The sequence below is a fragment of the Jaculus jaculus genome, chromosome 2 (genome assembly GCF_020740685.1).
Source record: "Jaculus jaculus isolate mJacJac1 chromosome 2, mJacJac1.mat.Y.cur, whole genome shotgun sequence".
Taxonomy (NCBI): domain Eukaryota; kingdom Metazoa; phylum Chordata; class Mammalia; order Rodentia; family Dipodidae; genus Jaculus; species Jaculus jaculus.
The window spans coordinates 212,313,122-212,457,300 of record NC_059103.1 but is presented as its reverse complement, the minus strand read 5'-3'; positions in this window follow the sequence as shown (position 1 = coordinate 212,457,300).

Below are 144,179 nucleotides of genomic sequence, written 5' to 3'. Positions count from 1 at the left end.
TATGTGGTCATGACCTGAAACTCAGTATGGTCACAAAACATCTAACTCTTCTTTGTTTTTCTCTCACTATGTTCTAGAAATGGGGAAGAGGCTGGGATATAAAATCTAAGTCCCTAGATATTTTGACAAAATTCAATCTAGAAATATGATTTCATATTTATGAAGAAACATCCATTCATTTTTCTCCTATCTCAGGGTGCCGTCACAAACAGCGTATCCAGTAAAGCAGCATGTGGAAGACTGCAGGTGAGAGAAACAGTGATAACACCTCACAAAGGAAGGAAGAGTTTGATTTGACAGAGCAACTGGAGATGAAGGAAAAAAAAGAAGGAATGAAGGAAATAGCGAAAGAATGAAGGAAGGTTTACATGAGGAGAGAGAACACAGTATCCAATGTCAAGGGAACAGGCCTAAGAAGGGGCTAAAGAAGTTACTGGTAGTTAATGGAATCTGAGTTTTAACACAAATTAACAGAGTATGCTAAGGGGAAAATGTTGAAACCACAGTGGGGCAGAAGCATCATTCAAAACTGCTCCAACTGAACCTGGCTTCAGTTTCTGAGCAATGTTCAAAGGCAGAGGGGGAAAGAACTTAACAAGGACTAGGGAAACTAAGACTAAGTGCTTTTTATCGTGGACTCTGAGGGTGGCAATGAGAACCTCGCTCAAGTGATATGCCAGAGATTTTTGTTAAGTAGGGTAGGGAATGAGATTCTGACAGAACTTGTATCAAATATTACTTTATATCCTGCTATGATTGATGGGACCAGCTTCTATTTCATGAAGGGTAAGAATCAGTTTGTCCATTAAGCTGAGAAATGTTTTCCAAGAGCACCCGCCATGTCTGGAGAAAGAGATGAAGTTGGGTAGATGAAACTGAACACCACCCTTCTGCAACTCTAAGCTGGCCTTCCCACTTCTACTTCCTGCCTCTTTTAACACTTGCTCTTGGAATAAGCAACCTGATAGTCACCATATCCTGAGAAGCAAAAGAGACATGGGAAGATAATTGGAGATGTTTTTGGTTCAAAGCCTCAGGTAATTTTTCAGAATAAACAGACGCTCACAGGAATGAGCCACTTTAGAAGATAAACCCAGTGAGCCTTCAGACAACATCCAACTAAGAGGACAGTGTACTTCAACAACACAAGGACCTGAAGCAAAATGTGCAACTGGAACTGGGGGGTGTAACTCGGTACTGACATAGATAGAGTACTTACATAGCTTGTGTGAGTGCCTGTGTTGATATTCCAGGCAACACAGAAACAGAACAAAACAAACATGATTTTTAAAAATTTTATGTTTCCTTATTTTTATTTTAAAAATTATTTTATTGGCAACTTCCATACCTATACACAATGTACCCTGATCATAATCCCCCACCACCCTTTCTTGACCATGGCCCCACCCTGCACTCTCCTCACCCCCTTTTCTTTCCGACTGGTCCCTCTTCGATTTTGATGCCATAATGTTTTTGCCCTCATATTATGCGCGTCTTGAGAAGGTATCATCAGACACTGTGAGGTCATTAACGCAATCGCCCAAAGACAGCATTCCAAAGACTCCTCTCTAACCTTTGACTATTACATTCTTTCTGTCACCTCTTCCACAATAATCCCTGTGCCTTAGATGATGTGATAAAGATGTCTCTAGAAGCTGACATGTCACTGTCACTTCTCAGCACTTTGATGAGTTTTGAGTCTACCCAGTACTCACTGCCATCTGCAAAGAGAGGTTTCTCTAGCAAAAAGTGAAAGTAGCATTAATATGTGGGCATAGACATAGACATTTAAAGGGGAGTTGGTGGGCATAATATATCCATCTTGCTATGCAACAGTAATAGTTTACCCCAGGGCTTATGACATTCCCAGCCAGAGGTTTTTGATTAGGTTTTTATTATCAGGCATGGGTTCCCTTCCATGTAGTGGGCCTCAAATCAAATCAGAGAGCAGTTGGATTCTCCAAAAACAGACATGCCCCCATTGCAAGCAGTTTTGGCCTGGTTGGCTAGCCATAAGGCTTGCCGGGTCCACTGCTAGTTAAGATGGCTGATGACCTTTCTCCCCAGCAGGCTATACTGCTCTTTCTAGCACTATGACCATTAGTTAGGAAGGAGGAACTTCTCATCTCAGCTTGATTTCTCAGTGACGTGTAGTCCAGGCATGTGGTCTTCAACTACAGGGTCTTACCATCTAGTTTTGGTGGGAAACCAAAAGCATTAGCAATATCTGGTATTGTTTGGAGGGTATCAGGGGCCTCCATAACCAACTCACTAGGAGGTATCCATTCTGGTACTAAAATGGTTGTGTAGCAATCTATGGGTTCTGGACACAGCATTGTCCACCCTCATGGGATACTGTACCCAAATTACTCTGTCTCTATGTATAGACATATATATTATAAATATATATATTACACACACACATATATATGTATATGTATGTATGTATGTATGTGTGTATATATATATATATTACTAGCAAGGAAGTACATTTTCATATGTAATATTCATAACATCTTTAATTTTTATTTGCCATCCTCATACCCCTTTTTTTCCAGGCTCAGAATTCTCCCCTTTACTCACATATCTACTATCAATACTCTTTATATGCAAATAAACACATTTTTAAAAGCCCATCAGAAACCAGTAAGTGCATCTAACCAGATGGAGACAATATCAAGCTTTTGTTTCAAGAAACTTAGTTTTGAGAGGGTTTTCTATAGAGCAATAGATGACTTAAATAAATAATGAGGACATTATAGCCACAGGCAAGGGAGAACAAGTGGAAACTAGTAAGAAATGGAGTCAGAGAGGAACATGGGAAGTCCGACTGGATGTTTCCCTGTAAGAATTCTGACTTTGCTTTGAATAAAATTGAAGACTGCTGTAATTTTACCCATGTATACCATGTAGGGAGTAAGTTACAGGCACTCTTCAAACAATCCAGGTGAGTAATGATTATGCTTCAGATCCAATGAACAGAAACAGAAAGTGAGAAGTTATTGGACTCTACCCATGGCTTAAATAGAGAGCTCACATTTTTTTTTTCATGGTTGGAGGTGTGAGAATGAGATAGTCAGAAACACCTGAACACTAGAAGATGGTTTCTGTTTTTTACTGTAACAAGTAATGTTTTGGGAAAGCTTGACAATTAAGCTTTGGTTATATTCAAGTGACATTTATCAAGTCAGCTATAGAAAATGATAGGTTTGGACTTAGTGAAGATGTCAGGTTTGAAGATGTAAATATATGAGTCACCAGCACCTAAGGTTCCTAAATCCATGAATAAATTAGATAGGAGAGTAAGTATAATTACAAGAAAAGAACAATATCTTCTGATCAGAATGGAACATTAGGCCTTTGTAACATCTCTCAACATAAAAAGAGGCTTAGAAAAAACAGAAACAGAAAGATAGACCAAAAATCAACACTCAGCATAGAAGGGAGCCAAGTGAATGGGTGTCTAGAAACCTTAGTGAAGAAAGTGTTCATAATAGGGAAGAGTTTGTAAATAAACCAAACACTGTTGAGAGGTCAAGTGGGGAAAGAACTGAAACCCATCTTTGCTGAGCAGTGTGGTCTCAGCTCATTCACACTCTCTCCTGCTGTTCCCCTCATACACAACACAATTAAACATTTCTTGTACATCCGGTACTTTCTAGGCCTTGGGAATAGTAAGCCAAATGAAATGTTCCTCCAAGAAGTTTATGATGAGTCAACCAATTAAACAATATTTACTGCACAATTACCGTGTGTAAGAAACTGTGCTAAATGCCATAAGGAATATAAACGTGGTGAGAGACACATGTTTAACCTAATTGGAAACATTAGACAGAAACATACAGGCTGTTAAACTTCAGTGCAAGCACAGCCTATAAGATGTGTCATTTCAGCAAATGGAAGTATGCTGTGTTCTGTAACGAAGGAATAGGGAACCTAGCTTTCAAAATCAGGAAAAGCTCTGTGAAATGCTCATACATAGAAAAATGCAAGGGTAGGGGAGTACGGTGTGTCCATTGGAGGTCAATAAAGTGGAAATGTTGGGGAAAAAAATGGATGTAAAATGTAAATGTGATGACAAAGATGAAACTGGACATTTTTCCAAGTGATGTAAGTCAATAATAGGAGAACAAATGTAGTCCACCTCCACTTCTATGGAATGTCTAAAATCAAGGCATTCAAGAAACCCACAGGGCACAGTCCTTATTGATTAGCTAGGACTACAACAGAGTTAGAAATTGTGTCCTTCCTTAATAAAAATACATCCCTTTAGGCTTCTGGATCCCCACCCACTGGCTGTGCTCCCCTCTGTCTCAGACTTCTAAGCTGTCATTACCTCCAGACTGACAAGAAGCCCAACAACAAAATATCTTCCACTTTCAAACTTTGTTGTCTCACCTCTGAATGGTGCCCTGATTGAGCTGTTTAACAAGAAGACCCCCAAATAAAACTGAACACATGTAAGAGTTTTAATATGAAAATACAAGAAACATGAAAAATCAAGGAAGCAATATTTCTCCGAAGTATTAAAACTCAACTGCTAAATTCTAAGATAGTGAAATAGGTGAAATGTCAGATGAAGATTTTAAAAATTTGCCTATCAAAATGATCAGTAACTTCGAAAAAGATACAAACAATCAAACAAATTTAATCTTAGACCTGCAAAATAAAGTTAGCAACATATAGGAAAAACACAACAAAATGGAGGAGGATATCAGCAATATGAATAAATTGAGCTACATGGAAGAAAAATTCTGATTTTGAAAAAAAAAGTGGAAGTGTTAGAAATGAGAAACTCCATGAACCAAATGAAAAGCAAACTATGGCATCTCCAGCAGGCTTAAGCAAGCACAAGAGTGGAGGTGAGGGGTGGAGGTCAGGGTTGTTGAAATACTCTCTCCAAACATCAATATGAAAAATACAAACTCAACAAAGAAAGTTCAGAGTTAAACTACCTCATAGATTAAAGGAATTGAGCAGATAAGTACAGAGCATTCTATCAAACAGATATAGAATGAATGTTCTTCTCAGTAGCCCACAGAACCTCCTTTGAAATAAACACATCCTATGCAACAAATCCAGCCTTACCAAACACAAAAGATTTGAAATAATTCTTTATATCTAATCAGATAATAGTGGAATAAAACTAGAAATCAATAATAGCAGAGACTACAGAAGTACACAGAATTGGAGACTAAGCAATCCACTTAAAGGAACACCAGCAGTCACTGAAGAAATATTTAATCCAGGGAAGAGATTAAAATATTACTAGAATCAAATGAAAATGAAAGCACAACTGACCAGAACTTTTGTGATACATCTAAGATAATTACAAAAAGACAAGGCATATATATGAGCTTACATTAAAAAAGAAAGCAACAGTGATCTCAAATAAATAATCTAGTGATATTCCTCACAGTCTTAGAGAAAAAAACGATATCAGTAGATGGCAATAAATAACAAAGATGAAGGCAGAAGTTAATGAAATGGAACAGTATTTAACAAAGTCGAACAAAGAGATAAACAAGATTGACAATTCCCTAGCCAAATTCACCAAAAGAAAGAGAGAAGAGACTCAAATTAATTAAGTTAAAGATAAATAAGGAAATGTTACAGCAGATTCTAATGAAATCCAGAAGATTTTTAGTGAAGTTTGTGAAAAATAATTCCCCCAAATTGGAAAACCTAGAAACTGATAAATTTCTAGTATATATGGTCTACCCAAATTAAATCACTAGTATAAATAATTTTATCAGGTTGATAATAAGCAACAAGATAGAAGCAGTAATAAAAAAAGTCTCTTCCCAAGAAAAAGATCAGGGCCAGATAGACTCACTCCAAAATTCTACCAAACTTTTCAAAAAGAGCTAATACCAATGCTCCTCAAACTGTCCCCAAATAGGGAAGAGATGTAACCATAATCACTCTATGAAGCCATCATTACCCTTACACTGAAGCTGGACAAGGACATAACACATGAAAACTGCAGACCAACTTCCCTGGTGACCATAGGCATATAGAGTTCTAAATAAAATTCTTGCAAATGAATTCAAGAATGCATTATGAAGATCATGCATCATTACCAAGTTGCTTTCATTCCAGGGATGTGGGATGGTTCAACATAGATAAGACAATGAAAAGCAGCACGTAAAAGGCTTTAAGATAGAAACCATAGAATTATGTCAACATACACCAGAAGGCCTTTGGCAAATCTCTGTATCTCTTAGGGTAAGAGTCTTTAAGAAAACAAAACAGCAAGAGTAGTGGGGCCTTCCTCAGCATAGCAAAGCAGAGGCTGGCTGTGACTGAACTAAACCCGCCTATGCTCCTTCCTCAGCACAGCAAAGCAGAGGCTGTCTGTGACTGAACTAAACCCACCTATGCTCCTTCCTCAGCATAGCAAAGCAGAGGCTGTCTGTGACTGAACTAAACCCGCCTATGCTCCTTCCTCAGCACAGCAAAGCAGAGGCTGTCTGTGACTGAACTAAACCCGCCTATGCTGCACGGGAAGAACAAAGCATGGCCTCTCAAGTGGGAGGAGGATGGGGCTGTTACTCAATACAGCGCACACAAATCTGAGAATAAGCCTACTCTAGGAGGTGAAAGGCCTCTAGAATGGAAATTTTAAGACACTGAAGAAATTGAAGAAGACACTAGAAAGTGGAAAGACCTCACATTTTATTTTTTTAACTTTTTTGTTTATTTTTGTTTATTTGAAAGCGACAGACAGAGAGAGAGAAAGAGGCAGATAGAGAGAGAGAGAGACAGAATGGGCACACCAGGGCCTCCGGCCACTGCAAACGAACTCCAGATGCATGCGCCCCCTTGTGCATCTGGCTTACATGGGTCCTGGAGAATCGAGCCTCGAACCGGGATCCTTAGGCTTCACAGGCAAGCGCTTAACCGCTAAGCCATCTCTCCAGCCCAAGACCTCACTTTTTAATGGATTGTCAGAATTAATATTGTGAATATGTCTATAGTATATAACTTACCTACATTGTTAATATAATGTCCATCAAAATTTCAGTGATATTCTTCAGCTAGTGAAAAATAAAAAACCCTAAAACTTATATAGAAGCACAAAAGGCACTGGATAGCCAAAGTGATTCTAAGCAGAAGGGACAATGCTGGAGATGATGTCACAGTATCTGATCTCTTTCTATTACAGAACCATCATAACAAAAACTATGGTGCAATAGTAGACACGTAGTCTGGTTGAACAAAATGGAGGACACAGAAACAAAACCACATAGACACAATGACCTAATTTTGAACAAGGGTGTCAAAAACATACATTGGAAAAAGAGCCTTTCAAACAATTACTACTGAGAAAACTGGGTATCCACATGTAGAAGAATGAAACCAGATCCATTTCTTTTTCCCTGAACAAATTGAAAATCATAATGTGTATCTAGTCTTTGAAACTGCTAGAGGAAAACATAAACACTTCAAAGTATAAACAAGGACTTTCTGAAAATGATCCCATTAGCACAGGAAATAATCCCTAGAATTGTTTGGGATCGCATAAAGTTAAAATGCTTCTCTCCACAGCAAAGGAAACAGTGACTGAAGAGACAACTCACAGAATGGGGAAAACAATCCTTTGCCTTTGCCGACTCTACAGCAGGCAAGGAATTAGTATTGAGAGTATATAAAGAACTACAAAAACCAAACACAAAATCAGTAGATGGGCTAGTGAACTGAATGGACACTTCTCAAAAGAAGAAAATAAATAATCAGTAAAGTATTTGAAAATTTTTTTCAATATCCTTAGACATCAGAGAAATGCAAACTAAAACTGCTTTGGGATTCTATCTCACCTCATGCAGGAAGGCTATCTACCAATAGAAGACAAATTACAAAACATGCTGGCAAGAATGTGGGAAGAGAATACCTTACATACTTCTGGGGGAATATAAACTGTTGCAGCCACTTGGAAGTCAGTGTAGAGGTTCCAGCAAAAACGGAAAGCAGAGCTGCCCTGGGACCCAGCAGAGCAGCGGCTGGCTGTGCACGCGGACTCTAAATGAGCCCTCTACACAGACACGTGCACAGCCAAGTCTAATGCCTCACTAGGCGCAACACTGAGTTAATGGAAGCAGCCTACGTGCCCCGCAACAGACGAGAGGACAAAGAAATGTGGCTCACACACACCATGGGATTTTATTTCACCAAGGTGAAGAGTGAAATCACGATATCTGCAGGAAAATTGATAAAACTGGAAATCATGATGTGAAGTGAAACAAGTCAGACTCAAAAAGCCAATACTGGGCTTGAGAGATGGCTTAGCAGTTAAGGTGTTTGTAAGGAAAGCAAAGGAACTTGGGTCAATTCCCCTGAACCCACGTAAAATCAGATGCACAGGGTGGCACATGTGTCTGCAGTTCATTAGTGAGGGCTAGAAGCTTTGCTGCACCCATTCTCTCTCTATCTGCCCTTCCATTAAGTAAATAAATAAAATTTACTTGCATACACCGAAACTTAATTTAGATTTTATGCCATGTGTGTATGTGTGTTTGATGAATCTCTCTTTGCTCATGCACCAATTCAGTGCTCAGAGTCTGCTGTCTGGAATGGAATATTTTTTTTCCAGATTCAGAGTACCATGAATAAGAATTTAATTCTGAGAAGAGTTTTCCTTAGATCTTATTTAAAGAGCTTAATTTGTTTTGGTATTTATAGTTTTCTTATTTTCTATTTTACAAATAGAAATTTTTTATATTTTATAAATAAATTGACAATTCAATGTCTTCTGAACACACACACAGTTGTGTGTGCTGCCTAGCATTTTTACTCTGAGAAAGTAGTGGTTCATGTTTTTTTTCTTTCCCCCTCTTTTACTTGTTTTAAAAACTTCCTAGTAAATATGACAGCTAAGTGTATTTTGTTTTTAAGTACATATCCACCTTTTAATGTGTTTTTGACATTTTATACATATATTGATCATATGTAAGCCATAATTTGTGGTTGTTATATTGTTTGAAATTTCTTTATACTGTCCTAATACTTAGAACTCGCTATTTCTTTGTATTCCCATGCATTTAAAAATAGGGACTGAGGGCTGGAGAGATGGCTTAGTGGTTAAGCGCTTGCCTGTGAAGCCTACAGACCCCGGTTCGAGGCTCGGTTCCCCAGGTCCCACGTTAGCCAGATGCACAAGGGGGCGCACGTGTCTGGAGTTCGTTTGCAGAGGCTGGAAGCCCTGGCGCGCCCATTCTCTCTCTCTCCCTCTATCTGTCTTTCTCTCTGTGTCTGTCGCTCTCAAATAAATGAATAAATAAAAAAATTAAAAAAAATATTTAAAAAAAATAAAAATAGGGACTGAGCATTTGTTATGGGGGTAAGTGAAGCATAAACATGACTCACCTACAATTCTCCCACACCATAAGTCTCCCAGAGAAGAGAGGCACCAATTTAAATTACTGTAGACAGAGTAGAATAGTAAATGTCATGCAGAAGCAAGCAACTTGCTGAGCTTCTCATTTCTCATTCCAAGTTCCATTAATTGGCCCATTTCTCAGTGTTCAATGAATTGATTAGATTTTATAGTATGAATTTTATTCTTTTTCCAAAGCACTATTAATGTAACTGTGGTATATAAGGAATTTATTTTATTTTGCATTTAGCTTTGTATAGATTTGTTCATGCTCTTGTGAAATATCCTTCCCTTTTGATGTCTTTAAGTATTTTCTTGCTGACTGTAAGGTGTAGGAAGCGGTAAGGACGGTGCTGGGGGTCTTTTACTCGTCGTAATGATGTGGAAGAACACACCCTTGCTGGTTGAGTACTCCGTATTATATACATTTTCTGGCTGACTGTAAGGTGTAGGAAGCGGTAAGGACGGTGCTGGGGGTCTTTTAGTCGTTGTAATGACGTGGAAGAACACACCCTTGCTGGTTGAGTACTCCGTATTATATACATTTTCTTGCTGACTGTAAGGTGTAGGAAGCGGTAAGGACGGTGCTGGGGGTCTTTTACTCGTCGTAATGACGTGGAAGAACACACCCTTGCTGGTTGAGTACTCCCTATTATGATGTGTTTACATAGCACTTTGAATGCATGCTTTAAGTTTGTTAAATTAAACATACCTCTGAAGGCTGTACTTTGTTGTATTATATTTTGAAGTGTAGATGGAACTTTTCTTTCATAAAAGCCACCACTATGTTCACAATAAATTGTATATGTGACTTATCCTGTATTTTCTCTTTCTCCTATAAACTTACTGTCATTATCCCTAAAGTACTTTACTCATGTGTCTTTTATTTATTTATTTATTTGAGAATGACAGACATAGAGAGAAAGAAAGATACAGAGAGAATGTGCACCCCAGGGCCTCCAGCCACTGCAAACAAACTCCAGATACATGCGCCACCTTGTGTAGCTGGCTTTCATGGGTTCTTGGGAATCAAGCCTCAATCTGGTGCCCTTAGGCTCACAGGAAAGCACTTAACCCCTAAGCCATCTCTCCAGCCCCATGTTTATGTATTTATTTATATTTATTTATCATGTATCTTTTATGTGTACAATGGAAGCTTTTAAACTCCTCTTCTAAATGCACTTGAAAAAAAGTAACTATAGTTCATCTAATTTTCCTCATGTTTTAAATAGTAACACAGGTCTTTTGGAATCTCTGTATTTTCATCCTATTTTTATTGTAATGATCAGACTATTCCTTCTCTTTGACAGACATGGGTCCATGCGTCTTTCTGGCCTCAGTTTATTCTAACAGACCTGTCCATTGTAGTACGTCTAGTTCTTATGACTTTCCTGCCATATTGGACAGGTGGATCAATGGAAATATGAAGTTTGGCCCATAATAATTTACACTGTGTCCTAGATGTTTTTCTTACCATCTTGGAGACTGGAGCATGGGCTAAAAAATTTCCTTCTATTTTTAGACCCTTTTCATCATGAGTATAATCTTCAGCTCCAAACTTTATGTTACCACATATATTCTGGTCCACTGAGCTTCATATCACCTCATGCATATTAGCCCACACAAAGAATTCTTGTAAGACACCCTGAAAAAACAACTGTCTCAGAGAGTAAAATGGACTACATTCTGATTACTTAAAAAAAGTCTTATTAAAAAATATAGAAATGAGAAAATTAAACAGCCACAACCAACAACAGCAGCAACAAAAACCATCATTTGCCACTACCATGTTAGATTAACCTGAGATGGCTCTGACATCTGGAATTTCATTCCAGCAGATCCAGGGTTGTTTAGGGGACCACTGGAAACAACACAGGATGTGAGGAACAAGTTGATGGTTTCTAAGGTCAGCAATTTTCGGAAGATAATCGAAGGGTAAGTAAGGTCAAAAGAAGTGCATTCGACCAACTATCACCTCTTCTCACCCTGAGAAGATATATTCTGCAGTTTGGTGGATAAGCTGTCAGCGTGGGTGGAGTGCGGTTGAGGCTGTCAGCTTAGTTTTCTTTTTGCAGAAAGATTTTACCTCTTTATACCCTTGCCCTTCTGTAAACACGAATGCTTCAGATGTCAGCTTTGCCCTGCATGGACACAATACCACTGCTATGCAAAAATTTGCCACCAAAGGAAGATGGGGGCTGATTCAGGTGACAGATTCCAATCCATTGTCCAAAGCCTGTCAAGGTTTTTCACATTCACTCTAGCCTGCCCACTCAGAGGCAGTGATCACCTAGAAGTTAAAGGGAAAGATGATCTTGTGATGTCTGTAGATGACTGGACAAGATCATAACAAATATTGAAAAACAGCGTGAAGACACACACAAAAATACTAGCCTCAGAATGTTTGGGGCTAGGGCTTGAGAGATGGCTCAGTGGTTAAGGCGCTTGCCTGCAAAGCCTAAGAACCCAGGTTAGAGTCCTCAGTACCCACATATAGTCAGATAGTCAGGTGCAGAGTAATGCATGCATCTGGAGTTTTTTTTTTTTTTTTTCTTCTTTTTTAAAGGGCTGGAGGCCCTGGCTTGCCCATTCTTTCTGTCTCTCTTCTCTCTCTCTCTCTCCCTCTCTCTCCCCCCCTCTCTCTCTCTGCATGTAATTAAATAAATAAAAGAATTTTTCTATAAAAAGAGTGCTTGGGGGCAATTGTGAAAACTATTGGCCTACCAGTGGCTGTAGAATGCCACAGAGTTACCTTATAGCTGCTAAGCTAGGTTGCTCTTCCTTTTCCTTCAGAAATTCTTTTGGATTTTCTTTGATTATACCTTAAAGATTGTGCAACTGACTAATGTTTTTAATACCTTAGAGTGTCCTTTATGCAAACAATACTATTTATTTTAAAAGCTTCATTCTACCTAGACTGATTCTTAAAAATTTTATCATATTTTTGAAGATGAGGGACTTAGTTAATAATCTTTCTTTGTCCCTAATTCTTAAGGATTGTTCTGTGACCTATAAAGATCAACACTAGCCTCTCTGGGGCTAATGGCCTTTGTAAATATTTTACTTATCCTAGATTTATGTCGATTAATCAAAACACTTGTCTTCTCTGAGAGGCAAAATCTGTCATTACTAATGTTAACATTACCTTTCTCTTTAAGTCCATGAAAGGATTATGTTCTTGCATCTGCAGGGAAGGATAAAAGGTATTTCTTTTTCTTTATAGGGTCTCAGCTGGAGATCTACAGCAAACAGTAGATCAATAGGAGAAAAGAAAGTAGAAGTTTATGAAGATGTACATCTCACATGTGCATGAAGACTCAGAGATGAAGGACTCGAAGGTTTGGGTTAGACTGGGAGCTCTATAACATTTTAGCAAAGAATGAATACATTTTTTTGAGAAGTGAAAGACCAAAGCAATGGACTTAGAGTCCTAGGAAGGGGAAACAGTGGGAAGACATTTATTTCCAAATAATGGTTGGTGAGTCTGGTTCGTAAAGCCTGTGGTACTAATGCTTCTTGTACTATGTCCAAGTTGACAAGAATATAAAGTTGTCTCTGGTGATTAACTTTTTCCTTCCTGGTAAAAAAGAAAGTGAGACACCTTTTTGAAATTTATTTTCTGCTCTTGGGAAAAATAGAGGAGGACAGAGAGCGTTTTGTTTGTACTGTCTCTAGTGTGCTCAGTGCATAATATTCATGATGCCAAACTGGCATCATTGGAGATAGCCCATTTTGTTGTCCTTTACATTCAAAGTGGTAAAGCTTGAAAATCAGAGGAAGACTATTTTCTTTTAATATTGCCAGTAATAATCAATGATAAGCTAGTATTAAAATACACATTAAATTTAATATTGGAGTTTTAAGGTAGTATGCAAGGAAAAATCTTATCTGTATTCACAGAAAAACACAGAGAGATAATAAAATCAGGGCTAAAAGAAAGACATAAGAGAGATAGGATGCATCTAAGAATCCACTCTTAAACACTTGTATTTAAGAAAAACCTTAATTTCCTTTAAGTATATCCTAGTAATTCAAAGATACACCCTGAAGTCTGACTATTTACATTCAAATATACCTGAAATAGCTAATGTACTTGTGTTTGGGGTCAAATATGAAATAAGCAGGGGTAAAAAGAATATCTTTCTCATAGCACGGTGAGGATCAATTGATTCAATACATTTAAAACATTTGGAATGTGGCTTAGGAACTATGGGCATAAAAGTGAAAGTGATAAAATTCTTTGAGAGTTACCAGTAACTCTTATGAGTGAAACATAAAACAGAAAAATAAAATCAAATACTCTTAACTGATCTAATACATGGATGGTTAGATGAAATAAAGTGCTGTGGCTATTGGATGTGTAGGAAAAGGAGACCCAAGGAGTGTGTGGTTTACTTTTGATCTCCTGGCAAGCAAGACCAGCCCTGAGAGTGGGCTCGGCTGACCTGCCTGCAGAAGGGGGGAGGACTGGGGCTCTCCGCGCAGCGCGAGCACGCCTTTGCCGCTCGTGAGCTCTGCCGCCATTGAGAGCTGACTCAGCTTCTCCGAGTGCTAATTTCTGGTTGTGTTAAACAGAGATAATGACACTACCTATCCTGAGGAATGGCTGTGCATATTAACTGAGATGTTGCCTCTGAAGAGCTGTGCAGGGTGCCTGGCTCACAGCAAGCACCTAATATGCCTTAACCTTTATAATAGTAATAGAAATGTTTTATTTCACCTCAGTGCTGCTCATGGAGAGTGGATTGTGTACTTGGAGTCACACAGTCAAAATCAGTTCTATTTTTGCTTCCTTTTTTTTTTTTTTGCTTCTAAATTGAGCCTACAAGTCAGAAACAATCAGAAATAATAGATACATAGAGATAAATACTATTACAAGGCAAAGTCTTCCCAGAAGAAGTGATTAATTGCAAAATGAAGTGGTTTGAATTTTCCTACATTACCTCTAAGCTCCCAAAAGAGGCTGTAACATGAAACACTCCAGCATAAGAGCATTTGAGAAAAGGAGATCAAAAAATCTCTGGACGCTACAACCTGTATGTAGCACCTATGGCCTTTCCTGGTACCAAAAAGGTGTATGTATCAGTTGAATTTCCTTTTTATGTGACTATGGGAAATGTTTCCTGTGCTCTTGCCACAATCACCAGTATCCCCAAGCAAAGCAGAATTGTCAGTTTCAAGGTTAAAACTAGTAAAAGAAAACTCTCTGAGTGGGAAAAGTTATGGCCTTCCTTTGCAAGTAATTTGTAATGAAGTCTCTAAAAATGTGCTCTTTTAAAGGGATTTCCACTGGTTTTAAAATGTGAAGTGGTTCAACTTCTTGAAAACTGTCTCACTTTTTGTTGTTTAACCTGCCCCCAATAACTGACTACTTCTGCCATAATGCATAGCCCACAACCCCATGGGGAATATCAGCAACCCCACTGAGGAGGGACTCCTTAGGAATGGGGGCAGGGAGGAGGGAAAAAGATAACATCAATGCATGATGTATCCATACAAAGTGTCTTCTTAATAAAATAAATAAGTAAATAAAATGATAATTGTGGTCTGAATGCTAATGAATATCACTGAAAAGCAAGTAAGCTAGGGAGCCCTGGGAATGAGAAAATCTCTACCAGGTCCTAGAATGCAGATACGCTGTTCTGTAAACTGGTTGGTCACTGATGCCACATGAGGTCACCAAACCCTGGAGTACAGTGGCATTTAGGTTAGGCACTGGAGCAAAACCAGTCAGGTATGACACTGAACCTTATTGAGTTCTCACTGGAAAGACAAAACATACAATGTAGCCCTGTGAAATGGCTCAAGATCACTGAAAACTCCTGTGAAGAATCGAAATATGGTTTAGTCAGAGAAGAGGCATAAGCAGCAAGTACTTTGATTTATGGGAAGAAGAGAGCTCAGAAGCCTTCCAGGATTAGGGACGGTGTGGTGGTTTGATTCAGGTGTCCCTCATATTTAGGTGTTCTGAATGCTAGGTTCCCAGAAGATGGAGATTTGGGAATTAACAGCTCTTGAGGGCAGTGTATTGTTGGGGGCTGGGTTACGGGTGTTATAGCCAGTGTCCCCTTGCCAGTGTGTGGTACAGTCTCCTGTTGCTATTGTCTACCTTATGTTAGCTAGGGAATGATGTCCACCCTCTGCTCATGCCATTGTTTTCCCCTGCCATCGTGGAGCTCCCCTTTGAGTCTGTAAGACAAAATAAACCTTTTTTCTCCCTCAAAAAGCTGCTTTTGGTTGGGTGAGTTCTGCCAGCAACGCAAACCTGACTGCAACAGTATTGTTGGTACAGAGGAGTGGTGTCATTTGCTGCTACACACCTGACTGTGTGGCTTTGGCCTTTTGGGGCTGAGTTTTAAGAGGAATGTGGAAGGCTTTGAAACCTTGGCCTAAGAGATGCCTTGCAGTGCTGTAAGTACAGCTTGATGGACTGTTCTGGACAGAGTTAAAAGGCCTGAATGCAGTAAGAACTATGGACTATGAGGTTTGGCTTATGAGGGTGAGAAACAGCTTTGCCTGGACTGGGCTAGCAATTTTTTGTGAGACGTTCGCTGTTATGCCTGTGTCCTGAGAAGTGGAGCAGGGTTGCTTTGTGTAAAAACAGACTGGTGTGAGCAGAGAGATGTGGCACAGAAAAAAAAATGAAATATTTGGGTCAACTGCGGCCCATTCAGCTGCAGTTGAGAGATTACAACCTTTGAGACTGGGCCAGCTGACCTGCACTGGGGCAACAGGAAGAATGTGGACTCTTTTGAAGTAGCCTGAGTGCTCAAGAAGTGTCCTGTTCTTCAAAGTCTGCTTCATTCCCCCCTGGATTAACAAATTGGCACCCTACCTGGTATTGTGGAGTATAAGAAATGCAGGAAAGAGAGAGCCACTGAGTTTGCAACATATTCTTGTGTTTGGAAATGGCCATGGGCAGTGTGAAGCAGGTTTGCTGGATGCCTGCATAGGGAGCCCATGGAGCCATGAGGATGAAGCGTGGCTTGCAGTGGAGACACAATGGAGATGCTAGGACAATGAGATGGCTGCTAAGGAAAGCTGCTGGCCCCATGAAGTTTTCCAGGACTGTGAGTAGCCTAGCTGGAGGGGCAGAATTGGAATGCCAGAGACTTGTTGCTGGTTAGAATTATCAGACTTGGAAATTTGTCACTGGCTAGATTTATTGGACTTGAAGCTACACAGTTCGTTGTTTGCTCTGTTTAAAATATTGTATTTGGGCTGGAGAGATGGCTTAGCGGTTAAGCGCTTGCTTGTGAAGCCTAAGGACCCGGGTTCGAGGCTTGGTTCCCCAGGTCCCACGTTAGCCAAACGTACAAGGGGGCGCATGCGTCTGGAGTTTGTTTGCAGTGGTTGGAGGCCCTGGCGCGCCCATTCTCTCTCCCTCCCTCTATCTGTCTTTCTCTCTATGTCTGTTGCTCTCAAATAAATAAATAAAAAATTAACAACAAAATAATATTGTATTTGCTGAAATTTCTTTGCAATGCCTAATGCCATCTTTTGTAGTGTGAGTGTTTATTTTGTGCCATTGTGTTTGTTTTTGGGGGAGGGGTTGGTATGATGTCTCAGGTAAAAAACCTTTCGATTATGGGGATGTATGAACATCATTAGGATTGATAAAAACTATGGGGACTTTTAAAGTTCAACTGAATACACTGCATTTTCCATCATGTATGGTTACCAGTTTATGGGGGCCAGGGGAAGAATGTGCAGGTATGATTCAGGTGTTCCCTATGAACTTGGGTGTTTTGAATGCTAGGTTCACAGCTGATGGAGATTTGGGAGTTAACACCTCTTGAAAGCAGTGTATTGTTGGGGGTGGGCTTATGGGTTTTATAGCCAATGTCCACTTGCCAGTGTTCTGCACACTCTCCTCTTGTGATACACCTTCTCCTGTTGCTATGATATACTTTACATTGGCCAGAGGGTGAAGTCCTCATGACATTGTTTTCCCCTGCCATCATGGAGCTTCTCCTTGAGTCTCTAAGCTGAAATGAACCCTTTTCCCCAAATCTGCTCTTGGCCCAGTGATTTCTGCCAGCGATGCAAAGCTGGCTGCAGCAGAAGGCTTCATGGAGGAGGCGAGGTTGTGCTGAGACAGTGGATGTGGAGCTCTAGGGTCTGTGTGCAAGAGGAGCTTCAGTAGGGGGCAAACAAGGGTTGCTATGTTATGGTGGGAGCTTACAGAGCCAGGTTCTGCCCTTACGAAACCCATGGGGGGAGGGGTAGTGCTGGAAAGATGGCTCAGCAGTGAAAGACACTTGCTTGCAAAGCCTTCTGTTCTGGGTTTCATCCCCAGTACCCATGTAAAGTCAGTCATATAAAATAACACATGCATTTGGAGTTTGTTTGCAGCATCAAGAGGACCTGGTTGGTGTGCCATTCTCCTCTTTCCTTTCCTTTCCTTTCCTTTCCTTTCCTTTCCTTTCCTTTCCTTTCCTTTCCTTTCCTTTCCTTTCCTTTCCTTTCCTTTCCTTTCCTTTCCTTTCCTTTCTTCTCCCCTCCCCTCCATTCCCCTCCCCTCCCCTCCTCTTCTCTCCTCTTCCCTCCTCTCTCTTCCCCTCCTCTCCTCCCCTCTCTCTAAAATAAGTATAATCAAAATATTGTTTGAAAAAGGAACCCGCTAGGATATCCCTTAATCCTCTCATGCTATAGTTTGAGTAAACATGGGAACTAGGGGTCCAGACTCCTCAGGGATTGAGATTTGGGTAGCCACTGACATTGGAAAGGGTACTAGACAAAGATTAAAGGAGATTTTTGATATAAAACAAAGGTAGAGAAGGGTGAGGAAACTTAAACCTCAGGACCAATGCAACAACAGATTCTTTTATTGCACTGTTTTCTCCTGTCAGTTTCCGCACTGTAAATTGTGACCATTTGCAATGGAAGCATCTGGGAAGAATGGACTGAACCTCATGTCCATCTCTGGCTGAAATACTCCAGTGTTTGACATTTAACGAATACAATAGCCCAGCTTCTCTATCTGAAGATGATGTCACTTTCCGGAAGTAGTTTATTCTCCAGGCTGATGTTTGGGGCTTCCTAAGAAATTGCACTCTTGGGTTCTTTGTTCTTTGCCTCTCCTGAATCCTATCTTCCCTCCCTGGTTTGTAGATACATTTTCTAGGTCCATAACTAGCACTAAGATCCTGCTGTTGTCCTTACAAGAACAGGCTATTTAAGGCAGAGTGAATGAAAGTTTAAAGCAGAGAATAAGTAAGTTGAAGTTGCTTGAGGTAACTCGTCTCATGTAGTCAGAAAAAACAGTGAATGAAAACAGCAATTTTCATAATTTAATTAATGAAGTAGAATAAATTCATATTTTTGTCCTACTAGCTGAGATTGCTTATTACAGATATGACTTTATAGATTCCACTGCAAGGTGATGAAGTCTGGGCTCCAAAAATGCATCTTGCAATTCAGAACTGGTGTATATAAATTGTGGGCTGCAGATGCTTGCCCATACTCAATGGTTCAAGAAAAATGAAACTGCCTTTTGCTATAGGAATCCATAGTCTCCTATCTGAGGGATCCCTCTGGCATGTAACATGCTCAACCTGATGTCAGGTAGGCTGAAAAAGCTGAGGAGTTAGTATTACCAGAACAATTCATAAGCAATGCTAATGTGAGTGGAATATGAAAAATTCTAGCTTTCTCATGACTCAGCTAATCATCTCTAAGAAGAGTGCTGCAGTATCTCTTGGAGATTTGAGACTCAATTGTCCATAATAGAGTCCTCTGGTGATAACTAGCCCACCTCCAGTTCCCATCCCCTTAGTGATCTTTTTGGATCCTATTCAAAGAAATGGGACCCTGATATAATGCAGTCATCTTTGTCCTGTGGTGTTCTTGGATGGCAATAATCTAAATGAAGCCCTGTGGTTTCAATCAGGACCTTGAGTACTTTCTCCTGAGAGATGGAGTATTTTTCTTTTGTTTTGTTTTGATTTTTTTTTTTTTTTTTGAAGTAGGGTCTTGCTCTAGCTTAGGCTAGCTTGGAATTCACTATGTAGTCTCAGGGCGCCTCTACATCCTACGTGCTGGGATTAAAGGTGTGTGCCACCACACCTGGCTGAGATACAAGGTATTAAAGAGGCCATTTACCTGTGGTATACTCTGAATGTTTGGGCCATGCTCTTGGGAGAAGAATTACACTCTAGCACATTGATAAAGATTGTTAGCAAGGAAACAGATTTTCTTTTAAAAAGATATGCTATGGGTGGCTGAATAACTATGAGTGGTATTGTAAAAAGAAAACATGGAGGAAAAGTAACCAAGGTTTATCTTAAGGAAATCATGTTCCCTTGTGTGAGGATGGAAGCTATGCTGCAAGTCACTGGTTCATCAAGTACTGATTCCACCTTGGCTATACATGGTGCTGTGCAGGAGCCATGTTGCTTTGAGCGGGTGGATTTATCTTGGAGTAATCTGTCTTACTCTTGAAAACAGGATGACACTCACATTTGTTAATTAAAAAGGAGTGGAATAGATGTCAGTTAGCAGCTTGCTCAGATGTTGCCTGAGGACCATGCCCTAAGGAAGAATACTCTCTTAGTTTCGAGCAAAGAAAGACAATCACAGAATAAAGATATATCCAGACCTCATTACCCCACAAGTTGGGTGGTTTGAACATTCATTAGGTTGTGTGAGATATGGCCAGTTGGTTTAAAAATAAATCACTATTTCATTCTCTCTCACATAGCTTTCATTTTTTACTAATTGCATTATGTAAGATTATTTTGTTCCTATAACAGAACTATGAGATGTGCTTGTTCAAACCTTCATATTATACAATTCTAAACATACATAGTAAGGTCACCTACTTATTAAATTCATGAGGGTTTATTGAATGTTTATAATGTGCCAGATACTGCTTTGTGGGAACAGAACTACCACAACCCTTATTTTCTCTTGTAAATGAATACAGGATGCATGGTCCTAGCACTTTCTGATCTTCTGATTGAGACAAACAAACAAACAAAAATAAGAAACTTGACAGTTGGTGTAGAAAATATTGTAAAAGGAAAGCCTAAGGAATAGGGGAATTTCAGTCAACTCAGCCTCAAGGAGACAGGCAGGATGAACGCAGTATGAGTGCGGTTTCAGGGGTTCTAGTCCATCGAGGTGGGGAGGGTGGCAGAGCAGCTCACAGCGGCAGGCTGGAAGCACACACCTTCCTACAATAACAGACCCTCTGCTTCCCCTTTTCCTTTCATCAGGCCCACGCCTGTGAGATGGTACTGCTCACATTCAAAGTAGGGTTCCTGACCTTGGTTCAACCTTTGAAAATGTCCTCACAGGCCACCTAGAAATGCGAATTACTAATCTATTAGGCACTTCTCCATCCAGTCAAGTTGACAGTCAAGATTAACCATCACACTTTGCACTGTTTTGGACTCAGAAAGTGAAAAGGCCATCCATAGTTTTAGACACTTGACTTTGAACCTCCAAGACCATGAGCTAATAGCAAGCCTCTTTTCCTTCATGTTGCCTGGTCTGTGGTACCGAGTTAGCAGCAGCTGAAGATGTCTAATGCAGTTTATTCAAACATTGGGACCTAGCCTGGTGAAGGGAGGTCCTCAGAGACAGAAGGAAATGCAATGCACTGGCAGGGAGGCGAAGATGAGCAGGCGATAGGGGAGTTGTAGCGTTCAACGGAGCTGGAATGCAGTGACTGGATGAAGGAAAGTCCAAAGGTGACAGATCAGAGTTTCATGCTCTATTGTGTAGACTTCCTTTGGATGGCATTCAGGAAAGGCAGAGACATTTTGAAGAGGTTGATTAAAATGAAATTTTTACTTTAGTTCTTTTGCCTACTTTGGAGAGACTGAACTGTGAGAAAAGAGAAAGAAAGGAAGGGTGCATTTAGAAATGCAGGGCAGCTCTTGTTGGGGAAAGGTAATGTGCTCATAGAGCCCACATCAATGTAAATGGAGAGATGTGGATCAGAGCATGTAGTACATGCCTGTAATCCCAGAACTTGGGAGGCAGAGCCAGGAGGACTGCATTAAGCTTTAGGCCAGCAAGGCTACATAGCAAGACCCTATCCAAAGAAAGGAAGAGATGAAGGTGTGACGTGGGGCTGAGGGTGGAGGTGTGATGTGAGGCTGAGGGTGGAGGTGTGACGTGGGGCTGAGGGTGGAGGTGTGACGTGGGGCTGAGGGTGGAGGTGTGACGTGGGGCTGAGGGTGGAGGTGTGACGTGGGGCTGAGGGTGAAGGTGTGACGTGGGGCTGAGGGTGGAGGTGTGACGTGGGGCTGAGGGTGGAGGTGTGACGTGGGGCTGAGGGTGGAGGTGTGACGTGGGGCTGAGGGTGGAGGTGTGACGTGGGTGTGAGTGACAAGACTCTCGTGCCACCAGATCTGCCTGTCTAGTAGTCCACTACCCCACTGCTAAAAAAAAGTAGATGTATTTATTGATTATTTATGCATTTATTTGTGTTGTGTGTGGATAGTATGTTTGGTATGGTACATATGGTGTGTGTGGAGTGTATATAAATCCTAGGCATTCACCTGCGGTGCCCTGTGGGCTCCTTTGTGGTGGCCGAAGGAGAATGTCTGCTGTCCCCTCTCCATCACCCACACACCTGTTTTTTCTTTGTGATCTCATTGATTCCATGGCTAGCTTTTCACAGCCCCAGTCATTCTCTGATCTGTAGGCCTGAGGAGTCATGCCCAGCTATTTATGTGGGTTCTGGAAATTCAAAATCAGGAGGGCTCAGGCCCCATCAGGCCCTCATGCTTGTGCAGAAAGCGCACTTAACCACCATTTTCCCAGCCTTTTTTTTTGTGTGTGTGTGTGTTTGTTTGTGTGTGTGTAAACACGTATGGCATGTGTGCATGCGTACCCTGGTAGGACAAGATGACCCCCAGGCTCAGATGCTTCCATGAGGATCGTGGGTTGCAGATGACACCTGGGACCCCACATTTCAATCTCCCCCACGTGTCTCCAAGAGGGCAGAGTGACATCAGAGTTCTGGCTCCAGGATTTGGATCTGTTAATTAACCTTCACTTCCACCTTACTACACCTGTCTTCTCCTCTTAGTTCTTTTTGCATATGTTGACCCTCCTTCTAGCTGCCAGTATCATTGCCAAGGTCAGAATTTACTTGGGTGCTATGGATCCAAACTCAGGCCCTCACTCTATGGTAAGGGCAAGGTGAGAGCTTTCTCTCACACTTGCGGTGACAAGTGTAAAATCACACTTACTGGAAAGCACTTTATCAACTGGGCCATCAATAACCATGTGGCCTGTTTACTTCAGCAAATAAACACTGCCTGGCCCCTCCCTGACGGCATTCTCTTTGCCCATTGGTCCATGCACTGCCATGCCCCAAACACATTTCCTGTTTTGTCACATTCCCGGAAGTCTCCAGGAAACCAGCACCTTCTCTCCTATAAAAGAGCTTGGGGACCCAAGCATCCAGGCAGTCCTTGATCTTGAGCTCCTGGAGGGTCTGCCTATTGCAACAGCCGGAATAATGCCTCTCCTCACTTGTCTGGTTTTACTTCAACACTATGATGCAGTGGCTGAGGAATGGAGCCTTGCCCTCGGATCCTTAAGTCCTCTACCAGACAATCAGGTCACCCAGAGCTCTTGGATTCTGTCTTTTACCAGGTGTCCTGGCATAAATGGGTAAGTCATAGCCCTCCTTCTGGGTTCCAGGCTCCAGTCTGTTGGTAGCACATAAGGGTTTTAATTTTATTATTATTTTTGAATATGTAGCTGATTTCTAGTGATGGACATTATCTTATGATCATTTAGTAATCTATGTAAAAGTATGAATGGTTTATAGGTAATTTGTTGGATCAAAGATAACAGAAAATGAGTTGTTCTTTTATGTTTGTTCATCTACTTTTATGTTCAGCTTGAAGAATTTGTATTAACAGGGAAGACAAGAGCCCTGTGTAAACCAGCTATATGTTTGTGTTTATGCCTTACTAATGGCTAATATTTTAAATCAGAACTGCAAGTTCTCTAGTTTTATGTGTATGTTTATGTGTCTGTAAGTTTGTAATATTTTCATATGTTCAGATGGTATTGTTAAATTAGATCATAAGATATTTTAAGTAGCTTTATTCCAAATGATTTACAGTGAAATAAGTTCTTATATAAATGGAATATTCCTAAATTTTGCAGGAATTTTAAAAACAATGAACATCCAATTTCAGTTTGTCTAAATACATTCCTTCAAACTAACTCAAATGTTTTAAGAATTCATGTTCACCTGATAGGTAAATTTTGGCAAACGAAGCTAATTTAATATTGATTATTTGATATAAATAGCCATGTCTCTGAGTTATCAGCTTTCAATATTATAAAAGCATAGTTTTTAATCTACTTGAGCACATACATGATATGTTTGCAGTCTTTTTAAATATATTTATTTACTTGAGAGAAAGACACACACACACACACACACACACACACACACACACACACACGCAGAGAGTCTGTGAATTGGTGTGCTAGGGCCTCCAGCCACTGCAAACGAACTCCAGAGGCATGTTTCACCTTGTGCATCTGGCTTACATGGGTCCCGGAGGATTGAACCGAGGTCCTTTGGCTTTGCAGGCAAGTACCTTAACCGCTAAGCCATCTCCCCAGCCCAAGTTTGCTATCTTCATAAATAATTATTTCAATTACTATATGTTTGTTATAAAAATGTAAGTTTAGCCAGGCATGGTGGTGCACACCTTTAATCCCAGCACTCCAGCAGCAGAGGTAGGAGGATCACCATGAGTTTGAGGCCACCCTGAGACTACATAGTGAATTCCAGGTCAGCCTGGGCCAGAGTGAGACCCTACCTTGAAAAACAAAACAAAACAAAATAAAAAACCACAAAAGTAAATTTATGCTTGTTAAAATGAATGATTATTTTGGCAAACTTTATTTCAATGCAATTGATTATGTTTAGTAATATTTCAAATTAAAGGCAGTTTCTAGGATGTTTTCATAACTTTGAAATCCTGGTCTGGGTTTACCTGCTCTGGAACCCTCCCTGACTGGGGTTTGTCTGCTTTACTTTCATTTTCTGCCTCACTTTCACAAAAAAGTAAAATAAAAAACCTGGTCTATTACTGGTTGAATTAAATTACAGCACACTTGCCGCTTCTACCCATATGATAGACAGAGGCTATGTATTTGCGTACATTTATGGCATGTATTTATGGCTAGGAAGGAGATGCATATTCTTAAGCTATGCCAGTGTTTTAAAAGATACTTCATACTTTTCTTCTCTTAAAGAAGCTTTCCCTAGCCAGACATTGCTTTCGCTCCTATAACCCTAGGATTCAGCAGGCCACAGTAGGGTGACTGGGAGTTTGAAGCCCTTACCTAGGCTTACAAACTTGAGACTTTATCTTAAAAAATAGTTCTTTTTAAACATCTCTGTTTAAACTTCCGTCAGGCTCTTTTGAGCCATTAGTTTAAACTGAGTCTAGCCAGTCAGTTTTAGATCCTGCTAAGCTAGTCTGTTGAGCATCCTCCCCTAGACATGCAACACACTTGCAATGTGCTACCAGCTTGTTCGCTGCAAGCCCCTGCCCTCTATATTCTTGTTCACTGCAAGCCCCTGCCCTCTATGTTCTTGTTCACTGCAAGCCCCTGCCCTCTATGTTCTTGTTCACTGCAAGCCCCTGCCCTCTATGTTCTCAGCCTCTCTGGCTTGAACGCCAAGGCTTGTGCGCTTGTGCTGGGCGTTGAGCTTGGAGCCGCCTTCCAGAGACCTTTGTTCTACTGCAGCCCTTCAGAAGGTGGAAGGAAAGGGGAACCCCTCAGTCCAAAGGGAGACAGAGATGTCTTGGTTCTTGGAGGAATAAGTAAGAGAGAAAAACTAGAAGGCTAGAGCTACCATCAGATACTGAAAGAAATCAGATTTAGAAGTTGGGTGAAGGTTGGAAATCTGTTCTAGCTAGAAAATTTAACATTTTTCTGCAAGGACATGCCCAGACTGACTTGCCCACAATGGGTGAAGAAACTAGTGAAAACTACCAGATGAGACAAAGTGGACCAAATCACTCAAACACAAGGATCTGATCATGTAGAAGACCAGGCCACAGTGTCCTCCAAAGCAAAAAATGTCTCCTGCCACCTCTCCTCACCTTCTAAGCAAAGACAACCTCAAGGAAAGACTCCCGGTCAGTCAGCTGGGACTCAGCTGGGCTCATCAGAGTGGTCCTGGCTACCTACACAAGTGGAGCTAGAGCAGCCGTCCGCAGGCTGATCTTCCGTCTGCTCTGCTGATTCATAAGCCTGGAGGAAAGTCACTCCTTACACACATGGCTGGGGATCCTCACAGTCAGAAGTCAGGCAGGTATGGTGGTTTGATTCAGGGCTCCCCCATAAGCTTAGGTGTTCAGAGCACTAGGTTCCCAGCTAATGGGGATTTGGGAATTAACACCGCCTGGAGGCAGTGTATTGTTGAGGGCGGGCTTATGGGTGTTATAGCCAGTGTCCCCAAGCCACTATTTTCACACTCTCCTGTTGCTATTGTCTAATTGGTGTTAGCCAGGGGGTGATGTCCACCTTCTGCTCATGCCATCACTTTCCCCTGCCATTGTGGAGCTCCCCCTCGAGCTTGTAAACCAAAATAAACCTCTTTATCCCACAAGCTTCTCTGGGTTGTGTGATTTCTACCAGCAATGAGAATCTGACTGCAACATCCATAGACATCTGGCAGCTCATCCGGTCCTAAGGAATTCATCCTTCTTCCACCTGATCCTGGATTAGCTGGTTCATGGGCCCTTGCCTTTTAAATTACAGAGTTCTGCAAGCCCTGACTTAGTCTACCATATGGTACCATGATTATTTAAACAATGTCACCAGAGGCTTCAGTCTGAGAGGATCAGCATAGTCCTTTCCTGCAAGTCTCTGAGAGAGTCGCCACTTTTGAAGACAAAGTCCTCTGGCATACAGCCAATTTTTCAAGTGCTTCTTTGGGAGTAAAACCCAAATGCATTATTTTCCAAAAAGTGACAATCAAGCAACAGTATTTCAAACAAACTAACAATCCTCTCCTCATCTGCCCCTTTAGTTCTGGGTCTGGCCACCTCCACTTAACCTACGCTTTGGCTTGCATGGTTTCTGTTATCTGCAGTCAAGCGCAGACCCACAGCATGGAACAGAAGATTTCTGCATCGTATGTCTTTACATTCCCTGTTTCTGAATAGCAGTAAGGAAATCTTGTTCCACAAAGTTCCATCCCATACGGGCTGTGAGTTCCCTATGTCCAGCATCTCCTTGTATGAACCCAATGCACCCATTAGTCTCTGCATTGCCTTCACGATTTTCACATCAACAGTCACCGCTTGTGACCAAGCTACTCTCACTTTCCTCAACAATGGCCCCAAAGCACAAACATAGCCATGAGAGTTCTTCATATATGCCAAAGACTTCCAGTTGCTGAGATCTTCAATAAGAAGAAATCCATGAAATGGTGGAAAGGAGCAAAGAAATTCATTCTTATTTTCTATTGTACATCAAATTGCACGAGTTATGTCCACAATTACGAATTAATTAATTAATTAATTAATCAAGAGAATTAGTTACAGTCTCCAATTCTGTCATCCTTTTCAGAGATATTCTAAGGGGTTTGAAAGCACATCTGGCGTGCATGAGAGCTACCATAAGAATGCTTCCTCCTCCCGAGCTTGGCTTAGTTGTGTCCTGAGCACTTTTGCTTCTCCCCTAGAAGGCTGGAACTTCTGAATGATCCCAGCGATCTGATCTCATCATTGTTTTAACGACACCAACACGAATCTGTACCGTAGAGTAGCACTACGGTCCTTCTATGCCGGGCTTCCTCCTTGCTGAGGGTGGAGTTCTGACAACCAGAAAAAGAAAAGCCCACCCATGCAAAAGACTAAAACTGCATATGATTCACCTAGTGATACTTATCAAAACCGAGTCATCTGAACAGCGACCAGTCCAAGGATCACATCATTGGAAGGCACATCTCATCTCAATGGCATACAAAGTCAGTCAGTACAAAAACATGTTTTTCACAAATGTGTGCAAACACAATGTTTCCACAATATTTCCATAGTAAAGTGGACAGTACATCTAATTTATGGTAATGAATTATATATAATTTTTATTTTTATTTTATTTTTTTTTTCCACAATTTTTTTTTTTTAAATTTTTATTAACATTTTCCATGATTATAAAATATATCCCATGGTAATTCCCTCCCTCCCCACCCCCACACTTTCCCGTTTGAAATTCCATTCTCAATCATATTACCTCCCCATTACAATCATTGTAATTACATATATACAATATCAACCTATTAAGTATCCTCCTCCCTTCCTTTCTCCACCCTTTATGTCTCCTTTTCAACTTACTGGCCTCTGCTACTAAGTATTTTCATTCTCACACAGAAGCCCAGTCATCTGTAGCTAGGATCCCCATATGAGGGAGAACATGTGGCGCTTGGCTTTCTGGGCCTGGGTTACCTGACTTAGTATAATACTTTCCAGGTCCATCCATTTTTCTGCAAATTTCATAACTTCATTTTTCTTTACCGCTGAGTAGAACTCCATTGTATAAATGTACCACATCTTCATTATCCACTCATCTGTTGAGGGACATCTAGGCTGGTTCCATTTCCCAGCTATTATAAATTGAGCAGCAATAAACATGGTTGAGCATGTACTTCTAAGGAAATGAGATGAATCCTTTGGATATATGCCTAGGAGTGCTATAGCTGGGTCATATGGTAGATCAATCTCTAGCTGCTTTAGGAACCTCCACACTGTTTTCCACAATGGCTGGACCAGATTGCATTCCCACCAGCAGTGCAGAAGGGTTCCTTTTTTTCCACATCCCCGCCAACATTTATGATCATTTGTTTTCATGATGGTGGCCAATCTGACAGGAGTGAGATGGAATCTCAATGTAGTTTTAATCTGCATTTCCCTGATGACTAGTGACGTAGAACATTTTTTTAGGTGCTTATATGCCATTCGTATTTCTTCCTTTGAGAACTCTCTATTTAGCTCCTTAGCCCATTTTTTGATTGGCCTGTTTGATTCCTTATTAGTTAACTTTTTGAGTTCTTTATATATCCTAGATATTAATCCTTTATCAGATATATAGCTGGCGAAGATTTTTTCCCATTCTGTAGGTTGCCTCTTTGCTTTTTTCACTGTGTCCTTTGCGGTGCAAAATCTTTGTATTTTCATTAGGTCCCAGTGGTTAATCTGTGGTTTTATTGCCTGAGCAATTGGGGTTGTATTTAGAAAGTCTTTGCCAAGACCAATATGTTGGAGGGTTTCCCCTACTTTTTCCTCTAGCAGTTTCAAAGTTTCCGGTCTGATGTTAAGGTCTTTAATCCATTTGGACTTAATTCTTGTGCATGGCGAGAGAGAAGAATCTATTTTCATCCTTCTGCAGATATTTATCCAGTTTTCAAAACACCATTTGCTGAAGAGGCTGTCTCTTCTCCAATGAGTATTTTTGGCATTTTTATCGAATATCAGGTGGCTATAGCTACTTGGGCTTACATCTGGGTCCTCTATTCTGTTCCACTGATCTACATGTCTGTTTTTGTGCCAGTACCATGCTGTTTTTGTTACTATGGCTCTGTAGTATAGGTTAAAATCAGGTATGGTGATACCACCAGCCTCTTTTTTGTTGCTCAGTATTATTTTAGATATTCGAGGTTTTTTATGATTCCAAATGAATTTTTGGATTGTTTTTTCTATTTCCATGAAGAAAGCCTTTGGAATTTTGATAGGGATTGCATTAAATGTGTAGATTGCTTTAGGTAAGATTGCCATTTTCACGATATTGATTCTTCCAAGCCAGGAACAAGGGATGTTTCTCCACTTTCTAGTGTCTTCTGCAATTTCTCGCTTGAGTGTCTTAAAGTTCTCATTGTATAGATTCTTTACTTCCTTAGTTAGGTTTATTCCAAGGTATTTTATTTTTTTTGATGCAATTGTGAATGGGAGTGATTCTCTGATTTCATCCTCTGTGTGTTTGTTGTTAGCATATATGAAGGCTACTGATTTCTGTGTATTTATTTTGTATCCTGCTACATTGCTGTAGGTTTTGATTAGCTCTAACAGCTTGCTAGTAGAGTCTTTAGGGTCCTTTATGTATAGAATCATGTCATCTGCAAATAGTGATAACTTGATTTCTTCCTTTCCAATTTGTATCCCTTTTATGTGTGTCTCTTGCCTTATTGCTATGGCTAAGACTTCCAAAACTATATTAAATAGAAGTGGAGACAGTGGACACCCTTGTCTTGTTCCTGATTTTAGTGGAAAAGCTTCCAGTTTTTCCCCATTTAGTAATATGTTGGCTGTAGGCTTGTCATAAATAGCCTTTATTATATTGAGATATGTTCCTTCTATTCCCAGTCTCTGTAGGACTTTTATCATGAAGGGATGTTGGATTTTGTCAAATGCTTTCTCTGCATCTAATGAGATGATCATGTGATTTTTGTCCTTCAACCCATTTATGTAATGTATTACATTTATAGATTTGCGTATGTTGAACCATCCCTGCATCTCTGGGATAAAGCCTACTTGGTCAGGGTGAATGATCTTTTTGATATACTCTTGTATTCTGTTTGCCAATATTTTGTTGAGAATTTTTGCATCTATGTTCATGAGGGAGATTGGTCTGTAATTTTCTTTTTTTGTTCTATCTTTGCCTGGTTTTGGTATCAGGGTGATGCTGGCCTCATAGAAGGAGTTTGGTAGGATTCCTTCTTTTTCTATTTCCTGGAAAAGCTTAAGAAGCAATGGTGTTAGCTCTTCCTTAAAAGTCTGGTAAAATTCAGCAGTGAATCCATCCGGGCCTGGGCTTTTTTTAGTTGGGAGATTATTGATAACTGCTCGGATCTCCATGTTTGTTATAGGTTTATTTAAGTGATTAATCTCATTTTGATTTAATTTAGGTAGGTCATATAGATCAAGGAAATCATCCATTTCTTTCAGATTTTCATACTTTGTGGAGTATATGCTTTTATAGTATGTCCCTATAATTTTTTGAATTTCTCTGGAATCTGTTGTGATGTTACCTTGTTCATCTCTGATTTTATTAATTTGTGTCTCTTCTCTCTTTCTTTTGGTCAGATTTGCTAAGGGTTTATCAATCTTGTTTATCCTTTCAAAGAACCAACTCTTTGTTTCATTAATTCTTTGGATTGTTCTTTTTGTTTCTATTTCATTAATTTCTGCCCTAATCTTTATTATTTCTTCCCGTCTACTAATTTTTGGTTTGCCTTGTTCTTCTTTTTCCAAGGCTTTAAGGCGAAGCATTAGGTCGTTTACTTGCGACCTTTCTAATTTCTTAATATAGGCACTTAAGGCTATAAATTTACCTCTTAGAACTGCCTTCATTGTGTCCCAGAGATTTTGGTATGTTGTGTTCTCATTATCATTTGACTCTATAAATTTTTTGATTTCCTTTTTGATTTCTTCATTGACCCACTCATCATTTAGTAGTGTATTGTTTAGCTTCCATGATTTTGTGTATGCTCTATAGCCTTTCTTGCTACTGATTTGTAGTTTAATTCCATTGTGGTCAGATAGAATGCAAGGAATTATTTCAATTTTCCTGAATTTGTTAAGATTTGCTTTGTGTCCTAATATATGGTCTATTTTAGAGAATGTTCCATGTGCTGCTGAAAAGAATGTATATTCTGCAGCCTTTGGATGAAATGTCCTGTATATATCTGTTAGGTCCATATCTTCTATGACCTCATTTAGTCCAGATGCCTCTCTGTTTATTCTTTCCCTGGATGACCTGTCAATTGATGAGAGTGGGGTGTTAAAGTCACCCACCACCACCGTGTTTGGTGTTATCTGTGACCTTAGTTCTAATAGTGTTTGTTTGACGAATTTGGGAGCCCCCATGTTAGGTGCATATATGTTTAGGATTGTAATGTCCTCCTGTTGGAGTGTGCCCTTAATCAATATAAAGTGACCTTCCTTATCTTTTTTGACTAACTTCGGACTAAAGTCCACCCTGTCTGATATTAGGATAGCAACCCCTGCTTGTTTTCTAGGCCCATTTGCTTGAAACACCGTCTTCCAACCTTTCACCCTAAGATAATGTCTATCCTTTGTAGAAAGGTGAGTTTCTTGAAGACAACAAATTGTAGGATCCTGCTTTTTAACCCAGTCTGCAAATCTATGTCTTTTCGTTGGGGCATTGAGACCGTTGATATTAAGAGATATTATTGAAAGGTGTGTATTTATGTTTGCCATTTGTGTGTGTGTGTGTGTGTTACTTGTTCTACCTGTGCTCTCTTCTGTTAACTGGTATTTGAGTATGGCTGGTTTTTTCTAGGTTCCTTATATGTGTGCTTTTCCTTTTGTTCAGCATGGAGGATTCTATCAAGTATTTTCTGTAGAGCTGGTTTTGTCTTCAGATATTCCTTTAACCTGCTTTTGTCATGGAATGTCTTTATTTCTCCATCTATTTGGATGGATAACTTTGCAGGATAAAGTAACCTTGGTTGACAGTTGTTATCTTTCAGAACTTGGAATATATCACTCCAGGCCCTTCTGGCTTTAAAAGTTTGTGTTGAATAATCTGCTGTAATCCTGATGGGCTTGCTTTTGTAGGTAACTTGATTTTTCTCTCTAACTGCTTTCAATATTTTTTCTTTGGTTTGTGTGTTTGGAAGTTTGAGTATAATGTGGCGAGGAGAGTTTCTTTCTGGGTTTTGTCTGGCTGGGGTTCTAAAGGCTTCCTGTATCTGTATTGGCACCTCTTTCCCAATTTGGGGAAAATTTTCCTCTATGATTTTGTTGAAGATGCCTACTATGCCTCTGGAGTGGAATTCTTCTCCTTCTACTATGCCCTGAATTCTTATATTGGATCTTTTCATAGTGTCCCGAATATCTTGAAATTCCCACTCATACTTTTCTATAAGTTTGTCTTTCTCTTTGTTGGACTGCATTAGGTCTGCCACCTGATCTTCTAGCTTAGATATTCTGTCCTCTCCCTCATCCATCCTACTGGTGAGATTTTCTACAGAGTTTTTTATTTCATTAACTGTGTTCTTCATTGCTAGTAATTCTGACTGGTTTTTCTTTATTATTTCTATTTCTCTATTTATGTCTTGTATTGCCTTCTTTATTTCATTAAATTGGTGTCCTGCCTCTTCTTTGATTCCTTTGATTTCCTCTTTCATTTCCTCTTTGATTTCTTCTTTGATTGTTTTCATGTGTTCTTTGACCTCTTTGAACATATTTATAATTATTCTTTTGAACTCTTTCTCAGGCATTTCCTCTAACTCTTTCTCACTGGAGGACATTTCTGATGCATTAATACTTTTAGGTGGATTTATATCGTCTTGCTTTTTAGTGTTTCTTGTGTTATAATGTATATATTTTTGCATCTTGGATTAAGTTAATGCTTGGATTTTCTAGCTAGCTGTGTATTCTTAGCTGTATCAATTGATTTGGTGTAAAATATTTTCAGGGTAGGACCTTAAGGTATTAGGTGTGGCTCTTAAGACTCTCAGAGTATCTACAAAGATGTTCTTAGGGGTTGAGTTTCCCTGCTATAGGAGTATTCAAGCAGGCTGAGTGGAATAATATACTGGTAGATTCTAAAATTTAGCTAAACACTGTACCCATTCCATCAAAAACAGCCCCGAGTATGTATGCAAGAGTAGTTATTATAATGACCAGATCCTCTATCAACAAAGAGGTTTAGATTTCTGGTCTGTTGAGGTATCCAAGTCAGCTTGTGACCAGGTGAGACCCTTCCCTGGTGCAATCCCAGTTACCTTGGGTGATTGTGGTCTCAGTCAAGTTGCTGCCTGGGTCGTCGGGCTGCTGTTCTGATTTCTGGAGCTGGGCACTTGCTTTTCCTACGGGGCAAACTGAGCCGCTGCCGCCGCCTCTGCAGCTGTTGTAGGTGCCACCGCCGGAGCCCCCACCACTGCTGAAGCTGCCGTTGTCGTGTCCACCGCTGCTGCTCACCCCGAAGCCGCTGCTCTCCTGGGTCCGCTGCTGCTGGGGCCACTGGTACCAGTGCTGGAGCCGCTGAAGTTGCTGCCAAATTCTGCTCCTGCTTGGGTCCCGCCGTCAGCCCAAGTTGGCGTGGCCGGGTCCCGGGCTGCTGCTGTGTTCGCTGGAGCTGGGTTCAGGCGGCAGGGGAGGGGAGGGAGCCGCGGCTGTTCTGGTTGTATCGTGTGCTTTTACCTCGTGGTCTGCTCCTCCCTCCGTTGCTCGCTGCCGCTCTCCCCTCACGTTTCCCGAGTTGCGGAGAGCGCGGTGTGAGGGGAAAATCCCGCACCTGGCTTGTCCTGCGGCTCGAGCCGAGAGTCCGGCGGTTTTCTGCCGCTCCGCGGTTGCGGCGGGTAGCTGAGCCGCCCCGGAGCCGCTGTTCCCGCCTGTGCAGGCTCTGGATGCTCTATAACTCTTCCACTTCTCCGCTGCCGCCTCAACTTCCTATACACCTCACTTTTTAGTAAAAGTGTGTATTTTGCTGAGTTTTTTTTGGTCTTTCCCCCCCCAGGCTGTTTTGGCGTGGTACCTACGCCGCCATCTTAACCGGAAGTCCAATTTTTATTTTTTTAAATATTTTTTTGTTCACTTTTTATTTATTTTTTTATTTGAGAGCTGACAGACACAGAGAGACAGATAGAGGGAGAGAGAGGCAGAGAGAGAGAATGGGTATGCCAGGGCTTCCAGCCACTGCAAACAAACTCCAGACGCATGCGCCTCCTTGTGCATCTGGCTAATGTGGGACCTGGGGAACCGAGCCTTGAACTGGGGTCCTTAGGCTTCACAGGCAGGCGCTTAACCGCTAAGCCATCTCTCCAGCCCTTATATATATAATTTTTATTAGACAAAGCATTTTCAGATATAGCACAAAGAATCCAGAGACATCAGCTGCAATATATACCTAGCACATTACTACAGTTTTCCAAAAACATACCAAGTTTCCAAAGTAAATACATTCATTAAATTGGCTATGTTCTAAATGTCAGTATATTAACAAAGCTATACAGATCAGTGATGTGAACCCACAGGAGAGAATTTATAGGGTTAAAATTAAATAATGGTACAGCCATGTGTATGTTTCAAAAGTGAGTGAAACTGACATAAGGTTACCCTGTTCTCTTGTAATAGGCAAAGCAACACCAGGACTCTGACCCACAGAACCATGTCATAGTCAGTGGAACATTCACAGTTCTGGAGTCCTTCTCATGCACAATACAATTTTAAAGATATTCATGGGCTGGAGAGATGGCTTAGTGGTTGAGGTACTTGCCTGTGAAGCCTAAGGACCCAGGTTTGACTCCACGGAACCCACATAAGCAGACACACACAGTCACACATGCACACAAGTTCATGCATTTTGATTGCAGTGGCTAGAGGACCTGCTACACCAATTCATTCTCCCTCCCTCCCTTTCTCTCGCTGTCTCTCCTTCATTCATATATATATATATTGTGAAATATATATATATATTTCACAACTTTGATGCCTACAAATTTAGCCTAAGGAAACCTATACATCTATTTGGTCTTTACATCTAGTTAGTAACATTTTAATTATTCATAATCATTTTTAACACTTTATGAATAAAAGAAAAAAAGAAAAAAAAAACACCTTCTCTTTTCCAGAGGCTTCCTATAACAATCTCAGTAGTTGTAGGGCTAATGACTAATCAGCCGTTGTACTTTGAACATTTCTGGCTGCTTTGATGGGGGTCACTAGACCCCCAGCTGTCACTGTGATTCTCATATTTTTACTTGGTAGAAACAAGAAGAAGTAGATATTGAAAAGAGAACATCTTAGAAGATGCTAGGGAGACAGATGGTGGCTTTCAAGGGAAGCCATGCTCTTTAAAAAGATTTTGTGGGCAAAACAATTTCTATCTGTAGCAACTAAGTGGGAAAAAAAGGAACTATCTGGTGGTGCTTGAGTAAGATCTTTGAGGTAGAGGACCAAGATCTCCTAACAGAATAAGACAGTTTGGCAAAATGACAAGTTCCCCTATGTGGCTAACCTGGAATTAACTATGTAGTCTCAGGGTGGCCTCGAACTCACTATGATCCTCCTACCTCTGCCTTCTTAGTGCTGGGATTAAAGACATGTGCCACCACGCCAGGCTAGAAGTTTTTAATTTGTGAAAATTTTCTACGTTTTGAAGATACTAGATTAAATTAGTACTATGATAATGGAGCATGTAGCCCAAAGTGGAGGTGGCCTGGGGGGCAGCTTTTGTCCCATGTTCATGACCTGACCACAACCAAACTTTCCTGTCATCACAACACCTGATGGGTTTTTGCTAGATTTCAAGAACGTCTTCTTATTGACACCACCCCACTACCCTCCCCTTCTTTCCATAGCCACCTACATAAAACATTTCTACATTTTAAGCTTTTCTCACTCATTCCCTCCCCTGAGACATTTCTTACTAAAGCTCCAAGCATCTTTCTGGTATAAAAATCTCCTCTCCCAGTTGCAATGTATCCCTAGTGCCGATTTTTTTTCATATTAATATCCAGATTGCAGAAATGATGCCGTGACCCACACAAATTTTCAGTGCCCCCAGGCTTCGGTTCCCTTTGTCCAAGAATTAATGCCATCTTTTAGGATCTTTGCACCGGACATTGGCTTGGGAATCAAGACCCACGTGGTGAGTCACCACCTCATATCTAGAGTTCCAGACATTCTCCTGATACAGCACTGTAAGGTACGCTTTTGTTTTCCCTGTTTTGTATTTTTCTTCTGTTTCTCTGTCCTCCTCCTGTATTTTTTTTTTTAATGTGATTAAAACCCCTGATTCTCTCCTATGGAATCCTACCTTTGCTACAGTCCTAAGACCTCTCTAGCACCAGCAGATGGCCCTTTTCATCATTAAGGTAAACTGCCCACCTAATTACTTTCTCTGAGGCCTACTCAACTATGGGCTACATAAACATTTTGCTCCAAAATCATTTTTCTACTTTAATCCTTCAAAAACTAGCAAATTTTCACAAATTGAAAGCTTTGATGGTCACCTAGGAGGAACTTGTCACCTTCCCAAACTGTCTTATTCTGTGAGAGAAGCTTGGTCCTGTAACTCTAAGATATTATTCAAGAACTAGATAGCTCCATTTTTTCACGTACATGTTACTGATAGAAATTGTGTTGCCCACAAAAGCTTTTTAGAGAGCATGGCTTCACTAGAAGGTCACCATCCTTCTCCCTCAGCATGTTCTAAAATGTTCTTTTCTCAACATCTGCCTCAGTGTCCCTTTCTTGTCTCTGCCACCTTCCATCTTCACTAAGCCACCTGAGTCCCTGCGTATTCTCAGCCACTCCCTGCTCCACCCTCCTGTCTGCCTTTTCCAGGCCTTCCCTTTCCTCTGGCTTCTAATCCCTTAGGCTTCCTTGAGTTTTAAATTTCTCTACCCCTGTTGGTGGCTCCACAGGAGCTTAATGACACCAGTGGCCACAGGCTACAGCTGAAAATGCTAGTTGCAACAGCCTAGACATTTATCCGCACAGGTGGGCTTGGGAGACAGCAGATGGTCATGATGCCTCTCCTCTTCTATTCTCTCTCCTACTCTTCCCTCCTCGCCCTCCAGATGTTTAGGCTACAGCATTTATGACATTGTATACATCAGGGCAAAGGACAGCTTAAGGGTTTCTTATACCAATGGTGGTGAAGGAGCTTCACATCTCATCTAGAGATAATCACTTCAACTTGTCCCACTTGCCAAAAATTCAATCTCTATAAAAAATATAAGAAGCAATTATTAAGAGTCATTTCTGGGCTGAAGAGATGGCTTAGCAGTTAAGCACTTGCCTGTGAAGCCTAAGGACTCCGGTTCGAGGCTCGATTCCCCAGGACCCTTTTTAGCCAGATGCACAAGGGGTGCACACATCTGGAGTTCGTTTGCAGTGACTGGAAGCCCTGGCACACCAATTCTCTCTCTCTCTTCCCCTCTTTCTCTCTCTGTCTGTTGCTCTCAAATAAATAAACAATTTTTTTAATTTAAAAAAATAAAAAATGAGTCATTTCTTAATTATAATAAAATAGGATTTATATTACTGAGATAGACATGAATCATGGCTAAAATCTGAAAAGTCAAGCTATAAGTCCTCAATTATGTCCCTCTGTCTGGATATGCAATGCATGCGTATTTGCATCCACACAATAATGCCTTTGCAACACTTTCTTACCTCCAGATGGCATTTCCACATTCAATTAAAAAAAAAAAAATCTGTTAAAGGGTCTTATTTAGATTGCTTGACAAAAAATAAGACCATAAAAGAAATTAAAATTTAATATGATCAAATTTCATAAGTATTATCATAAATTTCACCAAAATGGCTTAAAATATCATGCTCACATAATTTAGGTAAATTTTTTCCAATGAAAATAATGTGATATTGTTGTCTTGATAAATACAATTATTTCTTCTGAGTTATCAGCATAACAAGAGAATATTTAATTTTACTGTAGCATTTATAAAGTATGTAGATACACTTAATCGCTTTTCTTGATAATCTCAATATATTCTTGGTATATTATAACTATATGCTTGATATTCATGGCATATAATGTCTCATGATTATTACAACTGAACTTTTTTCTCAGAGAAAATTATGCTCTTCTATTTTTATGTTAGATGCCATATGAACTCATCTTTGAAAAACAGAACTAATCTTTACATATGTGCATATTTAAACTGAAACTTTTTGAATTGACTTTAAGTGCCACATAAATAATCAAATTTCCCTGCCAGTTGCATCATTTTGTAGCTAACTTCCATCAGTTCATTTACTTTTGAAAAATAACATCAACCACAGCCATTTCAAGCCTTTTGCTTTCTGGAGTTGACTTCAGGTCTTACTCTGATACTTTCCAGCTATCAGTAGCCAATCAGCTATGTAGGCCAGAGGGCTTTGTATTCTGCAGAAGAGGACTGTCTCAGACACCCTTGGAAAATGAATATTGCAGTTCCTCTCAGGCCCAAGCCTCTGACAACATTGTTTAAACAACTTTGGGACCATGCAATACTGTGACCCTGAGGTTTCAGGTATCTAGCCGAGAAGCAGACGAGCTCAGAAGTTAACTAACCCAAGAATGGGCCGAGCAAGCACTGATGATGGTAATTGCCCATCCATGGCAGGCACATTTCCAAAGCCCTGCTTGATATTTGAAGCTAAAGAGAGAACCAAATCCTGTAACTCATTCCTTTACATTAACCGTGGCCATAATTGTGCCCTTTTAGGTGCAACAGAAACACAAGCATGTGTTTCTTTGTTCTTCAAAATTTCCATGCTGGAAGATTAGTTCTTACTATAGATCTTATATGTGTATATGTGTGTGTGTGTGTGACACACACACACACACACACACACATATTCATTTTATATTGAGTGACAAGAAAACACCTTTCCATTCACAGGAAAGCCCCTGCAGCTTCTCTTGGGCATATAGGAACTACCAGGACGGCAGTTCTTGATCTCTGGGGCTGGAGTTCAGGAATGTAAGGGTCTTGAACACTAGAAGGGCTTCACAGGGACTGCTGATCTGAAAATCATGAAAGTGATGGAGAGACTAAGGGTGCCTTCTGTGCACAACGTGGAGATGTCAGACAGGGGATGAATCACATTCTGGGTGAGATGAGGCTCGGGGGAAAAGGATTTCTTTGCTGGTACTCAGAAACACAGGCAATTAAAAAATGTTATGACATGGGAATCTTCTGTTTCACAGTTTTGGTCTGTGGGTGACTGCAGGTAACAGAAATCATGCATGGGAAGGAGAGACAGCTGTAGACAGAACTGGAGGAGCAGATGAGGAAGGTCTGGTGTTTTTATTTGAAATATTGATGCTGGATTGTCCACTTTTCTGAAAATAAGAAATGTCTTTCACATGTATTGATGGATTTATGTTTTGCTCCTAAAAATCACTTGAAAATCAGCTATGGGCCAGACAGCTTCATCTTCAAAAGTGACGACTGTCTCAGAGACTTGCAGTAAAGGACTATGCATGCTGGTCCTCTCAGGCAGACCTCTGGTGACACTGCTTAAATAATCACAGGACCACGCAGCACACTGAGCTGGGATTCCCAGAGCTCTGTAGCTGAAAAGACAAGGATCCATGAGACAGCTAGTCCAGGATGATGAATTCTCTAGGCCAGGATGAGTTGATGGATGAACATGGGTTTTCTCCATCATATGCTGATATTGCCTTGATGTTCTGTTGCCTTGGTGTATGCAATCCTATTTTCCTTTTCCTTTTAGTTAGCACTCACTCAAAATATTTGTATAGATTCTGTTCATTTCTTGTAAACGGAAGGGAAACTTCTGTCTCTTCCTGTCCATGTCACTTCAAAATTCAGAATTTCTTCCTGAGTTGTCCCAACCCCCTTTTTTCCGGTCATGTGGTCATTTGTACTGATTTCGTGGGAATCTGTCATGACCTCATTAACCGGGCGGAACTAGAAACACTGACCATCCCATCAAGGTTTTGCCTGGAACACTAGAGTTTAGAATGGTTCCTATTTAATTAGAGATGATGAGACACTAAGGAATTTTCATTGCTCTGAGGAGCCAGTGCTTACCAGGCTCCTCTGGTGAAGCCCGGCCTGACTTCTGACTGTGAGGATTCTCAGTTTTGTTCATGAGTAAGGAGTGACTTTCCCCCAGGCTTATGAATCTTCTGCATTTTGGGACCTGAAGGAGAGAGAACTTCTGGTCTGCTCCGCAGGTAACGTGGCGGTGAGTTCTGAGCTTGGCTTCCTGTCCTCAAGGGAACTTGCAACATGCAGTGTGAGCTTCTCTGAGACATCCTCCAGCAGAGCGGACGGAGATCATCCTGCGGACGGCTGCTCTAGCTCCACTTGTGTAGGTAGCCAGGGCAACTCTGATGAGCCCAGCTGAGTCCCAGCTGACTGACCGGGAGTCTTTCCTTGAGGTTGTCTTTGCTTAGAAGGTGAGGAGAGGTGGCAGGAGACATTTTGTGTTTTGGGGGATACTGTGGCCAGGTCTTCAGGATGATCAGATCTGTGTCCAATGTTCTTATGTTTGAGCGACTTGGTCTACTTTGTACACTGCATGTGACTGGTGCACATGCAAAATCTGTCACACTGGTACCTTATCTTGATTTCTCACTGAAAAAAGCTAGCTACTTTAAGTTGCCATCAGTCCTTTCATTTGGCATTTCATCAACTGTTTTCCAAATGAGAAGCCTTCAAACTCAAATTCCAACTGTGCTTCTTCTTTTGACTTTATTGTGCTGAGTACTAAAACTTGACTTCTCAGATCCTTCCTGGAACTCTAGATAGCCTTGAAGCTGGTATTTTCCCCATGGCTGTGATAAATCACTGGAAACTCAAGGCTGAGGACTTGTTATAAATCTAGAAAAATGCATGATTCCACCAGACTGCTCCTGGTTAGCTCTCAACCTGCATGGACTATTGTCTGGACTACTAAGAAAAAACTGGTACAAATTCCAGACCATGCATTGCCTTAGGGGTGAGGTGACCATCACAGTGAATTCAAAGGCCTACACTGTTGACTACTTGGCTTCACATGTTTTGTGAATAATGAGAAAGATATATAAATTTCTATTATTTTGGGAGTGGAGAGATAGCTTAGCATTTAAAGGTGCTGGCTTCCCCAGTACCCAAAGAAAGCCAGATGCACAAAGTGGCACATGCACCTGGAGTTTGTTTGCAGTGACAAGAGGCCCTGGTGTGTATGTGTCCTCTCTGTCTTTCTCTTTCTCTCTCTCCTTCTCCCAGCAGATAAATGAGTGAATTATTAAAATCTAAATTGCTACATTTTTGTATCATTTTAGTTTGTGACCCAGAGTTTCACATGTTGGAGGCTTGGACCCAAGAACGGTGGTGTATAGATGCTAGAATCCTCAAGAGGTGAGTTCGAATGGAAGCTGGGCTTCTCCTCAGGAGGGATTAAGGCAGGTTTTGGGGACGTTTTAGTTTCTGAGAGAGTGAGTTGTTGCAAAGTTAGTTCTATTTTCTTGATTCTTTCTCTTATTTCCTGTCTCAACATGTGTTTTTTTTCTTTCTCTTTCTTGCACATTTTCCCACCATGATGGTTTCTACCATATTGTGATACAACCATAAGACTATCACTAAAGTCGAGCAGATGTCACTTCCATGCATGTGGACCTCCAAAACTGTGAGTTACACAAGCCTCTGTGCATGCTTGCACATTACCAAGCATCAGGCATTTTGTAATGACAGCAGAAAACGGACCAAGATCCAACTGGTGGTCATTCCATATATACAACATAGTTCTCAACAAAGTCTGTCACAACCAGCCAAAGAAGCCCATGTTATATTGGCTTAGTGAGGACTTAGTGACAATTGCCAGATTCCATAATTTTTGCCCCACTTCTAATTTAGGATAAACTATTAAAAAACAAATATGTATTCCTGATCAAGTACTTGTCTGGCCTGCTTATAGTTGGCCTGCCTCTAACTTTCCTATACCAATTGTCTTCAGTTAGGGATATATAGAGCTTTCCTTTTTTTCTTTTAATACAGTGCTTTTCTAATGCTTTCCCCAAATTCAGGTCTGTGAAAAGCTCAAGTGATGGATGAAAGATAAGTGTTTTGTTTAGTAAGCACTGAATAAATATCATTTGTTTACATTTGACTTACCTTAATGTATTCGCACTTACTCCGAGGCTCCGTGAAGATGCGACCCGCACTCTCTGCCATCACAGACCCCATCTTCCATCCCGATTGGGAACCCCCGGCCTGCTGCTCGGTGCTGATCAAGCCCATGTGGACAGCGTGATTCAGCACCAGGTATGGGCTGGGATCTCTTTGTGTTATATTACTTGTGTGTTCAAGTCTGCGTTTGATACCCTGCTTTAATCGGTTCCCATTTATTTGTCACCCTTGATAGGATCATGTCACTCTGTCAGCCTCCTTTTGCTATTGCTTGTGACTGATTTGTATTATGTGTGGTTCATCTTACAAAGGACCACCGGATAGGTGGCATGCTTGTACTGCTAGTGCCTGTCTCGTAGACCACTGGGGTTTTGTTCCTAAGTCAGATGCCATCCTGTCATCAATTCTATATGAGCCCACTCGCTTCTTGGCATGGATACGTGCTCCACAATTGCCAAGCAAGCATGCTTCTGATACAGCAGACACTTGCCTTTAACCAGAGGAAGAAATTGGTGCATTTGGGAATCTGGACTTCTTTTTTTTTCCCAGGTCATTTAGCAAGATGTATAAGATTTATACATGTCTCTTGTGACTCTATCTTGTTATAATATGTAGATTATGTCCTAGTTTGTTCAGTGAACAGGAAAGTATGCAAGAAATCCTGTGTGTGTGCTTTTAACCTTAGCTGAGAAAAAGCATCATGTTTCAAAAGAGAGATTATTGAATTTCCAGAACACACTCCATTATTTGAGACATGACCTATTTATTTAAGGAGAGAAAAATAATCATTTCCGGTCAAACTTAGCCAAGGATCCTTTCAAAATGGCAAGGGAGTGAATGTCTAGGTTTCAATGAATGTCTCTGACAATGATTAACAAGTTTTCTATGGTCTTCATATCTCTTTCATATGGACTAAGTCCTTTGTCAGAGACTCTAAGCTGAAAGTACAAACATGAACAGCCTCTGTCACCTGAAGAAGGTACTTTAATATGCTTCTTTCTTATGAATCTTTACTTGCCTAAATCTATTTTATCCATTTGTGCAGGAGTGATGTACGCATTCCCTGAGGGTTTTAATTCAATTTCATGAGACCCATCCAAAAACCTTTGCTTGCAGTAGCCTCAACTTTGACCTGGCTTTAGATTTATGCTCCTGGGCATAGAGGACTCATTGCAGCTATACACCTTGGTGCCTTGGTGGAACCAGTCCTAGACTTGACCTCAAGGGTCCTCATGAAGCACAGTCATGTCTAATGACTGAGGGTACACAGCACTTGTTAGCCAACCATTAATTCATAACACTCTCCCCTCACAGTCCTGTTTACCCTTGCAATGCCCTGAATCCTGACACTCTCGTATGCTCTGGGCACTGGCAGAAGTATTGCTGAAGTATTGGGACACTATTTCCCTCACTCACATGTATTAGGACCCTCACTGGGAAATATAGCTTAACATTGGTTGATGAGTCATACCTTAAACCCACACCAGAGGTTATGAAGCATGACATGTTATCAGTAATAGAAAACAGGTCTGTACAATAGTCCTCTACCTCAAGCAAAGCCAGCCTAGGCAGCAGAATTTATTGTACTTACCAGAGCTTGTCAAGTAGCCAGATATTAGAGAATAAATATGGATTTGGGCAGGAGATATGCTTGGGGGTGGTAATTTCATGACCTTAATATGCTTACATAACAAGAATGATTTCTCACCACACCAAAAAATGAGGTGACCCTTGGAAAAATGAACTTATTAAGAAACATTCAGATGTACTCCATGAGAGGCGGCTGTTGTAAAGGTTGAGGCCATCCCAAAGTAAGATGTTTTTGTTAAAGATAATGTTGTCATGGGACATTGTGCTAAACACGCTTTCTCAACCCATGTCACCCTCCTCTGCTAGCTCTCAAAGGGTAAATCCCTGGTGAGATTTGGAGAAGGAAGAAAAGAAATCTTATTTTATGCTTCACTGAGATAATCTCTGGTACTCTCAAGATAGTCTTTTGTGGATATTGGAGCATTTCAAAGGGATACTAATGAAACTCCCCATGAAGCTACTCATGGAATGGGCACATTGATTAAGGTCAAACCCTGTGAGGGAAACAACTTTAACAAGAAAACTAAAGTTATTTTCAGGACCTGTGTGCCCTATAAAAGTTGCCCTATGCAAATTAGTAAGGTGGGCAGGCATGAGGCCAAAAGCCTCAGTGCTACCTGGGGGCTCTTCAGATTGGCTTTGGTCACTTTGCAATTTCATAGGATTTGAATATGTATTAGTATTTTGCATATATTCAGGATGGCTGTAGTATTTTCTTGCTGAGAAACTATAGCACATATAGTGACTAAAGTGATGCTTCATTTTACATTTTCAACTTTGGACTTCCTAAATTTTATATCAAGTGATAAAAAGTCACAATATAAACAATTATAAAAAGACCTCTGCAAAACATTAAACCCTTACTCAGTAAACAATTTTGTCTTTACCACCCATATTCTTCTGGAAAGATGAATGAAATCCTAAAACTAAGTTAGTAAAACTTTCAGAAATGCCCTTTGAGCTCCTATATCCAAATGTGCTGAACCTTAGAGCATTACAGTCCACTAACTCAAGGTGAATTGGTTGCCTTTTACCTCTGCTGCTATCCTGCCCTACTGCGTACTGACATGCCACAATGCTGAAGAAGGACTATGTGCTACACCCTGAGCTATCTCAAGTGTGTTAATTCACACAGTGTTTCCTTATGCTACATTATTTTTAAAACATTCAGCCAGAATATTTCATCTATGGGAAAAGACTTAAAATTGTATTTATTGAAAGGGATCTCATTAGGTATGGGGAACAACAAATACGATGTAATATACTAACGAATCAATGCTTGGGTCAATTCAGAAATCCATATAGTTGGAATACTAAACCAATAGTGGACTTTAACTGGAGGATTCTTGAGCCAGTAGGTATAGCTGATTTTGAATGAACAAATTGACCCAAGAGATTTGTAGCAAGCAAATTACTTGATTTTTCCCCAAAAAATGTTAAACTAAGACTTCAGCCAAATTTCTATATTTCTTTAACATTTTAATATACTTGTAATAATCCTTCTATCTATAGATCTTTGGTTGCCATTCATACATAATGGGTCTTTTTTCTCTTTTCTTCCCTCTGCAGTATAATTATAGCAATAATTTTAATGAGTAGCCATCACCCAATTCCATTATCAAAACCTCTAAGCAATTCTAATCTCACCATTTGAAACCATGGGAATTGTGGTTACTGGTGTTTTACTGGGAGCTTCATGGGTCCTGGAGTAAGTCAACTTGTGACTTTTTTAGTCTTATCATCTGGAAAAATAACTAATGATTCTAACACATTTACCAAACACAAAGTATATCTAAATTTGAATTCAATAATTTTGGGGGGAATTGGAGGAGGTTGATAGCACTTCAGATATATAGTCCAGCTAGGGAACTGACCACTTCATAGCAGTGCAGCATAGCATCAAATTACAGAGACTTAAAAAAACTAATAAAAATCACACACACATATGACATACATACATACATACATACATACATACATACATACATATATGTGTGTGTGCGTGTGTGTATAAGTTTTAGTGTATATATAACCACTTGGAATTCCTTAGAATTGTGATTACCAGGGTATAACCTCTGCGTGTTTGCTTACATAGCACATTTTAATGTTTCTCTGTTTTATTTCAGCATACTTGTTGAAGACATCTGCACTTTGAGATTCTAGAACAACTGACTTTCACTACCACCTCTCAATAGTTCAATTTATTTTACAAGAGCTGCACCAACAAGAATCTCAGAGTGACTATTTATTAGACCCTTCTTCATTTTATTTAGAAGATTAATGATTGTCTATCAGTTGTGCAGCAACAATAGCCTTCATTCTTCTGGAACAAAAGATGGACAGACATTGTTGATGTTTACCTGAGATCTGTGTTTCTGGAAAATGGTGGCCATTAAGAAATACATTCATCAGGGCTAGAGAGATTGCTTAGTGGTTAAGGTGCTTGCCTGTAGTGCCAAAGGACTTCGTTTAGATGCCCCAGTACCCACGTAAACCAGATGTACAAGGTGGCACGTGTGTCTGGAGTTCATTTGCAGTATCCGGAAGTCCTAACATGCTCATTCTCTCTCTCTCTCTCCCTCCCTCTTTCCCTCAAATAAATAAATAAATAAGTAAGTAAGTAAATAAATAAATAATAAAAATAAATAAATGAACACATTCATTATTCTGTTGTGAAAATGGCTTCAATTAACCACTTTTGCTATAAAATTTAATTAAGGATACCTCTCCACTTTTTCTCATGATGCTAATTAAATTTAATAAGTGTATAGGCATCTGTGGTCAACTGATTTTGACAAGGATGTGAAGCTCACTCAAGGGGAAAGATAATCTTTAGTAAATTATGTCTAAGACATATGGATAGTTGAATTTTTACATCACAGTATACAGAATGATAGACCTATAACACAAAATGAATTAAATGCATAAAGAGAGCAAAGACAGAAGAAAACATGTAAACCTTCATGATCTCATCTGTGGGATGAAATTTTAAATATCAGACACATAAGTAGAAAAAGAGAAACAGATCCCCAAACTGAATTACAACAGAATCTTTAGAAACTTGTGTTTCAAGATTTATTCAAGAAAATGAGGGCTAGGGCTATAGCTTAGTGGTACAATACTTGGCATGTGCATGTGAATCACTGGAGTCAAACCCCAACATCGAAAATTGGGCGAAAAAGCAGAAAGTGACAGAGCATTCAATGGACTACAGGGATAATTATGTGTCTGATAGGAGTTCTCTTCGGTGCATACCTACATCAAGGACCCTTAATAAGAGTTAATTGTGTGAAATTCGAAAGATGTCAAAAGACTTATGAAGGAAGATACAAATAAATACCTCAGTGAATTCCTAGAAAAATCTCTGAGTAAAATAAAGAAGTCAGTATAGGATATGAAAAAAGAATTTAATAAAAAGAAATACTAGCAAATCTCAAAATGAAACACTGGAATTAAAATTTTCAATAAATCATTAAAAAATCTTAGTAGGAAGTGTTACCAATAGAAAGGATGTTGGGGAAGAAAGAATTTAAGAGGCTGATGACAAAGTGGAGCAGTTGAAACATTCAATCATTGACAAAGATAAATCCATAAAAGTATAACTGGATCATACTAGATCTACAGGACACTGTGGGAAAGATTAAATCTACAAATAACAGGCATATAAGAAGGAAAATAATTTCATGTTAGTCATAGAAAAAATTTTCAGCAAATTCATAGAAGACTGTTTCCTACATCTAAGGAAAAGATGTTCACCTAGTTATGAGATATTTAGAATGCCAAATACACAAGAGCAGGAAAGAAGTTACCCACATCATAATTCTGAATATATAGAACAAAGACAGTTCATTGAAAGCTGTAGAAAGAAACATTACATTACATGTAAAGGCATGTCCATCAGGATAATAGCTGATTCCTCAGACACTTTAAAAGCCAGGAGGGCTTGGAATGAAACATTTCAAGTTCTGAAGCTCACAGCTGCCAATGCAGGCTACTATACATAGCAAAATCATTTGTTATAATTTATGAAGAAAGAAAATTTTCATGATAAAAACAAGCTAATTCAATTTGTGACTGCTTTTCAGAAGATACTGGAAGAAACCTTCCAGATTAAAAATAAAGAAAAACTATCCCAGAGGATACAGGAATAAATAAGTCAAGTTAGAACAGAAGTTAAGGCAATGAGCAAAGTGAAAACAAACATATCAAAAATCAACAAAGTATTAGAAATTAATACATACCATTTAATAACAGTGCTGAATATTAATGGTCTTGGTTCTCCAACCAAAAGAAGTAGGCTAGCAAATTGGATCAAAGAAAATCCATCTGGTTGTTGCCTCCAACAAATTCATTGCACTATCAAAGAAAGATGCTACCTTAGCATGAAAGGCTAGAAAATGGTATTCCAAGCAGATAGAACTGGGAAACCAGCAAGTGTCATTTTTCTAATACCTGAAAATAATCAACTTCCAAATAGACTTCTTTACTGCTGAGTAGAACACCATTGTATAAATGTACCACCTCATCATTATCCATCCATTAGTTGAACCAGTTCTTCATTATCTACTCATTAGTTGAGGGACATCTAGGCAGGTTCCATTTCCTAGCTATTGCGAATAAAGTGGCAGTAAACGTGGATGTGTAAGTATCTCTTGGGTAGTGTGATGAGTCCTTAGGGTATATGCCTAGGAGTGCTATAGCTGAGTCATATGGTAAATCTAATTTTTCTTCTGTCTCAGGAACCTCCGCACTGATTTCTACAATTGCTGTACCAGATTACATTCCCACCGACAGTGTAGAGGGTTCCTCCTTTTCCACATCCTTGCCAGCATTTATTGTCATTTGTTTTCTTGGTACAGGTATTCTGACAGCAGTGAGATGGAATCTCAAACATTGTTTTTAGTGGAAAACGCCAGGTGTTGTGGCCCGTACCTTTATTCCCAGAGTCTCTCCAGTCTCTAATTATTTTCTAGGTGATAACTTTATAGAGTGATAATAGTTTCAATATATGTGAATATACTTAAAACCTTACCCTTTAAATGAGTGAATATTGTAGTGTGTTAGTCATATCTCTGCAAAACTGCTAAAAGCTGAAGAAAACTAATTGATGTCTATTGTCAGATGCTTAGCTTTTTTGTATTAGTTGGTGGCTAACTTTGAATTATCCTGGTCCTTGATTTTTAAAATTTTTCAGTTATTTTGAGCATCACTCATGTGGCTCATTGCAGCTACAGATTTGACTAGACTACTCGATATGACTACTCTTATCTGTCTCTCCCATGGTGCTGTTTTTGGCTAGGATGTCTTTTTTTTTTTTTTTTTCCTCTCTCCTTTCCCTTATGGCCTCTCATCATCCAGGGGCTAATTAAGATTCTCTGGATTCCTTACTCAGAGAAGCATTGCAAGGAAACAAAGTCAGCAGATTCAGGGTCCCTTAACATAATCTCAGAAATTAAGAAATGTTTATGTCTGCCATCTTCTACTGATAAAGCAAGTTACAATAAGTGCAAACTTAAGAATTCAAAAAGTCATGATGGGATCAGGGAGTGGCAGAGTCACAGTGCAATATAACCCTGTCTTCTCCAGATACAGCGAATAGTAACATCAAAAATCCACCACATCTTGCAAAGATTATGGACTTCATCCTTTAGTAACCAGAGCATCTCCTTTGCTGTTAGCCTGAGTGCGTCTTCAGAAGAATGACTACACAGGTAGCATGGAAGACCACCCGAAAAGGGAGGAATTGAAACAAGGCACAGTTTTTTTTTTTTTTTTTTTTTTTTTTTTAAAGAATAAAAGCACATTGGCATACTCAGAAATGACAAGGCTTGGGCTGGGGAAATGGCTTAGTCATTAAGGCATTTGCCTATGAAGCCTAAGGATCCCGGTTCAATCCCCAGGACCCATGTAAGCCAGATGCACAAGGGGATGCATGCATCTGGAGTTCGTTTGCAGTGTCTAGAGACTGTAGCACACCCATTCTTTGTTTCTCTCTGCCTCTTCCTCTGTCTGTCTCTCAAATAAATAAAATACAATTTTAAAAAAGAAGCAGGTGTGGTGGTTCACGCCTTGAATCCCAGCACTCAGGAGGCAGAGGTAGGAGGATTGCCATGATTTCGAGGCCACTCTGAGACTACATAGTGAATTCCAAGTCAGCCTGGGCTACAGTGATACCCTACCTCGAAAAATAAAAAATGACAAGGCTTGAACAAAGTTTAGGTGAAGAAAAAATTTATGGATTTTTGATTCAGCATCCAGCAAGTTCAAAATTACATGTAGCATGATAACTCACGACACTGGTTATGTGCATGTACAATAAATTATGCCCACACTGTAGCAATACAAAGATTGTATCAAGTGAGTGAATATAGAGGAATCATGAACATGGAGTTTGAGAAGATTATTTCAGGCAAAGAGTGTAAGTTAGATAAATGTGGATTTTCTGCAGGTGATAAGCTTTTACTTGCTTGTTAGAAAAGTATTAAGGAAGATAGATTTGAATGAAATATGAGCTTAGAGGACTTAATCGTATTTATTACTTATATATGACCTGTGAAAGAAAAGGGCACCTTGGCCAGTGCTGTTCCTCTTCAGTGAGCTGTCCTTTCCAAACTAGCTTTACCTTGAGTCACTTGTGCCCAGACACACTTGGACAAGCACTCGTCATTTCTGTCCTTATGAGAGAAAATCGAGCTATCAGAATAAACCATGTCCTTATTTTTTCTCCTAATTTTTTTTTCTTTTTCTCCTTTTAGTTTTTAGCAATTTCAGCAACTAAGCATTCAGTAACATTTCATTAGGATTGTATACACAACAAGACCTGGAGGGAACTGTAAAATATGTCAAATGCATATCCAATTTAGAAATTTATAGTACAGAGGCTATAAGCTACCCATAGCTCTTAAACACTTGAAATGTGGGTAGTGTAACCAAGAAACTCAATGTTAACTAAAAGTTAAAATATTTTTGTGTACACAATTTGAGCATTTTTGGGATTAAATTTCAGTTAATTTTTTGAAAATTTAGCATTTAAAAAATTTTTTTATTAACTTGTTTTGTATTCAGCAAAGACAGTCAGTTTGGTATCATTATTAGGCTCATCCATGACCTAACCCCTCCCCATTGGCCCCTTCTTGTTGAGGAATATGGGTCGTGCATTGTGGAGTTAGCTCACAGTTATTGGTACGATAAATGTCTCTGCATATCATAACCCCAACATGTAACTATGACATTCTTTCTACCCCTTCTTCTGCAAAATTTCCCTGAGCCATGTTGGGTTCATTTTTGGTCTGCTTCACTGATGAGGTGTTGGGGGCCTCTGAGGGTCTGGCTGTCTGATTTGGTAGGAGTTGATTTTTTCTCTGTGTTGGTCTCCTTCCCCCTTGGCTGGTATCCAGTTCATCAGGAAAACAGCACCCTTGCTTGTTTCGCCAATTTTCGTTAGTTTCAGCCGGGGCCTTTCTGAGGTATGATGGGGTTGATCTCTCCTTAGGATCTACATCTATCTGAAAAAGAAGCAGATTCTCCAACAGAGAGTAAATTAGCACCAGGACAAATGAGATAACCCTTACTTTTTTTTTTTTTTATAAAGAATTTAATATGTGTAGGTCCCCTTGTAGCCCATGATTGATGGTAGCTTGATATTGGAGAGTGGGATAATGCTTGGATATGGTTTGGACTTGTTTCCCAGCTCCAGCTATGGGTCTCATACTACTGAGGGGATCAGTTAGTCAAATCAAGAGCAGTTGGTTCCTCATCATGGCTGTTGCACTTGTGTGGGCATCACAACAGGTTATTTACTACTAAGTAGGTTAGACCATGAGTTGCTTGGACAGATATTGGTTGTTTCCCCCAGTTGCCCATGTAGCACCTTCTGGCAATAGATGCGCTGACTGTTTGGGGACTGATTCTCTTCTAGCTTCCAGCCATGCCATTCCATTTTAAATGTCAACAGCATATGGAGTCTTCAGCAGTAGAGTCTTACCACTAACCTTTGGTGGGTCATCAAGTGCTCTGATAGAAACCTGTCTGTCTTTTAGGAAACCTTGTAGGTCTCTCAGATCAAAAGCTCATTGTGGATGATAGCCCCATGCTGGTACTGGGAGCTACAGGTCAGTGTCCACTAAGAAAAATGAGGAAAAAATGGGATCACATGAAGCTGAACTACCCACAGAATGGGAGAAAATATTTGTGGGATATCCAACTGATAGAGGCCTAATCTCTAGAATCTACAAAGAACTCAAAAATCTAAACAGTAAGAGTCAAACACCCCACTCACAAAATGGGGCAAAGAGATGAACAGGCAGTTCACAAAGGAAGAAATACAAATGGCAAACACACACTTAAGAAAATGTTCAGCATCCCTAGTCATCAGAGAAATGCAAATTAAAATAACTATGAGATTCTACCTTACCCCAATAAGGTTAGCAAACATCAAAATATCAAATGAAAATAAATGCTGCTGAGAATGTGGAGAGGTAGGAACACTCATCCATTGTTGGTGGGAATGTAGGATGGTACAACCACTTTGGAAAGCAATATGGAGACTCCTGAAAAAGCTGACTATAGAGATACCAACAGACCTAGTTTTTCCCTTACTGGGCATCTACCCTAAAACCTTCAAACCACAGGCCAGAGAGATTTGCTCAACCATGTTTGTAGCGGCTCAGTTCGTAATAGCTAAGAGCTGGAATCAACCCAGATGTCCATCACTAGAAGAATGGCTAACTAAGATGTGGTATATCTACACAATAGAATTCTATACAGCAATAAGAAAAAATGATACAATGAAATTTGAGGAAAAATGGTTGAACCTAGAACATATCATTCTCAGTGAACTTACCCAATCACAGAAAGAAAATTGCCACATAGTATCACTCATCTACAGTACCTAACCTGAATCTATCCAAGATACCTTACATATCTAGCAAGCATCTTGTGGACTAGACACTAGGATGGATGGGGAGTGAGGGGACGGCATCGAAGGGGTGGTAAACACAAATCTAGATCCAAATTGCTATGGTACCATAAAATTCTACTTCCTAAAAGGCAGACCAATGCTGAACCTTCACCAGGCCCTTACAGGGAACACCTGAACCACAAGATACTGGAGAGGGTAGGATCAAGTCTAACCTAAATCTTCTACATCTTCCTTCCCTCCCTGTCCCTCTCTCTCTCTTCTCTCTAACTCTTGTATATTAGTTATCTTTTCCCTCATTTTCTTAGTGGGCACTGACCTGTAAAATTTATCTCAATTTAAATGCACACAGGGTGTGAAGAAAGTGTGAAAAAACTCACTAGTAATATTTCTGTTTATTACATGCAGAAATAATCATCTTGTATGTTGGTACAAATAAAGTTCATTATTATAATTAAAGCCATCTATTCTTACTACTTTCACTGTGGCTGATAGAAAATGTAAATTTCCATATGTGGACCATGTTTTCGTACCACATGGCTGTAAGATACTTTTTGTTTTGTTTGTTTCTCTGATAAAGTACAAAGCCCAAACTTTGTACTCTATCCAGAAATATGATAATATTTCTTCTGAAAATCGTTTTCAGAAATATGAAAATCTCCTATGCCATCCTGTGTCACAAGATTTTACTGGTTATTGACTCTACCTGACACGTGTGTCCACAGCTGCCGCTGCAGGCCCTCCTCCACCTCTGTGAGCCGCGGAGCTTTGGGAAGATGCAGAGGAGCTCTTCTTCCTGGCAGTATCGTCTGGGAAGACAGAGCTCGTGACAGATAGAGGCCTTGTTTTACTTGCCTGTCCAAAACCATTTGTTGCTTGCTTGACTAAAAAGTGATGGAGATTACTGCTTTAAAGAACCTTTAGATGTCAGCTCTTTTTTTTTTTTTTAGCACAAAGTCCGCCCCAGGATCACACATATTACCTGTGTTTATACCAATGTTTACAGAAGCAAGAAGGGTGGGAGAGGAGAATAAAACTGTAAAATGTAAGGGCTCAAACTTGCCAAAGGCTTTGCAATGGTGTTATATAGAACAACCTAGAAGAGCAGAGAGCCCGGGGCTCTTGCTGCTAAGAGAGGCTCTGATCCCTCAACAATATGTCAGAAAAACAGAAGTGTTCTAGGAAGGGTGTGTGTGTGTGTGTGTGTGTGTGTGTGTGTGTCCACACAAAGATGAAAACAGAAAATAAGCACAAATTTTTATTGAACAAGCATTTGGCCAGTACCTGACACAATCCAATGGGCTAATGCAGAAGAAGGAAAACAGACTGATCCATAAGAAATGCCAGGTTTCTGGCCCAAGAAACATTGTGTTGCGATTACTGAGATGCAGGAGTTCTGCACATTGTTTAGGTTGCTGTCAGTTGAGGAAACCGAAATGAAAATAGCTGCGGTGTACACTGAATTTTAAGAAACCTATAATACACCCATCATACCTCAAACGGACCCCGGGTGAAACTAAGCATAATTGGTGAAACAAGAAGCAAGGGTGCTGTTTTCTTGGTGAACTGGGTACCAGCACAAGGGGGAAGGAGATCAACACAGAGAAAAATCAACTCCTACCAAATCAGAGAACCAGACCCCCAGAGGCCCCCAACACCTCATCACTGAAGCAGACCAAAAATGAACCCAACATGGCTCAGGGAAATTTCGCAGAAGAGGGGGTGGAAAGAATGTCAGAGTCACATGTTGGGTCATGATATGCAGAGACATTTATCCTACCCATAACTGTGGGCTAACTCCAGCATGCACGACCCATATACCTCAACAAGGAGGGGCCAAGGGGAGGGGATAGGTCACAGATGAGCCTAATAATGGTACCAAACTGACTGTATTCCTGAGCACAAAACTAATTAATAAAAACAAGAAACCTATAATACATTCAGACAGAAGCAATATGGATTCTTGGTCCCATTCCAGACCAAAATACATAAAAACCTTTAGAACAATATGTGTATTTGGCATCTTTTTATCTAAATCATTCCCCAGTGACTCTGAGGAGAAAGGGTTGACATGAACTGGAATGGTTGGTGGAATATGTCATGGTTCAGTATGGTTGTGCAAAGTTGTTTTGGAAAGGAAGAAAATCCATTCTGTTTTGGGTGAATAAGGAAGATGAAACATGCCTTTCCCTCTTAACTTTAGTTTACACACTTATAAAGTGAGATTGGAGTACATACGTGATCTCCTGGTCAGGGCTCCCATGTGGCTGGGGAGCCCGAGTCCACAGCTGGGTACATTGAGTGATGCGCGGGGTAGTGCCAGGCTGAGCACCCCGCGGAAAGCCAGTCCTGCCTCCCTAACACCAGCCTTAGGTAAGTCGCTCCATCTCCCTTCTGACTAATTCCCTTAGCTGGAAAATGTGAATCGTACTACCTCACGTTATTAATAATGTAAATAAATTGACATCCATGAAGTCATGTATTAGTCAGCTACACATTATTGAAATGAAATTTGTGAGATAAGTTATTAGAAGGAAATATTTAGCTCATAACTGTAGAAGTTGAAGTCCCAGATCTGAGAGTGAGTGGTCCGTTGAGAGGGGTGCTTGGCGACATCACAACGGTCACATCTCAATCTGAAGCACAAAGAGAAAGAGATTACAAGACCACAGTTCCTTTCAGAGGTACACCCCAGTCACCCCCAGGAACCTCTAGCCTAGGCCTCACCTATTAAAGGTTCTACCACCTCCAATACCACCCCAATGGTGACCAGTCTTTGGCATGTTCACGAGAGGTACTTAGTATCCATGCTCCAGCAAGCAGGTGTATCCTGCTCAATAAAATACATTCTGACTGTCATTTATATTATTTTATTTAATCATGCTGTCCTAGAAGTGCAGGGAAATAAGAAAGGTACATTGAATCATATTTAGCTGATTTTAAATGCTTGCCTAATTTCTCCGTGGGCTCATGTGGGCAAATTTTCCTCTCTTTCTTACAAACACCTTCACATTTGGCATTCATTTGCCACCTTCTGGATCTGTAATATTGTGCTGTGACACTGAAATTATCCCTGGAAGCTTTCTCCAGCATTTTTAATACAAAATCTTTATTAATAAAAGAGTAAAATAAACCTCCTGTAAGAATACTTAACTTTGTTTGCTGATACAGCAGCAGTAATTATTTTACCCACTTGTAATCATTTTCATTATTCCCAAACACAAACAAATACATCTTTTCCATCTGGAAGTCTCATGCCCAGAGAGCTTGTTTACACACTTTAAGTAGAGGGAATAGAAGGGAATGGACATTTACTGGGCTAAGCCTTGTGCAGTGCTTCTGAAATTAATTTTTTGACAACCAGGCAGCATTTTAAATGCATAGATTTTTTTGAACCCCTTAAAAACTTGTTAAAGGTATGTACATGTGTGTGTGGGAACTTACGCTGGTTGGTGCCCACGTAGTCATCATGACCTATTCTGTTGCTCTAAAATGGCTGAAATATTTCATGAGATCTTGTTTTTGCAACAGTATTGCTACTTGACCTAAGCTTTACAGAAAATGATTTTGCAGCATCTAACAGTAGCAGCAAAATCATTTTGTCCCTTATTTTAGTTTTTCATGAATATTTATGTTGGGAGATGATAAACACTGAATTTTTTGCATTTTTCATAAGGTTTTCTACTTGTCACAAGAAAACAATTCTTCCAAAATGAGAAGGAAAAAAGGTTTAAATTTTTATCAATGCATACTTCTTGTTATTGTGAAAACATAATGTTTAGGCGTTTGCTAGTGTGCTAATACAGGTCTGTAATGCCAGCACTTGAGGGGTTAAGGCAGGAGAGTAAGGAGCTCAAGGTCACCCTTTACTACATGGTGAGCTGGAGAACAGCTTGGGCTACATGAGACACTGTCTCAAACATATACCTTTTAATAAACTTTAGACTTGGGCAATAACTCAGTCAACATTGTTTTGCAAGCATGAGGATGAGTCTGAACCCCAAATCTACATATACACTAGACATGGTGGCATGCACTGCAGTTCGAAGATGAGCAGATCCTTAAAAAATCACCGGCTAGCTAGACTAGCCTAATAAGTTAGCTCAAAAAAATCAGTGAGGTTTATATAGCCAATGAGTCTCAAAAAGAGTCAGATAGTGTGCATGAAGGTAACACCTGAAGTTGTTCTCTGACGTCTACACATGAGACACATATTTGATCACCTGCACATCTGCACACACTTGCCCACACACATGACACATGAATACCATATGTGCATACATATACAAAAAACTGGTGGAATAATAATGTATGTGAGCATTCCTGTTCTTATGGGAAAAGAAATAACTTAATGGAGACACCCCATATGTTTTCTCTCTGCTTCTAACTGCATTTTTTTCTTGCCCCCCCCCTTTTTGGCTAATTTCTAAAGATTGATTTTGTGCTTCCCTTTTTACAGTACCATGTGGCTAAATTCCTTCATAACCTTGCAAACCTTTTAAAATTGTTTTCAAATGGAACATTCCAGTTTTCAATGATTGAAGAAGATTGTAATCACCCCACAGGTGGAGGAGTTGGAAGGCAGCATGGAGATGATGTGAAAAGTGGCTTTCAAACTTGACCCTGCATTAATATAACCCTGAGAGCTCATCGCATGCTTAGACCCTGTGCTCACACTGAGAGACAGGGTCTGAGAGTCTGTCTTTAAAGCACATTTCCAGGTGATAATGTTGCCACCAGACAGTGCTTTGAGAATTTCTAATCCTGATTCAGGTCATTCTGTATGTGTATGTATCTATTTGTGTTCTATCTATATCTGTACATATCTCTATGCATCTATCACCTGCGTATCTTCTAACATCTATCTATGTTTATGTATCTTTATCTATGCATCTGTCAGTCTTCTATTGTCATCTATCTATACATATATCTTTCTTTATCTATTTATCTTTATCTATCTGTCTACCTATCTATCATAATATATCTGTATACATCCATATCTTCCTGTATCTTACTTATCTATCTTCTATCATTCATCTATATATATGACTGCACCTATGTATCTATCACCTACCTTCTATTATTAATTTATCATCTGTCCATCTACATTTATGTATCTATACCTATCTGTGCATCTTTATCTATATCTATCTACCTTCTATCATTTCATCTATAGATCTATTATAATATATCTACCTACCAGAAAATTAAGGCATATGAATATCATAATGCTATTATAATTTGACATCTTATTTGAAATCATTTCCATTTTATAGTTGAGACAACTCGGAAAGAAATAACATAAGTGGCTCAAGGTCACAGGGAAAGTTCACCAGTGGAGCCCTGCAGGCAATCTTCTGACGGGGCTATTTGTGCTCTGCTGTCTTCTTGCCAAAAATTAACAGAACAATTAGGGTGTAGGATGGACACTTTGAATAGTGAAATTTATTTAATAATAACAATGAAGAAAAAAAAGTCTATGTATGTTAGAACATTTTTCCTAGGATATAAAAGAAGAGTAATTTTGATAAGCCAAGATCCCAGGCTCAAAAAATTATTATACAATAAGATTTCAATGAGGGAAAGGCTGTAAAATATTTTGGAAAGGAGGAATATGTCAAATAATTTGAAAGTTTAGACCATAGCTTGTCTTTTAATGCTGAGTAAGAAATGAAGCTACAAAATAATGGGAGGTCAGATGCAAAAGAGCCTTGAGAAGATGCTGAGCAGTCTATATTCATTTCTTCCTACTGTAACAAGTGGTCAAGGTGATGTCATTGAGGTGCTTTAAGTTTGTGGAGCAAAGTTTACCAGCATTTTGGATTTAATTGGAAAATGGATGTTGGAGTATGCTATTGTTTTGAAGATTGTCCAAGTAACACAAATGGGGGTGGGGGCTGCCTCCTTCTGAAGCACTGGGGAGGTGCTAAACATTGTCAAAATATGTTAAAAATCACTGTTAGAGTTAATGATATGTTATTTAAGTTATGGCTCCTTCTGAAGTTCATTTTCTTGTAAATAAGCAAAGGCATTCTACTTCCTGACTGGCTGTTGCTATATTCTTCTTTGCTAGTCTGTTTGCCTTGAGCAAGGGAGTGCCATTCAGCCGGACAGACTATCCTTTGCCAACACCACCATCTTGAATGAATACTCCCTGGATACCTTGTGAAAACTAACAATAATCACAGCTGATTGTTGTGACTGCTAGAGGCACACCCTCAGCAAGGGCTGACTCTATCAGTTTTGCTATTACTGCCTCTGCCTTCTCAACGACCCTGCAATAATTTCCATTTATGCCAAAGGTGGAGCACTTCCCATGGTTGGCCTAACAGGACCACTGTGACTGGTGCTGCCGAGACGGTGCTTGGTGACAACACAAACTGCCACTTGTGTGCAGGGAGTGCTATGGATGGTGGAAGTGTGGACCCTCACCTGCATCAGAGCTGTGTTGTGATGGCCGAAAACCCCCTTCTTTGGCTGCCAATGCAGGCTGTTGGGCTCACTTAGTGAGTTGGTTGTGAGATGCCCTACTGCCCTGACTTCCCTGCTGCAACACTAGGTCCAATAAAAGCCTTCTCTCCAGTGGCCTTTTCTTGCCTATGTTTAGCCCTGCAGAGTGACCTGGTCACACAAAGAAATCAGCACAGGCAGCAGAGTGGCAGTAGCAGAGACAGCTGAACAGTCAATAGGCTGAGCTACGAAGATGCTGAGGTGGGTGCTTGATAGCTTCTCAGTTTGAGAGAATGGCCAGGGCAGGGGGAAGGAAGTAGACAAGTCAGAAAGTTGAGGCTGAAGGACAGAAGGTTGTAAAAAGTCAGAGAAAAGAAACTGCTGGTCCTGGTGGCTGGAACAGCTTTAATAGTTACCAACACCTTGGGCCAGAGATCAGACACTGCAAATGTCCAAAGCCTGCACCAGAGCTATAACACGTTTAGAGCTAAGGATCCTAGTATGGTACACCAGGCCTGTGTAAGAGCTATAATGCTTGTAGATCTCAGGTTCCTGATTCCTAAGAGCTGCAATACTGGACAGACTCCCCATCGCTCCTGCCTGTTGCTGCCACTCACAGCTTCCAGTCACCACGGGATACAAAAGCAGTCAGAGAGCAGCACTTGAAGAGCTCCTCCTCTCTACCCATGATTTCTGTGCAGGTAGGGCAGAGGTCCCCTCCAGATGACTGAGAGCACAGGAATTCAGCTGAGGGATGATGGTGTATTGGGTTTAGATCAGAAAAGGAAGAATGATGCTGACAGAGAGCTGGATTTAAGAATTTTTAAGGAAGTTAATCCAAAATTTTCAAATATTAGCCAGAGGGAAGCATGACCCAGGAAGAATGGAAGAGAGGTGCGGTGAAGTCAGGCAGACCTTTAATGCTCATGACACTATCCCAGCCACCTGAACAGACATCATGAGCCTAAAAATAAATAACTTAGTGCCCCAGAAAGTAAGGTTTTTGGTTTATTGGAGAGACTTTGAGATAACATTAGCAATAGCTCCTTCAGTTCAAACCAGACTTGGAAGTGACATGACACAAAGTGTAACAATGCTGAGGTTTACATGTGGCTGGACTAAGTGGCTTGTGCCCAAAAGGGTTGTTTCCCATCAAGCAGAAGTGAGTGAACCAGCCACAGTCAGTGTGTCTACAGAAAATAAATGGGCCGGGTGTGGTGGCACACGCCTTTAATCCCAGCACTTGGCAGGCAGAGGTATGAGAATCACCATGAGTTTGAGGCCACCCTGAGACTCCATGGTGAATTCCAGGTTATCCTTGGCTAGAGTGAGACCCTACCTTGAAAAACCGAAAGAAATAAAAAAATAAAATAAATAAATGCAAATAAATGGCTCCCTGGCCACTGGCTTTTCATCCAGAAAACAGACCTGGCATTTAGGCACACATTGCTCTTAGTGCAACATGCCTAACTTGGGCCCTAGACATCACTGGAGTGGCCAGAGCTTGGAATGAGCTCCAGGAAAATAATGTGATTTCAAAACCCATTACCTGCTGTTAAGCAGCACCAAGGGTGTTAATGTTCAAATTTATGAGAAAAGTGCTCAGGGGAGGCCTGTGCCATTATGAAAGCTATGTGCTATTTCTACTTTATAAAATCATAGATTATTCTTCTAAAAGTGTCCACTCTCTAGGTTACTAAAACCTCATAGTAAGTTCTATCCTGTTCTCGGATTTATTTTTTCCCTCCTTTTTCTCCTTCAGGTGGCTAAAACTGAGCTAGGAATTAGCATTCATGTGCTTCTTCTCTACAAAATGATGTTACTGGCAAGGTGTAAGGTAATCTCCCCCAAAACTGACTACTTTGCATATATCAATCAAACTCATTAATTTACTTACCGAATGTGTCAGTTGCTTTCATGTTTCTGTGACAAAATACCCAACCAGGTGCTGCTCAGAGTAGGACAAGATTTATTTCCCAGCTTGCAGTTTTGAGAGGAAGTTTGATTATGGTAGGGAAAACATGGCAGGAGCAGACAGCTGGATTCACATCTTTACTTTAGTATGGTGAAAGACAATCAACCTGAAATGTGGCTGGGTTATAAAACCTCAAGTTCCACTCCCAGTAACACACTTTCTGCAGCAAGCCTACACCTCTTAAAGGTTCCACAAACTTTCTAAATAGGGACACCAACTAGGCATTCACTATCCACACTCATGTGAGTCTATGGAGAACATTTTATATCCAAACTTTGTAGGTACTAAATCATTTATTACTGAAGACATACTTACTTAACACTTACTCACCTAAGGTAATCATTACAACATATAGTCCACAGAAGGACATTTGTGGTAGACTGGAGGAATGCCATTTATTAATCACTGCTTTATTGACTGCTTTGAACAAACTATTCCAAATCTTAGTGGCTAAACGGGAGTTATTAACTCCCATGACTCTACGCTGATCAGGTTAGGAAGAATGGTTCTCCTTGGCCTTGTAGGTGGCTGTTGGCTGGAGATGGTGTCCTTTTATGGTTCAGCTATGTGAAAGGTCAAAGATGACGATACACTACAGCTGGAAGTAGTTGCTGCTTGTGGTTTTTATGTGGAATCTCAGCTAGCTTGTCTATTCACATATGACCACTTCAGGTAGCATCTCAGCTAGGTTGTCCATCCATATATGAACTCTTCATGTGGAATCTCAGCTAGATTGTCCATCCACATATAACCTCTTCATGTGGAATCTCAGCTAGGTTGTCCATCCACATATAACTTCTTCATGTGGAATCTCAGCTAGGTTGTCCATCCACATATGACCTCTTCATGTGGAATCTCAGCTAGGTTATCCATCCATATATGAACTCTTCATGTGGCTTGGGTTTACCATACCATGATGTCAGGTGCTGAAAGAAGATATTAACATCGGCGCATATTCTTAGAGACACAGGTGGAAATTCCAAGTCCTTCTAAAGGCAATGCTTGGAATGGGGACAGTGTCACATCACATTCACAACCTTTTATTAATATAAGGAGTCACAGGACAGCCTGAAGTCAAACTGCTTGGTAAGTAGACTTACCTTTGATGAGAGAATGGCATACTCACAGGAAGCAAGGAAAGTGCAGAAAACATGTCAAAAACTACATTCAAGAAACCGAGGTGATCCATGACTATTTTAGGTAATGATATCCAATCCCAGATCCAGTATCTTGGGGCAAAATAGGAATAATGATAATAATGTAAATAACACAGGATAGAACAATGAGAATTTAGTGAGGGACTGGGCATGGTGGTGCATGCCTTTAACCCCAGAAATCAGGAGGCAGAGGTAGGAGGATCACTGTGAGTTCCAGGCCAGTATGGAACTACAGAGTTTTCAGGCCAGTCTGGGCTACAGCAAGACCTTGCCTCAAAAACACAAAAGAAGTCAGTGAGAAGTCAGTGAGCTACTACTCTGTAGTAGGGACAAATAACACTTGGTACCTTCTGACCATTTTGTAGTCTCAGATTGATCATACAGCGCTCCATCTCCATCGCCTTTGCTCTAGTTGATTTACCTCTCATCTGAGGGCTACATATGTATTAGAATCAGTCTTGTGATCTGTTTTCCATTTCTGTTTTATTTGTTCTTCAGACAAAATGAGTTTTCAAATAGTACTGTTTCTACTCCTCCAGCTTTACCCATATCACATGGTGAAGTCCAAATCATGTTATCTGACATTTGAAGCTCCTGTGTGAGCTACAGCTCACACTACCCTGAAGCTGCCATATGTGTCCTTGCCTCTCCTCTCTGTTATATTTCAGGCTTCTCTTTCTGCCAATACCCTTTCTAATTCCTATATGTTCAAGTCCCAGTGCGGTCAGGTTATCTACTCTACTCTCAACTTTGTCTAAGCCCCCATTTTGTTTATACATGCCATACATAGGTACATACATACATGTGACTGGAATATATGGAAGTGAGAGGGAAAAGAGAGACTGAAGCTGGACTCTTTTGGAATATTAATTAATATTTTTGAGGCAAGGTCAACAGACTGGCCTTTTTTATGGGGGGCCAATTGGAATGCCAGGGCCTCCAGCCACTGCAATAGAACTCCAAACGCGAGTGTCCCCTTGCTTGCACGTGCAACCTTGCGCAATTGCATCACTTTGTGTGTCTGGGTTATGTGGGACTTTACGAATAGAACGTGAATTGTTAGGCTTTGCAGGCAAGCGCCTTAACCAATAAGCCATCTATCCAGCCTGGAATATTAATTAATTTTTGTTACCAGTTATGCCACCATTTTGCTCTCTGTCAGTGAAGATGTTTATTAAGTGCCCCCAGATAAAGGATATAGCAGCATTGAGATTCACCACCCTAAAACTTAGTGGTCAATAGAAAGAACTCTGGGTTTGAAGACAAATTGGACCATCTAAAGAGAGGGAGACAGGCTTTTCTCATGGGGCTTTTGTTCCTGGGTTGGAGGAAAAGGAGAACAATATCTTTGTGTACATGAGAAAGCAGGCATAGACAAGGCACAAAGAGGAAGGGAATGTGCTGCTGCAGAAGGAGCTTGACTTGGAGGGACCTTATAGAAGGAGTAAAATCAGCACCTAGCACAGCGCAGGTTCTCTTGAGTAACCTCTATTCTCATGCAGTCCTGAGAGATTTACACTATTATTCACAGGAATTACCAGTGCACCGTTCAGCAACATAGGATCCATATCTTCCTTAAAGCTGTCCATGGTCTTTTCCTTATTTGTTCTGCTGAACAGCCAATCATTCCAGCCCTTGGCTTTACTGTAAAACACAATAGAAAAAGCATACCTGGTCACCAGAGGATGGAGAACAAAAGGAAGGAGGCATCCCTACAATCGTGCTTTGTTGGGTGTGGAGCAGATTTAACTTGAAAACTCTCAAGGTCAGACAGTGCCCATCCCACACCACCATGGCTGTCATGGGTACGGGCCGTAAGCACTAACAGAACAGAAATCTACATAAGAAGGCAAACAGGGCTGGAGAGATGGCTGAGTGGTTAAACACTTGCCTGTGAACCCTAAGGACCCCAGTTCAAGGCTTGATTCTCCAGGACCCATGTTAGCCAGATGCACAAGGGGGCACACGAGTCTGGAGTTCGTTTGCAGTGGCTGGAGGCTCTGGCGTGCCAATTCTCTCTCTCTCCCTCTTTCTCTCTCTGTCTGTGGCTCTCAAATAAATAAATAAATAAGTAAATAAATAAATAAACAGAAATTTAAAAAAAGAAGGCAAACAGCATTACTGGGATGCCATTATCTTCATAAACAGCATTACTGGGATGCTGTTGTCTTCGTTTTTACATGTATCTTTTATTAACACTGGTATGGACTATGAACATCGATTTCATGTTTTTTACTATAATTCAACATGACCTCATTCATTTTGTGCCTTGGGTGGTTTAAGCTTTGGTGATTGGGTCCTCTTGTGTGTCTCTGGCATGTTCCTATTGTTTTTGCTATTTATATTGTGATTTGGAGACATTCCTTCCTTCTTGGCCAGCTGTTCCATGCTCATTTCATCTATTTTCTGCCTCAGTTTTAGAAAATTCCACTTCCCTACAGAGCCTTGGTTCTTCTTATTATAGAATGACACTAGGAACCAAACCTTGGAATTAACTGGACACTGTCTTTTACGTAGGATGAGGAGCTATTCCCAAATCACATCTGTTTTTCTCTCATCAACTGGCTGAGAAAATCAAACATCTAGCCCCTCTGCCACAAATGATGGGAGAGGCCGACTTGAGAATATTAAATATTAAATATTAAATTAACCATTGTTCAAAATCTGCCACTGTAAGGGAGACATCTGGCTCATGTGTATGCTTGTCAATTAAACCATGATAAACACATCCCTTATTCACTTTGAAATTTGGAAGACTCTGTCATTGAGGAATTTTATTCTCATACTTCATCTCTATAAGCAGGGACCAGTAATCTACATAGAATATTTGTATGTGGATATCAGAGACTATCATGATATCTACTGTCTGTGAAGTGCTCAGGATAAGCCAGAGGTATCTTAAAGATTTTTACATTCACTTCTGGGCGTGGTGGTGCACACCTTTAATCCCAGCACCTAGGAGGCAGAGATAAGAGGATCACCATGAGTTACAGGTTCTCCTGAGACTACATAGCGAATTCCAGGTCAGCCTGGGCTAGAGTGAGACCCTACCTTGGAAAAAAAGAAAGAAAGAGAGAAAGAAAGAAAGAAAGAAAGATTTTACATTCATGATAAGATTTGACACACATAATAAAATAAATAAATAATACAAATAGTAGACACTATTATTATCAACAGATGATGCCACTGAGGCTTCAAACATCAGGATTTGTTTGAAGAGTAAAGACAGCTAAAATCTGAGTGTCATTAAACTTTCACAACTTCAATCTTCATTTTCCTGTCACTGCCTTGGTCCTCAGCAGTAAGAGGTATCCCATGAAGGAACACTGAATCTCCAGAAGATGTATAAAGGTGTACTGTTAAATACCCAGGCGGAGCACATAAGTGATTTCATGTCCTCTGCAGAAGAGATGGCCATATTTTTAGGCCAATTATAACAGAATGAATGATGTCTTTAATCCACAATGCTCATGTTGAAGCCCTAAAACCTAGCACTTCAGAATGTGACTATATTTGGACATAGGAATTTTGATACAATGAATGAATAAAAATATTAGCACAGGGGTGGACCCCAGGTTTTGGGTATTTTTAAAATGGAAAGATGTTCACAGAGAAACACCATGGGTAGGAGTACACAGAGGGAAAAGGCACATGAGAACAAACATCGACAAGCCAATGAGAAAAGCTCAGAAGAAATCAAATCTTTTATCACTTTGATCTTGGACTACTAGACTCTAGAATAACAAGAAAATTAATTTCCACTGTTAAAGCCAGAGCGTGGTGTTTTGTGGTGGCACTGTTAGCAAACCAATACTGCACAAGAACTTTCCCACCTGTATTAAGCCAGGTGCTATTCATGGGTGAGGAAAGTCTTCAGAGTGGGTTGTTCATGCTACCTGTGAAAGCTTAGGACTTAGCTCCAGTGGCTGGTGACGCAGAAACTCACTCACTGGGAAGACAAAATGATTTTTCAAACCAAGTAAAATTAGGGTAGTATAGCTGAAGTAAGGATACACGTATCACAATGGCTATAAGAAACAAAGAGTGTGACAAGGACAGACATTTCACTTACACCATACAGAAAAAGAAACCGGTCCCAGAGGAATTAAGTAATTCCACGTGCTGCTTTTACATAGGCCTTCTGAAATGCTAGTAAGTATCTCTTGATTTCATGTCATGGCATTCAGGACTGAATGGAAGCCTAATCCATGAGCACCCACATACTATATGAGCCTTGGTTATCACAATAATATCCACACACACACTCTTTTAAGAGAACATGTGAACTGGGCATGGAAAAGCTGAATTTTACTAGAAATCATTGACTACTGACTTGGGTCCACAGATAACTAAGAACAGGACAAACTACACCTATGCTATTTTATGTCTATTAACTTTGCATTGTGTTAGGTTCCTGCTTGACTCTGCATAGGCATGATAACATCTAAGCCACGTCTGTTTACTTAACCTAGAAGGCTGAGACCAGAGATAAGTCTCTGTCCTAAACTTGCATTCACCTTGAGTTCCATGAACAGCAAGCAACTATAGTTAGGAAAGGCAACCCCCAAATGCAAACACTAATCTATAATGGAATAGATCATCTTGTCAGTGATTAGCTGAAAATCGACTTCTTAAGGACCACCACTGGCACTGAGGCAGTGATGGTCAGGACTGCTTAATTATGCATACCTCCTGCTCCTGCCATAATTATTATCCTATTTAAACCTAAATCTCATATTAGTAGCTGGAAAACAAGCTTCAGGTCACAGGGGTCCTTTCTGCGTCCCTCTTCCCAATACATTGATTAAATCTCCGTTCCTGGTCTCTCACCATTACTTGTCTCTGTAACTGGCATGCTTGGATAAGTGGCAGAGTCTAGATTGTTAGGACGTCCCCCAGGGAAGCTTCTACTCTGACTCTTCCCAGCTCCTGGCTACCAGCTAACTTTCAGGCCTGGCTTGACAGATGAGTAGCTGTGGGTGGGAAATACTATCACTTTATATGTTGGTTTTCTTTTTTTTTTTTAAATTATTTATTTATTTATGTATTTGAGAGCGACAGACACAGAGAGAAAGACAGATAGAGAGAGAGAGAGAGAGAGAGAGAGAATGGGCACGCCAGGGCTTCCAGCCTCTGCAAACGAACTCCAGACGCGTGCGCCCCCTTGTGCATCTGGCTAACGTGGGACCTGGGGAACCGAGCCTCGAACCAGGGTCCTTAGGCTTCACAGGCAAGCGCTTAACCGCTAAGCCATCTCTCCAGCCCATGTTGGTTTTCTTATATGTAAAGTAGTATGGTAATAATTCTCACTTTGAAGGATGATGCATTAGAAGATTTAACATTTTCCCAATTGCTTAAACCAGTAACTGACACATTTATTTTATTATAAGTGGTACTCATAAAATATGTGATTGTGTATATAATAAAAAGTGCATTATCAATTACCATTGTATTTAAGTGGAATCTTTCATTTTAATACAAATAACCTGTTTGATTAACCTTTGCCTGAAAGCCCCATCACTACTATGAATATCATGGTTTCCCACTTCTAAGTCTGCAGTTCTTTCCCTCCTGACACACCAGGGTATGACCTCCCATTGCCTTTACAGCTTTGTCTATTTCCTTTTCTAACCCAAACTCAGTGCTTCAGGAAGCCAAAACTACTTTGTGTGAGCCCCATCTCTACTCAGACCGCTTTTGCCTTTATAGATTTTATATAGACTTTCTTCTCTGTTTCTACTGTCTGCCCTTTATTTTTTAAAATATATATATGATAAATATATGTATATTTATCATATATATAAAATATATACAATATATTAAATATATCATTTATATATGTACATATATACATATATACGTGTGTATATATATAGTGTCAGAGGGAGAGAGAGAGAGACTGGAGTGAGAATAGGCATGCCAGGGCTTCGAGCCACTGCAAGGAACTCCAGACACGTGTTCTCCCTTGTGCACCTGGCTAATTTGAGTCCCAGGAAATTGAACCTGGGTCCTTTAGCTTTGCTTTACAAGCAAGTGCCTTAACCACTAAGCAAGCCCTCCAGCCCTCTGCCCTTTATTTTTAATTGTACTTTTTATACTCATTCTTTGTGACCCATCTCAGACTTGCCCTTGTGATCCTCTATCCTCAATCATTGAGAGTTGCCTCTCTTCCCCTGTGCTTCATTGGAAGCTTGAACATAACTCTACAATGCAGTTTATCACAAGTATCATATTTTGTACCTATTTTGTATGCAGATACCCATTATATTAAGTATTAAGTATCTCCAGTGTCTATAAGAAAAAAATGTTACTTCACAGTAATTTACATACAGAAAGTAAATGAATAAATACATATCAAAGTACATATGCATTCTGGTTTCCCTTCTGTTTGAGTAGAAGCAGCGAAGAGCTGGGCTTAATAAATTAATAGCAGTAAAGTATTTTAGGTATATTATTTGAGCTGGCTTGATTATTTCAATGGACATTTGTTGAATGTTTATGTATAAAGCACTGGGTTTGGTTTAGAGTGGAGAAAAGGAAACACTGTTGTATGCCACAGGATGAGAGTTGTACATTGATGACAGAAAGTAGAAATGCATGCCAAAGGATTCGGGATTTTCTGGGTTTCTAGCTATGCTGATGAAAATAATAACGGCGGCAGGCTGTGATGGTGAGCACTTGTAAGATCAGCACTCAGGAAGCTGAAAAGGAGTGCCACGGGATCAAGACTCATCCGAGCAACACAGTGATACCTTGACTCAGAAAATAAAGGCTAAACAATGAAAATAAGCACAATTAGGCAGGCTGGAGAGACAACCTCGTGGTTATAGTACTTGCCTGTGAAGCCTAAGGACCCAAGTTTGAATCCCCACTACCCACGTAAGCCAGATGCACATTTTGGTGCATCTGAAGTTTGTTTGCAGTAGCCAGAGGCCCTGGTGCACCTAGTCTCTCTCTTTCTCTCTGCCTATCTCACTCTTTCACAAACAAACACACATACACATACACAAGCAAATAAATATTTAAAGAAAGGAATATTGCAACCTATTCCCAAATAAGGAAAATAGATATGAATGTATACACAGAAATTATATTTTATGAGAGAGAGAGTAAAGGAGGTAACTGGTACATTATGGCCTCCAGCCACTGCAATAAAACTCCCTATGTGTGTGCTGTCTGTGTGCAGATGTGGCCTTGTGCACTTGTGTAACTCCCTATGTGTGTGCTGTGTGTGTGCAGATGTGGCCTTGTGCACTTGTGTTACTCCCTATGTGTGTGCTGTCTGTGTGCAGATGTGGCCTTGTGCACTTGTGTCACTCCCTAGGTGTGTGCTGTGTGTGTGCAGATGTGGCCTTGTGCACTTGTGTTACTCCCTATGTGTGTGCTGTCTGTGTGCAGATGTGGCCTTGTGCACTTGTGTTACTCCCTATGTGTGTGCTGTGTGTGTGCAGATGTGGCCTTGTGCACTTGTGTCACTCCCTATGTGTGTGCTGCGTGTGTGCAGATGTGGCCTTGTGCACTTGTGTTACTCCCTATGTGTGTGCTGTCTGTGTGCACATGTGACCTTGTGTACTTGTGTTACTCCCTATGTGTGTGCTGTCTGTGTGCAGATGTGACCTTGTGCACTTGTGTTACTCCCTATGTGTGTGCTGTGTGTGTGCAGATGTGGCCTTGTGCATTTGTGTTACTCCCTATGTGTGTGCTGTCTGTGTGCAGATGTGGCCTTGTGCACTTGTGTTACTCCCTATGTGTGTGCCGTCTGTGTGCAGATGTGACCTTGTGCACTTGTGTCACTCCCTATGTGTGTGCTGTCTGTGAGCAGATGTGGCCTTGTGCACTTGTGTTACTCCCTATGTGTGTGCTGTCTGTGTGCAGATGTGGCCTTGTGCACTTGTGTTACTCCCTATGTGTGTGCTGTGTGTGTGCAGATGTGGCCTTGTGCACTTGTGTTACTCCCTATGTGTGTGCTGTCTGTGTGCAGATGTGGCCTTGTGCACTTGTGTTACTCCCTATGTGTGTGCTGTCTGTGAGCAGATGTGGCCTTGTGCACTTGTGTCACTCCCTATGTGTGTGCTGTCTGTGTGCAGATGTGGCCTTGTGCACTTGTGTTACTCCCTATGTGTGTGCTGTGTGTGTGCAGATGTGGCCTTGTGCACTTGTGTCACTCCCTATGTGTGTGCTGTCTGTGTGCAGATGTGGCCTTGTGCACTTGTGTTACTCCCTATGTGTGTGCTGTCTGTGTGCAGATGTGGCCTTGTGCACTTGTGTTACTCCCTATGTGTGTGCCGTCTGTGTGCAGATATGGCCTTGTGCACTTGTGTCACTCCCTATGTGTGTGCCGTCTGTGTGCAGATGTGGCCTTGTGCACTTGTGTCACTCCCTATGTGTGTGCTGTCTGTGTGCAGATGTGGCCTTGTGCACTTGTGTTACTCCCTATGTGTGTGCTGTCTGTGTGCAGATGTGACCTTGTGCACCTGTGTTACTCCCTATGTGTGTGCCGTCTGTGTGCAGATGTGGCCTTGTGCACTTGTGTTACTCCCTATGTGTGTGCCGTCTGTGTGCAGATGTGGCCTTGTGCACTTGTGTTACTCCCTATGTGTGTGCCGTCTGTGTGCAGATGTGACCTTGTGCACTTGTGTTACTCCCTATGTGTGTGCTGTCTGTGTGCAGATGTGACCTTGTGCACTTGTATCACTCCCTATGTGTGTGCCGTCTGTGTGCAGATGTGAACTTGGGCACTTGTGTTACTCCCTATGTGTGTGCTGTGTGTGTGCAGATGTGACCTTATGAACTTGTGTCACTCCCTATGTGTGTGCCGTCTGTGTGCAGATGTGACCTTGTGCACTTGTGTCACTCCCTATGTGTGTGCTGTGTGTGTGCAGATGTGACCTTATGAACTTGTGTCACTCCCTATGTGTGTGCTGTCTGTGTGCAGATGTGACCTTGTGCACTTGTGTCACTCCCTATGTGTGTGCTGTCTGTGTGCAGGTGTGGCCTTGTGCACTTGTGTCACTCCCTATGTGTGTGCTGTCTGTGTGCAGATGTGGCCTTGTGCACTTGTGTCACTCCCTATGTGTGTGCCGTCTGTGTGCAGATGTGACCTTGTGCACTTGTGTCACTCCCTATGTGTGTGCCGTCTGTGTGCAGATGTGACCTTGTGCACTTGTGTCACTCCGTATGTGTGTGCTGTGTGTGTGCAGATGTGACCTTGTGCACTTGTGTCACTCCCTATGTGTGTGCTGTCTGTGTGCAGATGTGGCCTTGTGCACTTGTGTTACTCCCTATGTGTGTGCTGTCTGTGTGCAGATGTGGCCTTGTGCACTTGTGTTACTCCCTATGTGTGTGCTGTCTGTGTGCAGATGTGGCCTTGTGCACTTGTGTCACTCCCTATGTGTGTGCTGTGTGTGTTCAGATGTGGCCCTGTGCACTTGTGTTACTCTCTATGTGTGTGCTGTGTATGTGCAGATGTGACCTTGTGTACATGTGTCACTCCCTATGTGTGTGCCATCTGTGTGCAGATGTGACCTTGTGCACTTGTGTTACTCCCTATGTGTGTGCTGTCTGTGTGCAGATGTGGCCTTGTGCACTTGTGATACTTCATATGTGTGTGCTGTGTGTGTGCAGATGTGACCTTGTGCACTTGTGTCACTCCCTATGTGTGTGCTGTGTGTGTTCAGATGTGGCCCTGTGCACTTGTGTTACTCTCTATGTGTGTGCTGTGTGTGTGCAGATGTGACCTTGTGTACTTGTGTCACTCACTATGTGTGTGCCGTCTGTGTGCAGATGTGACCTTGTGCACTTGTGTCACTCCCTATGTGTGTGCTGTGTGTGTGCAGATGTGACCTTGTGCACTTGTGTCACTCCCTATGTGTGTGCTATCTGTGTGCAGATGTGACCTTGTGCACTTGTGTCACTCCCTATGTGTGTGCCGTCTGTGTGCAGATGTGACCTTGTGCACTTGTGTTACTCCCTATGTGTGTGTTGTGTGTGTGCAGATGTGACCTTATGAACTTGTGTCACTCCCTATGTGTGTGCTGTCTGTGTGCAGATGTGACCTTGTGCACTTGTGTCACTCCCTATGTGTGTGCTGTCTGTGTGCAGGTGTGGCCTTGTGCACTTGTGTTACTCCCTATGTGTGTGCTGTCTGTGTGCAGATGTGGCCTTGTGCACTTGTGTCACTCCCTATGTGTGTGCCGTCTGTGTGCAGATGTGACCTTGTGCACTTGTGTCACTCCCTATGTGTGTGCCGTCTGTGTGCAGATGTGACCTTGTGCACTTGTGTCACTCCCTATGTGTGTGCAGTCTGTGTGCAGATGTGGCCTTGTGCACTTGTGTCACTCCCTATGTGTGTGCCGTCTGTGTGCAGATGTGGCCTTGTGCACTTGTGTCACTCCCTATGTGTGTGCCATCTGTGTGCAGATGTGACCTTGTGCATTTGTGTCACTCCCTATGTGTGTGCTGTCTGTGTGCAGATGTGGCCTTGTGCACTTGAGTCACTCCCTATGTGTGTGCTGTCTGTGTGCAGATGTGGCCTTGTGCACTTGAGTCACTCCCTATGTGTGTGCTGTCTGTGTGCAGATGTGACCTTGTGCACTTGTGTCACTCCCTATGTGTGTGCTGTCTGTGTGCAGATGTGACCTTGTGCACTTGTGTCACTCCCTATGTGTGTGCTGTCTGTGTGCAGATGTGACCTTGTGCACTTGTGTCACTCCCTATGTGTGTGCTGTGTGTGTGCAGATGTGACCTTGTGTACTTGTGTCACTCCCTATGTGTGTGCTGTGTGTGTGCAGATGTGGCCTTGTGCACTTGTGTCACTCCCTATGTGTGTGCTGTCTGTGTGCAGATGTGGCCTTGTGCACTTGTGTTACTCCCTATGTGTGTGCTGTCTGTGTGCAGATGTGGCCTTGTGCACTTGTGTCACTCCCTATGTGTGTGCTGTGTGTGTGCAGATGTGACCTTATGAACTTGTGTCACTCCCTATGTGTGTGCTGTCTGTGTGCAGATGTGGCCTTGTGCACTTGTGTCACTCCCTATGTGTGTGCCGTCTGTGTGCAGATGTGACCTTTTGCACTTGTGTTACTCCCTATGTGTGTGCTGTGTGTGTGCAGATGTGACCTTGTGCACTTGTGTTACTCCCTATGTGTGTGCTGTGTGTGTGCAGATGTGACCTTGTGCACTTGTGTTACTCCCTATGTGTGTGCTCTCTGTGTGCAGATGTGGCCTTGTGCACTTGTGTCACTCCCTATGTGTGTGCTGTCTGTGTGCAGATGTGGCCTTGTGCACTTGTGTCACTCACTATGTGTGTGCTGTGTGTGTTCAGATGTGGCCCTGTGCACTTGTGTTACTCTCTATGTGTGTGCTGTGTGTGTGCAGATGTGACCTTGTGTACTTGTGTCACTCCCTATGTGTGTGCCGTCTGTGTGCAGATGTGGCCTTGTGCACTTGTGTCACTCCCTATGTGTGTGCTGTCTGTGTGCAGATGTGGCCTTGTGCACTTGTGTCACTCCCTATGTGTGTGCTGTGTGTGTGCAGATGTGGCCTTGTGCACTTGTGTTACTCCCTATGTGTGTGCTGTCTGTGTGCAGATGTGGCCTTGTGCACTTGTGTCACTCCCTATGTGTGCCGTCTGTGTGCAGATGTGACCTTGTGCACTAGTGTCACTCCCTAAGTGTGCTGTCTGTGTGCAGATGTGGCCTTGTACACTTGTGTCACTCCCTATGTGTGTGCTGTCTGTGTGCAGGTGTGGCCTTGTGCCCTTGTGTTACTCCCTATGTGTGTGCTGTCTGTGTGCAGATGTGGCCTTGTGCACTTGTGTTACTCCCTATGTGTGTGCTGTCTGTGTGCAGATGTGACCTTGTGTACTTGTGTCACTCCCTATGTGTGTGCTGTCTGTGTGCAGATGTGACCTTGTGCACTTGTGTCACTCCCTATGTGTGTGCTGTCTGTGTGCAGATGTGGCCTTGTGCACTTGTGTCACTCCCTATGTGTGTGCTGTCTGTGTGCAGATGTGGCCTTGTGCACTTGTGTCACTCCCTATGTGTGTGCTGTCTGTGTGCAGATGTGGCCTTGTGCACTTGTGTCACTCCCTATGTGTGTGCTGTCTGTGTGCAGATGTGGCCTTGTGCACTTGTGTCACTCCCTATGTGTGTGCTGTGTGTGTTCAGATGTGGCCCTGTGCACTTGTGTTACTCTCTATGTGTGTGCTGTGTGTGTGCAGATGTGACCTTGTGTACTTGTGTCACTCCCTATGTGTGTGCCGTCTGTGTGCAGATGTGACCTTGTGCACTTGTGTCACTCCCTATGTGTGTGCTGTCTGTGTGCAGATGTGGCCTTGTGCACTTGTGTCTCTCCCTATGTGTGTGCTGTCTGTGGGCAGATGTGGCCTTGTGCACTTGTGTCACTCCCTATGTGTGTGCTGTGTGTGTTCAGATGTGGCCCTGTGCACTTGTGTTACTCTCTATGTGTGTGCTGTGTGTGTGCAGATGTGACCTTGTGTCACTCCCTATGTGTGTGCCGTCTGTGTGCAGATGTGACCTTGTGCACTTGTGTCACTCCCTATGTGTGTGCTGTCTGTGTGCAGATGTGGCCTTGTGCACTTGTGATACTTCATATGTGTGTGCTGTGTGAGTGCAGATGTGACCTTGTGCACTTGTGTCACTCCCTATGTGTGTGCTGTCTGTGTGCAGATGTGACCTTGTGCACTTGTGTCACTCCCTATGTGTGTGCTGTCTGTGTGCAGGTGTGACCTTGTGCACTTGTGTCACTCCCTATGTGTGTGCTGTCTGTGTGCAGATGTGACCTTGTGCACTTGTGTCACTCCCTATGTGTGTGCTGTGTGTGTGCAGATGTGGCCTTGTGCACTTGTGTCACTCCCTATGTGTGTGCTGTCTGTGTGCAGATGTGGCCTTGTGCACTTGTGTCACTCCCTACGTGTGTGCTGTGTGTGTGCAGATGTGGCCTTGTGCACTTGTGTCACTCCCTATGTGTGTGCTGTGTGTGTGCAGATGTGGCCTTGTGCACTTGTGTCACTCCCTATGTGTGTGCTGTCTGTGTGCAGATGTGGCCTTGTGCACTTGTGTCACTCCCTATGTGTGTGCTGTGTGTGTGCAGATGTGGCCTTGTGCACTTGTGTTACTCCCTATGTGTGTGCTGTGTGTGTGCAGATGTGGCCTTGTGTACTTGTGTCACTCCCTACGTGTGTGCTGTCTGTGTGCATATGTGGCCTTGTGCACTTGTGTCACTCCCTATGTGTGTGCTGTCTGTGTGCAGATGTGACCTTGTGCACTTGTGTTACTCTCTATGTGTGTGCTGTCTGTGTGCAGATGTGACCTTGTTTAGTTTTGTTACTCCCTATGTGTGTGCTGTCTGTGTGCAATTGTGGCCTTGTGCACATGTGTTACTCCCTATGTGTGTGCTCTCTGTGTGTAGATGTGACCCCGTGTACTTGTGTCACTCCCTATGTGTGTGCTGTCTGTTTGCACATGTGACCTTGTGCACTTATGTCACTCCCTATGTGTGTGCCGTCTGTGTGCAGATGTGGCCTTGTGCACTTGTGTTACTCCCTATGTGTGTGCTGTCTGTGTGCAGATGTGGCCTTGTGCACTTGTGTCACTCCCTATGTGTGTGCTGTCTGTGTGCAGGTGTGACCTTGTGCACTTGTGTCACTCCCTATGTGTGTGCCGTCTGTGTGTAGATGTGACCTTGTGCACTTGTGTTACTCCCTATGTGTGTGCTGTCTGTGTGCAGATGTGACCTTGTGCACTTGTGTTACTCCCTATGTGTGCTGTCTGTGTGCAGATGTGACCTTGTGCACTTGTGTTACTCCCTATGTGTGTGCCGTCTGTGTGCAGATGTGACCTTGTGCACTTGTGTCACTCCCTATGTGTGTGCTGTCTGTGTGCACATGTGACCTTGTGTTACTCCCTATGTGTGTGATGTCTGTGTGCTGATGTGGCCTTGTGTACTTGTGTTACTCCCTATGTGTGTGCTGTGTGTGTGCAGATGTGGCCTTGTGCACTTGTGTTACTCCCTATGTGTGTGCTGTCTGTGTGCAGATGTCACCTTGTGCACTTGTGTTACTTTGTGTGTCTGGCTTATGTGGGATTGGAGAATGGGGCATGAGTCCGTAGGCTTTGCAGGCAAGCACCTTAATCACTAAGAAATATATCCAGCCCTAGTTAATGTTTCTTTATGAAATTAATGTAAATGAGAAAGGCTGTTGTGTTAATTTTCTGGGTCACCTGTAACAAGGCCCTGTAGCTTAGATGGCTTTAACAGCAAAAATTCATCTTCCATAGATCAGAAGATGGTGTTTTCAGGGTATATTTTTGTGGGCCGTGGGAGGAAAGTCACTGCCTTGCTTCTCTGCTGATTTCTAGTGCTTATCAGCAACCAAAGGCAAGTCCAAGCACAGCAGGGACGTTTCTACAGTCCCTGTCTATTGTAGTCAACTCTGAGTGGCTGAGACGAACATCCAGCCAGACACAGTTTATGGGAATAAAGGGTTTATTTCAGTTTGTAAACCCACAGGGAACTCCCTCAATTGTAGGAGAAGCTGCATACTTCCATAGATCCAAGCAGAGAGAAACAATTGGTACAAGTAAATAAGCAACACCAGCAAACACACGCTACCTGAGCTCAACTGCTCCTCACCCACCTTGGGCTGGAATGAAGGTCCACTCCCAATGACACCTCCTCCTTTAGGCTGCTGGAGACTTAAACAGGAAGTTTAACCTTAAGTAAATATACTGGAGGCTATGGGAGACATACATTCACATTCAAATCACTACCCTGTCTTTATTGTCTTTTCAGTGTTCCCTAAGTATGTGTACATGTGTTTGTGTGTGTGTGCATATCTGTGTTTTCCGATGTTATTTCTTTTTGTAGATATGTAATTATTATGAACCTGAAATTATATCATTTTGAAATCCTTAATTACATCTGAAAAATCATTGCATCCCAAACAGGTTATATTGTGAGTTTCTGATTGAACAGGACTGTGGTGGTTTGAATTATATGTCCCCATAAACTCATGTGTTCTGAGTGCTGGGTCTCCAGCCAGTGGCAGTTTTGGAATTGGAGCATTGCTTGAGGCGGTGGGCTCACAGGTGGTATAGTCAGCTTCCCCTGCCGGCGTTTGGCTCCCTCTCCTGCCGCCTACTATGACAGAGGTGATGCGCGGCCTGTGTTCATACCACGCTTTTCCCCACCATCTCGGAGCTTCCTCTCAAGACTGTAAACCAAAGTAAACTTTCTTACCACAACCTTTTGGTCAGATGCTCTGTCCCATGAACAAGAAGGTAACTATAACAATGACCATCTGGAGGATACTATGCCATCCATGACAGGTTTCCTGAGATAAATAATGAAAATGATGTTACCAACATCGTGTACATGGAAGACACCTTTACTTAGAATCATTAGATGTGTCAGAAACACAGACACACACAGACATACGCACACACACACAAACTGTTTGAACAATTCAGTTAAAATTCTTGGATTTCACAGTTAGTAAAATAAGCTAGTTAAACCAGAATATGGTTGCTTAAAGAAATCTTGAGAATTAATCAGCTACCCTACCCCATTAACACAATAACACTTATATATCCCTCACATCTGATTGCTTGTCATGCCCTTTATCAAATATTAGTTTCATTTTTTGTTGGATATATATATATATGTTTTGTTATTTAGATAACAAAGCAGGACTTTAAGTTTAATGCTTCCCAAGTCAGTTGTGTATTTTGTCTCTAGGTAACATAGTCTAGAATTATCTATATTCTGATAGCATTCTGTCTTTATAGAACGCTTGCAGAAGTAAATAGTGCTAAACATTTCTATTAAAAACTGCAGGGTGACAACAGGCAAACGTAGAACCACCCCAGTCTACCTGAAGCCTAAGACTGTGTCATCAATCTCTGTTCAAATTGTCTGAGGTCCTTTGTTCCTGCCAAACTGTAAATGCTCAACAACTGCTTAGACCATGATGAATACATGACCAAAATGACTAATCAGCCACAGGATTCTTTTGATGGATAAATCAGCAACTAGCTTTGGCATCTTCCAGGGTCCCAGGTAGCTACTATGAGTGGATAGAATTTGACAGACAAAAAAGAAACATTTTACCAGTGTTTCTCTAAGTAGATTGTGTTATTTCTAAAACACTGAAACCTTAATTTGTAGGAGTGAAATTCAAATCATGAAGATTTCACACATTTTACCACACATGGTGTATGGTGGCAGGGGCAACAACTAGAGCCTTTACGAAATGCATTTTAGAAATAAAAACAGGATCATATTTTTGTATAAAGAGTGATTCTAGAAATGACTCCAAATTCTATGATCTTTATTAGAATTTTTGCTTCTTTTTTGTTGAGACAGTGTCCTATAAAGCCTAGTTAATGGAAGATGACCTAAAATTCTTGATTTTCCTGCCTCCACCTCTCCAGTTCTGAGATTACTGGCTTGTGCCTCCAGGCTAAGTTTATGCAGTGTGAGAAATCAAACCCATGGCCTCCTGCATGCTAGGCAAACATGGTGTCAACTGAACTAGGGTGCCCAGCCCCTTCCCAGAGGAATTTAAGGAGGAATTATACTGCTATGACCAGTAACTACAACAGTTAATTTTCTTAAGTGAATTAGAATGGAGTGCAAATATGGCCTTTTAAAATAAAATCCCTTTCATTTCTGGGCAAAAAGGTTATAAGCAGCAATACTCCAATTTATTTAACCTCTTTTGAGTGACAGTGGTAGTATAGTCACTGGGAGAAGAAATGCTCTTGCAAAAGAAAGAAGACAGGATGGGCTGGAGAGATGGCTTAGCAGTTAAGGTGCTTGGCTGTGACACCTAAGGACCCATGTTAGATTCCCTAGTGCCCATGTCAACCAGATGAACGAGGTGTCGCATGTGCGGAGTTCATTTGCAGTGTCTAGAGGCCCTGGCATGCTCATTTTCTCTCTCTATTTACCTCTTTCTCTCTCCCCCTCTCTTAAGTAAATAAATAATATATAGATAAAGAAAATATTTTAAAAAGAAAAAAGGCAGGTTACCCAGCCTAATGTCCTTTAATTGACTAATACTAGATTTTCTTTTATTTTCATTTTTTTTTTTTACAATCTACTTATTGAGAGAGAGAACAAGCACACCTGAGCCTATAGCCCCTACAAACTAACTAGCTCTAGATGCATGAGCCACCACATGCATATGGCTTATGTGTGTTCTGGGGGATCAAACCTGGGTCCTTAGGCTTTGCTGACAAGCACCTTAACGGCTAACCCATCTCTCCAGCCCTAGATTTCTTTTAATAAACAAAACACTTTCTGTGAGCAGGTGAATCAACTCCTGATCTGTGGAATGCTTTCAGCAGAACATGCTCATTTGTATAGAGAATTTTAAGCAAAGCAATCTGTGGATTTATGACCAGTGCTGCCATGGAAAAAATGCAGGTAAGATAGAAAACTGTATAAAATTAAGATGTTCAGGTTTTAACAAGAAGACCAGAGTCTCACTGAATAACCATGTCTATTAGCCTGACATTTTGGAACCTCTCCCTAGATGAACCTGTGGAAATATTAGCAAGTCCTGGTAGTAGGTGAGGAGGTGTGTGGTTCCTGTTTGTCTCATTAGATAATGTGCTTCTTTTCTGCTTTTCTTCTTCTGAGGTCACTACTATGGAGAGTACATAGTCTACTTTTAATTTACTTTATGGCATAGTTGATGCAGGACTGTTCTGTGGGTAGCCTTATTTCCTGTAAGCCTATTTCCCCTTGTTTCTTGCTTGCAATTTTCAAGGAAGAAAAAAAAGAAACATAGAATGTACTAGAAGTGCAAGAATCTGAGATAAGGAAGAAACTGATAGGAAGAACCTCAGATTTTTTTTTTCCATCTCTCCCTAGAATAGGGTGTCCTTCAGGGCTTTAACCCACGGAGTTCTGTGATTCTGAAGTATTAAGGCCAAGGAGGTTCTTTTTCAGAGTGCCCCTCTGCAGGTCACAGGGGCACACTCGATGAAACCCCGCCCACCCAATCAGCTTGCCTGAGCTTTGGGGATGGGGCGGCTGTATGAAGCCTGGACCTGTTTCCTTCCAGGACTCTGCATAGTGTGCATGGGTGTCCTTTATTACAAAGTTTCTAAGTTGTTACCCAAAGCACAGTGAACTTACTTTGCAGTTGGAAATAAGAGGTGATGGCTTCCATTTTGATTTTCATCCTCTGTTAGGAGATGCAGATGCCTGCAGTGAACTCAAAAGATAGACATTGTTCTGGCTGAGGGGAAATGGACACAATGTAATAACTGTCAAGGTGTGGGAGTGATACTCGTGGATAATTGAGCACGCAGAGAATATTGTCCTTTCATTTATTTAGGGGAGCTGTCTGCAATAGGCTTCCCACTCTAAATCTGACATGACAAATGTCATGAAATAACTAAATACATTCATAATCGTGGTACATGAAAAGGTTGCCCGGAGGATCAGGTGCTAAGTAAATTCATAAAGAACGTAGGAATATTAAACACTAAAGTCATAACTCAACTATCATGGGGAGGTCTGATAGAGAAATTCAGGTTACCAGCACAAAGCCTGCACACCTGGGGATGACCTATTCAGGTAGAAAGAAACTCAGCGACAAACAGCAAAGTGAGTCATTGGCTTGATGAGCAGGAATAGGTAAACACTTGACCATGTGTCTATGTACTATCCTGCCCTCAACAGGAGATGCCAGATGGGCCAGTGAGTATGGAAACTGGGTTTAGAGGGGACAGAATCCTGATTGGCTCATGTGTCTGGGAGGACATGTGGGCAGCCATTCCCAGTACTGACCAGCTCAGTCAGTGACAACAACTCCCAGAAACCCTAGCTGCATTTCCAAGCTGGCACTGCAGACACATCAGAGTCTGACAGAAAATCTCACATCTCCAAAATGAATACACAGCATGGACCACTAACCATCGTAGAGACCCTCACCAGAGGAAGGAAACAGAACAATTGAATTCAGCAGTCCCTGCTGCTAGAGCTCTGAGCCTAGATACCCCAGCTAGAGAAATTTCTAGAAGAGACAGGGCAGTCTCTTCAATGCATCATATTTTTATCCTCCGACCTGTCCTTTATGCCCCTGGTGGACAAGACAATAATTAGGTCACCATCCTGCCCAGGCAGCATAATGAATGAGAACATTTTGACACGAAAGTCAGTCACTGAGATTCTCCTTGCTTCTGGTCGGAAACTTGGGGCGATTGTTGTCCAGGTCGCACAGTGCGCGTGTGCCAGTGTGTTGTCCAGGTCGCACAGCGCGTGTGCCAGTGTGCGAGGTGCCGCCCAAGTGGGTCAAAACTGACTACACGTCTGAACGTTTCTGAAATGAAAAAAAGAGGCAAAGAGATTTTCTTTCCTTTCTTACCGAAGGAAAGAAAATTTGTGAAGAGAGTTACCAACCTCAAAATGTCATGTATAAATAATGCTTCCGAACTTCCCAAGGATAAAATCCCTAGGCCAGAAAATAATCACAAAGATGGAAGAAATGCATTGCTCAGCTTTATCATTCAATGGCAGGAAATTCTTTTACTGAGGTATGTAGGGTAGGAAAAAGCATTTAAAATATCTTATTAATTTTCACTTAAATGAAAATAGTTCTAAAAACACAGTTGCTTCCCAAACTCATCAAGGAACTTGCAGAGAAAATATACTTTCTGTATCTTGAGGCCAGAGGAAAACAAAACCCTAAAGTATAAAATTTTAGGTTTTATAATTCAGTTTGTACTTGGCTTCTATGCTGTTTTATTTTGGGAAGTTTCCTTAATATTTATACTCTTTACATCTTCATTGATACAATAAAGATAATATAACCCTAAGTTTTTAAAAATACTTATATGCATAATGAATTGCATTTTAGAAAATAAGATAGATAAAATGAAAATGTAAGTTTGTGAAATCATGGCTTTATGATTCCTTCCTGTCAAAATATTCTAGGTCAATCACCTGACATTAATACAGTACCTTGCACAAACTGGGAATCCTACAGAAATTGGCTGAATCAAAAGTCAATACTCTTGGGCTGGAGAGATGGCTTAGTGGTTAAGCACTTGCCTAAGGACCCTGGTTCGAGGCTCAATTCCCCAGGACCCACATTGGCCAGATGCACAAGGGGGCACACGCATCTGGAATTCATTTGCAGTGGCTGGAGGCCCTGGCGCACCCATTCTCTCTCTCTCTCTCTCTCTCTCTCTCTCTCTCTCTCTGTCTTTCTCTTTCTCTCTCAGTCTCATTTTCTCTCTGTCTGTCCCTCTCAAATAAATAAATAAAACAGAAAAAAAATTGAAAAAAATGTCAATAGTCTTGTATCTGAGTAAGAAAAGTTGATAGGTATAAGATTGTGAATGGATTTGAATTCTATGCTAAGCAGCTTTTATTTTGGATGAGCATTTTTAAATTGTAATAGTAATAGTAATAGGGACTGTGCAGGTGAGTGTTGGAAACAGTAGTGAAATACTTTGTAGGAAGAGCTTAGAGGTTAGAAAGGCCAGTGCCACCATGAGCACAGTTCTGGTAACTCTGTTACCTCTAGTCATGTCCTATTGCGAAGGGAAAAAGCATAAGAGAAGGACCATATTGCTGTAAGTGTTGACTTATGAATATAAAGATAGAAAATGAATAGAATTAATATTATTGAGACCTTAAGATTTGTGTGACTTCATGCTGGGCAGTTCAAAATGCCTAAGAATTTCCTCAGAAAAAAAAGCCAATGCCCTATTACCCTCCTTAATGATGAAACTGACACTCAGTTTGTATAAATACCTCCACAGATTTTCCCCAGCTAGTATTAGGGGTAATTTTACCAAGGTTTATATGACCACCAAGTCTTTCTTCCATTCAACCTCTTTAGTTAGAAAAGAACATTAAAATTGTCTGGTATTACACCCAGGGCATACCAACACTGCATGATATTGGGATTATAGTGAACATTCTCTCTTCCCTGAAAGCACAGGGCTCCTTTGCAAAATTCCTCCCCTTACTCCCTCACATGAGAACCAACTTGTACTCTGTTTTACTTCTCCTAGCACTGCAGATACCTGCACAGTGCTTAGAAAGGTGCCTCAAGATTTGTGAAAGTCTCTTTGCAAGTGAACTGTCTCCTGTATTGTAGTAGAGTCCTATTCAAGCCACCCAGAAATGTCCATAACTCAGACCAATGCGTCCAGCGATTTGTAGATTCTGAACTTCACTCACTACGTACCAGAGTGCAGATGAAGGTGAGGTGGTTCTCAAGAGCCGCTTACCCATCACTCAGCCATGGAGTCATTCTTGTTGTTTTTTTCCCTCTGCTTGCTTTATCTTTCTCCAAAGACGGTACAGAGCTTTGTGGAGGATATAGCTGCTAACTGGCTCTCTGCACAGATGGAAACTATCTGCACCAGCTCATGAGGGAGCACGTGAGTGGGAATGGATGAACATAACTCAGAACACTGGGCTGTGATAAGGAAAGATGGAGGGTGAAAGAGCACCTAACAAGTAGAGATGTGGAATAACCTTCTAAATGAGGTTGACGGCACCTTCCTTTTGCAATCAAAAAAGAAGGTTACAAATTTCTGGAGAGGTCTCTTCCAAAAAGGTGCCCTGTGTGACATGCTGACGGATATGTTGACCTCCCTGGCTCCCACGCTGTCTAATTTCTATGGTTCTGAGAACTCATGGATCCCACTGTTTCACTGAAAAGAGAGAGGTATATCTAATGATACTCCTAAAGTGAAGAATGACGACCTTTTCAAGTGAACGGAGCTCAGGCATTTATTAGCTAAAAGAAGCAGGGTGTGTGTGTGTGTGTGTGTGTGTGTGCACGCACGTGCATGATTTCAGTGTGTCAGCTTATATTTGAGACAAAAGATCAAATACTGATTTCAGTGCTATGACAGGAAGTCCCTTCAGACATGTGCAAGCTCAATGTATGCTTAATAAAAGACTAAATTCATTCTTATTTCAGTGCTGAGATTTTCAGTTTGAATTGGTAGGAATATTCATCAAATCTCTAGCTCATAACTGATTTTGCTGTCATTTTCATTGCTAAATATGCTAAAATATTAATAATACATGACGTTTAAAATTTTAAAGGGAAATTCAGGTGGAACTTCTCTATTATCTATTTAAAATTTTAAATAATCTATAGACTACTCTGCATGGAGTAGTTCATTTTTTTATTGGGAAAGGACTGAGGTTTATAGTTTGCACTATTGGGTCTGATATGTGAAAAACACTCAGAGATGAGAGGCAGGAATGATTCTCTAGTCTATGTGCAAACACAATTATAGCTAGTTGTGAGATATCATGTAGATCATTTTACCTTACTGGTCTCACATTCCTAATTGGAAAAGTAAGGGATGGTTTGCCTTAAAGCCTAAGGTAAGGGGTAGGCCTCTAGAGAAATATACATCCTAATGCCTGGAATCTGAAGTTTAGTGAACCATTAAATGATAAATTCAAGTTGCCTGAAGACACTGAGTTTGTGGTCATTTGTTATAGGAGCCATATTAAATTTTGCCAGCAAAGCAGTGTTCTCTGATTATCACTATTCTGTGAAGTTCTACAAATATGATAAGAGGGTAGTAATGGATGTGAAAATGTTGAACAGTCCTTGTATTCTTAAATCTTAAACATTACCAAAAGTTTAAAAAAACGCGTTTAATTTTAATAATAATATTTGTAGGTCAGAATCCTTTTCAGTTTGTTTATTTAGCATTATTATTTTTTTAGATATTACCATCAAAGTTATATTTGCATTGTGCCACACATTCTGTCTCTCTGCTTTTGAGTCCTTGGAGAAGAACCAAACAGCCTCTTTGCAAATGCTGGCGCTTGCTTGCTCATTTTATTTATTTATTTAGTTTGTTATGGAGGAGCTCATAGTTATTTTTCTCAGTTTTGTTGGGGTAATAGCTTATTTACTTTTTGTAGCTACTGAGGTCAATTTTGAAAGAAAAGGTTTATATATCATTGTATAGATAAAAAAGAATTTTTTTTTGGTTTTTTGAGGTAGGGTCTCATTCAAACCAAGGCTGACCTGGAATTCACTATGTAGTCTCAGGGTGGCCTCGAACTCACGGGGATCCTCCTATTTCCACCTCTTAAGTGCTGGTATTAAAGGCGTGTGCCAACACACCTGGCAAAAATATTTTTTTTTGATAACACTTTTTTGAGATAGGGTCTTCAAAATTCATGATATACCTGCCTCAGCCTTCTGAGTGCTGGAGTAAAACAAGCACATGCCGCCACACCTAGGATAACTTACAGCTTCCAAAGTTACCTATGCGTATATTTGGAGTTTATAGCATGACATTAGATATATGTACAGATATTGATCATTATCAATATAGCAAATTAATATATTCATCACTGTGATGGTTAATTTTGGATGTCAGCTGGATTGAGGGTTGCCTTGTGAAGTGATGTCATTACTTCTAGCTGTGTCTATGAGAATGTTGGTGTGTACACCAGGAAACTCAGTGTGGGAAACTAAATGCGGCCTGAGTATGGGTGCACACCATTCAAATGGGAGACCTGAATGGAACAGGAAAGTGGACGAGTGGGGAGACCCCTCCCCCCAGTTCCTCCCTCTAGAGGGCGGTGCACTCTCTCCTTTTCCCCACATTCCATTCTGGTTCTTTGACCTTTGGTCTCTGTGACTTGAACCAGAGGCTTTGCAGGAGCTATTGGGTCAGTACCCTTGGGCTAGTAATTTTTTCTTTTATTTATTTATTTGTGTGTGTGTGTATGTATGTGTAGTGTGAATGCATTTATGCACTTCTGTTACTGTACACGTGTGGGGGCAGGTATGTGTTCCTATGTGTATGCACATGGAGCCAGAGGTCCATTTCAGATGTCTTTCTCAGTCACTCTGCACCTTTATAAAACATTTTTAGCTCATTTGTTTTTTAATTAAAATTTTTATTAACATACAAAGAATTATGATTCATGATCTTTTTATTTATTAGAGAGAGAGAGAGAGAAAATGGGCTCTCCAGGGCCTTCAGCCACTGCAAACAAACTCCAGAAGGGTGCACCCCCTTGTGTACATGCATGGCATTTTACACTGGCATCACTGTGCAGTGGCTTATGTGGGACCTGGAGATTCGAACCTGAGTTCTTAGGCTTCTCAGGCAAATACCTTAACTGCTAAGCCATCTCTGTAGCCCACATGATGTTTTTAAAAATATTTTATTTTTATGTATTTATGTGAGAGAGAGGTAGGGAGAGAAAGAGAGAGAGAGAGAGAGAGTAAATGGGCATGCCAGAGCATCCAGCCACTGCCAACGAATTCCAGATGCATGTGTCACCTTGTGCATATGGCTTATGTGTGTACTGGGGAATTGAATGGGGACCCTTAGGCTTCGAAGGCAAGTGCCTTAACCAGTAAGGCATCTCCTCTCCACCCCCCCCATCATGATGTTTATTTAAAATTGTTTCTCTTTCCCCTCTTATTTCCTTCCCACATGCCTTTCCCCATCATACTCTCATTTATGCTTTCATGTTATGAGTCCTTTGCCCATTTCACATGTATCTTGCTCCCCTTCCATGTTCTCCTAAGTTCATAGCCTATCACCATATAGTGTATCACCTGATTATATAAATATTGAAAGTTAAGATCTATATGTGGGAAAGAACATGCGATTTTTGTATGCCTGGGTTACCTCATTTTAGTATAATCTTTTCCAATTCCATACTTTTCCCCACAAATTTAATAATTTTGGGATATGTTTACAGCTGAATAAAATTCCATTGTTTTAGAAAGTTAATGGGCTAGAGAGATGGCTTAGCAGTTAAGCACTTGCCTGTGAAGCCTAAGGACCCCAGTTCAAGGCTCGATTCCCCAGGACCCAGATGCACAAGGGGGTGCATGCGTCTGGAGTTCGTTTGCAGTGGCTGGAGGCCCTGATGTACCCATTCTCTCTCTCACTCCCCCCTTTTCTCTATCTGTCACTCTCAAATAAATAAAAATAAACAAAAAAAAAAGTTAAATACTGAACTACTGTTATGCCCTGTTACACTACTCCTGGGCTTATAAGCCAGGACTCTGTGCCCTACCATAGAGATACCTGTATGACCATGTTCATTGTGCTCTGTTCACAATAGCAAGGCAATGGCATCAACCTATGACTGGGTAATGAAAATGTGGTACCTTTTTTTTGAGGCAGTATTTCTCACTGAACCTGGAGTTCATTGATCCTACTAAGCTAACTAGCAGGTAAGTCCAAGACATCCTCTTGTCTCTGTCTTGCTAGCACTGAGATTATTGGCCTCCATGCCTGTCTTTTATGTGGACACTGGGAATCTGAACCCAGATCCTCATGCTTACCCTGCAAGTCCTTTATCCACTAAAACATTTCCCCAGCCCCTTGTGTATTCATATTTTTATAACATTAATTTTGGAAGTTTAAAATTTTGCCTTACAGTTTTCTAGATAACTTTGTGACTTCTTTAGAGAAGAATATGTTTTTATCTACTTGTTATTTTGTCTCCTTAATTTTTGTTGTATATTTAATTACTTTTACTGTTGATTTTATTTTATTTTGATTTTAAAAAAGGCATTTGCTATGTAGCTGTTTTATTCCAAACTGAAACATTCCCTCCTGGAGTGAAGAGAGACTCATGACTAGGGAGCTAATGGATCTGGAGAGGTTCGGGAATCTTAAGAGTTATAAGATCCATGAAGTCCCTCCTCAGGGTTGTGTAAGTAGTTGCAAATATAACATTTTCCCCTCCCTTTCTTCCCTTCCTTCTTTACTTACTTCCTTCCTTCCTTCCTTCCTTCCTTCCTTCCTTCCTTCCTTCCTTCCTCTCTACTTCCTTCCTTCTTTCTTCCCTCCTTCCCTCCCTTCTTTCCTTCTTTTCTCTGTGGTGTGGATCAAACCCAAGTTCTCATACTTAACTATGTGATGAAGCTACAATTTCATGCCAATATCTACAGTCTTCAACATCACTATTTACCAAATTCTATAACCTATAATTATGTATTTTAAATATTTATATTTATTTGTGTGTGGGGGCGTGCACATTAGGGTCTCTTGTGCACTTGGCTTTATGTGGATTCAGGGGGTAATTAAACCCAGGCCACAGGCTTTGCAAGTGTATCAGAAAATCCCTCTGCATTGAAAACAGTGAACAACTGTTTCCAGTTTTATCAAAAGCAGCTGGGACAACTCTCAAGGGAGACCTGGGGAGGGTTAGGCATCACACCCCTGCCTGAGAGGGCAGGGCGCCCTGTGTCAGCCATGTGCAGTAACACAGCGTCTCCTGACCCCAGGGGAGGTAGAGAGCATACAGACTAAGTATAAAGAGTAAAGCACAATGAGCTTCATCTAGGTGGTTTATTTGTAGTCTTTATGCTCTGTAAGCAAGCCCTCACTGCAAGGCTGAGGGAGGAGCATCCGTGGGGGAAATCCCAATACAGTGAGCCCCATTGAAGGCCTGCTCTGTGGTCTCGCACTCCTGGTCGAGGACCAGGAGCTTCTGGAAGTGGCCTCAGGGAAGTCCTCATTAAGAGCAGGATGAGACTTCTCCGTGCTGTGGCTGTTCTGGGGTCCCCATGCTCTCTAAGTAATCCCTCAGCCTCAGGCTGAGGGAGGAACATCCAATCTTGATACAGGAATCCCCATTAAAGTGGTTGCTTTGTGGGTTCCACATTCCTAAAAATAACCCCTGTGCATCCTCTGTAAGTGACCCCTGATAAGCACATTGGTTCACCTGAATGGTATTGGTGTAATCATACTTTGGTCTTCCATCTGATCTCTATCTGGGGTGAAGACATGTGTTCACATTTCTCAGGGGAAAAGTTTCCTATGACCTAACACCTAATTTTAAGGGCTCACAGAGTTGTGTAGGAAGTTTGAAGGAGAGACAATTTCAGCTATATTTTTCAGCTAACAGAAGAAATATTCACAGCACACCTCTATGAAGAAATATTCTCACATGATCAAATTTTACTTGAAGGTATGCTCAAAATAGTTGGAATGGAGGTTAACTTATCAGTCAAGCTACCTGCTGTGAAAGCTGTGGTTTTTCCTTTACACAAACCACATTATTCACATTATCCTTGTGAATGCTTCATATTGTAAAGTGGTGGTAGAATTTTCTCTCTTCCTTCACTCTCTGGCTGAATTATAAACATGTAGGGGGAGGTGGGAAGAATGTTAAAGACCAGTTAACTTTATACATTTATTGAGCAGTTTTCTAAATTATAGCTTCCAAGGAAAATTTTTAAATTGATAATTTTTGAGCTTCTGAACCTGGCCTGTGGTAAGTAGCTTCCTTTTATGTTAACAGGAACTGAAGACAGAGAACATTGACTGCTCTTTGTGGTGTATGTAATATACAAATATAAACGTCTGCTAGACCTGGTTACCAGCCACTCCACAGATAAAAGTATAATGTTGCAAATGATGGATTTAATAAACACCATTTCTTAAAAGTAGAAAACCTTAAAAAGAAATATGTAATAAAACCAGGAGGAAACCACATGACCTTATCTTGTGTAAGGTATAGAATATACACTAAAAATATCTGCAGTGACTTGACAACTGTGTTGGAAACAGTAAAGCACAAGCTATGTGACGTGCTGGGACATACCTGTGACCCTAGCACCTGGGAGACTGAAACAAGAGGGTCCCGAGTGTGAGTTCAGCCTGGTGCCACATTGTTAGACACTGACTCAATGAGCTAAACACATGAAAAACTGTTTAGTGAGGACGGGAAAGATGGATGAACAGTGAGGAGCTTGCCTACAAAGCTTAGATACTTGGGTTTGATTCTTCAGCCCCCACATGAAGGCAGAAACACAAAGGGGAACATGCATATGGACTTTGTTTGCAACAGCTGGAGGTCTGGCATGCCCATTCTCTCTGTATTTCTTCTATCTAATTTTCTCCCTCTGCTTTCAAATAAATAAATGGATAAGTAGACAAACATTTAAAAAATGTTCAGTGAGTGTGGATGTGGCTAGAGCCCTGACAACTCACATATCTTACAGTGACACATAAAGCCTGAAAAATCCTCATTTCAAATATGTGAGTTCAGAGCCCAGATCATAGAGTATTAGAACTTAAGATGAAAATAAAACTCTAAAATGAATGAAGAATATATCTGAAAATTATATGTTGGAGTTGAATTTTTGTGTTCTGTTAGGAATCCTCAGGGTAGAATATGGAGCAGAAGTTCTCTGCATCAGGTGCAGGATGCTATCAGGGAAAACAGACTGGGAATTGGAGAGAAGACATTGCAACAATGCCACAAATAATGTAAAGAAGAGCCACAGAAATATGAATGAGATGTAGCACAAAGCCACAGGTCAGAAGTTGGAGTGATGGCTTAGTGGGGAAGGGGCTTGCCCACAAAGCCAAAGGGCTCAGGTTTGATTTCCCTGGTCCAATGTAAGCCAGATGCACAAGGTGGTGCATGTGTCTGGAGTTCATTTGTAGTGGCTAGAGGCCTTGGAGTGCCCATTTTTCTTTCTCTCTCTCTCTCAAATAAATAAATAGTAATAAAATACTAGGGCTGGAGAGATGGCTTAGTGGTTAAGGTGTTTGCCTGCAAAGCCTAACAACCCATGGTTAGACTCTCCAGATGCCACATAAACCAGATGAACAAGCACAAGGTTTCAAATGCCCACTAGGTGGCACCACTATATGGAGTTCAATTGCAGTGACTGAGGCCCTGGCACACCCATTCTCTCTGACTGTCTCTGTCTCTCTCTCTCTCCAAAATAATAAAATAAAATAAAACATTTAAAAATATAAAATACTAAAAAAAGAAGTTTTAAGAGCTCCAGAAATATTAAATATAGGAGGTGAACGAATGAAAGGGCTTTGGGGACTAAGACTAGATATCCAGCTTGGTAGAAATATGAACAATCAAAACTTAATTTCAGAGCTGTGGAGATGGCTCAGTGGATAAAGGTTCATGCTCTACAAGCTGCCAACCAGTGTTCAGAACCTCCTCATGCATGTAAGATGGGATGCACAATGGCACACACACCTGTAATTCATTACACGTCTACCGCAATGGGAAATGGAATCAGGGGAATCCCAAAGCTTGCAGGTCAGCTAGTCTGGCCCTGCCTCAAAGCAGTCTCGAGATGACCAACACCCCAACACCCTGAGGTTTTCTTCTGACCTCAACATATGCACTATGACACTTGTGTTAACACACATATATGCACACACATGCATACACACAGATAATTTTTAAATATTAAAGAAAAATCCTCTTGAGATAAATGTTTTGCCCCCATATTCAGACTTAAAGTGTCTGGTCAAAATTCTGCTAAAAAAAAAAAAGCAACCTCCTCTATCTGCTTCTTTCTCTCTCTCCCCCTCTCTCTCTCTCAAATAAATAAATATAAGTTTTTTTTTTTAAATCTAGAGCTGGGAAGATGATTTAGTGATTAAGGTACCTGCCTATACAGTTGAAGGACCCAGGTTCAATTACCCAGGACCCATGTAAGACAAATGCACAAGGTGGTGCATGCATCTGGAGTTTGTTTGTACCAGGTAGAGGTCCTGGCATGCCCATATGCCCATACTTTCCCTCTCTCTGTATCTATCTCTCAATTAAATAAATAAAAATACTTTTAAAAAGCAACTTCTAAGTCAGTCCCAAGACAGTTAGCTCATCTAAGGCCAGAAGGTGCTACATGAGTGCCTGGGGGAAAATGACAAACATCTGTCCAAGCAACTCTGGTCTAAGCTGCTCAGCAGCAAACAACCTGACGTGATGCTCACACAGGTGCAGTAGTGACACATAGCCATGGTGGGAAACCAACTCTCTTGATTTGGCTAATTGCTCTGCTACATGGAACTGAACCCATAGCTGGAGCTGGGAAACAAGTCAGAACCATATCCAAAAATGGAGCCCATTCTCCATTATCAAGCTCCCACCAGTCATGGCCTACAAGTGGGCCTACCCCTATTAAATTCTGTCTAAAATAATAATGGTTATCCCATTTATCCATTGCTGACTTCACTCTCCAATGGAGAATTTGATATTCTTTTTTCAGATGGACACAGATCTTGATGACAGAATCAGCCCATCGCACCTCACCAGGGCCCCAGCTGAAACAAAGAGTAACTGGGGAAATGAGCAATAGTGGTGCTTTCTTGGTAAACCTGGTACCAGCACAAGGATGAAGGAGAACACTCAACTCTTACCAAATCAGATATGCAGGAACACAGATGCTCCCAAGACCTCATTACTGAAGTAGACCTAAAGTGAACCCAACGTGGCTCAGGGAAATTTGCAGAAGTGGGGGCAGAAAGATTGTTAGAGCCACATGTTGGGTCATTATTCACAGAGACATTGCCTCTTACCCATAACTGATGGCTACCCCACAATGCACAACCCATATTCCCCAATGAGGAAGGACCCTGTGGATGGGGGAGGACAGGGAAGAGGATAATGATGGTACCAACATCGTTATATAAACTCTGTGTACATAACTAATAAAAAAATAATTTTCTAGCCTGGCGTGGTGGCACATGCCTTTAATCCCAGCACTCCTGCAGAGGCAGGAGGATTGCTGAGTTTGAGGCCACCCTGAGACTACATAGTAAGTTACAGGTCAGTCTGGACTAGAATGAGACTCCTACCTTGAAATAATAAAAAAAAAAAGGAAAAAATTTTCTGAAAAAAGGAACCTCTACTTTTTAAATTAGAAATTTATACATGAGCAGCCTCATTATGGTATATAAAGATCATTAAAACATATAAGGCAACTGGAATAGTTACTCACATAGATATGTAGAGATGGATTATAACAAAGGGTGTAGAAAAAAGGCCACACATTTATGGAAATATAATGTAGAACACAATCATGATCAATGGTAAAGAGGAGATTATTCAATACTATTGCTCCAGTGGTTTGATATCTGCAAAAAACAATAAAAAGTCTACTTTTATTACAGTGCACACAATAATTATAGATGGTATAAAAATATTAGTATGTAAAGTAAAACTGCCAAAACTTTTGAAGCCAAATTTGGTGGTAGGAAGCTGAGACAGAGTGCATGGCCAGCCTGGGCTGTGTAGTGTAACACCTTCAAAAAACAAACCAATTGAAGAAAATATTATGATCTCAACAAGGAAACAATATCAAAAGAAAGGTCTCCCATAACTCAATCAAGAAAGAAATATTGTATTTATTGATTATCTTTGAATTGTATTCCATATTTTAGAAAAGGACATAAAAATGACAAATAGTAACACACTCCTGCCTTTCCTGTACTCTCTCCTCATATTCTAGCAAAATCTCTCTAAGCTTTAAAGAAATAACAAGTAGTAGACTTGAAGATTTTAGTGACAGATATAAACTGACCAATAATTTTGTATACAGAATAAAAGCCAAAGAGTTTTTAGTGGAATAAATCATTAAGAAAAAGGCAACAAAACTAGGAAAATACAAATAGATAAGCCCATGTGAGCCAAACATCACTGGCTACTAAAAATATAAAAAATAGAAAATACCCCACTGTTGCCCAGCCTCATGACTAATGAAGGAGTAAGAGTAAAACCCACAATGAGGTTTCCTATACACAGCAGAATGGCAAAGACAAGGACTTCTGGGAGAGCCACATTTTAGCAGGGATGCCATGTAGCGGTGTGGTGGTTTGATTCAGGTGTCCCCCACGAACTCAGGCATTCTGAGTGTGAGTATCCCCAGCTGAAGACTTTTGAAAACGGAGGTAGTATATGGTTGGCAGTGGGCTTGTGGGTGTTCTAGACAGTTTCCCTGTGCCAGGGCTTGACACACTCTCCTGTTGCTATGGTCCGCCTGATGTTGGCAAGAAGGTGATGTCTACCCTCTGCTCATGTCATTGTTTTCCCTGCCTTCATGGAGCTTCCCCTCAAGCCTGTAAGGCAAAATAAACCTCTTTTTTCTGCTCTTGGTTGGGTGATTTCTACCAGCAAAGCAAACCTGACTGAAATAGTAATGTTGGTACCAAGAAGTGGTGTTATTTGCTGCTAGACACCTGACTGTGTAGTTTTTGCCTTGTGGAGCTGATTTTCAAGAGTAATGTGAATGAATTTGAAACCCTGGCTTACCAGATGCCTTAAAATGCTATAAATACAGCTCGATGGAATGTTCTGGTTAAAGTTGAAAGACCTGAATGCAGTAAAAACTATGGTCTCAGAGGTTTGGCTTATGAGGGTGAAAAGGAGCTTTGGCTGAACTGGGCTAGAAGCAGTTTGGATGAGAGGCTTCCTGTTATACCCATGTCCTGAGAACTTGGGCAAGGTTTCATTGTGTAGAAATGGACTGGTGTGAGAAGAGGGATATGACACAGAAAAAATAAAATCTCTGGACCAAAATGGCTACCTGTTCAGCTGTAATTGTTTAACAGATAGCAACCTTTGAGATTGGGGCAATAGGAAGAATGTATACACTTTTGAAGGGGCCTGAGTGTTCAAGGAGTGAGTGTCCTAGTCTTCATGTATATATATATATGTGTGTGTGTGTGTGTGTGTAAAATTTTAAATGTAGAGGAAGGTAAACACTAATTCCACACAGAAGGAACTTTACTGGTTGTAGAGAAAACCTTGCCTTCATAAATATTTATGTAAGAAACAGAGGAACAGTACATTAATGATCTTATTGTTTGTTATAAGTACAAGATTTTTGCTATATTAATATGTAACCATGCAACATTAGTAATTCTGCTTCAGAATTCCAGATTGCTCTTATAGACATTGTGAAGAATGTATTACCAGGTATGGGACAATGTCAAAAAGTGAGGAAAATGTCCTGACTATAGTGTGTCTTTTGTCATGGCTGATTAAAGAAAAGAAGTTGAGATAGGATTTTAAAAATTAGCAATTTACATATCTATAACTGCATAAACATGACACATGACTGTTTAAAGGCATGGAGAAAACAGAAAATTAAACATTACTAATGGAAAATGACATAAGAGAAGAATGTAGGCGCTGGAGAGATTGCTCAGTAGTTAAAGTTGCTTTATTGCAAAGCCTAACACATAGGGTTCAGTTCCCCAGTACCCACATAAAGCCAGATGCACAAAGTGGTGCATGAGTCTAGAATTCATTTGAGGTATCGGGGGGGGGGGGGCGGGCACTGACATGCCCATTCTCTCCCTCTCTATTAAATAAATAGCATATTTAAAAAATAACTAAAAATTATTTAACTGGAACATATCCACAACCTAATCTATTTCTGGATGAAGAACATTATCTTGGTTCTAGACAGAGTAATCTCACTGTATGTTGTAAAGAGTAAGTATAGTGTGAAGTCAGATCTAAAAAGAAAACAAAATGAGAAGCATATTTGTCTTAGAAAACTTTTTCATTTTTTCACATAAATATAATCTTTCAGTCAAATTAGAGATGTTTAAATGTTTAGGTACCTGTTATTGCTTTGATTTCAGATTGACTAAATTTAGGGCAAATTGATTTCATTAACAACTTGTGAAGTAAAAGAACATAAATATTGTTATTTATCAATTTTGATAACAAAACCAGAACTTCAAATGTAAACTAATACTCTTTGCTCAATCATGTTTATAGCTGCTCAATTTATAATAGCTAAGAGCTGTAATCAACCCAGATGTCCATCATTATATAAGTGGATAACCAAGATGTGGTGTATCTACACAATGGAATTCTACACAGCAGTAAGGAAAAATGACACAATGAAATTTGAAGAAAAATGGGCAAACCTGGAACAGATCATTCTCAGTGAACTCATCCAATAACAGAAAGATAATCATGGCATGGCCTCACTCATCTGTGGCTACTAATCTGAATCTACCTGAGATGCTGACTATCTAATAAACTTCTCTAGGGAGGGTGGGGTGGGGGTGGGGACACAAGGCTGGACCCAAACAGCAGTGGCACCATAAAATTCTACATCCTGAAAGACAGACTAAATGGTTGAACCTTCACCAGGCCCTTGGAGGGAACACCTGAGTCACAAGGCCCTGAAGAGGGTACTATGAAGGCTGACCTTAATCTTCTCCTATTTCTGTTTCTCTCTCTCTCCCTCTCTCTCTCTCTCTCCCCCTTCCCTCTTCTCTTTATCTCTTAGATTACTTATCTTTGGCTTCATCTTTTCATAGGCACTGACCTGTAACCCCCAGTACCAGCATGTGGCTATCATCCACAATGAGCTCTTGATCAGAGAGACCTACAAGGTTGGTTTCCCAAAAGAAGACAGATTTCTGTCAGAGTACTTGATGACCCATGAAAAGTTATTGTTAAGACCCTACTGCTACATATGATGTTGGTACAGAGCATGGAGTGACATGGCTGGAATCTGGAAGAGAGTCAGTCCCCAGACAGTTAGCTCGTCTAGTGCCAGAGGGTGCTACATGAGCAACTGGGGGAAAATAACAGATATCTCTCTAAGCAGCCCATGGTCTAAGCTACTCAGAAGCAAACAACCTGATGTGATGTTCACACAAATACAATAGTAGCGCATAGCCATTGTGGGAAACCAACTGCTCTTGGTTTGGCTAACTGATCTGCTCAGTGGAACGGAATCCATAGCTGGATCTGGGAAACAAGTCAGAACCATATCCAAAAGTGAGCCTGCTCTCCATTACCAAGCTCCCACGAATCATGGGCTACAAGAGGGCCTACACCTATTAAGTTCTCTCTAAAATAACAATGGTTATCCCACTCATCTGGTGCTGACTTCACTCACCACTGGAGAATTTGCTTTCTTTTTCAGATGGACACAGATCCCATGGAGAGAAACACCCCATCACACCTCAACAGGGCCCCAGCTGAGAAACTAAGAGTAATTGGGGAAATAAAAAGAGTGCTGCTTTCTTGGTGAACCTGGTACCAGCCCAAGGATGAGGGAGATAGACACAGTGAGCAGTCAACTCCTGCCGAATCAGATAGCCATAATCACAAAGGCTCCCAAGATCTCATCACTGAGGCAGACATAAAATGAACCCATCATGGCTCAGGGAAATTCATGGAAGAGGGGCAAAAAGACTGTTAGAGCCACACATTGGGTCATTATGCACAGAGACATTGCCTCTTACCCATAACTAATGGTCAATCCTGCAATGCATGACCCATATTCCCCAGCAAGGAGGGTCCCTGAGGAGGGGGGAGGAGAACTGGGTGGAGATATACATAACATAAAAAATGGGGATACTTGAAAACCAAATAATCTTGGGAAAAAAAAGACAAAGTTGAAGGACTTGCACTTTTGGATGATATCATACAATTAAAAAAAGTTTTGGGTAAGTATTGAATTTTAGGACTAACTATAATGGTAGCTTATGCTAACCAAATTAAGATGGCCAAATATTGGCACAAAGATAAACCTCCATGAAGAGAAGAGTCGAAGTGTGGCTGAGCACATATGGAATCAACGGTGATAAGGACCTTAATTGTGAGAAGAAGGTGTCTTTTCAATAACTAAATCTGAAGAAACTGCCTGTTTATATCCAAAAACGAAGTTTAGGAAAGGAAGCTTCATTCACAAAGTAAACCGGAAGGCACAAGCATAAACAGGCTTTTGGTCTTAGCCACAAGACAAGATCACACTTCTCACAGGTCTTCATCCATGTGGGGAATTTGGTGTGAAAGTGACTCCTCCTGTGTTAATAAATCAACAGTGGAAGAACTCCATCTTATCACTTTCCATTTCTCAGAGGACTCTATAAAGCACCATCCTGAGAGGAGAGACTCTGGGAAGTGGAAATAGGGAGAAAAATCCCAATATTGGGATCCAGGGATAAGTAACACAGTCTCTGTGTGAGAGGTGGCTATGCGAGGCATTTGTACCAGGGTTAAAGCCAGATACAGACACCGAGAGGTTCGGGTGGTGGAAGGCTCAGTCTGTGAAGAGTAGGGTGATGTTTTGGTGTGGTGAGAGTCACTTGAAGAAGACCACAGAGACTGCTGGCTCTGAGCCCTCTGTCAGCGGGCTGCTCAGCCTTGGAAGGCTTCTCTATGCTGCGTTTGCTCCTGGAAGGATGTAGAACTACAAATTCGGGTCCATCAGAACCCTTGATTCCTGTAGCTTTCTCCACCCACCCACAATAAGTGTGCTGCTGAGTGTGATCTGAAAGCCCTTAGCTGGTTTTCCAGTGCAGACCTCAGGACATTCTTGCCTACCTCATTCTCCAACACACTCAGGGGCGGCTGCTGGCTGTCACATTAGATGCCCCCAGGACATACAAACCAAGGGGTTTCTGGAGTAAGTTCAAAAACTCCTAAGATCCTAAGGTAAATACAGCCCTGACTGACAGCCAATACTGGACTAGTCTTAGCACCAAGCTGTACAGCAGGAAAAATAGGCACTCCAATTTCAAATGGAAAGAAGTAATTCAACAGTTTGATGTGAGAGTTTAGGGCAGGCTGGCTTGGTGTTTGGATGACAAATTGGGGTAAGGGCGTAAGTTTCCATGCTTAAGCTTGGACCTCTGTGATTTTTTTTTTTCGAGGTGGGGTCTCACTCTAGCCCAGGCTGACCTGGAATTCACTATGGAGTCTCAAGGTGGCCTCAAACTCTCGGCAATCCTCCTTCCTCTGCCTCCTGAGTGCTGGGATTGAAGGCGTGAGCTACCACGCCTGACTATGGACCTCTTTGATTTTTATTTCCCACTCCTGCACAGGAGGGAGGCCCAGTTTCTTATCAACCTATTCATATGTGGTGCAGAAAGAAGTGGGACTTGCAAGCTGCTAGCAAACACTAGGCTGGAGTCAGAGTGGTTTCTACAAGTGCCAATGCAAGAAACAAAATCGCACTGTCTGAGGAGCTCATGGCTGACTAGAGTTCTCTAAGTTGTTGTGGTTGTGATCACAAGCAGGTGAAGTGTGTGAAGTAACTCAAAGAAAAATTAAAAATGCAAATGGCAGAAGAGCAGGCTTAAAATTCCTATGCACAAAAGGCCTAATGGAATTAGTAAGATAATATGAATGCAGGAAAGATGAGCACTGTGCCAATACCAGTCTCACGAAAAATGCTGTTAATTTCTAATAACTTTGCTTCATGTGGCACTTAGCGGATGTAGTCGCTGTCTATCAGATTAGAGGTCCATTTAGTTGTTATTCAAACTGATAATGCTTGTGAGATGATCCACATGACCAGTAGGATTTATTTGTTGCATATCATACTGAAAAAGAGTTTCAGACAGAAAGGAAACCATGAACAAAATAAAATAAAGGAAAATAAATCCTGGATTAATTTTACCTTTACCTTTTGGCATTTTTGGTGATCATATCACTAAATGGTAGTTTGACATGTTCCAAGTATATATAATTTTTTTTTTACATGAAGAAATAATTCAACCTTGGAAAAACTATGCTTATTTTGACATCTTTCACTCATTGTCTTACCAAAACTAAAGGACTTTTGATAATTGTTTAAAATAGTGATTGGACTGGTTAATAGTATGTAGACTGAAAAACGTTATGTAGCATCAATAGAACACCACACACACACTCACTTTGTTGCTGACTGGGTGAGCCATTGTTTTTATTCCATTCCTATTCTCTTTTACTCTTTCTTTCTCTTCTCCTGTCCTCCCCTTCTCCTATATTTTCTCTCTCTCCTCACCCTTCTTCATACATAGAAATTAAAGTGTTAATTTTTTTTCAGTTTTAAATGTTTTCATCACATAAACAAGAAGTGTGTGAGATAAAGCATATGTTAATCATCTCAATTTAAGCATGCCATATTGAGTACATGTCTAAAAACAAAGGTGCTCATAATAAATACATATGATTTGTATTTTAATGCAAGTTTAATTGGAAAGAAAGCAAATTCATCAGAGTGGTTCTAGGTCTGAAACTCTAAACCATCAAGGCTAGGAGAAACGCCTCGTTCTCAGGTTTCTCTTGCAGACAGAGGGCTGTCACCCACCTGTGTGCCTTCCTCCTCTGGTACACTCTCCCAGGCTCATCCCTGGGAAGCAGCTTCAACTCTGACTACAGATCTCAATTGTTCTCTCTTCGTAACACATCCTTTTTCTTTATATAAGAGCTCCGCCAGCCCAGGATAAATATTTGGAAAGAAAGCAACACTAGATTAGTGCTGGGGAGAAAAATGAAGCATGGCGAGGAGAGAAAGATGGCAAGGAAATGTGTGAGACTGATGATGGCCAGGAAAAAAATCCAAGTGATGAACTCCAGGAAGCCCCCAGTGAGAGGAAAGCAAGGAATGCTGAAGTTAGAGATTTCAAGGGAGAAACAACAGTGGACGAAAAATCTCTAAGGAGGCCAGACAAGGTCTATGAAAACATTGGCTAGCCAGGCCTTCAGGCTGGACTGGAGTGAACAAGAGGTCTTTGGATTTGTCCTAAGCAAGATGCAACTGGGGATGGATGGTGAGCAGGGCTGTTTCACAATGTGCCTCACACACTTAAAAGATTATGTTGTCCACTCTATGACAATTCTGCTGGCAGAAGCAGGTGGGCCTTGAAATAATCACGACAAGTGGGTTGAGCAATCAGACACATTTTTTTGGCTACACTGTGAGAGAAGGCTTAAGGAAGACTCTACAATTTTTGTATTTTGTTGTACAAAAACTTAGGGTGGTGGATGAGTTTGGGAATGGTTGGGTTTGAGAAACCTGTTAGAAACCTGTTAGAAAGACAACTGGAAATATTGAGCTAATAGAATCAAGAGCCAGTTTCATGGCAAGGTAAAAGATAGACCTAAATTTTGGAGAGGTTGGTTTGTAGAGAGGCTAGCTTTTGTGGCATTCCTTGGAAGAGTGAGTATGTGCACAGAGCAGAGCAGACGGTCATGAGTCAGCCCTGGGGAAGCACTGACACCTGGAGTGTGGGACGGGGAGAGGAGCCTGGCGGGAGAATGCTCAGGTAGGAAGCAAAGAGGCGGCCAGGAGGAGCGAAGCTAAAGGTACCTGACAGCGGGGCCGGAACTGGAGGCATCTTCCTTCTCCTGTTCTTTCTTCTTCTGTTCTGTTCTTGTTTCTTCCACATCTTCCTTCTCCTGTTCTTTCTTCTTCTGTTCTGTTCTTGTTTCTTCCAGAGAAAGAACAGTAAGTGTAGGACTCCTACTGCGAAGCAGTTTCAGGTCCCTGTGAGAATCACGGGATCGCTTTGTTCTCTGGAAGCTTCTTGAAGGCCTTGCTTCTGCAATCCTTTCCTCCCACTAAGGAAAAAACAAACAAACAAACAAACAAACAAACAAACAAACAGACTGCTCGTCATTGTTCCGTGTTTCCCTGTGCTTCACCCTGTTATTTTCACAGCGTCTTGCTTAGGAAACATGGTAAATTTTTAATAGATGTTATGGGAGTTGAGGATCAGTGGGTGAAATGATTACTCTGAAGTCACTGTACTAATTACAGGTGGCAGTTGTTCTGCAGGTAAGGTCTTTTGACTCCTGCTTATGTTTCCTTGGCATTCAAACATCTTCAAGTTATACTCACAGTACTTTTCCTTACAAAGAGCTGTTTTATACAATAAACTATACACACCTAAGACAAGCATTCTGTTTAACATTCATGAATTTACCAGTCTATCCATCAATTCAAGAAGTATTTTTTGAGCAACTTGTATATTTGCCAGACAACACGTTACATGGACATACCGGGATGAAGAAAAGAGTGCGCATTTAAATATAAGAAGTACTGGGGGAAGGGGCTGGGGCGATTGCTCAGTAGTTAAAGTGACTTCCATTCAAGCATCAATTTGGATCCCAGAAACTGCATAAATGCTGGACACTGTGGTGGGCATCTATAATGCTAGTGCATCTACTGTAAGAAGGGTGGTGGTATCAGGAGAATTTCCTGGAAGATCAAGCCTGGCAGCCAAAGCAGTGGAAGGCAATGAGAACAGGAGACCCTGCCACAAGCAAGGTGGAAGGTGAGGAACCACGCCTGAGCTTACCCGCTGTCCTCGTGGGTACTGTGGCAGCACGCCCTGCACTTGTGCACATCAATGTTCACACACGCACACACCCACCAATACATGCACATTCATACACCAGGAAGAAAAATACTTGCTCATTTTTATTTGTTATACAATAATGTTAATTCATAGTGTTATTTTTAATTCTATCTGATGTATTTGCAAGAGAGAGAGAGAGATAGAGAGAGAGAGAGAGAGAGAATAAGTATGGGTCCCAGCCAGATGCAAATGCACTCTAAATGCATGTGGCATTTTGTGCATCTGGCTTTATGGGGGTACTAGGGTATAGAACCAGGCCAGCAGGCTTTGCAAGCAAAGGCCTTTAACAGCTGAGCCATCTTCCCAGCCCCATGTCTCTTATTATTTCTAAATGCCTACATTGAGAACTATTTTTTCAGATGTTACCATGCATCTTCACTTCTCCACAGTGAGAAGTTCTGGCTGTGGAGACAGAGGTCTTCATGTTATTTTCTCATTTGAAATGACATAGTATAAGTTAACAAGATCTTAGACCTTAAATATCATTACTCCAAAATTTTCATCTTGTGTCTAGGAAACTAAAGCCCAGAAGTAGAAAGTGATTTGACCAAGCCACAAAGTTACTGCATAACATTGACCTTGAAAACTTCATTATTTTGACATCATTTCTTAGAACCTTGAATTTTGGTGAAGGTTAATTCTTGGTTGCCAAATGTTTCTAAGAGATTCATCTTGGAGGTTCCATGAGCTCCCCATCCAACAATTAGTTTTACAAAACCTTGTCATTCTTGGCAAGAGTGAGATGTTCCATCTAGATCCTTAAACCAGAGAGGGAACTTTTTTTTTTTCTTTCAGAATTCAGGTAATCAAAGTTCTCTGTTTGACATCAGATATTTTCATTTTGGGAGAGGAGCTCCCTAGACTCTCCAAGTAGCACTGTCAGTTGTCCTCTCTATCAAGTTTGAACATGAATTCTTTTATGTCTAATATTACATATACCCTATTAATCTATCTGAAGACTAATTATCAATGTGAAGCTACTGGGAGTATATTTTGAGGTGTACTATAGTACTGGGTGTTTGAATTGAACAGCAAAGGTTTCTTTCTTAATAAAAGGGTGGCCTTCTTGCCTATTGTGGCCCCAATGTATAACGCACAGGTAGTTCAGCCAGTGGAATGGGCTGGTCTGGAGGCTTAAAAGCCAGGAACTGAGTATTTCCACAAGGAGGGGCTCTTATAAGAGGTTGCAAGAAGGGGAAGAGTGCAAAAAGAAACGTGCTCTATGGAAGCAGAGGCTAAGTGGCAGGTGGGGAGCCCACTAGTGAAGAGACATAAGGGGGATGTAAGGAGAGGAAGGGAGAGAAAAACAGATTGCTTGAAAACCCTGTGATGAAACTTAACTCTGTGAATGTTTATAAATAAATTAGAAATAAAAGAAGTGTCTCTCATTACTTTGATCATATATGTTTTTTTAAATGCTTTATTTATTTATTAGAAAGAGAGAGAGAGAGACAATTAGAGAAAGAATGAGTGCACCAGAACTTCTAGCCACTGCTAATGAACTCCAGATGCATGTGCCACCTTCTGCATCTGGCTTTGCAGGGTAATTGAACCTGCGTTCTTTGGCTTTGCCAGCAAATGCCTTAACTACTAAGCCATCTGTTCAACTCTCATTTTGCTATTAATTATTTGGCTAAAAAAAAAATCACACCTATGCTCAGTAGTCTAGCCAACAAATGTGGTATGCCACTGTACTGAGTAATCTCAGATAATTAAAAAAATTAGCATTTAGTGTAAAAATTATGCCTACCATAGTTATCTGTTTAGTTGTATGGAGGAGAATTTCTCTCTCCTTGCAAATAAATATGGGAAACATGCAAGAATGCTGTTTTCGTGTCATCAGCCCTCTTAAGGAAAACTTTATGAAGGAAAGAATAATAGTGAAATCAAAGCAACCTCGTCTGACTAGAAGTAGAACTCTTACTCTGTGCAAAGGGCTCCTAGGCCATTACTTTATGTAAAATACCCCTACAGTGCCATAAATGGTTAGGATTATTCCCATGTTGGAGATGAATAAATTGAAGATCTATGATTTGTCTAAGTTTGTAAAGGAGCTTACTAATATGTCCTTTCTTTTTAAGAAAATAATAGAGGAAAGAACAATCATAGCAAAAAAAAACCCCCACAAAAACAGAAAAATGCAACAAAATTCCTAATAATTGGCGCAATACCATTCCTATGATTTTGAAACTCTTAGAAAAAAAAAGTAAAAGAGGCATAGAGAAGAAAAAGTAGCGGTTGGGCGTTTGTGTCTAACAACATTACTTTTATTTTAAGTCGCCTTCTAAAATGACTAGGAGGTGCTGGAGCTACTCACTACTCAGTTTTTTTAAGCACTTATTGCTTTTCTCTGTTTTAAAAAATAATTCTTTTTTGTTGTTGTTTTGAATTTTGAGGTAGGGTCTCACTCTATCTCAGGCTAGCCTGGAATTCACTATGTAGTCTCAGGGTGGCCTCGAACTCATGGCAATCCTCCTACCTCTGTCTCCTGCATGCTGGGATTAAAGGTGTAAGCCACCACACCTGGCTCTAAAAAGTCATTCTTATATTGCTTGCATAAATGTCTACCATTGTTACCTTAAACTATTATTTATATCCTTGGGGGTAGGGATCTTATCTGCTTTTATCCTGGGTACTGATCAATAATAGATAAAGTAGTTGGCACATAAAAAGTGCTTGATGAATTAGGGATTTGTTTTTTTTTGGATTGTCATTGCAGTTTTTAAAGGAGCAACAGTACAAATATTAGAATGAGGGAGCTAGAAGGTGGCTCAGCAGTTAAAGTGACTAGCCGGCAGAGTCTGATCACCCAGGTTTGATTCCCCAGTGCCTCTGTAAATCCAGATGCACAAAGTGGCACATGCATCATCTGGCATTTGTTTGGAGTGACCAGAGGCCCTGACATACTCTTTCTTTCTCTCTTTCTCTTTCTCTCCCCTGCAAATAAATTGGGGAAACATGAAAGAATGCTATTTTCTTGGTAAACTGGGAACCAGCACAATGGTGAAGGAGATAGATACAGAAAAATCAACCCCTACCAAACCAGACATCCAGAGACACAGAGGCTCCTAATATCTCCACACTGAGCCATACCTAAAATGAACCCATGGCTCATGGAAATTTGCAGAAGAGGGGGCGGAAAAATGTCAGAGCCACACTTTGGGTCATGACATGTGGAGACATTTCCTCTTACCCCAAACTGAAAGCTAACCCCACAATGCACGACCCATATACCCCAACAAAGAGGGTCCCTGTGGAGGGGGGAGGACAGGGAGGAGGCTAACAATGGTACTAACTTGACTGTATTTACTGACTACAAAAATAAAAATAAATAAAAAATGGTGGCATATGTTGCAGTCCAGTTCACATTGCTGGTAGAAATCACCCAACAAAGAGCAGCTTCTGGGAAAAAGAGATTTATTTTGGTTTACAGGCTCAAGGGGAAGCTCCACAATGGCAGGGGAAAATGATGGCATGATCAGAGGGTGGACATCACCCCCTTGCCAACATAAGGTGGGCCACAGCAACAGGAGAGTATGCCAAACACTGGCAAGGGGAAACTGGCTTTAATACCCATAAGCCGGCCCCCAACTACACTCCCTCCAGGAGGCATTAATTCCCAAATCTCCATCAGCTGGGAACCTAGCATTCAGAACACCTAAGTTTATGGGGACACCTGAATCAAACCACCACAGCATATGCCTGTAATCCCAGCACTCAGGAGGCAAAGGTAGGAGGGTAGGAGGATCGCCATGAGTTCAGGGCCACTCTGAGACTACATAGTGAATTCCTGCACTAGAGTGAGACTCTACCTCAAAAAAAAAAAAAAAAAAAAAAAAAAAAGCTGGTGCTGGAGAGATGGCTTAGTGGTTAAGGTGCTTGCCTGCAAAGCCTAAGGACCCAGGTTACATTCTCCGGGTCCACTTAAGCCCATGGTGGTACATGTTTCTGGAGTTCGTTTGCAGAGGTCCTGGAGTGCCCATTCTCTCTGTTTTTTTTTTTTCTCTCTCTCTCTATCTCTCCCATCACTCTCTCTGTCTCTAATAAATAACTAAAAATTAAATCTTAAAATAAAAACAAATAGGGAATACCTGCAATCCCACTGACCCACTGAGGAGCATCTCCAATGGAATGGAGGAAAGGATGAGGAAAAGAGGGCACCAGGACATGATGTATCCATATGAGATATGCTGTTAATGATAATAATAATAATAATGAAAGAAACATTAAAAATGGAATGACTAATAGGACACATTGGATGATTCTCCTTTTGTTTTTGCTTTATGAACATTTCCTAGAATTGTACATGTTCTCTCTTACTGTGATACTTAGCATTTCATCATGGAAATCACAGAAAGGGGAAAAATTTTTGCCATGTATGTAATCAGTTTAAGTCATGTATTACTTAATTTTCAATGTGGTGGACAGGAGAGCATCCATATTGGAGTAATATTTGCACTGGGTGTCAGGCCTGTAAGACAACTCAGCATAAATCTCATGTCACTCTGACATTTTTCAAGTGAAATTTAGCAGTTTCAAATTTTTAGGTGGGTGCTGACCCAAACACCACAAAACCCGAAGGCTTGGCATGCTTCAGGGAAGGGCAAATAGGAATGACAGGGCTGTAGAGATGGCTTAGCAGTTAAGGAATTTACTTGCAAAGCTAAAGGACTGTGGTTCAACTCTCCAGGACACATGCAAGCTACATGCACAAGATGGTGCATGCATCTGGAATTCATTTGCAGCTGCTGCTCCCATTCTCTCTCTATCTGCCTCTTTCTCTCTCTCTCTCCCTCCCTCCCCCTCTCTCTCAAATAAAAAAATAATAAAATAAAATATCTAGAAAACAAAAATAAATGACAGTTCAGTTCCTTGAAGGTCATAGTCAAAGAATTATGAGTCATCTTGAAAATGGTGACAAGTTGGTTACCTTATAAAAGCCACCAAGAGATTGTTTAATGCTGGTTCTCGGGGGGTTTCTATGAGAAATTTAGTAGGATGCAATTATGGCTCAACGTGGTTATGCACCCCTTTAATCCCAGCACCTAGGAGGCAGAGGTAGGAGGACCGCCATGAGTTCAAGGCCACTCTGAGGATACAGAGTGAATTCCAGGTCAGCCTGGGTTAGAGTAAGACCCTACCTCGAGAAAAAAAAAAAAAAAAAAAAAAAGCTCAGTTTTCTCTTTCTCAGGGAGGATCTCACTCTAGCTCAGGCTGACCTGAAATTCCCTTTATAGTCTAAGGGTGACCTTGAACTCACAGCAATCCTCCTTCCTCTGCCTCCTGAGTGCTGTGATTAAAGTCGTGCATCACCACACCTAGCTATTTAAAATATTCTAATTACTGTCTAGTCATTCTTTCATGGGTATAAATTATCTATCATGAACACTAAAGGAAAATGTCACAGTTCACATCCTCACAGTTTGAAGTCTAGTAGGGAGGACAGAAATAAATGTGAATTGACAATCTTGATAAGTGCTAAGGAATGCTAAATGTTGCTGAGAAAGTGTGTAACCAGAACATTAATGAGGCTTCTTTGTGGTGACGTGAAAAGTGTTTTGGGTTTTGGAACAACCTCATTGTATAGCGCAGACTACCCTGGAGCTCACTGTGACCTGAAGATGGCTTGAACTCATGGATCTTCCAACGGCCTCCCAAGTGCTGGGATCATGGGTATGCACCACCATGCCCTGCTATAAATGTTTTGTTTTTTATCTGTATTGACTACCACAGTAGCTGTTAGTCACATGAGATTAATGTTCAGTTGAGAGGTGGCTAGTTCACCCGAGGCACTAAATATTTAAATACAAATAACTACTTGTTGCGTAGGTGTATATCATGTGACACACACAGAACATACAATGGACTTTTCTGTCATCTGTGAAGTCCAGGAAGTCTCTGGAGAAGTGATACTGGGACAAATGCACTGGCATCTCCAGCAGGGAAAACCATAGACAAACATTCAGAGAGGGGATGGGGCAGTGCATATTATAAGAACTGAAATGATGAGATGTTTTGAGGTTGAGAATTATGTAGCACATAGAGAGGTCAGGCTTAGGTTGTCAATACCATACTGAACTCCCAGTGCCTGTTAGAAATGATGGGCCTGCTGAAAACTTTAAGAGTCACTGAATTACTTTAAATCAGGGTGTGATGAGTTATGTTTTGATCTGAAATGTGCAGAATGCTCTGTGTAGATCCTAGAGTGTGGGTGTGCTCAATCAGGGTAGATGTTGGAGATTAAAGAGACCGCTGTTATCATTCAGAAGTGATGTAGGAGTTGGGGGCTCAAAAGGGGCCCACAAATTCATAAGCCCAATTTTGGGTCCTGTCCTATTTTTCACAAAGGATTGGTAAAAAGAGACTCAAGAAGGATAAATTGTGAATTACTGAGTTTATTTAGGGAAACTGGGATCTAAGAAGAAGGCTAGAGCAGAGTCATAAGCCTGTGGAAAGTAGGAAACATGCGGTCACGTGGAAAACACAGCATAGTCCATGAGATCCCTGTAAGGGAAACAGCTGGGGCAGAGCCCTGAACACTGGGAAGAGGGAACCTAGGTGCTTGTGTAGGGAGATTTAGAAGAGACACGCACAGCATCACCCTGAGCTTCCCCATGGAAAAACTAAGGAGGACAAATGGTGGGGGACTTAAGGAAGAATAATAGAGGGAAGGTGTCAAAGCAGAGACGGAAGTTCCAGATGATAACTGGGTAGTGAAGGGAGTTATAGCTGTGGTCACCCCGAGTTTAGAGCAGCTACACAGATAGCAGGCCAGAGTGTAGAGAAAGCACCCACATGCTGGAAGTGGAGAGTAAGGGGAACACATACACCTGATCGATTCAGACCAGAGGAAAATCTCACGTGGAACTAAAGTGAGAAGTTACCCCAAAACATAAAATAGAGACAATGGGAAAATTACCCAGGCTGAGAAATAGTACCCAGCCAGACTGGTTGGAGGGGAGAGGCAGACTCCTGAGTGTCCAAGCAACCCCAGTAGAGATCACAGGAAAGGGCATGGAGAAAAACAGATTGCAAAGAAATAGGGCTGGAAACAGCAAAGTCAAGCTTTTATACTAGATTGAAAATGGATTCTTGGGCTGCAGAGATGGCTTAGCAGTTAAGGTGCTTGCCTGGGAAGCCTAAGGACCCATGTCCCACTCTGCAGATCCCACATAAGCCAGACATACTAGGTGATGCATGCTCAAGGTTGCATATGTACACAAGGTGGCCCACCATTCTGGAGTTCTATTACAGTGACTAGAGGCTCTGGTGCATCAATTCTCTCTCTCTCTCTCATGTGCTCTAGCTTTCTCTCATAAAAAAGGCCAATCTGCCCCCCAAAAAATTAAATTAAAAAAAAAGAAAATGTATTCTTTCATCAGATTCAGGTATGTAAGGAGAAGACCCAACTACCAACTGGTTTATGGACTTGAAGGGCAGGCTCTCGGGCCAGCCCGCTCGGGTAGTGAAAACTAGCTCTTGAAGGTAGTGCGCTAGACTGTGGACATCAGGGAACACCCCTGCCACAGTGGGTGGACTTTCTAAAATATAGATATACATATTTTCATTGACAACTTTTATACTTACAGACAGCAAACCATATTATTTCCCTCCGTTACCCCTCTTTCTCTTTCATAACTCTGCTCTCCATCATATCCCATCCCTCTCTCCATTAGTCTCTTTTTAAATTTGCTGACATCATCTTTTTCTATTATCAGGGTCTTGTGTAGGTATTGCTAGGCACTTCGAGGTATTGGATGTTGAGGCCAATTTATGTCCAGACAGTTGTATGTAAGGAAGGAGTGGTATGCTTCCTGTGGCTCTTACATTCTTTCCGCCACCTCTTCCACAATGGACCCTGACCCTCGGAGGGTGTGAAATATTCAGTACTGGACTCTCCTCCATCCCTTCTTCTCAGCACTGTGTTGCCTTTTGGGTCATTCCAGTGGTCATCGCCATCTGAAAAGAGAAGCTTCTCTAACCAGAACTGAGATTAGCATTAATATACGAATATGAACATTAAGTGTAGTACTTTCAGGGAAATTTGGTGAGAATAATATATGCATTTATCCAGAAAGAGCAGGCTTTATACCCCTAAGGCTCATGACCACCCTTGCCATAGGCTTTTGATTAGGTTTTCAGTACCAGGCATGTATTCCCTCCCATAGAGTGGCCCTTCAGTCCAATTAGAGAGCAGTTGGTTTCCCCCAGAGCAGACATGCCACTATTGCACTTGTTCAGTCATTTGGCCTGTCTGGCCAAACTTGAGGCTTCCAGTGTCCACTGTTTTCACCGCTGATGACTTCCTAACACTGACCCTAACCCTTTTCAATTTTGTTTTGCTTTGTTTCCTCTTTGATCTTCTGTCCCTAACCGAAACTGCCTAAAACAGGCTACCTTTCTCCCGAGTCTCCTACAGAGGATGGTGACAATGGGTTAGTCTAGGGGGTGGCCAGGAAGATATGGAGAAGAAAGTGACACAGACCCAAAATTTAGCTTCAGGCATTTTCTGCTGGGGTAGAAAGCAGATTCCTCCTCTGAGACTGAATACAGATGTCCTTGGTACACCTGGAAACCAAATCTGGAGACAATCCTTAAAATCCTTTTCTGTTACAGATTTGGTAAGTGGGGTGCCATGCACTGCTGTGTGTTCAAATGCAGAGGTTTCACAGCTCTGTCTATAAGTCAGGAGGGTATTAGGGAAACTCTTCTACTTAGCCAAGCACTGTCTTTTTTAGTCCTCTTAAGAACAGAGAGCTTGTAAATGAGAGTGAGGTAGTTTTTCCATGGAGCTTATTTCAAGGAAGGAGCACTAAATGCCATCCATCCTCTGATAGCTCAAAACTCAGAGAAGCCAACTGAAGACCCCACCAAAAGTCACCAGGAAGCACCAAGCCCATAGATAAACTTGTCATGAAGTAATAAGAAGACAGATTCCAAGTGCCACTGAGGGGAACCTAGAATTGAGTTTCCAAGGTTGAGTTGGTGTCTATGGGTCTTAAAGTCGAATCTCCCCATGACAACTAATCACTGTGCTGACTAATCATATATGAGTTTAGCCTTTTAACAGAATCTTGGCCAGTTTGGTATGAAATAAATTTCCCAGAAAAGCATGGCATCTACTTCCAGCATGGTTCAATGGACTGATAAAGCTCCTTTGATCACAGAGAGATGGAATGTTGCAAGATTGAAGCCAAATTACCTTGGGCTACTTTTAGCCCCTCACCAGCCATTCATTTCCCACCTCTGTCTCTGACCTAACATCCTGGTAACTATCCATTGATCAGATGAGACCTTTTTGGAGTGTCCTAACAGATTCCCAGCTTCTACCAACCCAGGGACTAAGAATGTCATCAGGTATGGTGAAGTTGGCCCGCTCCCCGCCACTGCTTTTCTATAACCTCCCTCCCTGATGGTCAGCCAATGTATTTGAAAAGTGCCCTGATTTCTGACTTTCTTTAGTTCTGTCACTGTAAAATCTTCATGAAATTGTTAACATATTGAAACATGGAATTGGAATAATCTAAGTCTATGTTCCCAGGCCATGATCACTCATGTTTGGTTCCAGAAAAAAAGTGATCTCTTATCCTCTTAGAGGTGAATGCTGTCTTTGGAGTGAGTAACGGTGTAAGAGTCACCATGAGTGGCTAGTTCAGGTATATACACAGGCTGGTTTCCTGAACAATCCCGGAGCAAAGTTTCACTCCAGAAGTAGCTTCCTCAATGTCAGTGCTATTGACAGTTGAGACAAGGCATTGCTTTGTTTGGATGGTGTCCTGTTCATTACTGGTTTTTAACAAAATCCTGGAATGTATTTTCCAGTGATATCAGCCTAACTAAGAAAATCAAAAATATCTCCAGATATAATCAAATGTTCCTTTAAAAGTAAATTCTGGCTAATAAACACTGCTCTCTACCTATTGGTCTTTCCTCACAGAAAGCTGGGGCTCAAAGCCATGCTTACAGAGGTTCCCAGGCTAATGTGGACTGAAGGGTCTTTTGACTGAGGACGAATGAAGATTTGGAGTAACAAAGAAACAGAAATTTAAGTAACTAATTTAAAAATGTTGAAAAGTATTAAACTGGCATAACAGCTCCCCCATAGAACCAGTGTCAGGATTTAGCCTTGGGGAAGAGACAGTCAGGAAACAGCTCAGCAGGGGATGTGGAGTTTGATTTACACCAAGAAAGCTGATTGCGGAAGAAAAGGAGAAAAGGCATCTTCCGCTAGTGATGGTGCAGACAGAAGAAGACAGAAGGAAAGCAGGGATTGGGTGAGGGAAGGACTGCTAAGAAGTAAAGGTGAGATGGCCTATTATTTGCAGTCTCTAATGACTTCTTACACATTGTTTCAAGTTTATTTCTGGCTTTATTTGTATGATTTGCCCTAGTTTCCAAGTGTATGAAAAGGAACTCCAAGCTAGAAGTCATTTTACAAAACCAAGAAGGGTCTGGGGAAGAAGATCAGCATAAGAAGGGGTTTTATTTCCCCGTTGAATTTCTGCACAGAAGGCCTCCCCCCATCTATTGTCTTTATCTCTTCCTGATACCCTGAGAAATTTAAAATCCTCTTGAGCAAATGCTTGCTAGTGCCTAGGAGAAAGAAACCTTAATTGGCTCTTTCCAAGCTCTGTTTGCGGGGATGAGTAAGAACACCTCCCGTCCATTTACATGCGGCGGTGTTTTACTTTGGATGATCAGTGAGTGACAGTAGGCCATGAGAATCCCCATCCTGCCTATTGCAGTTGCAGACAGTCACAGCGGAAGCTATTCCACCATAGAAAATATAATGATTGGCTTAGAAAACAGTCAACTTTTAATTGTCAAAATCAATCTTGACCCTTATAAGTGAAGACAATAACAGTTACCAGATAGTGCAGCTGCTATGCCAAGTTCTATACCCTGACAATTACAATCTTTGAAACTTTACCTATATCAATATTTTGTGAACACACAATAACTAAATAAAAAAATAAATAAAAACAATGTACAGTGCCCTGTGGAATACAATGAGAACAAGATAGCCTTGCTTTTCAGAAAGCTATTTGATCTTTAGATTAAAACATCATTGTGTTATACATGTTAAAATTTTTTACCAGTTTTCTAACAAAAATATGTCAGAGTATATCCAACTATATGTAGGGAGAGGAAAAGTGCAGAGCTAGAGTTAAAATCACAAACCTTGAAATCCGGCAGAGCCCAGATTCTATCCTGGCTTCTCTCCATATGACTATGAAACCTGAGGTTTGTTGGTTGTATTTGAAAAGCTCAGTGCCAAGATCTGCAATGTTAAGATTTTTATGCCATTTATCTCATGAAACTGTGGTCAGACTAAACTGATATAATTCCTACACAGTGGTTAAGTGGATAATGTCTTGTGGTCTTTGATACTTAGGACCACAACTAACATTGGAGGCATCACTTGATCAAATTTATGATAATGCACTGTCATTCTCCAAAATTCATCTACGGTCTGCACAGACCCAATGGGATAGTTAAGAGGGACTGTGTTGGAAATCACCGCCACTGAATCTTTCAAATCCTTGATGATGGCACGAATCCCCTCAATCTCTCCAGGGATGTGATTTTGTTTCCTGTTTTTTTTTTCAATGTGAGACAGCAAGAGAGAGAGAGAGAGAGAGAGAGAGAGAGAGAGAACCAGCCACTGCAATGAAACCGCAGACACTTGTCGCACCGTGGGTGCGTGTTCGACCTTGCGGATGTGCCGCTTTATGTGTCTGGCTTGTGTGGGATCTGATGAGTCAAACATGGTTCCTGAGGCTTTGCAAACAAGTGCCTTCACTGCTAAGCCCTCTCTCCAGCCCCTGTGATTTTGACTTTTGACTTGCTCCTTTCCTAGGTTGAGGCAGTTCCAAGGACTTCCATTTTATGCTGCCTACTGCACTAGTTCTCACATGTTGGCTTCCTTGCGTGTTAGAGAACCAGTGTGTAGCATCTACCCGCTGCTTAGTTTGCCTCTTGAAGTTATGCATTTTAGAGTCCAGAAAATAATCACAGAATGAATTTAGGGGCCACCTAGATTCTCGAGCTAAAAACTTAGTGGTCATCTCATTTTTCAAAGCGGCTATTCTGACTGGAAGACAACAGTGGTATTTGGGGTCAGAATCATTATTCAGTAATCTCTCAAATTTTTTGTTCTATTATATCTTTTCTTACAATCCACAGTTATCTTGGAAACAAAGGCTGTATATAGGTTTTGGGGGGAGATGCTGGGAGAAAGATAAAAAAATATCCATTTTCAGTGGCATACTGGAATACTATCTCCAGGGAACAAAAAGTCCTCTTCATTTAAGGAATTCTGGATCTGTAAACTGGCTCTAATCTGAAAATGTATACAGGGGCCCTAACTCTGTTTTATAATTCAAATTAGGCTCTTGTTTACTTGATCCATAACTTTTCTGCTTGTGCAGCTCAGATAAGAATTTAATAGCCTATTTTAGAACACAACTACACAGCCAATGCCACAGGCCTGCGTGAGGCCATCACACTAACTGTACTCAACTTGCCTTTGGCAGCAGATTGTGATCACGGCTCCTGCCATCCCGGTACATAGCCCCATTTATGTTTTCCAGTAGAGTGGCTGTAGTTCCTAGTGTAGGTATGCCTAAAAAGGGAAGTAACCGTGGAGTTTTAAAGACACAAGGATTCATTTCTTAAAGTATTAATGAAACATATGTCTTCCGGTCTACTGGGAAGGGAGTGTGTGTATTAACTGACATGTTCACTCTTAATATTTCAGTCTTCTCTGCATTTCAGAGCGACAGGGCTTGGCCATTTCCAGTTTTCTCATAGTGGACTATGTTTTGATCTGTTTCAGCTAAAAAACAAGATTGGTTATGGGCTGAGTAGTAACCACAGAATTTCTGCTTAGGGAGGCTGTCTCAATAAATTCACCCTTATCCAAATTTATGCCCCTTCCATAAGTATTCCACAGCTTCGGTATCTATTCCCAAGTGTGCCTTCTGCCTCTAAACTCAAGTAGCCCTGTTGGAGTGTGAAGTACCTTCACATGGGTCACACTTGATGCCTTATCCTGAGGGCTCTTCTGAGTTGAAAGTTATCAACACAGACTCTAGTTAGACAGAACAAGGTAAGAATATAGCAAATATGTGTTAGACCAGGTCATGCAGACTAACAAATTCATAGATTTGTTTTTGTTTTGGGGGTGGTGGATATTATAGGGTAAGAATTAATTATACAGTTAAATAACACAACATGAAGTTAGGGACAAAGACAAGTAAGTGTAATATGGAGTTAGCATTTATTAAGCACTGATAATGTGCTTGGCAGAATTGCTATACATCTTGATATTTTCATGTTTTGATTAAATTAAATGTGTTCAGGGGGATATGGCCCTAGAAAATTCTTTGAATTCACCATTATGAAATGTCTGTTAAGAGGTGGGGAGTGTACATTATGAAGTGACTGTGAGGGGAAATAAAATAAACACTTTCCTTAAAGAGGCTGTCACCTAGAAAGGAAAGAATATAAACAGGTCAGCATTAATTTAAAGAATAGGTGGCCTGGACAAAGGTATAAAAGCAGATAGAAGGGCCAAGACTTTCCTACAAATTTAAAATATTTAAACAGAAATTTAAAAGAATAAAAGTATTACTTAATTTAAAATAGATCCAGGACATTGTTGGTATTATGACGAGGAAAGGACAGTGTGGACCAGTGTGAGGTACCTGGACGTTGTCATGGAGTGGCAGGAAGTGAGGTTATAGTGCAGAGAATGGCCTATTCAGGCCACACAGAAGCCATGAGTATAGTCTTCATTTTGAGAGTCATGGGAAACCACTTATATCTATCAATCATGGAAATATCACAATGACAATTTTTTCATTAAAATAGTCATTTCATAAGTATGGATGATAGAGGAGGAAGGCAGAAAGGCTGGTTGCTTCATAATTCCTTTGAGAATTAATTACTCAGCCATTGCTAGTAGGAGGGAAGGTTTTCACTCAAAGTGATGAGATAGACTTAGGAGTGGACGATGCCTGACTCAGAGAGCTGCATAGGATTTCCCACTTTCAACAATGGTGCTTCAGACACATAACCGTTCCAGGGTAAGAAATGCACTCTGTCACGAAGATTTCGGGAAAGAGTGAGTGTGACTGAACAGGCTGCAGTCATGGTTACCTGCTGACTCCAACATAGACTTGGGTTATTTAGCAAGAGACTGTCACATGACTAGAGGAGATCTTGACTATGTCTTTATTTCTGCTGAGGGGCACTGGAGCACCTCTTCTCCACTAGGCATACATGATGAGAGTAGTTACTCATCACATTAAGGGTTAGGCATAATTGTGCCCTTTGAGGCAGGAGGAGGCTGGTCACCATAGAAACAAGGGTCAGGCATTCCCCACTGCTCTGAGCTTCTGGATTTTAGGAAGTCCATTATCAGAACAGATGCAAATAAGCTACTGGGAAGAATATACCAGGTTACAAAGACAGCCCAGTGGGAGGCAAGAGAAGGGTGCTTATATCATGGACTCTTCCCAGAGCTCCCCAAGACGTTGTGAGGTCATGGTGGGAGGGCTGCATCTGGCAAACCCATTCAACCCAGGAAACGTTTTCTCAGTTTATCATTGTGAACTAGACAGCTGAAAGCTTGAAGCTCAGGAAGTGGCAGATAGTTAGCTAAGCCACACAGAAGCAGTGAGTCATGTCCAGAAGAATGCAGAGATCAGTATTTGAAAGGCATGCATGTGGCCACAATGAAATAATAGGGTCGGTGTGGTGAGAAGCCTGCTTCACTTTCTAGCTGGAGTTTGAGAAGGACTATACTTTTGAACTGGGTGAGATGCTGTGATTTTGGGACAACTTGTATTGGAGTATGTGAGATTTCATGCAATTAGTTTAAAACAAAAAAGAAATGTGGTTTCATTTCTGTCCTGAATTGGTAGGGTGGGACAGTAAGTTATTTTGAATTTGTCATTTCTATAATGTAGCCAGTGGATACATTGAATGAGAAGGTCTAGTGTGAAGTTAGAGTTGATATATTGATATCAAAGTCATCTGCATAAGAATGGTTTATGGGTTGGAGAGATGGATCAGTGGTTAATGTGCTTGCCTTATAAACTTAAGGAACAGGGCTGGAGAGATGGCTTATCAGTTAAGGTACTTGTCTGCAAAGCCAAATGACCCAGTTTCAATTCCTCAGGACCCACGTAAGCCAGATACAAAAGATGGCCCGTGCATCTGGAGTTCATTCGCAGTAGCTGAAGGACCTAACATGCCTATTCTCTCTCTCTCTCTCTCTCACTTTCTCTGTCTATCTTTCAAATAAGTAAAAATAAATAAGATTTAAAAAAATACCTAAGGACCAGAGTTTGGCTCCCAGTCCCATGTAAAGATAGATGCACAATGTGGCACTGGCATCTAGAGTTTGTTTTGCTGGTTGTGTCTCTCTGCTATGGGTCTATGTACGTGAGCCATTTTCTTCTACCCTGATGGAACTTCTGCTGGATCTGTAAACATGAAATACAACCTTTCCTCCCATAAACTTCTCTGGTCAGATGTTTGTGCCAGCAATGTGAAAGTAACTGCAAGAGGAGTTATTTATTATGGTTCACACTTCAGAGAGCTCCGTCTCTGGTCAATTGTATCTGTGTTTCAGGACCAGAGCATCACAGCAGCAGGAGTTTTTGGTGGAGAAGCTTCAGGGTGGCTAGTGAGCATGAATAGGGGAAGGAATACATCCACAACAGGCCTTATCTCCGACCTTTTACCATCCCCTCCAGATGCTATCATATGAATCCATCAATAGATTGATCCTTGACTAGCTTTAATTGTCTCTGGAAGCATCATTACAAACAGACCCTTAGGCATGCTTCACTTCTTCATACAATCAAGTTGGCAATTAGAATAAATCACCTTACAATGGTTTTTGTCCATGCATACACTGGCCATATCAGACTATAGACCTGAGACCAAGAAGATGAAACAACATGTGTTCTTCCTCATGTGTTACTGAGAACTCCTCCACAGATGAATGCTTTTTTGCAGCTGGAAACGGGATGAAATAGCTCAGTAAGAGTCTTATTCAAGCTTCAAATGGTTCTCACTAAATAGTCTCTACTTGACTTTTTTTTTTAACAAAACTTTAATCACAACCTTCAAAATGCTAATACAATCTTCTCAACTCCTTCTGGTCCCTTGAAAGCAGTGTGCAAATGTTCTGTTAACATGCACTGTTACAGCTGAGAAGATGCATCAAATTTGCTACTGACGCACATTATTGACAGAGCTGTGGGAATTCAACCCCATGAGCCTCAGTAGTCAGAAAGCAAAGCAAAGCTTATTCTAGAAAAATAAAATTCTGTGACCATGGCATTCACTTTTAATTATAAGGCCCTCAAAGTTACAATTCAATTCTGCCATCTCACCAGGTGTTTAAAAAAATGAGTTTGCTGCATCTTGTCTTTAAAGAGCATGTCTGCATCAAAACACATTATGCTCCTACCTCCTGTGGAACCGCCTAGTAGTTCAAAGACATATTTCATCTGTGTTGTCTAGACTGTCATTGCCATTGGAAAATTAGATATAAAACATGTTCAGTTCTTACTGTGCTGTGTAACGAAGGGATGAGGATCCTCAGAGAGGCCATGATTTTAAAAGTACAAGCCACTATTCTACTTGGGAAAAAAAAAAAACAAAACAAAACAGCCAAAGATTATTTGCCATGACTTTACAAAGGAGCTTTTAAAGATTTAGCATTAAAATAAAACACTTCTTCCAGAGACAAAGGCGTGGGGCTCATAACTAGTGCTCTTAAAATCTTTCTTGTCAACTAGAGAGAGTTGTTCAGCAGGCAGGGTTACACAAAGCCCATTGGATTCAACTTCTTGGTTTGTCCAAAATTTTTGGTTGCAATAGGATTTGGGGACAATAATTACAGTATTAGAAATAACATTTGAAAACTGTTGGAGCCTGAGATGAAGTAAAACTTCTAAAGCCTTGTGATAGTTAAATCAGTGGGAGAGGAATCCTGAAACAAATCCATTCTGGGACATGATGTGCCCGTCCAACCTGAGACCAACTCCAGGTTGAGATTAAAAGGGCCTTGGCTCATATCATAGCTTTTCCAGCTTCTAGCAAGTTATTTAAACTCTCTGGATCTTAGTGTCCTCCCAGGGTAGAATGGTGATATCTGCCTTAGAATGTAGTGATAATGGTGAGTCTAAATGATATACTTACAGTCATTATCCTGGTAGTGGGTGCAAGGCTAATACGCATAAATAATAGTTATGGCCTGTGAGCCTAGCAGCAAGAATAGTGCTCTCAGGTGCTTCCTGCTTTTGCTTCTTCTTAGATAGCAACCGTGCTATTTTATAAGACTCTGGGTGGAGATTTTTGAGGCATGTTTTCTGGATGGCAGAGATGAGAATGACAGGGGTTTTGAGGGCGATCATTTCCCGTCAGGACACCAGCTTCGTTGAGCTCAGCCATCCTCAGAAACACCTTGGCGGCTTTTGGACTCATAAGGCTCTTTGTCAGGACTGGAGTCATGGGAATTAGCAAGCTAGAACACATCTTTGGCTCAGGAGAACTTTATATTAATGATAGGACGTGGGTGTTTAACAAGCAATTACACAAATAATCGTGACAAGCTGTAACAAATGCTAGCAAAGAAAAATATTGCATGCATCTAACCAAAATTAAAAATTTCTACTCCCATAAGAGAAAGTTGTTCCCAATAGAAAGCTTACTTACCCACAACATGTTTTCCAAAGTCAACATGTTATGTGCTTTTAATTTCAGGGAATTGGCTCCTTATCACCCTCTGTCAGTCATTTTGTAAAATTTATCTTTGTTTGTCCAGAACTCTGTAAAATTACTGGGCTTATCCAAAGAGTTGGGTATGGTAAAATAACAGTCTTCATTTGTTCTTCAAAGCAAGAAGGAGCATGTTTTATTGCTCCCAGATACAACCCTCACACTGGTAACTGATTTCTAGCCAAAAAGTCTTTTCTGCATCCATTCACCCAAGAGAAGGAGGTCAACTCCATTATCCTGTTGGCAACACCTCTGGTTCATTTCATTATCTTTGTGTCCATTAGACATCCCTATAGATCTCTTATCAGGATACTAAGCATGCATAAACTTTTTCTAAATTTGTTAAACTGCATGTCCTATGTTCAATTTAGAAACTCTTTCCTTCAGTAAAACTAGAAGAGCTGAAGGGAAAATGGTAGGATAAAAGGAAAGAAAAAGTACTATCCTTAAGTTTGAACCAGGTTGGCATAGTCAGATCCATGCTTCTGGGATGAACCTCCAAACCAGACACAGTTTATGTGAGGAATGGGAATTATTTCAGGATTGCAGATTCAGAGAGAAAGTGCCATAATGGCAGAAGAAGCTGGCTCCCTTTCACAAATACATGCAGAGAGGAAAACCACCACCATCACAAGCAAGAGCAAAGAACTGGCAACCAAATAGCAGGGAATCCAAGAAGAGCTCGTTCTGCATTCCTCAGGCTGGGATTCAGATCTGCCCCCAGTGACATCCTTCCCACCTCCATTGCTGGCATGTGCCTTCTAGGGTCAGAAGTTGCAAACTAAATTTTAACAACACTTGAGTCTGTTGGGGGACATAAATTCAAACTATCACACTGGATTCCAATACATATGTGGCCATCTCATTTTGCAAATTGTATGTAGTCCAACTTCAAAGGTCCACATAGTCTTTACCAACTAGAGATTGTTCTGAAGTCTCAAGTGTCATCATCTGAGATTTAAAATTGTTTCTTAACTGTGAACCCTATGAAATCTACACAAGTCATACACTTTCAACATATATGGCACAGAGTAGAAATTCCCATTGCTATGGTGCGTAACTAGGAGAAACTGGGCCAATGTAAACTCAATAACCATTAGGCAAATATCAAACATCTGCAGTTCAAATACAATATGCATAAGTAGTAAATGACAGTCTATGGATTTTCTGACTCTGCTCATCCAACTGGGCTCCATAGCCAGGGAAACCTCCCCTCCCAAGCCAAAAGCACTCCATGGTAGCCCGTGATCAGCTCCAGTAGATCCAAAACATCTTTATGTCTCCATGCAAACCACAGTCATCTTCCAATGGATTCTCAGGTCTCTTTATCAGTGTCATCATGCCCTATGCCACTTGCCACATCCTCAGCAGCAGCTCCCAGAACCATGTGTGCTTCAAGACTCACTCCATCCATTTTTCCTGCTTGCAAAACCAGTACCAAGGATGAATGACACAGCTAAGTTGTTAATACAGGGGTAATATAAGTTGTGACTTGAGGAACAGGTTTCTTCCTTTCAGTCATCTCCTTTGAAAAGAGTTTGTATTTCTACCATTCCGGCTTTCCACAGGCATGCTTTCCATTGCTTCAGTATAAAGTAGTTGGGCCATCTTCCTTAGTGTTGCTAATATATTTGACAATAGCCGCTTTAGTAACCTAAAACCAGTTTTTGTGCTTGCAAATTTTAAATCTGTTTGAATTTCTCCAATTTTAAATCTTATATTTCTCCATTCCATTATACCAGCCCATTAAAAATTTAACCTTGATCAAACTTTCTGGGCATGGAAACAAAATGCAGCCAGCCCTTATGCCAGTAGCCCAGTTCTAACAAGTTCTCTGCAATATTTCCTCCCTGTTTGAAAGTACAAAAGTAAAGCCTTCAAATACAGTTCTCTATGAACTTAGCATTTTTAAGCTTTCATCAGAATAGCTCATAAAACTTGGCTTACCACTCTGGAAGGAGTCTTCTGGAAGTTGCAATTGCCAAGTTCTGTCCTTCAGCACAAAAGTTCCAAAAGATCGAACTCCACATGGTCAGATTCATCACAGCAGAATCACCCCACTTCTCTGGTACCAATTTTGGTCATAGTCAGCTCCATGCTGCTGAGATAAACCTCCAAAGCAGACACAGTTTATTGGAGTAAGGGATTTATTTCAGGATTATAGATCCAGGGGAAGTTCTGTAATGGTGGAAGAAGCTGGTCTCTTTTCACAGATCCAAGCAAACAGAAAAACTACCATCAGCACCACAAGAACAAAGACAGCCAAACAGCAGGGAACCCAGGCAGAGCTCCCTCTACAGACCTTAGGCTGGGATTCAGATCTGCCCCCAGTGACATTCCACTATCCCCCTATCAGGAGTCTGCCTGCTAGGGCCAGAAGATGCAAACTCAATTTTATTTTTATATTTAGTTATTTATTTGTTTGTTTTGGGTTTTTGAGATATGGTCTCACTTTAACTTAGACTGACCTGGAATTCACTATGGAGTGTCAGAGTGGCCTCGAACTCATGGTGATCCTCCCACCTCTGCCTCCTGAGTGCTGGGATTAAAAGTATGTGCCACCACGCCCAGCTCAAATTCAATTTTAATAACACCTGGATCTATTGGGGTGACATACATTCAAACTAGTACACAGGCCTTTCTGTTTAATATCATATTTTTTTTTATCACTAAGTCACCGATGATAAATCTCTTTAGAAAAAAGGACTTATAGCATGATAGAACTAAAGAGAACCTAGGAGCTTTATCAGTTATGAGTCTGACAAGCCACTCACACCACAGTTCAAACTGGCTTAGGCTCAGTCAATTGACATAGTGATTAAGTTAAATAATGCTGTCATTGACTTTTTTAAGCTGGAGGTTCCATCTAGTAACAGAGAACCTAGGCCTAGGGGTCCAGCTCCACGGCAGAGTGCTTATGTAACATGCCTGAGGCCCCAAGTGCAATCCTCAGCTCTGCACGACAATAGAAATATCACATATGACCTGGCCTGACAGAGGTATTCAATGTCCTTTTTAATTCTTTTTCCATAACAGAAGCTGTGGAGATTACTGTGGGCTTATTTTGTTAGCATGCATACTTTCCTCATCAGAACATGTAGAACCTCAAACTATGTATCCACTCTTCCATATGGCTTTAGGTAGAGATGATTTCATGGTATTTTCAGGAAACTTAGGTTTGGAATTTGGTGGGAGTGAATAAGATTATTACCTTAGAATTCACTTTTATGTCTGGAATGAGGCTGAGGTCATATGCACAGCCATCATGTCCTAAGACCATCATTTTATTTATTTATTTATTTTTGTGGTAGAGGTGGTGGACTTTTGAGTCTTGATCGTTCCAGTTGCAGCATGGTTCTCTGGTGAGCAGCTTCTCAAGGTAGCATTCTCTCATGTTGATAAGGAAAGTTTCACAGCTACAGCAGACGCACTGTGATCATGCAGACTAGGACTCTTTCTTGGCAAAGAGTCTCTAGCACATCTCTCTACTTTCCACTGATTTTCTAAACTACTCTACACTTAGATTTTGGCTGAAGTCTCTTCCTGCTTAAACCAATTATAGTGGTTTATGTTATTTGCCACTGATCTTTGAATGATATAACTGTAGTCTTAGCCAATATATAAGTATAAAAGTGCTTTAACGAATGGCATTTTTATTCACACCAAGGATCAACTCTACAAGCATAATGCACTTGCTTGTCTCTTGTCTTTCTCATTCAAAATTTAAATTAAATTTTTTTGGGGCTGGGGAGATGGCGTAGCAGTTAAGCGCTTGCCTGTGAAGACTAAGGACCCCGGTTCGAGGCTCAGTTCCCCAGGACCCACGTTAGCCAGATGCACAAGGGGGCGCACGTGTCTGGAGTTCGTTTGCAGTGGCTGGAGGCCCTGGCATGCCCATTCTCTCTCTCGCTCTCTATCTGCCTCTTTCTCTCTCTGTCACTCTCAAATAAATAAATAAAAATCTTTTAAAAAATTAAATTATTTAAAATATTTGTTATTCATTATTTATTTATTTATTTGAGAGCGACAGACACAGAGAGAAAGACAGATAGAGGGAGAGAGAGAGAATGGGCATGCCAAGGCTTCCAGCCACTGCAAATGAATTCCAGACACATGTGCCCCCTTGTGCATCTGGCTAACGTGGGACCTGGGGAACTGAGCCTTGAACTGGGGTCCTTAGGCTTCACAGGCAAGCGCTTAACTGCTAAGCCATCTCTCCAGCCCATCAATCAAGTTTTATTTGAACTGATTTGGGTCGTATGCTGAGATTCAGTCTCACTGGAAGCACAGGACACCACTGCCGTCTTGAACCACTCATCACCATTGATGATGGGGTTAAATTACAGTTCTTTTGATAAAGCAACGAGGGCTTAGGAGTATCAGCTATTTTCTTCATAGTCACAACATATGCCAGAAGGAGCCAGAACAACCTTATCATTCCTTTCTGATCACTTACTCCTTGCAAGTCTGAAGTGGAAAGCTGAATGATTGTTAATGGGCATATGAAACTCAAAAGTGTGATTCAATATGACATATTTCTGAAACCTTTCTCATTCACCATCCAACACTCATTTCTCTATTTGATACAATTTTCTAAATAATTCTTCAATTACTCATTCTTGATTTGGATCATATATGTATTATTATTATTTTAGATTCCTTTCATAATGATCTCACTATCTTGAAATATAGTATTATTTGCAGAACACTTTTATAGGAATTTTTATGTACAAAATCTTTGTATTGCATCCACATTAATTGTTAGTACAAGTCATGTGGAAAGATTTTGTTGGTTCTTTGGTGGTAGAAAGTCAAAGGAAAGAAGGTGACTCTGTTATGAAAACATCAATGGTGATGGCAGAGGTTTTGCTGGAGACATTGGAAGATAAATATCCTGAAAGATAAATTTGTCTCAATTAGAGATAACATATTATGAGAAAATATATTATAAATTTAAATATTATTTTAGGAAAATAAGAGACTTGATTTCTGTAAGTATAAAGGACAGAACATGACAACATCATGTGATCCAAGTTGATATGTAAGTATTATCTACATATATAGAATGTTTATGCGCATACCTAAAGTGTAAAAACACCACATTATCCTAATTTTTATTATCTCACCATCCAGTTTCGCAGTCCCTTGAACATAATCCCAAGAACAAACCACCTAATTTTTATAAAAATGTTCAAGTATGTTGGATATGAAAGCTTCTATAACTTTAAAAAGTTAAACCCACAATTTTACACATCTAATAAAAATGTTTGGCAGGCTTCCAAGAAGGAAAATGACTTTTTAAAATATTTTTTAATTCATTTGTAAGAAGAGAGAGAGAGAGAGAGAGAGAGAGAGAGAGAGAGAGAATGCCAGCACCTATAACCACTGCAAACAAACTCCAGATGCATGTACCACTTTGTGTAACCAGCTTTACATGGGTACTGGGGAATATAGCTCAGGCTGGCATGCTTTACAAGCTATCATTGTAACTGTTGAGCTATCTCTTCAGCCCCCAAAATTACTTTTGAGAAGAAAAATCAACTGATTAAAAACTAACTTGTAAAGTGCATGGTGATAGAACTAATAGATCTGTAATGAATTTAAAAAAATAGAACAAATGTTGAGCATATCAAGTAGAACCAGAGAAGTTTAAACACATAAAAACAGAGAAATATGGAGACTGAAACACTTATGCAATGAAAATGCACTAAATGAGATTGGTGGGGAGACTAAACACTGGAGAAGAGCTGATACTGGATTTGAAAATATGCAGACATGTGTTCACAAAATGAAGTCCATGGGGGCAAAAGGTTGGCAACAATGAGCAGAGTATCATTAAGCTGAGGGATAACTTTAAGTGACATAGAAGTATAGATTGAGTCACTGAAGTAAGAGTGGAGCATAGAAGAAATATTTATAGTAACAATGGCTGAAAATCTCTCCAAGTTTAAAATTCAAAGGCAGGGCTGGAGAGATGGCTTAGCTATTAAGCAGTTACCTGTGAAGCCTAAGGACCCCGGTTTGAGGCTCGATTCCCCAGGACCCACATTAGCCAGTTGCACAAGGGGGCACATGCATCTGGAGTTCGTCTGCAGTGGCTGGAGGCCCTGGTGTGCCCATTCTCTCTCTCTCTATGTGCCTCTTTCTCTCTCTGTCTGTCACTCTCAAATAAATAAATAAAAATAATAAACAAAAAAATTAAAAAAAACTCAAAGGCAAAGAAAAGAAATAACCCACTGTAAAATGGAAGAAAAGACAGAACTATCGAGATGTTCAAATCATCAGTAGTGTAACAAATGCACTACATGGGTCTACAATATTAATGATAAGGGAACCTAGGGCAGTAACAGACTACAGTGACTCTATGTGCTTCCTGACAAGTTTTTCTTTTCTTTTCTTTTCTTTCCTTTTTTTTTTTTTTTTGGGTGGGACTGGGAGAGATTCCAGGACCTTGAGCACATTGTAAACAAATTCTCTACCAGTGAGCTATATTCCTACCCCCTGACCAGTGTTTCTACAATCCTAATGCTAATCAAAAGATAAAACCTACCAGGTAAATTTTGAAAATGACAAATTTGATAAAACCACAATATCAGATCCAGGATACTTCAAAACTACAAAGAATAAAAAAAAAAAAAAGATGTCTAAATGAAATTGTTAAATGGAGTATATAGTATACAATCATTCTTGCCTGTCTTTCACTTTGACACTTTTGACTGGGTGCATGAATAGTTTAATGATTTTCATTACTGAGTAGTATTCCTTTAGGAAGTTTAGGGTCCTGAAACTATAAACAAGGGAATATCTTAGAGCCTGTAGGGAAAGAATCTAGATATTGCAGTTACTTTATCATTGCTGGGACAAATACCCAACCAGAAGCAGACTCTAACAAAATGCAAGGGAAACACCTTCAATGGTAGGAGAAGCTGACTCACTTACATACATTCATAGCAGAGAGACAACACCAAACACTAACAACCAGAGCTCAAACAGCTCTCCATATTTAGGATTGGACTAAAAGATCACCCCCTGTGATATTACCTTCAGTTGACTGCTGGAGACCAAAGTTGTAAAGCTTAATTTAAAAAGTACCTCAGGCTATGGGGACACACATTCACATTCAAACTCCTACATCCTGCCCCTGGCCCTCATAGACTCATGAAAATCTCACAGTGAAAACTGCATTCACTTCAACTTCAAAAGTCTTCATTCTTCATGAACTTTAATGCTGTTCAAAATTCCCAAGTCTTGGGCTGGAGAGATGGCTTAGTGGTTAAGCGCTTGCCTGTGAAGCCTAAGGACCCCGGTTCGAGGCTCGGTTCCCCAGGTCCCAAGTTCGCCAGATGCACAAGAGGGCGCACGCGTCTGGAGTTCGTTTGCAGAGGCTGGAAGCCCTGGCGCGCCCATTCTCTCTCTCTCCCTCTATCTGTCTTTCTCTCTGTGTCTGTCACTCTCAAATAAATAAATAAATATTTTTTAAAAAATTCCCAAGTCTCATGTGAGATTTAAGATAGTTATTTTTTTTAAATTAGTTTTCTATTCTGCAAGTACAGGCAGTTTGGTACCATTATTAGGCTCATCCGTGACTTACCCCCTCCCCATTGGCCACTCCTTGTTGAGGTATATGGGTTGTGCTTTGTGGAGTTAGCCCACAGTTATTGGTACAATAAATGTCTCTGTATATCAAGATCCAACATGTGGCTCTGACATTCTTTCCACCCCTCTTCCGCAAAATTTCCCTGAGCCATGTTGGGTTCATTTTTGGTCTGCTTCAGTGATGAGGTGTTGGGGGCCTCTGAGGCTCTGGCTCTCTGATTTGGTAGGCATTGATTTTTCTCTGTGTTAGTCTCCTTCCCCCTTGGCTGGTATCCAGTTCATCAGGAAAACAGCACCCTTGCTTGTTTCACCAATTTTCCTTAGTTTCAGCCAGGGATCTTTTGAGGTATGATGGGGTGGCTCTCTCCTTAGGATCTGCATCTATCTGAAAAAGAGAAACAGATTCTCCAACCGAGAGTAAGTTAGCACCAGGACAAATGAAATAGCCCTTACTTTTTTTGTAGAGAGTTTAATAGGTGTAGGCCCTCTTGTAGCCCATAATTGATGGTAGCTTGATATTGGAGAGTGGTCTTATGTTTGGATATGGTTCTGACTTGTTTCCCAGCTCCAACTATGGGTCCCATACCACTGAGGGGATCAGTTAGCCAAATCAAGAGCAGTTGGTTCCCCACCATGGCTGTGTGCCACTATTGTACTTGTGTGGGGGTCACAACAGGTTATTTACTGATAAGTAGGTTGGACCATGAGTTGCTTGGACAGATATTGGTTGTTTCCCCCAGTTGCCCATGTAGCACCTTCTGGCACTAGATGCACTGACTGTCTGGGGACTGACTCTCTCCTGGCTTCCAGCCATGCCAATCCATTTTAAGTGTCACCTGCATATGGTGTCTTCGGCAATAGGGTCTAACTTTTGGTGGGTCATCAAGTACTCTGACAGAAATCTGTCTTTCTTTTAGAAAACCGTGTAGGTTTCTCTGATCAAAAGCTCATTGTGGGTGATAGCCCCATGCTGGTACTGGGAGTTACAGGTCAGTGTCCCCTATGAAAATGAGGAAAAAAGGTAACTAATATATAGCAGTTAGAGAGGAGAGGAGAAAGAGAGAGTAAGGGGGGGGGGGGAAGATGTAGAGGATTTAGGTTAGAATTGATATTACCCTCTCCAGTGTCTTGTGGTTCAGGTGTTTCCTGTAAGGGCCTTGTGAAGGTTCAGCCATTTGGTCTGCCTTTTAGGATTTTGAATGTTAGGGTACCATTGCTGTTTGGGTCTAGATTAGTGTTTCCCACCCCTTTGATGCCCTCCCCTCCCTCCCCATCCCTCCTAGTGTCTAGTCCATGAGATGCTTGCTGGGTGTGTAAGGCATCTTGAGTAGATTCAGGTTAGGTGCTGTAGATGAGTGAGACTATGTGGCAATTTTCTTTCTGTGATTGGGTAAGTTCACTGAGAATGAACTGTTCCAGGTTCAACGATTTTTCCTCAAATTTCTTTGTGTAATTTTTTCTTCCTGCTGTATAGAATTCCATTGTGTAAATATACCACATCTTAGTTATCCATTCTTCTAGTCATGGACATCTGGGTTGATTCCAGCTCTTAGCTATTACGAACTGAGCCGCTACAAACATGGTTGAGAAAATCTCTCTGGCCTGTGGTTTGAAGGTTTTAGGGTAGATTAGCAGTAAGGTAATAACTGGGTCTGTTGGTATCTCTATAGTCAGCTTTTTCAGGAGTCTCCGTATTGCTTTCCAAAGTGATTGTACCATCCTACATTCCCTCCAACAGTGGATGAGTGTTCTTGCTTCTCCACATCCTTGCCAGCATTTAATTTCATTTGATTTTTTGATGTTTGCTCTCCTTATTGGGGTAAGGTGGAATCTCATAGTTGTTTTAATTTGCATTTCTCTGAAGATTAGGGATGACGAACATTTTCTTAAGTGTGTGTTTGCCATTTGTATTTCTTCCTCTGTGAACTGCCTGTTCATCTCTTTGCCCCACTTTGTGAGTGGGGTGTTTGACTTCTTACTTTTAGATTTTTGAGTACTTTGTAGATTCTAGAGATTAGGCCTCTATCAGTTGGATAACCTGCAAATATTTTCTCCCATTCTGTGGGTTATCTATTGGCTTTGCTTATTGTATGCTTGTCTGTAAAGAAACTCTTCAGCTTCATATGATCCCATTGGTTGAGTGACTGTTTAAGATCAGGAGCTACTGGGGTTTTGCTCAGGAAGTCTTTTTCCATTCCTATATCATGGAAAGTACTTCCTAAATTTTCTTCCAGTAGTATTCGAGTTTCTGGTCTTATATTGAGGTCTTTGATCCATTTGGATTTGAAAGTAGTGCATGGTGAAATGTGTGGATCATGTTTCAGTTTCCTGCATGTGATTATCCAGTTTGTCCAGCACCATTTGATGAAGATGCTGTCTTTTTCCAGACTATATTGTTCGGGCCTTTGTCGAATATCAAGTAGCTATAGTTGCTTGACCCAAAGTCCAGGTCCTCAAGTCTATTCCATTGGTTTGTACTCCTGTTTTTATGCCAGTACCATGCTGTTTTTATTACTATGGCTTTGTAATATAGCTTTAGATCAGGTATGGTGATGCCACCAGCAGTATTTCTTTTACTGAGGATATGTTTGGATTTGAGAGGCCTTCTGCCTTTCCATATGATATTTGAAATCATTTTTTCTATCTCTGTGAAAAACACTATAGGGATTTTAATTGGAATTGCATTAAATCTATATATTGCCTTTGGTAGGATTGTCATCTTCACAATGTTAATTCTGCCTATCCAGGAGCATGGGAGGTCTTTTCATTTTCTCAAGTCCTACTCAATTTCTTTTTTGAGTGTTTTTGTTTTCATTGTATAGCTCTTCCACTTCCTTGGTTAACATTATTCCAAGGTATTTTGTTGTTGTTGTTGCTATTGAAAATGGGAGTATGTCCCTTATTTCTTTCTCCGTATCTTTGTCATTTGCATATAGAAATGCTACTGATTTTTGTGCATTGATTTTGTATCCTGCTACTTTGCTATAGGAGTTAATCACCTTCAGGAGTTTGGGGATGGATTCTGTCGGGTCTCTTATATATACAATCATGTCATCAGCGAATAGAGCTAACTTAACTTCTTCCTTTCCAAACTGTATCCTTTTTATTTCCTTCTCCTGTCTTATTGCTTGATCTAGGACTTCCAGTACTATATTGAAAAGCAGAGGTGAGAGAGGACATCCCTGTCTTGTTCATGATCTTAATGGGAATTCCTCCAGTTTCTCTCCATTAAGTATTATTTGGGCCTTCGGAGCTTTGTATATTGCCTTTATTATGTTGAGATATGAACCAACCATGCCAATTCTCTCCAATGTTTTGACCATGAAGTGATGTTGTATCTTGTCAAAGGCCTTTTCTGTATCTATAGAAATGATCATGTGGTTTTTATATTTAACCTTGTTTATGTGGTGTATTACATTGACAGATTTCCATATGTTGACCCCCCCTTTGTGTTCCTGGGATGAATCCCACTTGGTCAAGGTGGATGATACTTTTGATGTGTTGTTGGATTTGGTTTGCAAGGATTTTGTTCAGGATCTTTACATCTAAGTTCATTAAAGAAATAGACCAGTAGTTTTCTTTTCTTGTGACATCTCTGCCTGGTTTGGAATTAGGGTGATACTAGCTTCATAGAAGGAGTTGGGTAGCTTTCCCTGTTCTTCAATTGTGTGGCACAGTTTAAGGAAGATTGGTTTGAGTTCTTCCATGAAGATTTGATAGAATTCAGCTGAGAAGCCATCTGGTCCTGGACTCTTCTTTTTGGGGAGGTTTTTTATTACTTTTACAATTTCCATGAGTGTGATGGGTTCATGGAGGTGATTAATCTGCTCTGAGTTTAGCTTTGATAGATGGAAGTGTCTAGGAATTTGTCCATCTCCTCCACATTATCCATTTTTGTGGAGTAGAGGTTTTTTTTTAATAAGTCCTGATGATTCTCCCAATTTCACTTAAGTCTGTTGTGATCTCTCCTTTTTCATTTTGAATTATGTTAATTTGAAGCCTCTCCTATTTTTGCTTGATCAAATTGGCCAGGGGTTTGTCAATCTCATTTATTTTTTCAAAGAACCAGCTCTTTGTTTTGTCAATTGTCTTGTTTCGTTGGTTTCCAATTCATTGATTTCTGCTCTGATTTTAATTATTTCCTTCCTTCTGGAGCTCTTTGGGTTGGATTTTTCTTGTTTTTCCAGTGCCTTTAGGTGGATGGTTAGGTTATTGATTTGAGATCTTTCTGTCTTTTTTATGAAGGCATTGAGTGTTATGAATTTTCCCCTGAGGACCGCTTTCATGTGTCCCTTAAGTTTTGATATGATCTGTTCTCATTGTCATTCAATTCCAGGAATTTTGCAATTTCATTTTTTACTTCCCTGTTGAGTTTCTGTTTGGATGATCTGTCTATTACTGATAATGGTGTATTGAAATACCCAGCTATGATGGTGTTGGTGGTTTTTTCTGTTTTATTGTCAAGTAGGTTTTGTTTTATGAACTGTGGTGCCCCTGTGTTTGGTGTATACATATTTATGATTGTAACATCCTCTTGATGGATCATTCCCTTGATGAGTAGGAAATAGCCTTCTTTGTCTTTTTTGGTTATATTTGGTTTGAAGTCTATTTTTTCTGATATTAATATAGCTACACCTGCTTGTTTCTTATTCCCATTTGCTTGGAATATTGTCTTCCACCACTTTACCCTGAGGAGGTGTCTGTCTTTAGTGGTGAGGTGGGTTTCTTGAAGGCAACAGATTGAGGGGTCTATTTTTTTGATCCATCCTGTTAGCTTGTGTCTCTTGATGGGTGAATTAAGGCCATTAATATTTAGGGTAATGACTGTGAGATTTGATTTGATCCTTGCCATATTGTGGTGGTAGATGTGTGTTGGTGTTTTCATGGGCTTTGAAGATTTTGTGCCTACTCTGGGGTTGGTGGTTGTGATCTGCTTCTTGTAGGCATTTGAGTTTGGTTATTTGCTTCTTCTTTGTGGAGAATTTCCTGAAGTACTCTCTGTAGGTTTGGTTTTGTGTTCATATAATTGTAAAGCTGAGTTTTGTCATGGAAAGTTTTTCTTTCACCATCTATTATGAGGGATACTTTGACCGGGTAGAGTAGTTTGGGTTGGAATTCATAGGTTCTTAAACCTTGGAGAGTTTCATTCCAGGCCCTTCTAGCTTTCAGGGTTTCCACTGAGAAGTCTGAAATAATTCTGATGGGGTTTCCTTTGAAAGTGGTGCTCTGTTTTTCCCTAGCTGATTTTAGGATTTTCTCTTTGGTGTCAATGTTTAGAGTCTTAATGATAATATGTCTTGGAGAGTTTCTCCTTTGGTCCAGTCTGTTTGGAGTTCTGTTTGCTTCTTGTATCTTGATGGGCCTTTCTTTTAAGAGACTGGGGAAGTTCTCTTCAATTATTTTGTTAAATAAGGTCTCCATGCCTTTAGTCTGAAATTCGTCCCCTTCTGGTCGTCCAATAATTCTGATATTAGGACATTTAAGTGTATCCCATAATTCTCTCATGTTCTGTTTGCAGGAACTTTTCAACTTACTGAAGTTTTTGCACTCTCGAACTGTTTCTTCCATCTTGTCTTCCAGATCAGAGTTTCTATCCTCCACTTCACTGACTCTGTTCTTGAGGGCCTCTAGAGAGTTTTGGGCTTGTTCAATTAAGTTTGCATTTTCTACTACTTTTCTATATATCAATTCTATCACTCTGTCAAGCTCCCCTTTCACATCATTTTCTGATTTTCTTGATGATTCTTGGAATTAATCCCTGCATTTCTTTATGTCTTCATTTAGTATGGCCAGCTGATTTTTAAGGTCCTCTTTTTTTTCACTCTCCCTCAAACTTTTACCTCTCTTTGAATTCCTTCCAATCTCTTATCAATTTATTCTAGCTTAGTGATGGTAGCATCCACATGATTATCGGTCCTTTGTTGGTTTCCTGCAAGTACTATCAGTAGGTTGGTCAGGGTTGCATTGCTCATAACTTCAATTTCATGTTCTAATCCTAATAACTCTTCTATGTTTTGGTTAGATGCATTCGTTGTAGGACTGGGTGGTCTAACTGTGTTTTCTTGCTTTTGATTTTTCATGTTATTTCTTTTGTGCTGTGGTCTGCCCATGACAGTGTATGGGCAGGTAGGTGGGTGGATCAGCCTGGGCTCTAGCACAATGGGAATCTGAGGCAGCCTGGGGCAGTTGTCAGGTAGCCTGGGCTTTGGCTCCCACTTGCCAAAGATGCCTATCTACTGCCTGAGAGGGGTGCCAAAGTTGCCTGAATTCTGAAGCGGTAATGCACCAAAGCTGCCTGCCTTTGAGCTTGGAGGGGGACTGAGTGACAAAGCCCTGAAGAGGCCAAACTCTCCCTGGGAACCCTGGGTTCCAGAAACAGCCTGGGCTCCCCCACCACAGGAGAATGTAGGATGGCGGGTGCTGCAGACAGGTAGGAGAGGGCCTGAGCTGGTGCAAGTGAGAGACACTCTGGGCTTGTGTGGCAATTGCTGTGGGACTGAGCTCACTGAGCAGTAGGGTGGGCAAGTGTGCAGAATGGTTTAAGCTTCCTCACGCAGGGATCGATTTGTGTGCATGATCTGGGTGCAGAAGTGGGTGTGGCAGCGGGGTGTGGGACCATGATGGCGGGTCGCGGGTCCAAGGAGGTGGGTGCAGGTCCCTGGCAGTGGGCACGGAGTCATGGTGGAGGGCGCAGAGCTGTGGAGGGGCGTCCAGGGCTGCGGTGGTGGGAAGCGGGGCCATGGTGGCGGTTCGTGTAGTCTATTTGGTGTTAGGGGTGGTTTACCCACACATGAGGGGATCCACAATTCACTGCCCCCCCCACCTTTGTGCCCTTCCACTGATAAGAAGTCCCAGAAAACCCTTAATGTCTTACCTTTCTTTCCCCGGGATTTGCAGGGCAGCTAGTAGGTCGCCATCTTGGCCAGAATTTAAGATAGTTTCTTAATTGTGAGTACTATAATATCAAAACACAAATTATTATTTCCAACACATAATGGTGCAGAGTAAACATTCTCTTTTTAAAAGTGTGTAGCTAGGAGAGATTGGACCAATGCGAAATCAATAACCAGTAGGCAAACATCAAACACCTGCAGTTCAAATCCGATATCCATAACCACTGACAAGTCTCTGAGTTCCAGCTCTGCCCTTACAGCTGGGCTGAGCATCTCAGGAGAAATTCCATGCCAAGCCAGCAACTCTCCCTGGCAGCTTCTCCACAGTCCAGGTATATCCAAAACATCTTCAGGTCTACATTGCAAACCATGGTTCATCTTCATAGCTTCATACAATGGCCTTACTTGTCTCCAATATAGGGATTTCAACCCTGCTTCACTTTGCCCAGAGGCCAGTTTCTAAAAACAAAAACAAAACAAAGAAAGAAAGAAACATGTTTCACTGAATGACACATTTCCCTGCATTTTTCATGCTTCCAAAACCAGCATCATGGTGTGAGGCATAATCACATCTGTAAATCCAGGGGGGAATAAACCTTGAACATGAAGAATAGCATACTCCTTCACTAGTCTTCCTTCAAGCCACCTCCTTTCAAAAGAAATTATATTCCTACTCATTTGTGCCTTCACGACTCACCCTGACATTATAATTTCCTTGATGGTGATAATCTGCTTAACATTTACAGCTTCAGTAACCTAAATTCAGTCTCTGTCCTTGTAATTTTTAAACTTGTTTTCATTTTTTTCTGTTATAAACCATATAATCTCCATACCTTTCTGTTCTGTACCTTCCACAAACAAACAAGTCCATTACTTTAAAATTCAACATTGACCAAATTTTCTGAGCACAGGCAGAAGAATGTAGCCAGCCTTTCCACCAGCAGCCCAGTAGCTACTAAATGTTTTCTCTTCCTTCTTTAAAACTTCACAAGCCAACCCTTTATAGCACACAATTCCCTTGGCATTGTTCAAACTCACACCAAAATAGCCCATCAAGCTGCTTACAGCACTATAAAGCTTCTGTAGTTCAGAGTACCAAATCCTTCCATAGTCCTCTCACCATAAAGTTCCAAAAGACCAAATCCCACATGGTCAGATTCATTCCAACAACCACCCCACTCTCAGTACCAATTTTACTGTTGCACTTACTTTCTTGTTGCTGGAAAAAACACCCACCAAGATGAAGCTTTTGGAAGGAAAGGTTTATTTTAGGTTTGTTGAATATAGGGGAAATACCATCAATGGAATAATAAGATGGCTCAGTTCCATAGATTTACGTAAGAGAGACACCATCAAACAACCAGCAACCATGAATAGTCAGAGCTCAAACTGCTCTCTATACATCTGGGCTGGACTAAAAGATTTGCGCCCCTCCTCACACACACACAGTGATACTTCTAGAAGACTATGGGAGACTTATTTAATTTGTAAGCCGACTAAACTACCATAGGCTAGGGGAGACATACATTCATATTCAAACCACCATACCAGGTCATTACACTTTGTGTTTGGCTAGGAATGTCAGAAAACAGAATATGGCTTTTCTTTTTTCAAACATCACCAGAGGAGATTAATAAGTGCTTCTGTTCTTATCTGTTCCTTTCCTGGTAGAGGAATGAATGTAAAGAGACAAATCCTTTCTCCAACCTGAACCTAGAAACCTGGTTTTAGGAGCAAAATGAACAAAATGATATAAAAGATTGCTCTCAAAGTTCTTGGAGTGAGCTTCCCCATTTCTTCAAACCCCTTTACCTCCTTGGACAAGAACGCTTTCTTTCTTCTCTTAAATTCTAGAATCTATTATAATTTGCTCTACCTTTTCCTCTTGTCTGTGGATTTTCAATTATTATAATTTACAAGACAAGGACCCAGAATAGCCTTTTACTTAATGTAAGCTATATGAGATTGTGTCCATCCTATACTTCACCTCCTGAGTTAATGTCTACTCCAGAACCTAAATAAGGATCCATTGCTCTCAAAAGAAACTTCCAATCTTATTTCATTTTATTTTATTTTTTACCAAAATGACTATTATTTTTTATTTCCTTAAGCAATGTGTAGCAGCTATCACTACCCTACAGTTTTGTCAACACTGGATAGTGTTAAGTTTTTAGCATTATCCATTCTAGTAATTGTATCACACTGTGGCTTTAACTTACATTTTTCTAATGATTAATGATTTATTTTTGCCAATGACATATCCTCCTTGATAATGTGTGCTCAATTGTTCCCTGAGTGTTCTTTATTATTAGTATTAGTGCAAATTCACAGTACAAGCTAAGGTTCTCATTTTTTTTTTCTACTAGGTTGTTATTACATTGTGCAGTCAAAGAGTGCATTACAAATATAAATTCATATTGATCATATATGTTTACTTTCAGCTTATGACTTGAATTTTAATTTTTAAAATTGTAAAAGCAAAGATAGATACATTTCTACCAGGCATGCTATTCAGCGGTAGTACACTTATATAGTATACACATGGTATGAGCTGATCATGATCCCCAGAACTGCAAAATAAGCAAAACCAAAAAGCATCCCAGTGTTTATTTATGTTCTCTTCCCGCCCCCTCCTTCTTCTTTTTGTTTTTGGTTTTTGGAGGTAGGGTCTTACTCTAGTCCAGGCTGACCTGGAATTCACTATATAGTCTCAAGATGGCTTTGAACTCATGGCGATCCTCCTACCTCTGCCTTTCAAGTGCTGGGATTAAAGGAGTGAGCCACCATGCCCAACTTCTTCACTCTTATTTTTTAAAATATTTCCTAAAATCATGTTATGAATTTTTGTTTTATTCTTCATTTCTTTTTAGAAAGCAAATAAAATTTAATTGGCTACCATGATTTTATATTAATATTTTAATGACATTTCTTTGTTTAAGTAATCTGAAACCATAGAACTTTGAAGCATGAAAAGCTGAAAGTGAGCTACCTGAGGATCATATACCAATAGCCCTGAAATCTTTGGTATTTCTTCATTAAAGTTCTGTCACCTTGGGAAAATTATTTCTTTCTATGATTTAGTTTCCTCCTATGGGAAACGAGAAGAGTAAACCAAATTAACATGTACATCCTATCTCTGATGTAGTAGTGGAGGCTTCTAAATAGTTTATGCTCAATTTTTAAGACTGCTTATTAAAGGAAATGTAATTAATTTCTTGTAGATTGGGATTTTTCTACAGAAATAAAAAGTACTTATATAAAAAAGATGTCTGATACACTATTGAATGAGGAATTAAGCAACTAACAAGGTCATCAATATGTGTGTGTGGGTGTGTGTGTAGGAGGAGAAGGGGAGGTTTATATGCATGTGTATAAAGCCTATTTATTTACAACTAAGGAGGAAGGGGTGTAATTACCTTGTATTTTCTATAATTTGAAGAATATGGTATAAAGTGAACAGTGAATGGTTAAGCTATGATTTTAACTTTGCTAGTATTCTTAATTAAATTCAAAATTATCATGAAACTTTCCTGGCTTTCCAGGTATATCCCTTTGTAATGTCAGCTTGCAAAATGCATTTTAAGAGAAGAGATAGTGGACTGTGGCTATAGCTTCACCAGCTTCTTCCCCGCCCATGCGCACACACAGCTGGGGTCCTCATCTCTCTGACAATAGCCGCAATCAATCATGTAATAATCTGATCACCTCGTGAAGCCTGGCAGGAGACCAACCCAGCTTAGTCCTTGATCTAGCACTTCCAGCCCTCTGGTTCTGGACAAGTCCAGGGAATATAATATCTTTCAATTTATTACACCAAACCACATTTGTTCTCTGAAAAGGAAATAAAAGATGCCCTGTGGGAGCTTAGTGATATTTCCTTCTACTCTCTACTGCTGCACATTTTTGCTGAAACCAACACTATTACCAGAATTGCTCTCTTACAATGTTCTCATAAATTAGAGCACAAGGTATTACACATTAAACTGATGTATTCCTGCAGATAAGATGTAATGGAGTCCTGAGCCCTAGATGGATGGAATTTACCCATGATCTTTAGTGCTGAGCCTCAGATGACTATACCTGTGCTGAGTCACCATCTTCCCATCTGATGACAGGTGTGCAGTGTCTCATTAACATGAAAATGACAACCTCACAATCTTTTTTGTTATTGTTGTTTATTTCCAGGTAGGGTCTCTCTCTAGCCCAGGCTGACCTGGAATTCACAAGGTAAGCTCAGGGTGGCCTTGAACTCCTCCTATTTCTGTCTCTGAGTGCTGGGATTACAGGCATGCCTCACCATCTATTTTTTAAATTTTTTGTTTATTTTTATTTATTTATTTGAGAGCTGCAGACAGAGAGGGAAAGAGTCAAAGAGAGAGAGAGAGAGAGAAAGAAAAAGAGAGAGAGAATGGGCATGCCAGAGCCTCCAGCCACTGCAAACGAACTCCAGACACATGCGCCTCCTTGTGCATCTGGCTAAAGTGGGTCCTGGGGAATTAAACCTCAAACCAGGGTCCTTTGGCTTCACAGGCAAGCACTTAACCGCTAAGCCAACTCTCCATCCCTCTCACAATCTACTTTAACAATACAGGAACCCATAGACATGAAGTATAGAGTCATATCATTCATCAATTAACTAGCCATAGATAATCATGAGCAAAAATACATGTTTTGTTGAGCAAGATGATATATTTACCTATGATCTCATCACTTAGGAGGCTAAGGCAAGAGGAACACAAATATGAGAATTCCAGAACAACCTCATAAAGACAGAACCTGCATATTATAAAACTGTAAATAATAGACACATCCAATGGTATCAAACTAGTTATAATGTAGGTATATATAGATGTATAGACAAGTACAATGGTATGAATCAATTTTTTATTTGCCCATACATATTTCACTGCAATGCTCTCTTATAGGAACATAAGGTTTCAGTCACACTCATCATCATATTGCCCATTCTTATCCCTCTCCTTCCTACTCACCTCCCAATGGTACTCCATCCTCTCTCTGTTCTCTAATTGCCCCTCTTTTACTTTCATGTTTGTGTTTCTTTTAGATTCCACATATATGAGAAATATGTGATTTTTGTCTTTCTAAATTTGGCTAATTTTTCTTAGAATAATATTCTTCATTTCCATGTATTTTCCTGAAAATGGTATGATTTCATTTTTGCTGGTTGAATGAAATTTCATTCTGCGTATACAAAATATTTTTGAGCTCTGCTCCTCCATCAGTGTATTCTTAGGTTGATTCTAGGACTTGGCTATTGTGTATAGTGCTGCAATAAAGTGGGTGTGCAAATATCTTTGCTATATGCTGGATGTGATACACCTGGATTATATGGTAGTTATATTTTTACTTTTGTGTAGCTCAGACTAGCCTCAGATTTGACATCCTCCCAGTGCAGCCTCCAAAGCACTGGGATTGCAGAGTATAACATCACCTCCACCTGGATCCCAGCTTTCTCTTTCTTTGCATGTCTTCTATTATTTTGAGAGGGAGAAAGTTCTACAGGCCTCTATACAAACTATGGATTATTTGCCATTATCAAGGTTAAATGCTGTGTATGTATTCCTGATAATTCTGCTAATATCTCATCTGTGTCACAAGCCATATGGGAGCAGATCCAGATCATGTCAGACACTACTGTGCATTTGGTGAACAGTTCAGGGAGGAAATCTCAGCCAGCTCCTGTTCAGATGGTCCTAAGACAATCCAACTCTGTCTACCTGGCTTCTCTCAAATTCTCCCCAAGGCCTAGAAGTCCACAAGAAGGGAAAACCTGAAGGTGACTACTTTTTTGTGTGTCCACTTTTCCTTAACTCCTTGCTTTTATTCTTTTTCTCCCAACATTTTATTCCAGGACTATCTTCCTGCACTCCATCAATGCACTTTCAGGTGCCTTTAGAATATTTCCCCTCTCTAGGAGAGACTCTAGCTGCCATATTTCTACACCTTGATCCAGCTGGAAGCAGTTAAAGACTGGTAAGTCATTGTCCTCTTTCCTCTTTTAGCAGTTAGAGTGTCTTCTCAAGAGAGGGGAGAACAACAGGGAGTCAGGTAGCTTTGTTATACAATTAAGGTGACTGCCCCTTGAAAGTAAGAAGCAGGAATATCTTTGGGCCTACCTGTGCAGTCTCCACTTTGCTACAGATCAAAATATGACCTGACTTATCTTTTCCCTTGATCTGCTTTTCCACAACCTGGGTTCCTCCTGGGAGGGAGGTCTTTTCCTAGGAATTAAATATAGCCTTAACATTGTGGTTGGTCAAGTTCAGCCCCCAGAACCTGGCATCATGGCTAGCCTCTTCTAGAGATGGTCCTTATCCCAGACCAAACGCTGTCCCTCTGGTCACATGAGCCGGGAGGTAGGACCCACTACCATAAGGCCACAAGTACATTTGTGAGGGGAAGGCAAGTCTCTGGCCTGCCTGAGCACTCGTGAACCTCTGGCTTCTGGTGAGTTTCTCCTCAACCTGGCTGGGCTGAGTGGAGGGGAACCCCTAGCCCTTACTTTCCATGCGGCTCGTTCCCTAGCCTGCTCTCCATGTGGCAGGAGCTCTCTGCGCCTTCTTTTCTTTCCTCTCCACTGTTTTCCCAGGCCCAGCATATGGGCTTTCAAGCCATGTGGGTATCCTTCGCTTGGCTCTGAACTCCCTTAAATAAATATAATAATTTAGTAATTTTCATTCTCACTCATATTTTATTCAATTCTTTGGCTAGACATGAACCCAGGGTTTGGGGTTCAAGGACTTTCCTATTACAATTTGGTTATTAAATTCTACATTTTAAATGATTTATTGTAGCAATTCTGGGCATGAATATTACACTTCTTAGGTTTCTGTTTGGTTTGCTTGGTGAATTGGCTAAAATAGCCTTGCACAGTTCATTTCTGTGGAAGCCTGCTGCCTTTGCTATTGAGGCTATATGTGATAATGAGATACCCCCCACCCCCCTTGATGACTCTTCTATCTGAGCTACTTGAAACTCATCCCTGGTCAGCATAAGCCTATTACTGGTCAAAGAATGTGTTTAAGCTCCATTTTCCAGTCACAATTTTGCTCCATTGCCATAGGATCCAGGCATGGCTTGAAGGCTGTGTCACAGGTCAGGAGCTTTAGGTTTACATTACATTCATGCATTCACAGACTGAGAACATGGATTGATGATTGCTCCACAGAGATGCAGCCTTAGATGTGCGCACAGTCTTCAAGACTGCCAGCAGTGACTGATTTTATATTTCAGCCTACTTCATGGAGCCTCTCCTAGGTGAGAGTAGCTTGTCGTCCAGAAGTGGGTTTAAGCCCTTTATATCATTGAGGTACTATTGAGATTTCTCCCTTGGAAGGCTTTGAGGTAACCCACCTACCTCTGTTCTGTTATGATTGCTTCTGAGTCTGTGCAGCCTGGTGCAAGGCAGACTCTTTACATCCTCAAAACTTAACTGATCCAAGGAGGGCTTTTCTTGGCAGCCACTTTTCCTGACTGTGTCTGTTATACTTAGAGTCACTCTGACATTTTTCTTATATCATAGAGTCCCTAGCTTAGTTTTCGTTGTTCTATATCAAGAGCTCCATGTCTTTTGTGTAAGTTTCAGGAGTGACCAACGCCACAGAGCCTGCTCTGAGGCAAAAATGGAAGTTTTTATTGGGGAAAAGCACGAGCTGCCAGGACTGACTCTTAAGAGCAGAGCCAACTTCGAGATTACAGATAGTGGGCTATAGAGAGTTCTTCAATTGGGGGATGGTGAAGAACTTCTTTGTTCTTTACTTTAGCCATTTCACATAGCTAAGGTGTGAGACCAGAACAGTGACCAGGTGGAAGATAAGGGGGCAGGAGATCTAGACCTGGGGCATTGTTAGGCAAGGAAGGGATAACAGCTGGGCATTTTCCTGAGGAATGTGGATGATCCATTTCTTTATGTGTGTCACCATCCTGCTGTCTTTGGTGACTCCATTTTGGGAGCCCATCTCCACCTAACATTTTGGTCACACCTTCAGTCATCTAGTTCCCCTAGACATATCCCAAATGGCCTCATGTTCATCTTTGTCCTTGTGCTCTGACTTTCCCTGGGGTGGACTCCCTGTGCCACTGCATAGGAGGTGGGGGTGAGAATTTGCTTTACTTCTTGAGCAACAAGGCAGTGACTATCTGGTTTTCCTAGTGTGACTCTCGTGGTGGGCCATGTTTGATCCACAAGCAGATGGGTCTATGGAATATCCAAGCCCTCCTATCGTCAACCCACCGCATGAGGAGTACATGTGCACCTTGCTGGTGAGGACTGGCTGACCCCGGGGTGGCCATCCTCCTGGGTATATCTGCACGCTTTTGTGCATGAGGCTGAATACAGGAAGATGCTTCAAGGAAGCCACCCCTCTTTTGTGAAACATTCACACTAGAGTACCTCTTTTCTTTCAAACCTTCTAAGAGTAGAGTATTTAGGGCCAAGTTTCTCTAACATGGAACTGGGGAAGAAGAGAAAATGGAGTCATCAATGCACAAATGCCATAGATTCCTATGGGTTTTGCTAAGAGTTAATAAACTTTACTGAATAAATATTTCTCCATTAGGATAGTTTTCGTGAACTTAAATGATTATTGTAGGTTTTATTACAATTTTCACCGGTTAAATTGTTCTGAGAGGAAATGTCTGGCCCACTCAGTTTCTTATTTTACCATTCAGAAGTTCTGTGTCTGATCTATTGATTATTAAATTATACCTCAAGGACAATGTTTTTTTTGCTTCTTCTTCTTCTTCTTTTTTTTTTTTTTTTTTTTTGCTTTTTAAAAGCTTTTATTTCAAAAAATAAAGCCACAATTAATTTTACATAAATATCTGGGGAGGGAAGGGGAAGGGATGGGTAGGAGCTGGACCCTTACCTCCTCTTCTCTTTCACACTGTATTGTAAAAGCAAAGGGGATGGCTTGCCAAACCATCTGGACAGCCATATCTGCTTCATTGTCATGTGATCTTGGAGAACTTCATTGTCAAAAAGGAGCTGTACATGTTGTGAATTGAGCATTAATCGGTGACACAGAACCCTCTGGAGATGGCGTACCTCAGCTCTAACAGAACATTGGACATACTTGTTCTGTAGGACGTTGTTTTTGCTTCTATATGTTTGTGGGTACAACATGTGCAGATATATGTGTGCATGTGTGTATGCTCTTGCACATGCATACATGTGCATATGAAAGCCAGAGAACAGTGGTGTGTGTTTTCCTCAACCACTCTCCAACTTTTTTATTGGGACAAGGTCTTCCACTGAACCTGGAGCTCATAGGGTGAGCTAAACTAAGTCGTCAACAAGATCCAGGAGTCCTCCTGTCTCCACTTTCCCAGAACTGGGATTAGAAGCACATACCACCATATCTGGCATTTTTCCATGGGTGGTGGGGGTCCAAACTTAGGTCTTCATGCTTGTATCATGGACACTTTACCAACTGAGCAATCTCCCCAGGTCCTCCAAGGACAAGGTTCAAAAAGTTCCAGAGTCCATGAATGGAAATAAGATTTTGAAATCAGGGCATGACTATAATTTCCTGAGGGAATACAGGTTATGAGGTCATGTGACATGAAAACAGGATGAAGCATTGGGGGAAAGAAAACAACCAGCATTTAAATGGAAGGGCTGCACATGGCAATGGTGGGATGAATAAGAGCAAAGCGTAATGAGTGTGTGTGTGTGTGTGTGTGTGTGTGTGTGTGTGTGTGTGTCAGTGAAACTCACCAACCTTATGCTAACCAAAACATTAGAAATTTTTAAAAGCCCAAATTTAAAGTTTCATGTAGCTATATACTCCTTGTTGGCAAACACATCATCTAAACCATATGCATTAGACAGCCTCACATCTGG